This window comes from Phodopus roborovskii, unplaced genomic scaffold, assembly GCF_943737965.1.
Source record: "Phodopus roborovskii unplaced genomic scaffold, PHOROB, whole genome shotgun sequence".
Lineage (NCBI taxonomy): Eukaryota > Metazoa > Chordata > Mammalia > Rodentia > Cricetidae > Phodopus > Phodopus roborovskii.
In genome coordinates this window covers 7,001,686-7,118,484 of record NW_026126646.1, presented here as the reverse complement: position 1 = coordinate 7,118,484, position 116,799 = coordinate 7,001,686, and the positions used below count along the sequence as shown (strand labels likewise).

General features: G+C 46.9%; 5 protein-coding genes and 1 pseudogene across 12 annotated transcripts; 3 read left to right on the top strand and 3 right to left on the bottom strand.

Moving 5' to 3' along the window:
- Positions 1-15,130: 15,130 nt before the first annotated feature.
- Mib2 (MIB E3 ubiquitin protein ligase 2) lies at positions 15,131-29,402 on the top strand. 8 transcript variants are annotated; one of them, XM_051173810.1, is made up of 20 exons: positions 15,131-15,694; positions 16,825-16,971; positions 22,932-22,984; positions 23,109-23,201; positions 23,286-23,457; positions 24,401-24,507; positions 24,603-24,797; positions 24,925-25,067; positions 25,189-25,296; positions 26,147-26,251; positions 26,342-26,713; positions 26,788-26,936; positions 27,033-27,189; positions 27,300-27,460; positions 27,589-27,715; positions 27,808-28,041; positions 28,415-28,593; positions 28,675-28,862; positions 28,944-29,009; positions 29,091-29,402. In XM_051173810.1, the coding sequence occupies exons 5-20, from the start codon at positions 23,342-23,344 to the stop codon at positions 29,327-29,329; spliced, it is 2,646 nt and encodes an 881-aa protein (XP_051029767.1). In that variant the 5' UTR covers positions 15,131-15,694; positions 16,825-16,971; positions 22,932-22,984; positions 23,109-23,201; positions 23,286-23,341; the 3' UTR covers positions 29,330-29,402. The 8 variants fall into 8 exon arrangements, with proteins under 8 accessions (XP_051029767.1, XP_051029764.1, XP_051029763.1 ...); XM_051173807.1 differs by having other exon boundaries at positions 22,932-23,201; positions 25,201-25,296; positions 26,342-26,504; positions 26,580-26,713; XM_051173806.1 differs by having other exon boundaries at positions 22,932-23,201; positions 26,342-26,504; positions 26,580-26,713.
- A 1,001-nt stretch (positions 29,403-30,403) lies between these two features.
- Positions 30,404-33,287, top strand: LOC127213516 (matrix metalloproteinase-23-like; annotated as a pseudogene).
- An 849-nt stretch (positions 33,288-34,136) lies between these two features.
- LOC127213514 (cyclin-dependent kinase 11B-like) lies at positions 34,137-56,644 on the bottom strand. Its single transcript, XM_051173949.1, is given in 21 exon segments — positions 34,137-34,375; positions 34,460-34,649; positions 34,837-34,985; positions 35,155-35,271; positions 35,383-35,490; positions 35,577-35,698; positions 35,890-35,995; positions 36,222-36,343; positions 40,360-40,450; positions 41,197-41,369; positions 42,220-42,285; positions 42,686-42,853; positions 42,936-42,963; positions 42,965-43,032; positions 44,256-44,378; positions 47,006-47,142; positions 51,188-51,326; positions 52,800-52,927; positions 54,350-54,465; positions 55,848-55,971; positions 56,548-56,644. Coding segments are annotated over 20 exon segments (2,355 nt in total). The 5' UTR covers positions 55,959-55,971; positions 56,548-56,644; the 3' UTR covers positions 34,137-34,282.
- A 724-nt stretch (positions 56,645-57,368) lies between these two features.
- Positions 57,369-58,960, top strand: LOC127213475 (matrix metalloproteinase-23-like). Its single transcript, XM_051173886.1, has 4 exons — positions 57,369-57,440; positions 58,347-58,457; positions 58,573-58,699; positions 58,819-58,960. Exons 1-4 carry the CDS (start codon positions 57,407-57,409, stop codon positions 58,958-58,960), a joined length of 414 nt encoding a protein of 137 aa, XP_051029843.1. The 5' UTR covers positions 57,369-57,406.
- LOC127213513 (cyclin-dependent kinase 11B) lies at positions 58,941-84,144 on the bottom strand. The gene is made up of 20 exons (XM_051173948.1): positions 84,042-84,144; positions 83,342-83,465; positions 81,841-81,956; positions 80,291-80,418; positions 78,678-78,816; positions 74,495-74,631; positions 71,747-71,869; positions 70,428-70,523; positions 70,181-70,345; positions 69,715-69,780; positions 68,691-68,863; positions 67,854-67,944; positions 63,733-63,854; positions 63,401-63,506; positions 63,088-63,209; positions 62,894-63,001; positions 62,666-62,782; positions 59,641-59,789; positions 59,264-59,453; positions 58,941-59,179 (listed from the first exon to the last, which is right to left on the bottom strand). Exons 2-20 carry the CDS (start codon positions 83,450-83,452, stop codon positions 59,087-59,089), a joined length of 2,352 nt encoding a protein of 783 aa, XP_051029905.1. The 5' UTR covers positions 83,453-83,465; positions 84,042-84,144; the 3' UTR covers positions 58,941-59,086.
- A 5,287-nt stretch (positions 84,145-89,431) lies between these two features.
- Positions 89,432-114,037, bottom strand: Slc35e2b (solute carrier family 35 member E2B). Its single transcript, XM_051173825.1, has 9 exons — positions 113,954-114,037; positions 101,716-102,193; positions 101,399-101,534; positions 100,512-100,639; positions 97,843-97,963; positions 94,944-94,997; positions 94,403-94,475; positions 92,544-92,689; positions 89,432-89,710 (listed from the first exon to the last, which is right to left on the bottom strand). The coding sequence occupies exons 2-9, from the start codon at positions 102,032-102,034 to the stop codon at positions 89,473-89,475; spliced, it is 1,215 nt and encodes a 404-aa protein (XP_051029782.1). The 5' UTR covers positions 102,035-102,193; positions 113,954-114,037; the 3' UTR covers positions 89,432-89,472.
- Between the last annotated feature and the right edge of the window lie 2,762 nt (positions 114,038-116,799).

Genomic DNA, 116,799 nt, shown 5'->3' with positions numbered 1-116,799 from the left:
CATGTATTTGAAAATCACCCTAGATGCATGCAAAGCTCAGAAAAAAGAAAAACACATGAAATAGATCGATCACAATGACTGGCTTCTGGATATTATTATTATAATTATTATTCATAATCACATAGTTTCTGAAGAATGTTGTTATCCACAACAGTCTGGGAACTGTTATGGGTCATCCTGTCCACAAAGAAAATTAATAACTAAAAGATGGGACTCATAGCAAAAAAGGAAAGACAGAGAAAACAAGAGCCTCTGCCAATAGATATAGATAACTCCCTGACTGGAAAGTACATTCTCCCAGCCGCTCGAGGACAAGGCCACTGAGCCCACTGGTTCTTGAGAAAGAAAATCCCATGACCTTGCTTTTAGGCCTAATGAAAATAACAGGCTAACTTTGAAACTGGCTTTGTTAGCTTTGATATAAATCCTATAAAAGCTATCTCAGTTCTGCCCTTGAGGTCCTCAGTCCTCTACCCCTGTGTGGCGAATGACTGTGGACCCCAGTGCACTTGGAATAAAAGCTTCTCATGCCATTTGCATCAAGACCGCTTCTCGTGAGTGATTTGGGGTGTCGTCTTTCCTGTGTGAGGGCGTGAAGGTCCACGCTCTGTGGGTCTTTCATTCTCAACACTCAATGGCTTTTCTAGCCCAAGGTTACAAAGTCCTTTCACAATCCTCCCCAAAAGTCACAGAAATACCCCACTATTGTTGCTGGAGATTCTAGTCCTACCAGGTCCTGCCACCAATGTGACCCAAATAAACACACAGATGCTATATTAATTATGAAACTGTTGGAGGATGGCTTGGGCTTCTTATTGGTTAGCTCTCTCTAATTATTAACCCATATCTGTTAGTCTACGTATTGCCAGGAGACTGTGGCTTACCCGTAATCCGGCAGGTTACGCCTTCGGCAGCATGGCATCTCTACTGCACCTCTTTCCCAGCATTCTCCTTGTCCGCTGACCCTGTCTGTCTTTCTGTCTAGCCAATCAGTATTTTATTCACAATCTATAAGAGAAACATATATATATACAGAAGGACGTCCCCCATCACACTATCCTGGTACCATTTCTGTCTTAGAGTTACTGTTGCTGTAATAAAACAACACCATGACCAGAGCAAATTGGGGTGGGTGGAAAGGGTTTGTTTGGCTTACACTTCCACATTACAGTTCATCATCAAAGGAGGTCAGGGCAAGAAATCAAGCGATGCAGGAATGTAGAGGCAAGAGCTCATTCAGAAGCCATGAAGGAAGCCTGCCTGCTGATGGGAGATGTCATTCTGTAAATATGTTTCTCATACTGGTTAATGAATAAAGCACTGTTGGCCAATAGGAAAGCAAGATAGGCAGGACTAGGAGACAAGGAGGAAAGAGGAAGTAGTAAGGAGTCAAGATGGAGAGTCTGGAGAGAGCAGGATGCCAGCAGGCTCTCCGGTAAGATGAGACCATGTGGAAATACATAGATTAACAGAAATGGGCTAATACTTAAGACAGCGCTAGCTGATAAGAAACAAGTACCTGGCCAATAGCTTTATATCAAACAGAGTCTCAGTGTGTTAATTGGGGCTGGTGCGGCAGCAGGACAAGACCAGCAGCGGGCAGAAAAACCTACTCCTTACAGCCTGCTTTCTTTCTTACTTTTCTTTTTTTTTTTTTCCTTTTTTTCTTCTAGACATGGTTTCTCTGGGTCACACTGGCGGTCCTGGAACTCTAGTCCAGGCAGACTCAAACTCGGGGATATACCTGCCTTTGCCTCCCGAATCTGTGCACCCTCCACCCTTCAAACTCAGCTTCATTCTTCTTTCTTATAGAACTCAAGGCTACAATGGGCCAGGCTCTCCCACATCAATCCCTAACTAAGAAATGCTAACAGGCTTCCCTGCAGCCCAGTCTTATGGAGGCATTTTCTCAATTGATGCTTCCTCCTCTCTGATGACTATAGCTTATGTCAAGTTGACATAAAGCTAGCCAGCCCAATCCCATGTCTGCCCGGTGAGCTTACTGAGTTATCACCAAGTGAGTTGAGGCATTACTTCCCCAAAGAGCTCAGGCCCAGCATAAGGCTACACATGGCAGGAAGAGCCCTATCCCTCTGGCCATCAGGCAGAACACTGAGAACCCTGTCTAGACTAAGCCCAGGACTATGGTCCTGCTATGCCAGGCTGGCCTCACTTGTGACAATGACTAGCACCCCCAGAATTTGCTGTTGTCAGCGAGATTATGCCTGCTAGACTATATGCATGCTGCCATTTGTTTTTTTTTTTTTTTTTTTTTCCTTCAAGAAATCCAGTGAGAGTCTGGAAAGATGGCTTGGAGGTTAAGAGCTTGTACTGTTCTGGAAGAGGATCCGAGTTCAGTTCCCAGTACCTGTTGCCAGGCAGCTACTATCTGTAAGTCCAGCCCTTACACATACAAACACACACACACACACACACACACACACACACACACACACACACACACACACTTCAAAATAAAAATAAAACAGCCTGAGGGTGACTATTCTTCCAATGTTCCTATCAATAGGGTAATATGACTTGAGTATGAAATGTCCCCCACAGCCCTGTGTGTTTGAATACTTTGTCCTTAGTGGCTCACACCATTTGTAATGAAATCTGGTGCCCTCTTCTGGAATGAAGGCATACCTGCAGATGGAGCACTCATACATAAACTATTAAAAAAAAAAAAAAAGCCAATGTAAAACTTGCTTGTAGAACTCAGAAAATTCAGATGTTGGCCAGGCGGTAGTGGCACAAGCCTTTGATCCAGCACTTGGCAGGCAGAGCTCTGTGAATTCAAGACCAGCCTAGTTCCAGAGCTAGTTCCAGGACAGTTTCCAAAGCCACAGAGAAACCCTGTCTCAAAAAAAGAAAGGAAGAAAGAGAGAGAGAGAGAAATAAAGGAAAACTGAGATGTCCTATGACATTTGTCTCCTTGGGGAGCTTCAGATAAGGTATGTGGAAATTGACTTGCTAAGATGTAAATTATATAACAATAAAAGAGTCTTTTGCAAAGCCACAGTCAGTCAGTCCACCAGAGGCTGAGTCCCCTGTGGCCATGAAGGCTAAAATTCATCCCAGAGTAACCCTGATTCTTCCACAGGCCGAGTGAACTGATACAACACCTAAGCTAAGGCTAAACTTTCATACTTAATAAGTTTGCATGCATCTTCGAGGTACTGTGACTGGCAGGGTGGAAGCTCCTGCCTCACCCCCAAGACTTCTGGTTTCTTATCTGAAAAGCAGGGTGTCCATGCCTCAGCTACCTGGGTTCCTGCCCTCATTGGGTGTCAAATGCTTGCCCTGTATTAAAAGTTTGGTCTCCAAGGTGGTGATATCAGAAGACGGTAGAACCTTTAAGAGGAGGGGCCTTGTTGGAGGTTCTCGGGCAACTGGGGAACCCCACTTGACTCCCTAGTGCAGACTGGCAGTATAAAGAATGATAATGGAGCCCAAAGGGCCATCTCAGCCAGCCAGCTGATACCACTTGGTACAGAGAGTAGAGCCAGGTATCACCTGGGGTTTCTGTGGCCTCTTCATTTTCCCTTTTGCCCAAACTTATTAGGTTGCCTTGGGCAAGATGTCAGCTTTTTGCCTAAAAATGGACATATGTTGAGCAAGAGCATTGGACAAAGAAGAATCCTCATATGATGTCCCCAGTAATCAACAAGAAGGCATAGAGCTGGGCTGGGTAGTGATAGTGATGGTGCATGCCTTAAGTCCCAGCACTCGGGAAGCAGAGGCAGACAGATCTCTTGAGTTCAAGACCAGCCTGGTCTACACAGTGAGTTTCAGGAAAACCAGGCTGTTACACAGAAAAACTTGTCTTGAACTCCCCCTCACCCCAAACCCAGCCTGCTACCTCCTACCCCTTCCCCCAAAATAAAAAAGAAAGTTTAAAAAAAAGCCAGCCAGGTTGTTTGTTTTATCCCTGCTCTTAGGACCCTTTATGGAGCCTGTGAACACCAAAACCCATTAGGGAGGTAAGGAGCCAGTGTGTGCCATAATTGTCATCATGGTTTCTGGCTTACATGGGTTCAGCTAGTGGGCACTAGCTCAGCTGTCCAGCATAGTGAGTAGGCCTGGGCTCAAGGCATCTGAAACTCTACTGACCCCTGTCCATTTTATCTCTGTTCACTTTAATGATTTAGTCTGCTGAGATTTCCTAGGAATTTTTCCATTTTGTTTACATATTCAAATGTACTGCCAAAAACCATGCACAGTGTTCTCATTCCTGCTGTGTGTGTAATTATGTCAGCTTTTCCATTCCTGGTGTGGAAGACAAACACCACAGCACCATCCCTCATTCCTGTCTACTCCACCCTCTCTTGACTCTGGTAGCTTGGAGCTCTACAGGCTTGTCATCCTGAAGCTTAGCTAGGAAGCATCATTTCTGGTACGCAGTTGCCAACTGTCTGCTAGGGGACAGTGTTTGGTCCCTTTGTTGCCGGCAGCTTTCATGAGGCCAGGACTGGGACATACACAGGTCTCCTAGTCTCCAGCCAAGTAGAGAGTGAAAAGATTTCTGTGTTTTGTTTTGTTTTTGTGTGTGGTATGGGTGTTTTATGGCATGTGCCTCCAAATTGCAAAACATTCCCTCTAAATGGAAACATTTGCCAGCAAGAAGGGTGCCTCTTGGGTTAAGGGGACCAGCAGATGGAGTAGGGGTAAGTGGGCCATGTCCCTCCTTGGTGTTAGGCAGAGCAGGTTGATTCAGCCCCACCAAGTTTATCAGAGGTGGAGAAATACAGGGAGGCAGGCTCTAAGGAAAATCTCTAAGGCGTGGAGGTAGAATGGCTCAGAGAGAAAGAAAGACAGGATTACAGAGCTAATTAATTGTACCCAACATTGATCTGTAGTGGATGGAACCTCTCCTTGCTGTCTTGGACCTTGCTTATGTTCAACTTTAGTTGCGACTCTCTGGGACCAGACACTTGCTCAGAACAGATGATGATGGCCTTTCAGAGCGATTTAATAGCGTTATATTTGTAACCCCATTATTTGGTATGGGGTGGTGGTTCGAGATATTGCCTTGTCCTACCCCTCCTCAGGAAAAAGATTCTGTTGTGAAGATGAATGACTTAATGCCAACTTCTGAGTGTTTTTGCAAATTTAGAGAGACATGTGTGCACCTGAAATGGCAAGCATGAAACATTCATTCCCAAAGAGTAAACAAGACGGTCTCACTCACAAACGCAAAAATTAACCATAAAGGTTATTGACTGAAACCCTCAGTGCCAGAGGTGGGTCACTCTCAAGAGCTTGGTGGCCAAGGAAGCCCTAGAGAAGCCCCCAAATTAAAGGTTATTTGCCATAGTTATTGGTTGCATTATAGAACTGAATGGTGAGACCCTTTTTTGAAAACACTGTATTCTTTACTTGTAAGCCTTGGAGAAATAAAGCTACTACTGGGTAGAAGGGTCTCCTCCCTGTGAGCTAGCTCCTGTAGTTCCAGAAGTTGCTGTTAAGGATGATGTGAAGGAAGCACAAAAGTGTTCCTCGGGAGTGTGGATCATGCACACTTCACAATGCAAGTGCAGGGCCATACATGCCAGCTGGTGTGATAGTGTCAAGAGCGGTTACTTCTGATTGAGGTGTGTTGCCGGGGCCTGTGTGTGTTTCATCTCACCTGAAAAGTCTGCCACATAACAGTGGGAGGGTTTTTGTTTTGTTTTGAGACAGAGTTTCTTTGTGTAGCCTTGGCTGTCCGGGAACTAGCTCTATAGACCAGGCTGTACTGGAATTCATAGAGATGTGCCTGCCTCTGCCTCCTGAGTGCTGGGATTAAAAGCATGGGCCACCCCGTCCCCAGCCAGTATGAGATTTATTTGTTTATTATGCATACAGTGTGTATATCTCTACACGATAGAAGAGGGCACCAGATATCGTTACAGATGGTTGTGAGCCACCATGTGGTTGCTGGGAATTACACTCAGGACCTCTGGAAGAGCAGCCAGTGCTCTTAACCTCTGAGCCATCTCTCCAGCCCCACCAGTGGGAGATTTTTAAAAAGGATTTATTCTATCTTTGTATATGCCTACACACCAGAAGAGGTTATGATTATAAGTAGCCATGCGGTTGCTGGGAATTGAACTCAGGACGTCTAGAAGAACAGCCAGTGCTCTTAACATTTGAAGCATCTCTCCAGCCCTTGGTGGGGTTTTTTTTCTTTCTTTTTCTTTTGGTTTTTCTAGACAGGGTTTCTCTGTATTGCTTTTGGAGCCTGTCCTGGAACTAGATCTGTAGACCAGTCTGGCTTGAACTCACAGAGATCTGCCTGCCTCTGCCTCCCAGGTGCTGGGATTAAATGCATTGTCACCAGTAAGGGGGGGGATTATAAGACATTATTTTTGGATTTTTTTTTTGTACTGTTTAGTTTCTGTACATCTGACCTGAGAATGAAGGCTGTCTTAGTCAGGATTTCTATTGTAAAAAGACACCACGACCACAGCAACTTTTATAAAGGAAAACATTTAATTGAGGTGGTTGGTGGCTTACTATTCATCAGTTCAGTCCTTTGTCATCATGGCGACAGCAAAGTGGTGTGCAGGCAGACAGGGTGCTGGCTACATCTTGATTAGAATGTAACAAGTGCACTCAGAGAAGCTTAAGAGACCTCAAAACCGCCCTGACAGTGACACACTTCCTTCAACACAGCCACACCTACTTCAACAAGGCCACACCTTTCTATGAGCTAATGGGGTCAATTACATTCAAATTACCACAGAGCCCATCACCTATCTGATCACTGTGGTTGGTTCTGTGAATCTTGCCCAGGATTTTTTTCCTTCAGTCAAGGTTGTATACAGTAGTCTAAGCTGGCCTCAAAATCACAACAATCCTTCCTCACCCTCCTGAAAGCTGGGATTTCAGATTTCAGATGTGAGCCTGGATGCCCTGGTGCCCTAGAAATGCTTTCTGGTATGACTTTTTTTTTTTAATCTCCCAGAGAAAAGTACTTATACAGTTTCTTTATAGAGCAAAACCAAAACAAACCAAACAACAACAACAACAAAAAAAAAAACAAACAAACCAAAACAAAACAAAAATTCAAAATACAAAACTCTGGATATATATTTCCCCTTCTCCCTTTTGCTATAGGGCTACCTACAGAAATACCTCTTCTGGTAAAAGTCCTTGCCATGAACAAGCTGATAACCTGGATGTAACCCTCAGAACCCATGTAAAGATGGAAAGGGAGAGTAGACACCACAAGATTGTCCCCTACCACATACTCATATCAAGAGCACACACCATGAGCAATAATAAGAAACTTAACAAAATTTAAAATTCATGATAAGGCTGGATGATGGTGGCACACGCCTTGTTCGAGACCAGCTTGGTCTACAACGAGAGTTCCAGGACAGGCTCCAAGGTTACACAGGGAAACTCTGTCTTGAAAAATAAATAAATAAATAAATAAAACTCATGATAAATCTGTCAAGTTACTGACTCAGTCTTTCCATTCACATGAACAGTTCTGGAATTCTTCATCAACATCGCAAGCATTTTTGGGTTGCCACACATCAGTGGCTGTGTGTCAGACAACTGTCTGCTGAGTTCGCTTGCGTCCTCAGATGCCTCCCAAGCTCCAGTTTTGCCAGTTGTGATGCAGTAATGAAATGCAGAATTGTTGAGTGGATAAATATGCATATTTCACTCACTCGTTATTCCAAAAACTGTTGGGGCCTTGCCAGAAAGAAAAATGAGGAAGAATACAGAATTCTTTCTGACGATTGGCCATCCTCATCCTACCAGCCCTGTGTTTGTCCTTGCTGCCTCTAATGTCTTCCTAGCAGTGCCCAGTGTCTCAACCTGTGTCTCACAGTCACGGCATTCTGCATTTGGAGGTTGCTCTTCCTCTCGTCAGTTCAACCATTAATATAGATAGATGTCTTTTGAATTTTATTTAGCTTAACATAAAAGATTTCTTTAAGATCTTCCAACTTAGCTGGGCATTGGTGGCTCTCACCTTGAGTCCCAGCACTTGGGAGACAGAGGCACGTGGATCTCTGTGAGTTCCAGGCCAGCCTGGTCTACAGAGCGAGTTCCAGAACAGGCTCCAAAGCAACACAGAGAAACCCTGTCTCGAAAAACCAAAAAAAAAAAAACCAACCAAACAAACAAAAAAATCCTTAATTTATCTATTTACCGTGTTACTGAAAATGGGAGGCTTCATCTAGTCATTCATTCCTTCAACATTTTATTATTTTTTTAAATGTTCACACATAAAGCGTCGTAAAAGTGTGTCCCAGGACAGTCTATCCTCATTAGTGTCAATTTCTGTCACTGACAGATGTTTCCTCACATGGATAATCATGCCCATCAGGAGGCAAAGGTTTGCTTGTTATTTATTTGCCCCAAGTTTATTATAGTCATGTAAGCCCTCTGTTCCCTGGCCTTTTCTCTAATGATATACTACAGAGATATGCATGTGTGGATGTTTGGGTACTCTAAAACACAGCAATGCTCTCTTGATGGCAGATTTGTTTTCAATCATTTGTTGCAAAAATTGCCCTCAGACATATGGTTTTTGCATATGGATATGCACTCCATCCCTAGAGCCTTGCACTCAGAAATGCGGGCTGTTAGCCTGAATGAAGTTAGTACTTCTGAAGTCTTTTAGGCTGTTCCCCGTAGGGCTGAGACACCACCTGCTGGATGTAGAGTGTATTACCAAGCTGGGCTCAGGATGAAGGTTGCTGTTCTTTGTCGGGGTCTGGGAGAGGAGGAGGTTGATATTGGGCACAGCTAATCCTAGTTCCAAAACATAAAATTTGCCTTTTTTTTTTTTCTTATTACATAGCTCTGGCTGGGATGGAACTCTATAATAGACCAGACTGGTTTGGAACTCATAGAGATGCACATGATGCTGGGATTAATGGTCATAGTTGTGGTGTGTTAATAAGCATGGTACATATATTATTATTATTAGTGTTTTTCTAGACAGGATTCCTCTGTGGCTTTGGAAGCTGTCCTGGAACTGGCTCTTGTAGACCAGGGTGGCCTTGAACTCACAGAGATCCACCTGCCTCTGCCTCCCGAGTGCCAGGATCAAAAGCATGCACCATCACTGCCAGACCAGTATTGTATTTTGAGCTGAATCTTACTATATAGCCCAGGCTGCCTTAAACTCATGATTGTCCTGCCTCTGCCTCCCAACTTCTGGAACTACAGGCATGAGTGATTGATGGGAGATGCCATTATGTATATATGTTTCTCATACTGGTTAATGAATAAAGCACTGTTGGCCAATGGGAAATGAAGATAGGAGGGACTAGGAGACAAGGAGGAAAGAGGAAGTAGTAAGGAGGAGTCAGGATGGAAAGCCTGGAGAGAACAGAACCGCCATTCCTCCGCTCTCGATAAGACCACGTGGAAATACATAGAAATGGGTTAATAATTAAGACAGAGTTAGCTGATAAGAAACTAGCACCTGGCCAATAGCATTGTATCAAATACAGAGTCTCTGTGTGTTATTTGAGGCTGGCGCGGCGGCGGGACAAGACCTGCGGTGGCGGGTGAAAAAACCGTACATCTTACAAGTGATCACTCCCAGCAGAATGTTTTTGCTTCACAACCCCAAGTTCCATTTAGCCACTATGGTTCTTCTTATTTCCCTGGTTCCCTAATCCAGGAGATCCCTTAACACGGAGTTGTCTGCTATTTCTCCTGTGTGCAGAGGTCATGCTCCTTGATGTTGGAGCTGTGCCCCCCACAATGGGAAGGTGTTGCCATTTGCTTGTCTTCTCAGTGGTGTTAGTACTGATTTCTATGAGCCGCAAGGTTTCTCCACTGTGTTTTTTGTTTGTAATCAACAGATATCTTAGCTGGGCAATGGTGGTACACTCCTGTAATTACCAGTGCTCAGGAGGCAGAGGCAGGTGGATCTCTGTGAGTTGGAGGCCAGCCTGGTCTACAGAGCAAGTTCCAAGACAGGCTCCAAAGCTACAAAGGGAAACTAACAAATTGTTTATGCTTCTGCCCCCCAAGTCTTGGGATCAAAGGCTTGCACCACCATACCTAGTTGGTATCTCTCTTCATAGATGCTTCTGTGTGTCCTCACAGGGCACAAGGGAAAAGGGACTAACAAGCTCCCTAGATCTCTTTATGAGGAAATTAATTCCACTATAAGAATTTAGACCTTGGGACTAACCACATCCTCAAAGTACTACCTTCTCACCCTACATACCATCAGCTTGGTGAAACACATGTAGAGTTTGATTTTTTTTTTTAATTTTTTTTTTTTTTATGTTTTGGTTTTTAGGGACAGGGTTTCTCTGTGTAGCCCTGGCTGTCCTGGCACTCACTCTGTAAACCAGGCTTGCCTCAAACTCACAGAGATCCTCCTGCCTCTGCCTCCCAAGTTCTGCGATTAAAGGCACGTGCCACCGCCGCCTGACTGCATATAAATTTTGAACAGACTTTAACCCTCAGACAGTAGCAGGAGTCATGTAATAGGAGACTTTCTGTCAATGTGTTTCACATAGGAGCCATACTGTAAAGCATGCCATCCCACAGCATTCCATGCCATACTCTTCTGTAATATGAATATACCATACCTGTTTACTCATTCATTGTTGATGGACATATCTTTATTTACTATTAATGGTGCTGCTACGAGTATTCATGTACAACTATTTAGTCCATTTCAACTATTTTTCTTAGTTTCATAGCAGCTTTATTCTTGGGTCAAAGTTCAAAACATAAAATTCAGCAAATGAAAAATGGGTTAATTATGATTATTTTATACAATATAAGATTGTGATGGGAAATAAAAATGACACTAGTTCTATAAGTGGGATGTGCTTGTAAGTCACACATGCCAACGATTTTTTAGATTTTTTTTTTTTAAATTTGTGTATGAATGCTTTGCCAAGGCTCAGTGGAAGTGGAGACCAACTAGAAAGTAGGCCTGATTTTACCTTCGGGCAACACCTGACTCCAGGAGAGACCATGAAGTGGGACCACCTGGGTACCACCCAGGATCAGACCATCTGAGGGGGAAGTACCTAACATTCCAAAGGAAATTCCTAATGTTCCAACCGTTGTAGATAGGATCACCTGATGTCTCTTAGCCTAAGCACACGCCCATCCCCTTCCACCAAGACACCGATAGACAAATGCCAGCCAATTATTGTCTTGAACCCTGAAAATCGCAGAGTTGGACAGATGGAGGGTCCAAGCTGGAGCCTGAATAAAGACTCTTTGCTTTTACATATGGGATTCGGTCTCCTGGTTGGTTCTGGGGGAGACTCTGAGATCTGGGCATAACATTGGGATTCCAAACAAAGAAGCCTTAACTTCCAAACTACCTATTAGGGGCATCGAGTGACCCAGTGCTGCAGCTGATCCTCAGGCCCACAGACAACAGAGTTCTACCTAGATATGTTGACAGAGCTCAGAGCCCAATACCAATGGGACATCGAATGAGGGTTTAAGGGATTTGGCTCAAGCCAAGGGTTGGCTCCTATTTGTTTAACAATGAGTTCTATCTTCCCACTGACTGCCAACAATTTAAGTAGATCACAGTTCAGGCCTGGATTGAATTATCAAGCCTGCAAGAGAAGAAAAGTAGCAGTGTGGAGCTGAGTAGCAGCGTGGAGCTGCCAGCCCACACAAAAAGGGGAGCCTGGGTAACCCCAGTAGAATAAACGAACATTCACAAATGCATTGTTCCCAGGCCATTAGTAGAAGACTTCCTTCAGACAAATAAGAGTAAACCAAGAGTAAAAGTGGCATGGATTCCAGGAGCCAGGGTACAAAATCATGAGTTAGGAGGAAAGGACAGTAGAGAAAAGCTTCCTACCTAATAGCTGTATGGTCTAAGTTGGAGGACAGGGATAAAGGGGTTATTTGGTTTTCAGTACAATGGTGGAGACAGTAGAACCCTGGAAACCAGCCACCTTTGGTCAGTAAAAAACTAGGCATAAAAAAGTACTAGAGAGCAGACTAGGGGTCATTTGGTAGAGTACTCTGGGTCTCATCTTTAATTGCCAGAGATCTGCTTCAGTGGGATGAGGGTGGTGTCAGGTCCCAAAGAGAATGTGTGGGGTGGGGGAGAAGACCTTTGCCTAGATTAAAGGGGAGGAACAGGGCCTGTGAGCTGGGGTGTGGCTTGAGAAATCTTTGTTGTTGTTATTTTTGGTTTTGTTTTTCAAGACAGGGTTTTCCCTGCATTGCTTTGGAGTCTGTTCTGGAACTAGCTCTGTAGACCAGGCTGGCCTCAAACTCACAGAGATCCGCCTGCCTCTGCCTCCTGAGTGCTGGGACTAAAGGTGTGCGCCACCAACACCTGGCTGGGGTTGAGGAATCTAACATTGATCTTGAAGATAGGCACCAGTCTTATGCTAATGAAGGGCCTCCAGTTCCTCTAGCTAGAGATAAGAATGACTGCTTTATCAAGCTTTCCTCAAGCCCCCTAGGGAATGGAGACCTTATCCACATGCCTGACTTTGGGAAAGGACTTCTGGGGAGCAGACTGTACGATTTCTTCTTCTTACTGTTCCCCTCATAAAGCTCCCCAAAGCGAATTTCCTGATGTCTTACTGTTTTCCCATTATACCATTCTGATTTCTCTATACTATTAACTGAACTCTTGACTGAATTAACCTCAGGCTATGCATCTGAATTGTAGACATTTCATCCTTGGGATCAGGTGTATCTAGTATATCTAACTTTTCTGTTCTTAGTGTAATAGGAGGGCACAATGGAATTCCTGGATCTGGGGTGGTAGGGATTTTTTTTCCGAAAGAGAGGCTACCATTGTACATATTGTTTTTTTCCGTTTTTGAAACCAGAACATTTATTTTGTGACTGACTGAAATTCTCAAGATGGACTGGATGTTGCAACGGCTTCCCACTTGGGGTTAGGTGTTGTCCCTTCACGGAATCCATGTCTGAATCTTTGATAGACAATTTTTAGGTGCCTCATCTGCCAGTCCTGGTAGAGTTTCGCCTCTTAGTCTTGGCATTCCAATTATAATTTCTCTTGTGCTTGGCAGGGTAGCCACATTTGCCACAGGTGCACTTCTGAAGGTGGTAGGCCTTAGAGCTACAGCGCCAGCACAACGTGTGCGTCTTATTGCAACGCTTTCCGAAGGATGACGTTCCTATTGTAATCGAGGTCAAAGAGCCATTGTACATATTTTTACCCTTTGCCAAAGCCCACACAAAATCTCCCAAATGGAAAGATATTAATATTGAGAATCATTAAAAATGAAAGTTAAGCAGGACAGGGCAGTGGTGGCACACACCTTTGATCCCAGCACTCGGGAGGCAGAGGCAGGTGGATCTCTGAGTTCAAGACCAGCCTGGTCTACAAGAGCTAGCTCCAGGACAGGCTCCAAAACCACAGAGAAACCCCGTCTCGAAAAACAAAACAAAACAAGTTCTGGAGAAGTAGTGTGCTGAAATGTTGGAATTTCTTCAAGTAGCAATGATCCCTTCGTGGTCCACGCCACCTTAGGTTAGCCATGGCCACACCATTTTGAAAAGTTCTGCCATTTTGGCTAACTTTGGAGACAAGTTCCCCAGAGTTGCAGTAATTAGCATTCCAGAAATAAAATAACCTCTTGCCACTGCCTCCCTGCAGATCCCTAATAATGGCTGCCGGAAAGAGATGTTTGCTGACCACCTGGCATTGTTTAACTCACTATTCATCAATCGTTCTTTGGTCAGTCCTAGCAATAGCCAATCTAGGGCCAAATAGCAAATTTCTCAGCCTCCTTCCCTGCCCTTTCCTTTTTCTTTCCTATAGTTACTCCAGCTTGTACACAAGAGATGGAGGGCTCTAACTCTTCCATAGACCTCCCTCAGCAGGTTTTCCCATTGAAATTTCAGGCTAGTTAGTGAGACCCAGCCTCGAAAACCAACTAGCTTACCAGCCAACCACCCACACAAACAAAAGCTGCTGACACATGAGATAAACCAAGACTGGAACCAGAAAGAGTGACCCATGCCCAGAAACGACAGTACTTTAAAGGCTGAGACAATAGGCTTAGAGATGAGTGTTCGGGGTCAACCTGGGCAAGAGTAAGACACTGTCTTAAAATCAAAAAGGCCGGTGAAGTGGCTTAGCAAGTAAAGACACTTGCTTGAGCATCTGACCCCACAAAATGAAAAAGAGTCAAAAAGCGAGACTGGAGGAATGGACTGTGTCCGTGCGTGGTAGCGCAGAGCAGGGGACAGAACAAGCTTGAAGGTAACTTGCCCATGGGTGCAAGGCGTGCAAAGAGAGCTGTTGGAGAGCCAAATTATGGTCTGAAGACTCCACAGAACTGTCTAAGATGCGTAAACTAAGGCCGTGTACTGTTTATAAACACAAAGGCCAGGATGATTGTTTTTTATCTGTAGGGACTAAAATCAGTAGAAGGGTGGGGGATGGAGTGCTCAGTTGATCCGAGTTGACCTCCTCGCCCCAGCTCTGCAGGAAAAAAAAAAGTTAAATCAAGTCGTGCCGAATGTGGTGGTGCATGGTTTTAATTTCAGCATGCTGGAGGCAGAGGCAGGTGGGACCCTTGAGTATGAATGAAGTCAGCCCGGTCAACACAGAGTGGCAGCCCAAGCTACATAGTGAGACCTTGTCTCAAAACAAAACACCAAAAAAAAAAAAAAAACAAAACCCAAACCACCCAAAGGATTAAGCAAAAGTTAGTATAGATGCGTCTTCGCCATGTCTCTGCAAGTCCCGCCCGTTTGAGAAAAGACGTCACTCTAAACCTCTGTCTCCAAGGCAACGGAAAGCGTCCTGGGAACCCGTTTTGCAAGAGACCCGTGCCACTAGGACTCCGCCCAGACGCACTTCCGGGCGCGACTGTGCACGTCCAGCCTCCTCAGTTGCACCCTCTTCCCGACCCTGTTCTCTCCCCGAAGGCATCCCTATTCAGTTTCTTCTTTAGACGAGCAGAGATCACGCCAGCCACGGACACCGCGGCTGCCAGTTCGCTTGCTGCCCAAGCAGAGGCTTACGCAACACGAACGTTCTCCTGGGAGCTCACGCCCGCCTCCTAGCCCGAAGCCATTTGCGTCACGCGCAGGGCCTCCTGGGAGCTGTCTGCCCCGCCCCCCAGGCCAGGCGCCGCAAACTACAGCTCCCGACAGTCTGTGCGGCGGCCGGGGACAGTAGTCGGTGGGGCAGCCCGGTGGGCTGGGGCTAGAGAGGCGGCCTTGCCGGGCGCCGTTGAGGGGCGGAGGACGTCGGGCTGCAACTGACGTCTCTGTGGCGACCCGAGGATCCGCTGTCAGCCTCCGTGCTGCTCAGGGCCCGGTATTCCAGGGCCGAACTCCGGGCAAGTGGGGGGCCGGGTCGGGCGTCCTCCCAGCGCCGGGGACGGTGGCACGGGCCGTGATCAGCAGGACCGGGCTGTGGCTTGCTTGCGCGGGCGTCCCCGGCCCCTGCGTGCAGCAGGCTTAAGGTTTTTCTCGCGTGGACACAGCGCGTGCCCGGTGCGCGTTCTCGGTGCGTGGGGGTGATGCTGCGGGTCCCAGCCGCCGAACCCCTGGGAGTCTTCTAAAGCGAGCAGCGATCTCCGTCCCTTCTCAGGTGTTAACTGCACAGCCCTGGCCGCAGGGTTGGATCTCCGGGGGGGCTCTCACGGAAGGTCAGCCCGGCGGAGGCCAATCCCAAATCTCCAAGCATCAGGGTTCCTGCCCGATTCTCAAGGCGGGTGGGGGACACTGGACCTCCAGACAGGTGAGCTCTTGACGGCTGTGGCCTGACAGTTTTGAGTTTGGTTCGTTCTCCTTGTGAATGCCATCTGATATGTTAGGGCTTGTGTTTGTCTCTAAATGTGCCTGAGTGGACTGGGCAGGGAGAAATCGTCCTTCCTGCCTCCTCTGGGTTCAGAACCAATGAGAAAAGCAGAGGTGTCAGGAAGGCTCCTGATGAGGCAGCAGGCTTGGGGACACAGCAAGGTTGCCTGCTTATAGAAGGTCTCCTGTCTTCACGTTCCTCTCTGGCCTGTTGCTTCTGATGCAACAAGTATCTGAATGTCATTCCCCCACCCAAGGTCAGCTCCAAGCAGCGTGGTGAACCCCAAGCTGTAGTGTACCTGGAGCTCTCCAGCTAGGTGACCAAGATTAAGCAGTCTCGGTACCCCTGAACCTTAATGGGTGTCCCGCAGCAGATGTCTGGATGCAGGGCGGTACTGATTTCCTGGTCTCTGTCTCTTAGGTTGACATTGTTTGATTCTACTGGCACCTAGGCTGTCCACCTGCCTAGTAGGAGCCTCTGATGCACCAAGTTTTTTCCCCCTCCATACAGGGTTTGTCTGTGAAACAGTCCTGGCTGTCCTGGAACTCACACTGTAGACCAGGCTGGCCTTGAACTCCGATTCCCAAGTCCTGGGATTAAAGGCATGCTCCACCATGGTCCGGCTTGATGTGCCAGTTTTTGCAACACATTTTCAATTCAGCTGTGCCTCGGGGACCACCAGAGTTGTAGGGAGATAAGCTGGAGTCCCGAGTGGTCTGTATCATCTGAATAAAAACAGTTTGCTAACTTTCATGTTTTAATTTTTATGGCTGTGTGGAACTTCCCAATCAAATAGTCACATAATAAGGGACAGCATCCCCCTACACCGCCCTGATACTTCTGACTTACTGAGGGGTGTTCGATTCTGTCTGGGCGTAGTGTCCCACACTTGAAAGTAATTGCAGATCAGCCTGGACTACATAGTGAGTTCCAGGCCAGCCATTAAAAAAAAAAAAAAAAAGTTTGTTTCTTAAAGGAACACAAGTATCGACAACAGCCCCAATTATCACTGTCTGGCCATGGTACTAAATACTGTGTGTAAAACTGCCTCTAAAATGGTCTTTTCCCAGCCTGGTTCCCTGCCTACCTGCTGTGTCCTATATTGGCAATGGCTGCTGGTTTTCCACAGGAAGTTTTGGTGGCTGAGAAAATTTATGGCCCAGGAAGTAGCAACTAAATGTCTGGGATGCTGACTAGAGGCTTCTCTGCGTTCTAAGGTGAGTTCTACTTCCGTTGAAGCATATTTGCCAATCAAGTCCTCATACTTTGACATCCCCCACTCTAACTTTAAATATCTATAGCAACAGCTCCAGGGGTGTTTGGATATTTGCCAGGGACATAGCTCTGTCTGATGGTAGAACCCAGTATTTCTGACTAAGGCAAAAGTCAGTTAACTCTGTAGGTAAATTTCCTACTCTGATGGTGGTACCCATAACACATTGTGGTTTTCAGCATCCTAAAGAAAGATGTATATCAGAGTTTGGTGATTTTTTTTTTCATAGGTGTGCCCAGCTGCTTGGGTTTTGGTTAATTCCAGGTGTAGTCAAATTGACATGAAGATTAGCTATCACTACAGGGAAGAAGGTCCAGAAAGAGGCAGTGGTAGTTATGTTCCCTTGAGGATCCCAGAGGAGGTGGGCTGTCCATCTTCAAGACAGGCCTCTGGTCCTGCATTGCATCAAGGACTTCTCTCTCCAGGCACCCTGGGCAAATACTCACCTCAGGTTTGCAGGATGGCTGACCTAAGCACAAGGTGCTTCAGGCATGCAGGCCACTTCTTAGACTTGTGCAGAGGCTTGGCACAGTAGATTTGTCATTCTCTGGCCTGGTGCTGCACCCAGCATGCTAGAGGCCAGCTTCCCTCTTGACTGCCCTGGGCCATGTAGTGAGTGGCCCAGTAAGCTCAAGGGATGGGACCTTTGTGGGAACGTTCAATTCTGAAGTGGCCTCATGCCCCCTAGCTCTCTGTTGATCATGAAGCAGACAAGCCCCTTCACTGGTCAAAGAGGAAGCCCTCCTCCCCAGATGGATGAAAACAAGAGCTGAATCCAAAATGGAGACGTTCCCCCAGTCTGCTTAGATCTCATCTCTGTCATCTCCTGTTCTGTGTTACCCACTCACCCCTCTGCAGCTCCTGGTGAACTGTTTCTGTTCTCTGATAGTGGTATCACAGGTCAAGGAATGGGATACTAATGGTAGGGTGGTGATCACGCAGAGACCAGGCAAGGATGCCTGGAGGGAGAGGGGAGGGGAAGCCACTGGGTCTTCTAATAGTGTCATAGAATGCTATGTCAAGCTGTTTCTGAGGCCCAGGAACCCTGTCTCCTGTCTGGTTGTATAATAACTATGCTCTAGGGAGGCATTTCCAGACGCCCAGCCTGGAAAGATGGAGAGAGTGCAGCCTGCAAAGCACAGACCTTCCTTAAGACCTCCAGGGTACAGTAGTGGAATGGGAGCGAACATAGGTTTACAGTCCACACATGCCACCTATGTACTAAGTACTTCTTAGCATTCACACCCTCCAGTGCTATAGGGAAGACTATGAGAGTAGTTGTGATTGAATCTCTTGCCTATGTTCCCACAGTTTTGCTCCTGCAGGGCAGCCTTAGGCACTAGGGCGCTGGTTCTGGGTAGAAAGTCCTCTCTGAGTCCTAGGGCTGCTGACTGGGGACAGCTCTTGAGACTGTAAGTTCACTGGCCAGGGCTGAGTAGAGCTTTGTTTTGTTTTTTGTTTTTTTGTTTTTTTTGAAACAGGGTTTCTTAGTGTTAATAGCTCTGGCTGTCCTGGAACTCACTTTGTAGACCAAGCTGGCCTCGAACTCACAGAGTGAGTCTCCCAAGTGTTAGGATTAAAGATTATGCCACCTCCTCCTGGTGAGAGGGGAGCTTTGCTTAATCAAGCATGGTGGTCATATAGATGTAGGTCAGTCCAGGCCACTGACAGGCTGGAGTGTGTGGTAGCATTCCAGTACTCCATGTGGAGTCATTGGTTAAGGCCTGGCCCCGATTCCCTTAGACCTGGTTGAATACCCTGCATCTGAGCTCTGTGCTCTCTGCCCATTCTCCTGAAGGCTGGGCTACACATGGGGTATGCTTGTTGTCATGTGTCTTGTGAAAGGCCCAGCATTAACTGTTTAGTGGGGCTTTCAGCCTGTAGATAAGCTGTGGCTGAGAGGCTGGTCACAGAAACAGGCATGCCACACAGCTCTAGAGTGGCCACAGGATCTGTTTCTTCCTCCTCCTCCTCTCTTCCTTTCCTCTGCTCCTCCCTCTCTCCTTTGAGATAAGGTCTTGCTATGTCACCTGAGCAGGGTTGAATTTGAGATTCTATTATCTCAGCTGCCCAAATGCAAGAATTACAAGTGTGCACCACCATGCCTGACTTTTCTACCCTTTCATTTCAGTGCTGAGCAGCCAGGTCCAGGGAGTGGCTGTCAGGGTGTTCCTTGCTAGAAAAGCTACCAGTTGAGTTTGTCTGCCCACTCTTGTTAAGAGTTTGAGGTTCTCTCTTTTTTCAAGACAGGGTTTTTCTGTAGCTGTGGAGCCTGTCCTGGAATTAGCCCTGTAGTCTAGGCTGACCTTGTACTCACAGAGATCCGCCTGCCTCTGCCTCCTGAGTGCATGCACCATCAACGCCCAGCCTGAGGTTCTCTTATAACAAGCCTCACTCTGGCTAAATAGGTGTGTTGGTGCTGGAATGGGAATGCAGTGTTCTCAATGTCTTCCCAGCTGTGATGAACTCTGGTGACAGGAAGGAAGGGTTATGTGGTTCCGAGGGGGATCAGCAGCCTGGCAGAAGCAGAGCCTTTGTCTCTGAAGAGCGAGTGCCACCACTGTGCCCAGGACCACTATCAGTCTCTCCCACCTCAATCGTGTACAGAGGTTTCTGTATAGAGGGTGCTGGGAGTGATGGACATGGCTATTGCACTTTTAGGAGATCTACATACGTGGAGAGAATCTGAATCACAGCAAGGGCCTAGAAGATGGCAAAGTGGGAGCTTTGGATATCATACGGTGAGGAGCTGTTTGGCTAGAGAAGGGGATTTCCCTCCAGAATAGCCCCCAGGAGTACAGTCGTGGCTGTTACGAGGGAGAGGCGGTGGAACTGTGTCCTTTGTTGTCTTTTTTTTACCTGTGCTATTCAAAGTGAGGCACCAGTGTCTGACTCACACTGAGCATGCAGTGTTTGGGTGTGTGGGACCTGGGCCACTTGGGCCATCAAAACCACAGCACAAGCTCTCACTACTTTTTTTTGTCTCACCCATCCTAGTTATTCAGTTATTGTTGGTTCTAGCAAGGCTGGGTCTAACTAGGCATGGGCTATAGCAGTGAAAGGACTTGGGGGCTGCCCTCAAAGACTTTGTGGACTAAGGTGCCTGATCAAAGGGAGTTGTACACAACGGAAGGGGACCCTGGGTCCCCTGAGTGTAGCAAAGGACTGTTCTGGCCACAGACTCCTGTGACAGATGATGCAGAGGGGGTGAGGCTATACAGGCTGTAGAGCAGCAGTCAGTTGCCATGACTAGCTGACTACAAGACCCTCCCTTGGTCTGGGGCTCACTAGCACCAAAGAGTTCTGGACATTCCCAGCATGAATTCTCTTTGTGGGTTGTTCCTCCTCTGTGGAAAGAAGAAGGTAGGATTTTCCCTGGCGTCAGGCCCTGGTGCCACAGTTTAGCTGGCACTCTGGAGAAGAGTGAGCTAAAGAGAGGACAGACAAGGTCTCTGGACAGATGAAGGGGATCCTCTGAAAACGCAGAGGCCAGCTGTTTAGAAAGACTCTTCATAGTCTCTGAGCCAGGTGAATGTGCCCATCTGCTTTTGCTGTGGTCCTGCAGAAGGGACTTGAGAGTTGGTGTCTCCCAGTCACTGTAACTCCAGCCCCAAGGGTTCTCGTGCCCTGTTTTGGCCTCTTGTGACACTGGCCAGGGGGCTTGTGCTCCTGGGAATATGGTGAGCTGTAGACCTAGAGTCAGTGTGTGGTGTTTTCCTGTGTACAACATACACTTCTGAGTGGTGCTGCATCTGTTTTACTGTTCCTGGCTCTGGGACAACTTGTGGTGCTCAGGCCACTACTATTAGCTGCAGATGCCCAGCCTTCAGCTAGTGTATGTGGTTAGGCAGGAATACCTGTCTTCCTTACTGCCCGCCTGTGGCTTCATGGTGGGTAGTGGGGAATGTTTCCTGAACTGGGCAGGCCAGGAGGCTGTCATTGTGGGGCAAGGACGGAGATCCTGGAAGAGGGCCCAGGCAGAACGCTGGCGTGTGCTTTGCTCACTTAGCCTTGATCTGGCCATTGGACCTGGCTGAAGTTGACAGGGCCCTGTAATGCTCACAGCTGCCCCCAAATCATCTTCAGCTGTGTCCACACCAGGTGTGGGGTGACCTTTCAGCCTCTCGTTAAGCCAGCGTGTGTTCTGGAACAGGACAGCTGTGTTCGTTCTAAGCAGTCCCCCACCCCCTTCTACCAGCTGCAGGGTTTGACACTTAAGTGGAATGAAGTAGAAGTAATTTGTCATACATAGCTCAGGAACCCAGGTCAGATTCTGTCTTTCAAATCATTTGTGTGCCTGGTGAAGGCTGCAGCAGGAGTCTGGGAAGGACCTTGTACATGTTAAGATTTTATTTCATGTTAGTACAATATAGAGTATTCAGGCCACAAGAAACATGACCTAAAGTTTGGGGTGGCAGGCACCATGACCCCTGAATTTGCCTGTCCATTTTGTTTTGTTGTTTGTTTTTTTGGGACAGGGTTTCTCTTTGTAGCTTTGGAGAACTTCCTGGAACTCCCTCTGTAGATCAGGCTGGCCTTGAACTCACAGAGATCAGCCTGCCTCTGCCTTCCAAGTGCTGGGATTAAGGGCATGCACCATGCCTGTCCACTTATTAAACTTCTGTGAACAGAGTCACCGTAGCGGGCACTTTTACCTTGGTTACTTTGGCCTTGCCCGTCCATATCCATCAGCTTTGTTCTGGTTCCTCAAATGCCAAGGTGGGTTTATGTTCTCTTGGGCCCTGGATACTGCAGGGCCCAGTTCAACATGGAAAATGCAGGGCAGGTGCTTCTGTGGTCACGCTGCTCCAAAAAAGGTCCCTAAAGTGTTGTGTGACTTTATTGCACTGTGCTCTGAAATGTGGACCAGAGGATCTTGTCCTGCCCGTGGTCAGTGTTCTGCTAACAAACATTCCATGTGTGGTGGGTGTTCTGTAGTGTGTGTTTCAGTGTCTTGCCCATTTTTAACTCGTCTGTCACTTTCATGTACACTTGTGGTAGTTCCCTGTGGATTGTATTCTGTGAGCATCTTCCGCCATTGACTTTCACAAACCTCTATTTAATTGGAAGGCCACAATGAGATGGTTGCCTGTCCAGTTGCTTTGTGGTGTCTTGTTGGCCATCAGCTTTTTACTTGAGTCTCACATATCACTGAACTGCACAAAAACATAGTTTTTGCCCCTTAAGGTGGATGGCCTTAAAGTCTTTCACATGGATGTCTATAATATACACCTGCTAGCTTTAGTCTTAATTAAAAAGTATTTTTTGAGATGGGTTTCTCTGTGTAGACCAGGCTGGCCTTGAACTCATAAGAGATTCACCTGCCTCTGCCTCCCAAGTGCTGGGACTAAAGGCATGAGCCACCACGCCTGGTAATTAATTTTTGTAGACAGGTTCTCTCTACATACTTTAACTCACTGTGTAGACGAGGTTGGTCCTGAACTCAGATCCTTTTACCTCTACCCCCTGAGTGCACCATCATGTCCAACTCTAGTTTTAAAGTATACTTATACTGGTGGAGCGTCACGTGCAGACTTTGGGAAGCAGATCCACTACCCTGTGGCCACCATGCTAAGTTCTGTCTCTGGTCACTCTGGCCTGTTCACTTACGATGTTCCCAATCTCAGCTAGAGTCACTGCAGTGGGCACTCTTGCATTTGGCTACTGCCCCCTTCCACCTCTGCAGCCACCATTTTCTCTTCTGCCCCTGTCTGGTCCTGACCGGTAGGCCTATGCTCTGGCTTTCCCAGGCCCCTGTTGTCTTTCCTTTGTTCTTTTGGCTTTGTTTCCTCTGCTCGGGATCCATCCTTCTTTCCCTGATGGCCATCTCAGCATGTATCCTATGATTAGCCTGACCCGACCACACGGCATATTCACACAGACTGAGGGTGCTTTCTGTCGTAGGTTCTTGAACAGCCCCACTCACCATGGACCTGGACCCCCATGCAGGCGTGCAGGTGGGCATGCGTGTGGTACGCGGAATGGACTGGAAGTGGGGCCAGCAGGATGGAGGTGAGGGCGGTGTGGGCACTGTGGTGGAGCTTGGACGCCATGGCAGCCCCTCGACCCCCGACCGCACAGTTGTCGTTCAGTGGGACCAGGGCACACGTACCAACTATCGAGCTGGCTACCAAGGTGCCCATGACCTGCTGCTCTACGACAACGCCCAAATCGGTGTGTGGTGATGCCCAGCTGTGGGTGGGGCTGGCCAGGTAACAGGACACCAGCAGGTCCTCACTTCTCCCACCCCACACCTAGGTATCCGTCACCCCAACATCATCTGTGACTGCTGCAAGAAACATGGACTTCGTGGCATGCGTTGGAAGTGCCGTGTCTGCTTCGACTATGACCTCTGCACGCAGTGTTACATGCACAACAAACATGACCTTACCCATGCCTTTGAGCGCTATGAGACCTCCCACTCTCGCCCGTGAGTTCCCCAGGCCACGGCCTGCCTCCCCAGGGCAGGGCCTCCTGTCTGGTGCCTTTGACATCCAGCCAGGCCTGGACTCTGGCTGAGTCATTTGAGTCACTTCCAAATGAAACGTGCTTGGCGAGTCCACCCTGCACCATGTCCTTGCAGAATAGCCAGGGTCAGGTTGTTTAGAGCGCTGAGAATGGCACTCCCCCATTTCTCACTGAAGTGAGGTGGGTGCTGTGATGGGGTTTCCTCTGCTACCTCACCCTTAGAGCCAGGCAGGCGCAACTCTGTAATACAGCTGCAGCATGGGCACTGAAGGAAGGTGGCCTGTGTATTAGCTACCTGGATTGTAATGACTGTTGAAAATACAACATCCCCTGGTGGTGCCAGGCCTGGTAGGGAGGCTTGACATTGGTCAGCTCATCCTGGTTGCCAGCCCACAGGTATAGCTGGAAGTGGCCCTGGCCTGATGCAGAGAGATAAGGATGGGAGACAGGCCTCTGGTGCCATCCTTTATTCTCTGCATCTCCTTGATCTTTTGTCTATGTGGGGAGAAGTACAGTATAGGTTACCTCTTCTGGCCACCGTAAGGTCTGTGCTGGTGGTCAGATAAGTTTTAGCTCCTCTGGGCCAGACCCTGCTGCTGCTGCCTTAAAATAAAAGCGGCAGACATGGACTAATCATGTAGACTGCTTCGAGAGTCACCTCAGGTCCATTCCTAGCCTGGTATTGGTGAAGGTTTCCGAGCCCAGAGACATTGAGCAGTTCGTTCCCTTTTCCAAGATGTGGAGGCCTACTGGGAAGGCCATTTAAGGACAGTAGTTTGGCCTGCAATCCAGAATACTTATTCTATGGATCTAGATAGGCACCTTTAGGGTAGAGGAGCAAGATGGCTAGTGCAAGACATGACCATCGCATCACTCTGCATGGCTCAGGGTTCATTCTCTTACAGGGTCACATTGAGTCCCCGGCAGGGCCTCCCTCGAGTCCCACTAAGGGGCATCTTTCAGGGAGCAAAGGTGGTCCGAGGCCCTGACTGGGAATGGGGCTCACAAGATGGTGAGTGGTGTCTGGAGAGAGAGGGAGGTGGAGCGGGTTATCGCTCGGCCTCGGGGCACACTCTTAGCCTGCTGGTGTGTATGTTGTTTTCCCAGGAGGGGAAGGGAAGACAGGCCGTGTGGTGGACATCCGTGGCTGGGATGTGGAGACAGGCCGAAGTGTGGCCAGTGTGACGTGGGCAGATGGAACCACCAACGTGTACCGTGTGGGCCACAAGGGCAAGGTGGACCTCAAGTGTGTTGGTGAGGCAGCTGGCGGCTTTTACTACAAGGAGCACCTCCCGAAGCTTGGTATGGGGCCGGCTCTGATGCCAGCTGCTCTCCTGCCCTGGCTATAACCATAGCACCACAGCACCCTGGCATGTCCTGTTGGGGGTGCAGGGGGCTTCTTGAGGCCTAGCCTGCCACCCTCCCCCAGGCAAGCCAGCAGAGCTGCAGCGCAGGGTGAGTGCTGATGGCCAGCCCTTCCAGCGTGGAGACAAGGTCAAGTGTCTTCTGGACACAGATGTTCTAAGAGACATGCAAGAAGGCCATGGTGGCTGGAACCCTAGGATGGCAGAGGTGAGCCACCTCTTCTGCTGAGTCCCCATGTGTCCCCCTTCCCAAGTCCTTTGGACCCTATCCCTCTTACTGCCCTGAGAGTCCAGCCTGACCCAGCCATAGCCTCCGTGACCCGCCACAGTTTATCGGACAGATGGGCACCGTGCACCGCATCACAGACCGTGGGGACGTGCGTGTGCAGTTCAACCATGAGACCCGCTGGACCTTCCACCCTGGGGCTCTCACCAAGGTGCCTAGGGGGCTGGGCTGAGCCCTACTTATTGCTTCTCTAATTCCTTCCATGTACCTGTTCAGTCTTGGGAATGCTTAGGCAGGATTAGGGCACCAGCCTCCCCAAAAGTTTGCAGACCTGAAGGAAGGGGAGAGCCTGGTGGGTGGAGGTGGAACCCGGACGGGGATCCAGGTATGAAGGACACAGGAGAATGAGTACAGACAACATCAGACAAGGACCTATGGGCCAGGGCCTCTGTCGTGAAGACAAAACAAAGGTACCACCGTAGGCTAGAAGTGGACTGTTTGCCTTGCTCTTGTGAGATGCTGTGTGCATCATGGGGCCAGATATGAGTGGTCTGTAAGGAGACCGAGGTAGAGGTTTGCCAAGGAGACTAGGCTGGATAGATTCTATGAAAGCTGTGCAGAAAACTGGGCTGTGGGGATGAGACGAATGTCCAGGGAAGGGCACTGAGTGTCAGGTAGGACATTCCTACCTGACCCCGGGTGAGGATACGTCAGGACGGGCAACAGTCAGGCTTTTACTCTGCACACGAGTGCATAGGTTGTGTGCATAGATTCCCTGCAGGATCCCCCTTCCCCTACTGGCACTGCCCTCCTTCCTGGCCCCCTGCTGACATCCTTGGGTCCCACTCAACTCCATCTTCAACTTTTTCCCTGGGGGGGGGTCACTGCTCCTCTGGTTGTCATCCCCTATGGCTCAGGCTGGCCACCCAGGGCTGATTTGATCATTTGAGGCCATTTGGTTGTACTTGAGGCAGGAACTGGGGTCAAGGTTAGGTCTGCTTGCCTTCTGGAGCAGGAGTTGCTGGAGAGGAACTCCCCTTACCTGCTTCTCTGTCGTCTAGCACAACAGCTTCTGGGTGGGTGACGTGGTCCGGGTCATCGATGACCTTGACACTGTGAAGCGACTGCAGGCTGGACACGGTGAATGGACCGATGACATGGCCCCTGTAAGTCTTACTGTCTGTTGTCACCACATTCATCCCCACCCCCTACTGCTGTCTGCCCAACTTCTAACTTGTGATCCCACTTCTTCTCAGGCCCTGGGCCGAGTTGGGAAAGTGGTGAAGGTGTTTGGAGATGGAAACTTGCATGTCGCAGTTGGAGGTCAACGGTGGACCTTTAGTCCTTCCTGCTTAGTGGCCTACCGGCCTGAGGAAGACGCCAACTTGGATGTGGCTGAGCGTTCCAGAGAGAACAAAAGTGCGGCATCAGCCTCAGTGGCCGGTGGGAGGCAGGGTAGCCCCTGGCCAGCACTTACCTCAACCCTGCCCCCAGGCTCACTGAGTGTGGCCCTGGACAAGCTTCGGGCCCAGAAGAGTGACCCAGAGCACCCTGGGAGGCTGGTAGTAGAGGCTGCACTGGGAAATGTAGCCCGGGCTCTGGATCTACTGCGAAGGCACCCAGAGCAGGCAAGCTATCACCCTGCCCTTGTGATAGCCAGCAAGGAGAGAGCCCAGACTTCATGTGTTGCCTTTCTTCACAGGTGGACACCAAGAACCAGGGCAGGACTGCCCTGCAGGTGGCTGCTTACTTGGGCCAGGTGGAGCTGGTGCGGCTGCTGCTGCAGGCAAGAGCGAGCGTGGACCTGCTGGACGATGAGGGCAACAGTGCGCTACACTACGCAGCTCTGGGGTGAGGCCTGGGCAGGCTGTGGGTCCTGTTGGGAATGAACTTTAGAGCCAGTGTGTGCAACAGGCTGGCCCACACCCCTCCTACTTCTTCCATTAGGAACCAGCCCGAGGCCACAAGGGTGCTCCTGAGTGCAGGATGTGGGGTGGATGCTCGAAACGGCACTCGAAGCACAGCCCTACACGTGGCTGTACAGAGGGGCTTTGTAGAGGTGGTAAAGATCCTGTGTGAGCGTGGCTGTAACGTCAATTTGCCCGTGAGTCACAGTCCCTGAATTCATGGCCACTAAACAGTCCTAGGTCAAGGAAGCAACTTGACCATAAAAAAAGGCATTGACTGTTGTGTGACCAGCCCCCTCTGTTTCAGGATGCCCATGCGGACACCCCCCTGCATTCCGCCATCTCTGCAGGCGCCGGTGCCAGCAGCATTGTTGAAGTCCTCACTGAGGTGCCCAGCATCGATGTCACTGCTACCAACAGCCAGGGCTTCACACTGCTGCACCACGCATCCCTCAAGGGCCACGTGCTGTGAGTGTGGGGTTGGTCACAATGCCGGCTGTCACCCAGTCTCTTGGCCTCCTGCCGGCTACCCTGACCCAGGACACTCATGTGAAGTACCTAGGGAAGACCTTGGACAGAACTTCTTGTTCCTACAGAGCAGTCAGAAAGATTCTGGCACGGGCACGGCAGCTGGTGGATGCCAAGAAGGAAGATGGCTTTACTGCACTACATCTGGCAGCTCTCAATAACCACCGTGAGGTGGCCCAGGTCTTAATCCGAGAGGTGGGTGCAGGGGACCCAAGGCCACCCACAGGCCAGGAACCAGAACCAGTGGGGTCTCAAAGCTGAGCTGTGCCCACCCTCCCTTCCCCCAGGGGCGTTGTGATGTGAATGTGCGCAACCGGAAGCTTCAGTCGGCGCTGCACCTGGCTGTGCAGCAGGCCCACCTGGGGCTAGTGCCGCTGCTCGTGGATGCTGGCTGCAGTGTCAACACTGAGGATGAGGAGGGAGACACAGCCCTGCACGTCGCCCTGCAGCGTCATCAGCTGTCGCCCTTGGTGGCTGACAGGGCTGGGGGGGACCCAGGGCCCTTGCAGCTGCTGTCGAGGGTGAGGAAGTAGAGTGTGGGTGCTGGAAAGGAGGGCCTGGGTGATTTCTCACTCCTCATTGGGCTCCAAGGAGCCAGGGTTTCTGGAGAGTGGGGCATTTTGGAGGACTTCAGTTTCAGGATCTGTAATCCAGACCAATCTTGGGAAGGGATTGGGGTGTGGTTGGCGTGAGAAGATAACGGGACTGAGAGTTTCTGTACCTACCTAGCAAAGGGCACCTTTGGGGCCTGCCTTCCACGTTTTCCCTTGAACCAGAAGCCTTAGCCCAGAAAGGGGTACCATTGTTCAGATTTCTGGGACAGCCCGGTGCCAGCAGAGGCTGTCCTCAAGCCCGTGTGGGTTTCCACCCTTATCTGTGTGTCCTGCCACTCAGCTTCAGGCCTCAGGTCTCCCAGGCAGCACAGAGTTGACCGTAGGCGCAGCAGTGGCCTGCTTCCTGGCACTGGAGGGTGCTGATGTGAGCTATGCAAACCATCGTGGCAGGAGCCCACTGGACCTGGCCACCGAAGGCCGAGTGCTCAAGGCCTTGCAGGGTTGTGCCCAGCGCTTCCGGTGAGCCCAAAATGGGTATGTGGAGGGGGGGGGCACTGTTAAGGCCACCGGGTCCTTTCAAGCCCCCTCCTCCAACTGCAGGGAGCGACAGGCAGGTGGCGGTGGGGGTTTGCCCCCGGGCCCCCGACATGTGCTGAGCACTCCCAACACCGTCACGAACCTGCATGTGTCTGGCACAGCAGGGCCAGAAGCTGCCGAGTGCTTGGTGTGCTCGGAGCTGGCACTGCTGGTTCTGTTCTCACCGTGTCAGCATCGCACCGTGTGTGAGGGTGAGTGCAGGGTGGGGTGGCCCAGGGTGGCCCAGCCGCCTAGTCCAGCCCTACTAACGCTAGGTGCACTGTCCCTGGCAGAGTGCGCTCGCAGGATGAAGAAGTGCATCAGGTGCCAAGTGGTTATCAGCAAGAAGCTGCGCCCAGGTGGGTGGCATACCCCTCCTTGTCCCGGGCGTACTCACCTGTCCGAGCCTAATCTTCACACCCGCCCATCTGGTCCCACAGACGGTTCAGAGGTGGTGAACACCATCCAGGTGCCCGGTCCGCCTCGGCAGCTGGTGGAGGAGCTACAGAGCCGCTACCGGCAGATGGAGGAGCGCATCACCTGCCCGATCTGCATCGACAGCCACATCCGCCTAGTGTTCCAGTGCGGCCATGGGGCATGCGCGCCCTGTGGCGCTGCGCTCAATGCCTGTCCCATCTGCCGCCAGCCCATCCGCGACCGCATTCAGATCTTCGTGTGAGCGTGTTCGGCACACCATGGCCGATCCCAGACCCTTCTACAAAACCCCTGTATTTTATAAAAAGATTCTCGGACTTTGCTGCCTGTTCCTTATAGGGGGGGGGGGCAGGCCCCAGCGATCCTCACGATTCCCAGCCTCACTCCCCCACCTCCCAGCATATACATGAGGCCCCAGGCTGCCTGTAGGTTAGGGACACTCTGGTGCTGCCTGTGGTATGACACAAGAGGGTCCCAGAACCCACTCGGTGCTTCAAAAAGGCTGAGGGTGATTCTATTTTCAGCCCTATAAGGGGCCCACCCCACTTCCTTTTGCCCTTGTACCCGCCCCTCCTTCCTCCCCCCCCGGGGGCGGGACTTAGGCTTTTTAGGTCAGAGGGTCCTGGCTTAGGGAGAGGGTGGGAGGCCGCCAAGCTCTTGGCAGTTGAGCAAGAACAGAGGGAAGAAGCAAGAAGGGGTCCATTTGTTGGAACAAATTCTGTGTAATGAAGGGAGAGCAGATGGCTGATGCTTTCCAAGAACTCCCAGCACAGCTATTCCCGGCCGGGCCGCAGGGGACACCAACTGCTTGAAGATGACTCTGCCGGCCAGTAGGCCAGTACGTTGTTGCCGGCCCAGGGTCCAAAGCTGACTTGGAAGACTGGAAGGGACAAGACGTCTGGCTAAGCGCCCTTCCTTCCTTCCTTAGCCGGGTTCTTAGCCCCTGCTCTCGCTGTCTCACGCACCCACAGTCTGCTCCGCCCTGGGGATCTCAGCTGGGTCTGGCATCACTTGGGTTGCTATGCCACGTTCATTCGGCACCCACCCAGTACAGCCACTGACAGCAGGGTCACTCTCCCCAGACCTCCTACTCTGGGCAAACCAGACCCTTCCTCAGATGTCCTAAGGACTCCCACAAGCCCCATCCCTACTGCAGTCTCTCCCCTCTGCCCACCGAACCACCCGATTTTCACTGACACGTCCCATCGCCTCCCCTCTGTATGCTGGTTACGCTCAGTCACTGCGGACTAAAACTGAGATTTCCCTACCGGATTTCATTGTAGGTTCAGGGGGCTGAGGGAAAACCCAAAAGGCAACTGATGCCAGTTCCCCAAATCTGAGCCCAGACACTATATTTGTTACTGTATCTCCCATTCTGCTAGACCTCCCATCCTTTAGGCGTCCTGGCCACCGCCACCCACCCTACAGCCTGGTTCCTGGAACCCTAGGATGAGGATCGTTCCGGAGAGGCCAGCTGGTTCACTTCACAAGCCAGCGCTGGGTCCTCGCCCCACCATAGGGCTGTAACTCGAGCCGCCCAGCCGCCAACCCCCCTCCCACTCCGCCCCAACTCTGCAGCCCAGGTCCCTGTGTCGCCTCCGTCGCGCTGCCCCTTGTGGCCCTGAATCCGACAGCATGTCTGCCATGGACTATCGGGCCTTCGTCCATCTCGGGGGTTCTGGTGCCCTCCAACAGGGCCGCTGGTTCGGGGCAGTCCTGAGCGGGTTGTGCCTTCTGTCTGCGCTGGTGTTGCTTGAGTGGCCATGGGCTCCAGCAGAGACCGCCTGGAGTGCAGCGGTGAGCAGTCAAGGGGGCCAGGAGCTGGGAGTTGGTTGCTTTTGAGGGTCTGTGTGGGCCCATATGTGAGTGTGTGTGGTGCTGACCGCATGTGAGTCCCTAGTTCCAGGCATCCTAAGTCAGTGTGCCCAGTGGTCGCTGGTGGGAGCCAGCATCGTCTCCAGCTCTGCCCACTCTCATTGGCTATTTTTATTTTTTGAGTTTTCGAGACAGGGTTTCTCTGTGTAGTTCAATCTGTCCTGGAAATCGCTGTGAAGGCCACCTCCAGAGAGTAAAGGCACAAGCCACAAAGCCTGCCTCATTCCTACTTGCTCTTAATTAACCATCGCAGGCCCTGGGTGTGGGTAAAAGCAATTCATTAAGTGTAGAAAAAAAAAAAAAAAAAGCCAAAGGGGAGGGTTCATCCACAACCTCCTCCACTCCACTGCCTAAGTCAGCTTTGAGCAACAATTCTGGGAACTAGACTGTTTCTCCCGACTCCTCACATCCATATTTTTAATGTGAAGCCCTCAGGGGTCTCGGGTGTCCAGGCCCCCAGCCCACTGACCATACTGGTATCCCGAAGACGCCGCTACACGCTGACACCAGCCAGGCTGCGCTGGGACCACTTCAACCTCACATACAGGTGCCACCTGAACCCGAGGACAGGTGGGTCAGGCCATAACTCAGACAGCGCCGTGGGAATTCAGTCTTACAATCCCCACCTGCAGGATTCTCTCCTTCCCCCGGAACCTTTTAACCCCTGAAGAGACAAGGCAGGGCCTGGCTGCCGCCTTTCGAATGTGGAGTGATGTGTCCCCATTCCGCTTCCGTGAAGTGGCCCCTGAGCTTCCCAGTGACCTCCAGATAGGTGGGTGACTGTAGCGCTCCTGGCCCTAGCCAGCCTGCGCATGCGTTACTGCAGCGTGTGTTTCCCTAGGTTTCTACCCAATCAACCACACGGACTGCTTGGTCTCTGCTCTGCACCACTGCTTTGACGGCCCCACAGGTGAACTGGCCCATGCTTTCTTCCCCCCCCATGGAGGCATTCACTTTGATGACAGCGAGTACTGGGTCTTGGGCCCCACCCGCTACAGCTGGAAGAAAGGTGATCCAACTCCTAGGCCTGGCCTCTTCCAGGGGGCCTAATTCTCTTCACCATGTGGGCTACCCTCTAGAGGCCTTTGGGGCAGGAAGAATTTCCTGGGCTGAATATTTTGAGAGGAATTATGGTTCTCACAGGCCTCAGTCGTTTCCCCCACCCCTCCCCACCCCATGCTGCTGGAGAGGGAGCTGGAGTTGCATTCCTGAGGGCCAAGCTCACAGCCTAGGCTGGGAACAAACTTATCTTCCTTGGCTGTGGGCTAAGGGTGGCTTGCGGCTGGGCTCCACAATCAGTGCTGGGCCTCCTGGAACAGGACTGTGAGTGGAAGGGCTGAGGGCTCCCAAGTACTGAGCACTGGGGCCCACAGGCGTATGGCTCACAGACCTGGTGCACGTGGCAGCCCATGAGATTGGCCATGCGCTGGGACTGATGCACTCACAGCAAAAACAGGCGCTCATGCATGTCAACGCCACATTGCGAGGCTGGAAGGCACTGTCCCAGGATGAGCTGTGGGGATTACACCGACTCTATGGTGGGTACGGTGGGGTAGGAGGGTGTGGGCAGACGGATAGCAGTGCTCTAGGCAAGCCCCAAGCCATGTTGCTCTCCTGTTAGGCTGCCTGGACCGGCTATCTGGGTGTACATCCTGGGCAAGAAAGGGATTTTGTGACACGCACCAGAGGCTCATGAAGAGGCTATGCCCCAGAAGCTGTGACTTCTGCTACGGTGACGAAGGCTCAGATGGGCTTGTGTGGGGGTTGTCTTGAGCTCAGGTCTCTCTCTATCTTGGGCCTGGTTTGATGGGAGATAAGTACTGACATGGCATTTCACCGTTCTCTGAGTAGAATTCCCATTCCCCACTGTGGCCACCACCACACCACCCACCAGAATGAAAACCAGGTTGGTGAAAGAGGGTAGGAACATGACCTTCCACTGCGGGCAGAAGATCCTACACAAGAAAGGCAAAGTATAGTGAGTAGTAACCAGCAGGGGGCAGGCATGTGGGGGGGGCGTGGGGCTGCCTGGGGTGTGCTGGTGGGTATATCCTGGGGCCCTTGGCATGACTGGGGATGCAGGAACCTCCCCCTGCAGCTGGTACAAGGACCAGGAGCCCCTGGAATTCTCCTACCCTGGCTATCTGGCCCTGGGAGAGGCACAGCTGAGCATCATTGCCAACGCAATCAACGAAGGCACCTACACATGCGTGGTGCGGCGGCACCAGCGTGTTCTCACTACCTACTCCTGGCGGGTCCGAGTGCGGAGCTGAGCGTGCTAACAGCTTCAGTGCTGGAAGTCAGCAGATAAAGTGCTTTCTCTCTGATGTCTCTGTGCTGCTTCATGGGAAGGAGGAAGGCCAGTCTCTGCCTACCTGGATGTGGGGACACTGGGGTCAGTACTCCCCAACTTTTCAAAACGCTTTGAGGTAGGTGAGCCAAGAAGGGCTCTGCCAAGATGGCCTATAGAGTAGGGGGTCAGCAGCGCACTAGCGTGTGCCGAGACAAGAGTGTACATGTGCCTAGGTGAGGCTTCAGTGTGGATAGGGAAGAGGCTGAGGACTGGCTGAGGCAGAGATAAAGGTCATGAGCAGGCATACGCACCTTTATTTTCTTCAGGCCCACACCTTGCTCAGCCACCCTGAAGGGGGTGCAGGATGAGCGAAGGGAAGAGAAACCTAGGAGGTCAGGAAGGGCTTGGCATGTGTGAGTCAGAGTAAGAGTGTACCCAATCCTGTAATCTCAGTCTGCTCCCCAAAGTCTGCAGACAGCATCTCCCCATGCCACAGACATCCAGAGGTTCCAGCTGGGAACCAGCATGCTAAAAAACGGCATACAGAAGCTTCCTCCGAGAATAGTTTATGATTTCCTAAAACACCTAACAACCTCCTGTATAAAAATGCACTGTGGGTGAAGCTGTCACACACCTGGTTTTCAGGACCAGGTCTGTGTGGATGGGACTCCCTTAGGTACCCAGTGGGAAGCAGACTGCCTCACACCTCACACACTGTGATATCGTATGAGTTGTCAGATCATAAACAAAATATCACCACACATCAGCCCAAGACTGACAAGAAGACAACTCCAGTTCTGCTCCAGACTGGGTCCTACTGTGTGGAGTGTCCTAGTCTGGTTCCTATAGATGTCAGCAGGTATTCAGACACCCCGAAACCTCCTTTCCAGAAGAAAAATGACATTTAATTCTACAAATTTACAACCCAGCCCAAAACAAACAACACAGAAAACAAAACAAAACAAGGTTGTCCTGACTCAGCAGATCTGCCTGTCACCACCTAGCTGGCTAGGGTCAGTCAATCTGACCTCAGAACTTGAGACTGAAGCCAGGGCCGGCAGCTGAGGCTCCCTGGTTGGTGGTGGTGAGGTGGAAGCCTGTCTCCTTGAGGTCGTCATCACCCTGCAAACAAGTACAGTGGCCACCATGAGGACTGTATCCTCACCCAGTCCCCCCATGGGAACCCCTACTAGTCAGGGCCCTCACCAGCTGGCTGTAGCCCAGGCCGCCCTCTGGGGGCCGAGGACTCGTGCCTCGCTTCACCCTCTGCTGCTCGCTCTTGGCAGGCCATGTGGGAAACATGGACGGGTCGATGGGGAGGGGAGTCTCTCGGAAATACTCGTGCTTGAGGCCATCTTCTGCACTGATTCTCCTCCCCGGGTAGTAAGTCAGGAACCTGAAGAGAATGGCACAGGACATCAGGGCACACGTGGCCATCACAGACAGAGCCAAGCCTTTTGGTTGCGATGGAGGATGAGCCCCCCTGGGGCTCAGCATCTCAGAAAACCTGGTACGCTGGGGCTTCCTGTGAGAGACTCAGCCTAGAGCCCGGGGGCTGCGGACTGTGCCATACTTCCACTTACTTGTTCATGAGATCAAAGCCCTGATCTGACAACAGAGCCCCAAATCGCTTGCGGAGATTGTTATAGGGATATTCGCTGAAGGTCATCTTCTTCACTGCTGGGAGGTCATTGTAGCCAGGCCAGATCTTCTCGCTGGGGGTCCCCAGGTCCTGAAAAACAAGAGCATCTGAATTTGACGTGCCCTCCATGGTGCCCATGTTACTTTTATCAGGAAAACCACCAAAAGCCCACAGTGTGGCCTGGGTCCCAACCCGGATCCCACTTCTGCAAATGCATTGCAGGCCTTTTTCTACAAATATGGCCAGCTCTAATGGTCACCTTGAAAACCTTGTTGATCTGATCGATCTCTGACTTCCCAGGGAACAGAGGTTTCTGTGTCAGCAGCTCTCCAAAGATACAGCCCACTGACCACATGTCCACAGCTGTAGAGTACTCCTAAAAGAGGACATGGCTGAGATGCCTGAAGGCCCACATCGGTGTCAGTCACAGGTTTCAATGAGGGCACTATGGGGCAAGGAGGGTTCTTAGACCACTCTTCAAACTCACCTTAGCACCAAGCAACAGTTCTGGGGCACGGTACCATAGGGTTACAACAACTGGAGTGTAGGCCTTCAGGGGTGAGCCATACTCTCGAGCCAACCCAAAGTCACCCACCTATAAGAACAAGGTCAACAGGGTGGCCTACAGGACCAGGCTATGGAGGCGTTTCCAGGGTCCAGGTGGGAAAGAACAGGGCTCACCTTGAGAATACCAGCGTGGCTCAGCAGAAGGTTAGAGGTCTTAAGGTCACGGTGCAGGATCCAATTGTCATGGAGGTGCTTCACCCCACTCAGCAGCTGGATCATCAGGGTCTTCACCTCCCCTGTGAGAGTAATGAGATCACACACATGCTTCCTTTGCCTCATGAGTTCCCAACACCCCCGCAAAAGGGCCCAGAGACTCGGGGTTATTTATGTAACCCAGCAGCAACTGGACTTCTGGATCGCTAGAAAGGCACGGTTCCCTCATCATGGCTGGACAGCACTGGCTGTCCAGGGTGGCGTGCAGCCATACCTGGCAGGAAGGGCTGCTTCATGGTCTCCATCAGGCTCTTGAGGTCATGCTCAACATAGTTCATCACAATGTAGATCTTGTCCATGTTGCTTCCCACCACGATTTCCTAGGAATTAACAGGCCACCTATGGGTTCAGGGTATGGCTTCTACCTCCAATCCCACCCTGGCAAGCACAGGTTCTGGGAAACCTACTAAGACATCTTGGGAAGCTGTCCTCTTTGGACGTGCTAACACCTGACCCTGTGATGTCATGGAACTGTCTCCCTCGTCCCTTCAAGAGATAAGCCTCCCACACAGGCAGGGCATGCCAAGCGTGGAGACTGAGCCTCACTCTGACAGTGACGATATTGGGGTGCTGGGCCTTGAGGATGGTGTTGATCTCCCTCAGGGACGTGATGGGGAAGCCTTCTTTCTCCTTCTCCATCTTTAGCCGCTTCAGGGCCACAATTTCGTCTGTAAAGAAAACCGTGTGTGAGCTGCGCATGGCGCCTCATGCGTGTAACTCCAACATGGCAGAAGCAGAGGCAGGAGGACTGCCATGCATTCGAGGCTCGAGAGTGGGACAATGTCTGGAAAAACCCCAAACAGCCACCTGTGGTCACACATGCCTCTAATTTCAACATCTACGAGACAGAGACAGACAGATCTCTGTGATTTCAAGGTCAGTCTGGTCTACATGGTGAGTTCCAGGGCATCCAGGGCTACATAGAGAGGCCTGCCTCAAACAAAGCAACCATGGCAATGCAAACTGAATTCAGAAACACATCAAAAAGACAATCCACCCTGATCAAATTGGTTGTTTTCCAAATATGCAGGGATAGTTCAATATATGCAAACCCATAAATATTAAAATTATATACATGGACTCAGGAACAGAAATTACAGGATACCAAGAAAGGCTTTTTGGCAAAAACCAACACCTCAACATGGTAAGGGATAATAATATTATATTAAGTGTGTGTGGGGGGGAGCATTTCCAGTGGTTGATGATGGCTTAGTATCAAGACCACTTACCGCTCCTACCAAAATCCAGGTTCCAGTGGGTTTCCAGTGCCCACCTGGCCAATTACAACCATCTTTAACTCCATTTCTAGAGGACCTGAGCCCTCTTCTGGCCTTCTCATGCACTACACACATACATACATACACACACACACACACACACACACACACATAGTGCACAGACAATTATGCTAGTAAAACACTCACACACATTAAAAAAAAAAAAAAAAGCATTTCCACTAATACAAGGAAAAAGATAGGGAGCCCACTATCTCTATTCTTATGCAGTAAGGTACCAGAAGCCTTAATAAACAAAACAAATAGAAGCAGGAGTCTAAATATCGCTACTTACAGAGGTTATAATTATACATGTATGATAGCTGTCCTGGGTAGTGTCATATCAACTTGACAAGAGCTAGAGTCATCTGAAAGGCTGGGACTTCAACTGAGAAAATGCCTCCATAAAGCATTTTCTCTGTCAGTGATACAACCAGCTCTAGGCATTTCCTTAATTAGCGGTTGATGGTGGAGGGTCAGCCCATTCCGGGGAGTGCTATCCTTGGGTTGGTGGTGGTCCTGGGTTCTATAAGAACGCAGGCTCAGCAAAGCCTTAAGCAGCATCAGCACTTCTGTCCTACCCTAGGATTGTTATTTTCCTTCTCAGGTCTTTGATGAAGTTGAAGATTAAATTATTACAACTATTATTCTCTCTTCCTAGTTAGCTATATTAGGTACTAGACTTAAGCTTTCCAGCTTAGGACAACTCTACTGTAAACTCCGTTATGCCTTCACCCTAGGACTAGATATGTAGGTCTTAAGTTTGTATGTTCTCAATTTTCCTTTTCTTAGAGCACACTTGTTGTTCACTGTTTTGTATCTAGTTTTGTATCAAGCCTAAATCTTTTCTTTAGACTGAAATGGGAATGGTATTGAGATATTCACTTTGTCAGCATCTGTGGCACTGACCATGCCCACTGGGAGTGGTACCAGGGGCAGAAGTAACCTGAGGAACTAGGTCTGAGGAGGAGCCTGGGAACGCTCTCTTGCTGGCAGCACTTGGACATCTGTCTATGTTGTAAGTTATTTCTCCCTGAATAAACACCTATTCGGCCGATGTTTCTCCTGATCCTTATTAAACCACGATAAGGTTTCTCTGTATTGCTTTGAAGCCTGTCCTGGAACTCACTCTATAGACACTCACAGAGTCAAACTCAGAGATTTGCCTGCTTCTGCCTCCCAAGTTCTGGATTAAAGGAGTGTGCACCACTGTCCGGTAATACAATGTTAACATATCTATTTTATGCATACAGGTATTTCATCTGCATGTATGCTAAGTGTGCCACATATATACAGCATCCAGAGAGGCCAGGAGAGCACTGGATCCCTTGGAACTTGAGTTACAGATGGTTGTGAGCTACCATGTGGTTTGCTGGGGATCAAACCTGGGCCCTTTAGAAGACTAACCAATCTGAACCACTGACCCATCTCTAGATCCCTTAGTAGACAATACAAATTTTTGTTCATTTTTTTGAGACAGGGTCTGTCTGTAACAGACCAGGCTGTCCTCACTATGTAGAACAGGCTGGCCTCAAATTCACAGAGATCTCTGCCTGCTTCAGCCTCCCCAGTGCTGGAAGTAAAGGTGTGTGCCACCTGCCTAACTAGATGGATTAGTGCTGATTTTAACCTTGGGCAGAGAAGCTTCTTCTGGCAGTGGGCTCAGGCTTCAGTGGGACACTCAGTCCAAGGCTCAGGGAACATCAGGAGAGAGGAGGAAGAAAGAACGTAAACGCTGAAGGACCTGGAAGAACACTGTAAACGCCATCTTTTGAACACAACACAGTTGTGGCAGTCATGAACTCACAGCAGCTGGCTCCCCCCCCACACGAGGTCAAGCCAGTCAACATGGGCGGGGCTCATGAAACCCTCTCCTTACTGGGGAGCTACTGGCACTTGGTAAGAGAGAACCAAATTTGTTCACAGATGTGGTGTATGGTAGGCTGCTTATGTTCCAGTGGATGGACCCACACCCAGTCACCTGCTGGCAGCACTATCAGACCCAAGCTAGTTATAAAATTAGGGAAAAAAAAGGTAAGACAGAGATGTGTTTGAGTGGATATGATCAAGTTCCATTTTATACATTGTAGAATTATTAGGAAATAACTCTAAAAATCAAGTAAAGGGCTGGAGCAATGGCTCAGAACTTAAGGGCATTTGCTGCGTTTCCAGATGTCCTGAGTCTTGTTTCTCAGCACCTCTGTTCGATAGCACACAATTGCCTGTAATTATAGCTCTAGGGACTCCAACATATGCTTCTGGCCTCTGAGGGAACCTGTACTCAGGAGCATGAAACCCCTCCTCCCCATGTATACATATAAATGTTAACAAAACCAAAGCAGATGAGAACACAAATATGGACTAAAAGCTGTAGTATGGCTAGATGTGGTGGCATATACCCTTGATCCTACAACTCAGAAGGCTGTAAGTTCAAAGTCAGCTTAGTAAATACAGCAAGTTCTAGGCCAACCACAAGTCCTCAGAAACCCGGTCTAAAAACAGGAAGAAAGGCAAGACATGGTGGTGTACACCTCTGGTCCCACCACATGGGAGGCGGCAGATCTGAGTTCAGGTCAACCTGGTCTATGAAGCAAGTTCCAGGACAGCCAGGGATACATAATGAGAACCTGAATCAAGAAAACAAAAACCTGGGAAGGAGGTATAATATAGACCTAGAATCCCAGCACTGCAAATATTAAAACTAAAAGGAAAAAGCGCCAACTTTTGATCTACAAAGGCACATTCAGTCTACGGCCACTTCCCTGATGCTATCTCTCACCTCTGCAACTCTCTACCTGCTGTCTCGGTGAGCAGCAGGACCACAGTTAGGCTGACCTCTGGCTTCTGAAGATGCCAAGAGGCTCAAGTGTGCATCATCGGAGTTAAGACCTGGAGTTAGGCCAGGGGGTGGTGCTGGCCTTTAATCCCAGCACTTGGGAGGCAGAGACAGGCAGATCTCTGTGAGTTTTAGACCAGCGCTGGTCTACAGAGTGAGATCCAGGACAGGCTCCAAAGTCACAGAGAAACCAACCCTGTCTCAAAAATCTAAAAGGACCTGGTGTTAGGTAGGGAGGTACAGAGTGGACCTGGCAGCAAGAAAGGGAAGGGTTACTTCCAAAGACCCAATGGGCCCTGCAAACTGAGTCCACATTTAACAAGCATGTGCTAACACAGAGCATAGGCACACTACAGGCTGGCTGTAGGACACTCAACGTTCTTTCAGTCTGCACAAAGATCAAGAGGGGCTCTCCATGGAAACCAATGCCCGTCAGAACTGCCAAGGCTGACCCTGTACAGATGCAAGGACAACCAACTCATCATTACTCAGGAATGACTCCTTGTCCCAGGGCAGGGCAGAGCTTTCTGATGACTAGTCCCTGACCCCAGCATTCCCTTAATAGACAGCCTACCTGTTTTCTTGTCCTTCGCTCTATAAACTACCCCATAGGTTCCTTCTTCAATTCTGTTCAGGCACTGGAACTCTTCTACGCTCCGGCATCCCTGTGGAGGAAGTAGGGGCATGAGGGCTCAACAGCCATATCTGACAGTCTAACATCCTTTTATCTGCACCTCGTGCAAGACAGGTGGACTGGAAAACTAGCCCAAGGGACTCCCGATGAATCATGTATGCATTCCTGATAGGAACAGAAACAACTTGTTCTTTTCTCTGCTTTGTCCAAGACTCCCTACCACTTTTGTATTAAGTGAACTGGATGAATAAAAGCATCTCTTCTACACCTGCATCCTCTGCCTGTTGAACCATGGCCCCTAGAGAGGACATGGCCTGCCTGCCCTCACTGACAGCCTTCTACACATAACAAGGACTGTGTGGTCCATAGCTAGATTCAACTGTTTGGAAATACTAACTAACTACAGGGCAGGCGACAAGGGCTGAGAATAGTGATAAAGTACCCAGGAGGACTACACCCCCTCAATCCTAAAGACAGAGTCATATTCACTGGCATTTTCCTAAACAAAAGTGTGCAGCCCTATGCGCTTATACAGAATCTCTTGTCACATCCAGGAATCAAGCAAAAGCAGAAACAACACAAGGCTCTTGGCACTTGGTGAGCCCGACAGTGATGCTAGGCATAAAGACGGACCATGACTAGGATCATGAGAGACTGGAGCCATGACAGCTTCTCAGGAGAGACATCAGCACCAGAAGCATGGTCCTGTAGCACCTACTTAATTTGTAGATTGTCAAAGCAGAGAGCCAGCCTTGAGAAGAGCGGGTAGGGTCTGACCTGCAGGGCCGGCAGGTACTTGGGCAGCTCCTGTTTTAGCTCAATGGGCGACAGGGCTGGAGAGTCAGGTACATAGTCTCCTTCCGTTGGGGCACTGCTCTGTGGGGTCCCCTCACCCACTTCTTCCCCTTCTTCACTGTCCCCAGAATCTCGGTCAAATCGCGACTCTGGAACTTTAAGAGTTAAATCTAATTATAGACCAGGAGAAAGTAAGTGCAACCATCCCTCCTCTGCTCTGGGCCTCCTAGTGCTGTACAGAAGTGTCATGTCCTGTGTTCTCCAGAGAAGGAGCTTTACAAGGCCCCTCCGAGGGGAAAAGGTACTGGAGCGAGGCCTGTAGCCCTGGAGATCTGGGACAAGGAAGAATCTGAGCCAGAACCAGATACTGGGCTCATAGGATGAGGGCAGGTGCCACATGAAGTGGGTAGGCCCAGAACTCAAGTCCCCCAAGCCACAACCCTGCTAGCTGCTTGAGGACAGGCCAGGTCTCACTTCCCATAAGAGTGAGTGCCTGGGGCACCAGACGCGGAAACTGCCCCCCAACACAACCTGATTCCCTTTGAGCACAAAACTCTGGGCTCCCTCAGCATCTAAGTCACAGCGGGCACACAGCAGGATGCCATCCCAATACAGCTGTTTCCTACCAAGTGATGCCAGCTGGGCAGGCACAGGCTGCAAAGTGACCAAAGACGTGTTATCACACCATCTTTCAGGAGGCCACCTCCGTTCTCAGGCAGTAGTACTGCTCCATAGTTTCCAGGGAAAATCTTGACTTGATGGGGTAGTTTGTGCTATGGACAGTTTTTTTGTTTTTTTTTTTGTTTTTTTTTTTTTTGGTAGGGGAAGAAGGTTTGGAAACAGGATTTCTTCATGTAGCCTAGGCTGTCCTAGATCTCATTCTGGGTCAGGCTGGTCTCGAATTCACCACCTCCCAACTCTGGACAGTTTATATTGACAGGCCTAGGCAGTCTCACTCAGAGAGTCACTATGTCAGGACAGGCACTACCACAAAGAGGTCCTTACCAACCAAGATGTGGTTTTCATTTTCTCTCTCTTCATCTTCACTCATTTCTTCATCACTCACTTCTTCTGCAAAAGAAAACAGATGTGTGCCCAGATCCGCATGGAGCTGAGAGCTGGACTTGGGGCCTGCCAGCTTTCCTTGCATCAGGCTGACCTAATGGGTAGTTAGCAAGAGGTACAGATAGCAAGTGTTCTTCCTACCGAGTTGTGGGTATAGTTTTCCTGGTGGTATCAGGGATTGAACACACGTCCTCACATACTCTAGGCATGCATTTTACCACTGAACCACATTTCCAGCCCCAATTCTGGAGTCAATGTGAATCTCACAAAGTAAGGCCACTAACTTTACTTGAGTATGTGCTTACATTAGATTTAAGTTATTTTTCTGCAGTATCTAAACTCTGCAGTCAATATAAACTACTTTTACATCAATCAATGCAACCCAGGCCACCTGCCAGCTCCTCACCTGCAGACTGTTCTGAGGCTTCCTCGGAGTTGCTCCCAGTCTCCTCTTCCTCCTCTTCCTCTTCCTCCTCCTCCTCTTCCTCTGATTCTTCACTGGTGCTCCCTTCTTCCTCTTCCTCCTCTTCCTCCTCCTCCTCCTCCTCCTCCTCAGAAGCTGAGCCTGATTCTGCTACAGAACAAACAGTCACAGGGTAAATCTTTGCTTGCCTCTGGCAGCAGCATCCAAGCCTCGGCCCGGTGGCCGCTGATACCTGAGGAAGACTCTGCGGAGCTGGTTTTTCCTCTCACTGTCACTGATGTCCTGCAGGTCTGACAGAAGGTCTCTTCCTTCCATTTTCTCTTCTTTTACTTTGAAATAAACCATACACAGCTGAATTTGGGGAGATGTTTGAAAAATTATTGTTTCTTTCTAAAATTACTTCACCTACTGGTTTTTAACTGTGACTATTTGCCCGCATGTATGTGCATCACGTGTGTCTCTGGTGCCTGCTGAGGCCAGCAGAGGGTGTTGGATTCCCTGGAACAGGAATCACAAGTAGTTGTGAGCTGCCATGCGAGTGCTGGGAATAGAATTTAGGTCCTCTACAAGAGCACCAAGTGTCCATGATTACTGATCCAGCTCTCCAGTTATTATTTTTGTGACAGGGTTTCATACAACCCAGGCTGGCTTAAAGTATACTATGTGGCAGAGAATGACATTAAACTTATGATCCTTCAGTTTCTACATGACAGACAGACAGACAGACAGACACACACACACACACACACACACACACACACACACACACACACACACACGAATATATTTATGCCCTGCTTGGGATCAAACACTGGGCAGGCAATCTATTCCCAACCATGGGAAAATGTTCTTAAATAGACAAAGACAAAACCACCCAAAAGTTAACATGTAGCTTACACAATGATCAACTTCACTGTGTATGGCAAATAGTTCATCCACCCATATTTTGTTTTCTTTTTTCAAGACAGAGTTTCTTTGTGGACAGTACTGGCTGTCCTGGAACTCACTTTGTAGACCAGGCTGGTCTTCAACTCACAGAGTTTGCCTACGTCTGCCTCCCAAGTGTTGGGGTTAAAGGCATGCACCACCACTGCCTGGCCATCCACACATATTTCAATATTTCAACTGGAAGAACTTCCCAAAAAAAAAAAAAAAAAAAAAAAAACCAGCAACAAGTATCCCAGTTCAAAGAAGCACACGCCGTTTTGGGAGCTTGTGGAAAAGTCGGAGGACAACTCGTGATAGTGACTTTCTCCTTCTATCATGTGGATCTCAGGCATCAAACTAAGGTCATCACATTTGGCAAGAGCTTTTACCCACTAAGTCATCTTCTGGATCGCCAGCCAGATTTTATTATGCAAAAGGATTTGCTGGGGAAGGTTTTCCTTAATTTCATAAACTGTTTCCCTCACACATTTTTAAAAATCAACTTTTTAGGTTAGCGTATAATACAAAGTAAGAGGTTACATTATGCCACTTGTATGCATGTATGTATGTTTGTATGCATAGTAATTGTCACAAAAGCAAAATCTCCAACCCTGCCTGGCCTCACCTGGCTTACGGTTGTCTCCCAGCTCAAAGCGCTCTCGTGGTGGCCGTAGAGGGCTGCGGCTCCAGTGGCCAACCTTTCCCTTATCACTGTAGTCCTCCCTCATGGTACGGTGATGTGCAGAGACTGTACACACGAAACAGAGCAGAGAGGTTGCTGGGAGTAGCCTTCCCACCATGGCCCCCCCCGGTGCGTACAACTGCCAGGTCGCTACAAACCCACATGGCATTAAAAGTTTCAACATCACAGGACTAAACCTCATTGGCAAAAAGCTCCAAGCTGGAGGTTATCAGCTTGGCAGAGGACCTTCTAGACTGATGTTCCCTGGTCAGAGGCCAAGGTGGGAAAGAATCCTAGGAAGATGGTGGGATGAGAATTGCTGGGCAGCACTTCAACATCATCTTGGCCTGTGGTATGCAATCAATGTGGCACTCGGGAGTCAGCTGAGGGTCTCTGAGTTCCAGGGGAGGGTTGGATAACAAAGTGGTTCGTTCATTCTGGTCAATTTAGCAGTTGGCACAGCATAAGCTGCCCACCCTTGTCTCTAGGACAATCAGTTATTATGGGTTCCAGGGCAGTCTGCAGGTGAAGAAGACTTATCCCTCAGTCATCAAAGACCTGTGCCCTCCATGCTGTTTGCAGCCCCAGTGGGATAAAGGAGCCAAGCCACTGAGACTGCACATCTCTCTGGTTAGGGTGCCTTTTAGAGAATGTAAGGGCCAGGGCACTAATGCCCACTGCTGTTTCTTCTTTTCCTCTCTTAGAAGCTAGGTATTTAAGGATGCAGGCATTAACGCAGTTCAATACACAGGGGAAGCTAGAAAGTAAGTGCACCTTCCCAGAGACACACTGACTTAACATTTGGCACAGCAGGATGTGCCAGGCTAATTGTCAGCACAGACAACACCAACACTCAGGACAGACTCACAACAAGTCTGATCCTGAGGAAGATTGTGATCTCAGAATCATGATAAACATAAACATGCCTTTAATCCTAGCACACAGAGGCAGAGGCAGAGGCAGAAACTGATGTATCTTGTCAGGTGGAGGCCAGCTTGGTCGACATAGTAAGTTCCTGGACAGCCAGGGTTACATAGAGAGACCCTGTCTAAGAAAAAACAACCATCCAACAGTGCTGGATAGTTTTATGTCAACTTGGCACAAGCTAAAATCATCTGAGAGGAGGGAATCTCAAATGAGGAAACGATTCCATATGATGGCAGCTGTAAGCAAGCCTGTAGGGTATTTTCTTAATTAGCGACTGATAGGGGAGGATCCAGCCCATTGTGGGTGCTCAATATCCAAACAAAGGGCCTGAGAAAGCTAAGAAAAGTTCTGGACAAGGAGGCGGATACAGCTTCCTATTCCCGCAGTCTCTCAGGTGGGCTAGTGCTCAGTGTCAATCACAGGTGTGGTTACAGGCAGGGCCTTTGGGCAGGAGCCAACCACCAGTGCCATGAGCTAAGCTGAGTCTAGCAGAGGCTGACATGACAGTTTAAGATTTGTGTTATGTGATCAGAGAATGCGGCAGATGCTTAGTAAAGCCAGGTCCAGACAATAAAACCTCTAGAAAGGTACAATATGCTATAAAAATGTGAATTAGCTTAAAAAAAGAAAACATGTATAAGCAGTCATAAAAAGTAGTTTCTAAATTAGGAAGATAAAGTCTTTAAAGAGAGAATAAAATCATGCCATAAGTGGGATCTCCTGAAACTAAGAAGCTTTGTAAAGCAAAGGACACAGTCAACAACACAAACAATCTGCCTACAGAATGGGAAGAGATCGTTATCAATCCCACATCTGACAGAGGTCTACAAAATATACAAAGAATGCAAGACACTAGACATCAAACACCAAATACTCCAATTAAAAAATGGGGTCAGATCTAAACAGAGAATTCTCAACAGAACAATCTCACATGGTACAAAGACACTTAAATGCTCAACATCCTTAGTTTATCAGGGAAATGCAAATCAAAATAATTCTGAACTACCATCTTACCCAGAACAGAATGGCTAAGATCAAAAACCCTGATGACAGTTTATGTTGGAGAGAATGTGTAGTAAGGGAAACACTGTTGGTAGGTGTGCAAACTTGTACTGCTCACGTGGAAATCAGTATGGCAATTTCTCAGAAAATTAGGAACTAACCTACCTGAAGACCCTGCAATACTGTTGGACATATACCCAAGGAAGGGACACTCACACCAGAAGGACATTTGCTCAACTATGTCCAAAGCAGCATTAGTCATAACAGCTAGAACTTGGACAAAAAGACAAAAGCAAGCCTACCCTACCCTCTCAGCTAGCCTTCAAAAGGAAAGTCTGACACAAATTGGAGTCCTACCACCCTCAGCAATGGCTTACAACATTCTGTAACTCCAGACCCAGGGGATGTGATGCCCTCTTCAGACCTCTAAAGACACCAGACATGGACATGTTGCACAGACATACAAGCAAAACACTCAGAAACACAGAAGGAAAATAAATGCATCCTTCTGTAAAAGGGTAAAATGGATAACATACATGTGGTGCCATGAAAATTAAAATGGGAAGAAAAAGGAAGGGTTTAGTAAAGCAAGCATAGGAGCCAGGAATTGCCTCTCTGCCTCCCTTCAGGGTGTCTGTCCCAAGGCCCAGTCAAGGTTGTCACATGACAAGCACGCTCTGGCAGGGCAAAGCCATGTGTGTGAACTCTATGACAGACACCACAGGTCAGTCCCCCAGAGGAGGAGGGCAGTCCCTCCCTCCTACCTTCCCTGCGAGCTTCTCTCTCTTTGCGTCGCTCTTCTGCCCTCCGTTCCCGCTCCTTTTGTTCCCGCTGCTCCTTCTGTTGCTCCCTCATCTTGCGCTCCCGCTCCCTCTTCCTTTCTAACTGCTCCAGGCGGTCCCTGGAAAAAGCACAGCAGGTCATCATGCACCTACCCCACAGGAGGCTTCTTTCTTAGGCCAGGTTGCTTCATTTCTGCTCAGTTCACGTAGTCTATCTGCACACTGTAAACCCATAAAGGCTACTTAGGTGTCGAGACCGAATCTGCACATCACCAACAAGTTCCTGGTGAGCCACAGCAGGAAAAGAGCCACATCTGTCAGGTTCCAAACACATTGTTTCTATTGCCTCGGGTGGCAGCTCTAGGAAAATACAGCATGCAGATCTCTCCATATACCAGGGAACTCAGGTTAGACCCAGAAGCTCAGGAGCCCACAAAGAAGTAGAGAGGCCTCCACAAGGACTTAGTGTTGACACAGTCCTTCACTGGAGTTGGACAGATCGACTTGGGTCACTTCCTGTCCCAGCTTGAGACTGTGTGGGCTTGAACATGATGGGGACAGCAGAAGAGCTAGCTGTTTCAAAACAAAGCAGGTACCACCTGGAGTGCAGGAAACTTAATAGGCACTGAATCATGTCCAAGCGGATAAATACATCATTTTTCATGTTCCTATGGCTAGACCAAAGGTTCTGTGTTTCTAGAGTTTCATGTCTTAATTTCTTCTTTAACTTTAAATATGCACACCTGATACATTATTTAAATTCATAGTTTGTCTGTTAGGGTTTCACTAAGTCTCCTTCTGCCGAAGTCCCCAAGAGCAGGGGATACAAGGAACACTTCAAGGCCTGGCTGGTTTTACTTTTTATTGGGGAAGTAGGAGGTTGAGAGAAGGTCTTGCAATGTAGCTGAGGCTGGCCCAGAACTCAGTATGTAAACCAAGCTGGTCTCAAACTTATAAAGATCTATAAGCCTGTTTCCTGAGAGATGTTTGCATAGACTGTGCTGTTGACCTGTTCATTCACCATTTCCAGTTTAAAGCTCATCCTGAAGGTCTTCCTTACTATTTCCACAGGGTTGTTAGCTATTAAGTCCACAAGGCCTGTTTGCCACGCAATGTCTTTATTTTCCTTTCACTTTTGTAGGAAAGTTGTGCCTGACACAGAATTCCCAGTTGGGATTTTTCCTAAATGTTGTAGGGCTAACATCCTGTCAGGAAGTGGAGATAGATCCCTCTTGCAACTGTGTTCACCGTGCTCAAGGCTTCCTGTGTTGTCTGGGTGTGGATATCAGGTTTGAGAGCAAATCTGGGAAGTGCTCAGCCGCTACTCAGGACCCAATCCTTCTGCCCTCCTCTGTTCCTAGGACTCCTTTTACAGAAGGGTTCTGACCCCTCCCCTCAGCAGGCCACTGAGACTTCCCTCCCTCTTCCTGTTCTTCAAAGAAGGTAGCTCCTACTATTTTATTAAGTACCGTCTGCAAGTTTTAGCAAAGACCCAGAACACTTCAAGGCAAGTTGCCTAGACCTGTCATCCCTGTACTCCTCTGTGTAGTCTTCTATTAAATGAATTAATTTTTCTAATTTTTTCGTTTGTTTGTTTTTCGAGACAGGGTTTCTCTGTAGCTTTGGAGCCTGTCCTGGAACTTGTTCTGTAGACCAGGCTAACCTCGAACTCACAGAGATCTGCCTGCCTCTGCCTCTGGAGTGCTGGGATTAAAGGTATGTACCACCAAAGCTAGGCCTAAATAAATTAATTCTTTGTGCATGAGTATTTTGTACAAATGTATGTGTGCCATGGGCATGCTGGGTGCCTGTGGAGTTCAGAGAGGGTATGATTCCCTTGAACTGTAGTTATAGGTACTTGTGAGCTATCATGTGTGTGTTGGGAAATGAACCTTGGTCCCAACAAGATTAACAAAGTGCTCTTAACTACTGAACCATCTTTCCAGCCCCACTACCTCCTCCACCGTTTGAAACAGGGTCTTGGGGGCTGGAGAGATGGCTCAGCAGTTCAGAGCACTGGCTGCTCTTGCAAAGGTCCTGGGTTCAACTCCTGGCAACTACAGGGTGGCTCACACCCATCTACAGTGGGATCTGATGCCCTCTTCAGGCATAAAGAGATCGTACATGCAGATAGAGCCCCCCCCAAATATAATAAATAAATCTTCAAACTCACTATGACTGTGAACTTATTATCTTCCTATAGGTCAATTTCTCTTACTTACTCCATCAGTTCTCAGATTATCCTTTAATGGGTTTCTAAAGCACAATTACAGTGGATTTTCTCAATTATAGTCAGCTTTAAAGCTGGTTTAAAGGAGAAGACAGGTAGACTTTGCTTAGTCTTATCCAGAAATGTGTCCACATGATTTCTCCTCCTGTTTTACCTTACAAAAAGTAGATAGATGCTCAATTTCATCTACCAAGCTCTACTTCTGTCCCAAGCCCGCCTTACTGGACAAGGCACCCAGTCTCTAGAAAAGTACACCCTTGGTGTACACTAGACTGACTGCTGAGTACACCAAGTGTTTTCTTCAGAACCAACAACTTTTCCATTTTTACCTTATGCCATGTGTTTAGTGCTAGCTGCTGGGACGGTCTATATCACTATCCTCCTTTCCCATTCAACAGGCCAACTCCCAAACTCTCCCTGAACTAATCTAACCTAGTCCAGGGGACATAATATGGAGTTAAACAGATGCTGTTCCTGGGGTGGAGGAATGATGCAGAAGAACGTCCTCAGTCTGGTATCCTGGGCCCTAGACTGTCAGGTCCTCGGTAGCTCCTTTCTTATTACTTAGCCCCTTTCTGTTGGGGAAGATCCAGAGTCTATTCCCAATATGATGCAGAAAGCCACAAGCCGCCTGTTTTCCTAGTTACTGTAGGCTAGATCATCTGCTCTAAGCAATGTCCTTAGCTGTCCTAGGCTAGACCAGTCAGAGCTGAGTCAGACATAAAACACATCCTCAGAAAGCTCCTGTTTAGTGAACAAACCACGAACCATGTAATGCCTAGTTTTGAATGTTGACTTTTCACAATGAAGAATTATCTGATAAAGCAGTCTCGGCGAGGGATTGTCTAGATTAGGTTGGCCTGTGAGTATGTCTTTGGATGATTATATTGAATTTTTTGTTTTTCAAGACAGGGCTTCTCTGTGTAGCCTTGGCTGTCATGGAACTTACTCTGTAGACTAGGCTGGCCTCAAATTCAAAGAAGCCTCCCTGCCTCTGCCTCCTCAGTAGTGAGATTTAAGTTGTACATTGCCATGCCCAGCCTCCACCTTACTTTACCTAAGCCTAATAATAAGACACTACTGCTGGGTAGTGGTGACACATAACATTAATCCTACCACGCAGGAGGCAGAGACAGGCAGATCTGGTTGGGTCTGAGGCCAGAATAGTCTACACAGCAAGTTCTAGGACAGCCAGGGTAGTAACACAAGAAAATGAAAAGGTGTCAGACTCCAGAGTCTTTTTTATGTCTTTTGATACAGGGCTTCTCTGTGTAGCCTTGGCTGTCTTGGAACTCACTCTGTAGACCATGATGGCTTTAAACTCAGGGATCTGCTTACCTCAGCTCTGACTCCATGTTCTTACAAGATACGATATACCTCACTCCCCAGTTGCTATAAGGTTAGAGTACTCAAAAAAGCATAAACATTCCTGCCCTACCACTCTTTCTAACTCCAAACTTCACACTTGGCTGAATGCTTTTTACTTATGCGCCAATTCCTATCTGGTAATTCTTGCCAGTTAATATTGTCACCTTGCCAGGGTCTAAAATTGCCCAGGAGAAAAATCTCTGGTACAACTGTAAGGGAGTTTCTAGACTGTTCATGTGGGTATCACCATTCAATTGACAGGGGTTGCAGAATGAATAAAAAGTAGAAAGAAATGACTTTCATTATTTTGTTGCCTGGCTACAGATGTAACATAACTAGCGGTCTCATATTCCTACCATCCTGCCACGATGGACTGTACTCTCAAACTGTGAACCAATGTAAGTTCTTCCTTAGGTGGCTTTTAAGGTATTTTGTCACAGCAAACAGACAGGTCAGCAATAGAAATCTCAGCATTCCCGTGAAATATCCTTCCCCCAACTGTCACTATAAAGCGAGTCTGGCAGTCACCACAGTCACACTATCAAAGGTCTTTAATGAGGTCTCACCGCTCTCTCCTGGAATGTTCTCTTGCCATTTCCCTCCTCTTCTGTCTTTCCCACTCGCGGCGAGCTTTATCTTGTTCTTCTCGATGGCGCTTCCGACGTTCATGTTCTCTTTCTTTTTCTTTCACTCTAGCATGCTTCCCTAGTGAGACATGAGCATCATGCAAAGAAGCTCAATTGATTCCCGGGGATAGCTGCACACGCCTTTAATCCCAGCACTCAGGAGGCAGAGGCAGGCCCATCTCGGAGTTTGAGGACAGCCTGGTCTACAAAATGAGTTCCGGGACAGCCAAGGCGACACAGAAAAACCCTGTCTCAAAACAAAACAAAACAAACGAACAAAAAGAAAGGAACCAGAGATGAATCAGCCGCTGAGCATGCTCCCTGTTCTTCCAGAGGACCTGTGTTTGGGTCCACATCAGGAAGCTCACATGACCTGTAGCTTCAGCTCCAAGGGATCCAATGTCCTCTTCTGAGCCACATATGTATGGCACACATGGATGTTTGCATGAGGTTATGTACATCACCTGCATGCAGGTGACCTTGGAAGCCCCGGCACACTGTATTCCTTGGAACTGGAGTTATAGGTGGTTGTAGGATGCCCAACATGGGTGCTGGGAACCAAATCCAAATCCTCTACAAGAGAAGTAAGTCCTCTTAACTGTCTCTTAGCTATCTCTCCAGCCTTGATTTTCATCTTTCTTAGTGCCATATCATGACATGGTATTTTCATAACTTAAAAAAAAAATCATTATTCATACAGATAACAGAACAAACTTCCTTGTAATAGTAAAATAATAAGTAAAATATATGAACACACACACACACACACACACATATATGTATATATAACCCCATTAGCAAGGGCTGGAGAGAGGGCTCTTCCAGAGGAGGCAGCTTCAATTCCCAGCACTGACATGGTGCTCATTACTGTCTATAAATCCATTCAGGGGATCCAGCACTTTCACACAGGCATATATGCAGGCAAAACACAAATGCACATGAAATAAACTTTAAAGGACACAAGAACAAGACAACAACAACTAAAAACACATCGGCAACCTCAGGTATAATAATAAGATTTAAATAGGTCTCAGGGACTGTTTCCCTCATACTCCTGAGAACCCCTTGAAAGCTGGCTTTGCACAAAATGTCTGTAATCCCAGAATTTAGGAGGCTGACTGAGGAGCATCTATCTCCAGTGCTGACGGACAGGCTGAGCTACCCAGCAAGATCTTCCTTTAAAAATAAAAAAAGAACCCCTTGGTATTGTCCCAAGACCAAATCTCTCAAGTCAGAGCTGTTAGTTGGACTCGACCCCAACACCCCTTATTATCATCAATTTTGTTCTTTTGGTGTTTTTACTTATATTTATTAAATGACAACAAGTATATATACAAACAAAGGACTTCAAAACAATGTGAAAGGAAAGAGAAGAAAACATACACATACCAGAAGAAAAAGGATTATCCCAAAGTCTACAACGAGTTTCTGCTTGTGGCTAACATTCCATTCACCTTCACTGTTAGATACATGCTGAAGAAGGCAGACCAGACAGAAGAGACACATAGCTGTGACTACCACATGGAAGAAAAGAAAGCAAAGACTCTCATACCTCCCTCTGCTGAATGGCTACGATGCCTACGTTTCTCTTTTCTCTTCTCATCTTTTCTGTGGTGGGCTTTTTCTTTCCGAGACATCTGCTGGGGTGGTTTAATGGCCAGAGAATCATCTTCCTCTCCTCTGAAATACACGAGGGACACACCATGATGACAAGGGTGGAGAACCAGGGTAGACACAAAGAAAAGCAATATTCCCAACACAATAAAGTTCAACTCCAACTCTCATTTAAGAAAACCTGAGATCGAAGCTATTTTAAGATTCAGATGAAAAATGTGACAAATCAACAACGTCGCTCTTTAGGGAGGGACATGTTCATTAGTTCATTTTCTTGACTGTGGTAATGGTTTCATGGCCAAGTAAAAAAGTGTGAAATCACACATTATGTGTAATTCATTTAGTCATTTATACTTCAGTAAGACTGCTAAAGTCCTGTAATTTAATCAACTTTACAACTTTAAGAAAACCAAAAGTTCATTTAACAGTACATTCAACTAATTCTTTAACACCAAGATCCTGGAAAATTTACACTCTGAGATTCTTAAAAATAAATAAATAAATAAATAAATAAATAAAATAAAATAAATAACTAAAAAATGGTATTTTAACTTGTGAGTTCATTTTCCTTAGTTATCTTATAAGACACAAGAAGGAAGCAAATGGTAAGACATCACATGCTGGCATGATCCTGCTGACAGTGGTCCCTCTGAATTCCACTGTAGATTACTCTAAAACTGTAGGCTTCCAATACACAAGAAATATTTAAATGTGTTATCTAAATGGTGCTGGCTTGACTGAAGAATTAACATAAAACATGGAATAGAGTTCATTTTGTCAACACATAAAATAACAATCACATATAAGGTAAACTTTATATAGCCAGGCGTGGTGGTGCGCACCTTTCCAACCCAGCACTTGGGAAGCAGTGGTAGGTGGATTTCTGAGTTCAAGGGTCTACATAGTGAGTTCCAGGATTGCCAGGACTATAGGGAGACTCTGTCTCAAACATTAAAATCCAAACATACAAAAATTCTAATTCTTATGGATTCATTTATGAATATGAATGTTTTCCTGCATATATGTATGTTCACTACATGTGCCCAGGATGTCAGAAGGGGGCATCAGATCTTCTGAAACTGGACTCACAGATGGTTGTTAGCCACCATAACCATATGGTGCTAAGAACAGAACCTGGGTCCACGTAAGAGCAACAAGTGCTCTTAACAACGAGTCTTCCCTCCAGCCTGTAAACTTTTTCAAAGTAATACTCAAAGAGGCAGGCTAGAGGGCTAAGCAGACATTAAAAGCTTTTGTTGTTTTTGAAGAAGACCAAAGTTCAGGGCCAAGGACCCATTTCGAGCTTCTCACAACTTGTTACTCCAGCTTTAGGGGAATCCATGCCCTCCAATCAAAGTGCAAAAGCAAAACTCATGTTTTCAGCATTTAAAACTTCTGCATGGAATGTATTCACAGCACATCTGGGGCACACATGGCCCAGGGGCTGCAGGTTAAACATGCCTACTACCACAGCTTACATTTGCTCACCTGTCTTCCATAGAATCCTCTCTTCTATATGGCGAATTCCTGATGGTGATTTCCATTCGGTGATCTCTCAGCTCCCCCTCCTCAAGGGAATCCCTTTTGGAATCCCGGTCATCAGACTAAGAGGCAAAGACAAAGGGAATCATTAAGTCATTTTCCTTACAGATAGTCTTTCTAATCTTTGAAAAGTATCCTGTTACGTAGCTCAGTTTGGCTTTGAACTTGAAGCCTTCTGCCTCAGCTCACAAATGCTGAGGTTACCTTACCCTAATAAACATATTTATTTCTTTGAGGCAGGGTCTCATATGTAGCCCTGGACCCCTGAGTTCTTGACTGCTAAGATTAAAGCTGAAGTTTGCTGAGCAACTTTAAATATACACTTTGAGTGGAGACATTACAAAATACTAGATAACTTTTGTTCAAATTATATATAATTAATACCACATTTTCTTTTCCTGACCCAAAACCCAAGATAGTTTAAAACACTAAGTATGATAAGGGACATGAGACTGTGCTAAGAACCTTAGGGGTTTTTTTTTGTTTTGTTTTGTTTTGTTTTTTTTTTGTTTGTTTTTACTTTTTTGGGTTTCTTTTCTTTTCTTCTTTTTTTTTAAGAGGCAAGGTTTCTCTGTGTAGCTTTGGAGTTGGGAGCCTGTCCTGGAACTCTTACTTGCTTCAGACCAGGGTGGCCTCCAACTCAGAGAGATCCACCTCCTCTGCCTCCCCAGTGCTGGGATTAAAGGCTTTAGACACCACCCAGCAATTGCCAGTTTTTTTATGAGCTAAAATTAAGACCTCAGTTGGATTTTACACATCAGTTACACCATATAAGATTTACATATACATTTCAAATTGGTATCTTTTTAATCTTATCAAAAGAAGTACTTATGTCCAACCACCAAAAAACCTGACAATGTTATCATCCAAACTCATTTTTACAAAGCACTCATTTTAACTACAAGGCAAGTTCCCACTATATTAAAAATACTTGCAAATGGTGTTATGAACATTTTAATAATCAACTGAGAAAAATTAGTCTCATTGCAGTGATTCTAGCTTCAGAACATTTTATTTTTCAAGGAGATACTCTCATTTAGATACAGCTTCAGGGGGCTGGATATGACTCAGTGAATAAGAGAACTGGCCGCTCTTCCAGAGGACTTGGGTTCAATTCCCAGCACCCACATGGCAGCTCACAACTGTCTGTAACTCCTATTCCAGGGCATTTGACACCCTCACACAGACAGACACACCTGCAGGCAAAAACACTACCGCACATTGAAAACAAAACTAGATAAAGCTCCAATGGGTTATCAATCTTCCTTCAATGTCAACTGAGTACATGAATGCTTTTGTTAATTTTAAAATAGATTTTGGGCTCACCTGTGACATTTGGAAGTACAAAAGAACTTCACCGAAGAAGCGTGTTCTAATGGAAAAACGAGGGCAAAGAAATTAAATCTCCTTTAAGAAAACCACTTACTTAAAAAACATAGCTTACATTTTTTAAGCGTTTTATCTCTGCTTTCTCCTCTTGTTCTTTCCTCCGTTTCTTTTCCTGGAGAATTTCATCTAACGTTTTCACTTTCCAAGAGTCCTTTTCATCACCCATTTGAGTAAAAACACTGCAAAAAGAAGAATAATTCAAGCAGCCTCGGGACACAGAAAGCTACGGTCTGTTGTTCTGTCTTTTCTGAACGCTTACGTCTAATCATTAGGGTTTCAGAATAAGTCCCGAAGTCCAGGGAGGCAGGAAGGATTCTGCCTTAATATAATCTTCCCTGTCAGTCCAGTCCTGTAAGGTTTGGGGCAACTCAGTTTACCTCGGTTCACTTTTCCGTAAAACGCAATCACCACCTTCCACGCAACGGTACTGTCCTAGGATGAAAGACCATCCAGGTCAAAGCTCTTATTCCAGTCCTCGCACCCAACAAACTGCCTGAGGTGTCAAAAGGTGGTACGAGAAAGCTCCAGGATGCGGGAGGCCTGGGTGGCGGGTAAGACCAAGGTGTCCTGTCAATGCCGTCAAACGCGGGCCCCCTCCCGTCACGCAGACCCGAGGCAGGCAGGGCCGCCGCCTCCGCTGCCCTGAGTTCCGTGAGGACCAGGGCTGGACGCCGCGGACACGGGCGGCCAGCCCCGATTCTTCAGGGGCACCAGTCCTCACCGCACGCCTGATCTGCCCTCCCGCCGCCACTCACCCCTGCGCCGCCGCCGCCGCCGCCGCCGCCGCCGCCGTCGGTCCTGGGGTCGGAGAAGAAACAGAGCCCGGCGCGCGCCAGGATCGTCCTCACTTACTTCTCGGACGCGTGATGATGACGTCGAGAGGGGCGTGGCGGACCCACTTGTTTGCTCTTTCCCTTGCAATACGGTGCTCACACCGGAAGTGTCCCCACTCTCTCCTTTCCCGAAGTGACGGATTTAGTTCCCGCTTATCGCAAACTGTTGTCTAGCAACTCCCTCGGGTGTCTCTTGCAGATGACGTAACCGAGACGTCCCGCCCTTGCGTCGTTTTTGATTTTAGGTTGGATTTGCCAGTGCCGGGAAACTCTGGACCCTGGCTGTCGTTTGCACGCCACGATGGCCAGCGGGACTAATTACCTTCAGGCACTCGGTAGCATCGGTAGAGGCTGAACAGCCTTCCCGCTCGCGACATGCTACAACCAGACATTTGTTTCTACCCGTCCAACTTGTAAGAGGCCTTTGGTTTGGGCTAAGCTGAGCGAGGTTGCGCAAAGCTGAGTTAGGATAGAGAGGGTCTCAGGGAATCCAGTTCCGGGGAAAGGCTAGTTAAGTCTGTCATGACGAGGAAGTCCCCTGTCAATGAAAATAACGCTGACTCTAATCCAGTTGCCTCAGCCTTTTTTATTTTAAACTAACCTCTTCTGCGGGGCCCAAAGAAGCGATTTGGCCATTTTTTGTTGTTTTACACTGAGACAGAGTTTAGTATATAGACCTATCCTCAAAATCAGAGAGATCCTCTTGTGTGAATCAATGTTGGTTCGGGGCAGTCCTGAGCGGGTTGTGCCTTCTGTCTGCGCTGGTGTTGCTTGAGTGGCCATGGGCTCCAGCAGAGACCGCCTGGAGTGCAGCGGTGAGCAGTCAAGGGGGCCAGGAGCTGGGAGTTGGTTGCTTTTGAGGGTCTGTGTGGGCCCATATGTGAGTGTGTGTGGTGCTGACCGCATGTGAGTCCCTAGTTCCAGGCATCCTAAGTCAGTGTGCCCAGTGGTCGCTGGTGGGAGCCAGCATCGTCTCCAGCTCTGCCCACTCTCATTGGCTATTTTTATTTTTTGAGTTTTCGAGACAGGGTTTCTCTGTGTAGTTCAATCTGTCCTGGAAATCGCTGTGAAGGCCACCTCCAGAGAGTAAAGGCACAAGCCACAAAGCCTGCCTCATTCCTACTTGCTCTTAATTAACCATCGCAGGCCCTGGGTGTGGGTAAAAGCAATTCATTAAGTGTAGAAAAAAAAAAAGAAAAGAAAAAGCCAAAGGGGAGGGTTCATCCACAACCTCCTCCACTCCACTGCCTAAGTCAGCTTTGAGCAACAATTCTGGGAACTAGACTGTTTCTCCCGACTCCTCACATCCATATTTTTAATGTGAAGCCCTCAGGGGTCTCGGGTGTCCAGGCCCCCAGCCCACTGACCATACTGGTATCCCGAAGACGCCGCTACACGCTGACACCAGCCAGGCTGCGCTGGGACCACTTCAACCTCACATACACAAGCTCACAAAGCCTGCCTCAGTCTGACTGGCTCTTAACAACTCCGCTCCCAGGGCTCCAGGGGTAATTGCAATTCATTAAGTGTAGGAGGAGAAAAAAAAAAAAAAAAAAAGCAAAGAGAAGGTTCATCCACAACCTCCTCCACTTCACTGTCTAACAGCTTTCAGCAACAATTCTGGGAACTACATGTTAGTCAGCTTTCTGCAGTAACTGTAGAAACTACAGATGGATGGTAGACCTGTAGGCAAGCCCCAAGCCATGTTGCTCTCCTGTTAGGCTGCCTGGACCGGCTATCTGGGTGTACATCCTGGGCAAGAAAGGGATTTTGTGACACGCACCAGAGGCTCATGAAGAGGCTATGCCCCAGAAGCTGTGACTTCTGCTACGGTGACGAAGGCTCAGATGGGCTTGTGTGGGGGTTGTCTTGAGCTCAGGTCTCTATCTTGGGCCTGGTTTGATGGGAGATAAGTACTGACATGGCATTTCACCGTTCTCTGAGTAGAATTCCCATTCCCCACTGTGGCCACCACCACACCACCCACCAGAATGAAAACCAGGTTGGTGAAAGAGGGTAGGAACATGACCTTCCACTGCGGGCAGAAGATCCTACACAAGAAAGGCAAAGTATAGTGAGTAGTAACCAGCAGGGGGCAGGCATGTGGGGGGGCGTGGGGCTGCCTGGGGTGTGCTGGTGGGTATATCCTGGGGCCCTTGGCATGACTGGGGATGCAGGAACCTCCCCCTGCAGCTGGTACAAGGACCAGGAGCCCCTGGAATTCTCCTACCCTGGCTATCTGGCCCTGGGTGAGGCACAGCTGAGCATCATTGCCAACACAATCAACGAAGGCAATCAGACACCCCAAAACCTCCTTTCCAGAAGAAAAATGTGATTTAATTCTACAAATTTACAACCCAGCCCAAAACAAACAACACAGATAACAAAACAAAACAAGGTTGTCCTGACTCAGCAGATCTGCCTGTCACCACCTAGCTGGCTAGGGTCAGTCAATCTGACCTCAGAACTTGAGACTGAAGCCAGGGCCGGCAGCTGAGGCTCCCTGGTTGGTGGTGGTGAGGTGGAAGCCTGTCTCCTTGAGGTCGTCATCACCCTGCAAACAAGTACAGTGGCCACCATGAGGACTGTATCCTCACCCAGTCCCCCCATGGGAACCCCTAGTAGTCAGGGCCCTCACCAGCTGGCTGTAGCCCAGGCCGCCCTCTGGGGGCCGAGGACTCGTGCCTCGCTTCACCCTCTGCTGCTCGCTCTTGGCAGGCCACGTGGGAAACATGGATGGGTCGATGGGGAGGGGAGTCTCTCGGAAATACTCGTGCTTGAGGCCATCTTCTGCACTGATTCTCCTCCCCGGGCAGTAAGTCAGGAACCTGAAGAGAATGGCACAGGACATCAGGGCACACGTGGCCATCACAGACAGAGCCAAGCCTTTTGGTTGCGATGGAGGATGAGCCCCCCTGGGGCTCAGCATCTCAGAAAACCTGGTACGCTGGGGCTTCCTGTGAGAGACTCAGCCTAGAGCCCGGGGGCTGCGGACTGTGCCACACTTCCACTTACTTGTTCATGAGATCAAAGCCCTGATCTGACAACAGAGCCCCAAATCGCTTGCGGAGATTGTTATAGGGATACTCGCTGAAGGTCATCTTCTTCACTGCTGGGAGGTCATTGTAGCCAGGCCAGATCTTCTCGCTGGGGGTCCCCAGGTCCTGAAAAGCAAGGTTGTCTTTCCAGTAAGTTGAGATCATGTGGCTACACTTCAGTTGATAGACATGGGTTAATACTTAAGACAGCTAGCCAATAAGAAATGCTAGTAGCCTGCCAACAGCTTTATATCTAATGCACCTCTGTGTGTTATTTTGGGCTCAGGAGGCTCTGGGTCCAGGCTGGAGGGAAAATAGCTCTTAACAAAATAGTGTTGAGAAAAGCTTAAAAAGGGATTTTAGAAACAAAAGAACAGCATTTTTCTCGGGTGGGCTGTTTTGCTAGAGACAAGCAGAGACTTTCAAGGTTCCCTTAAGGGAGTCTTCCTGACTCAGCATAAGCAGAAAAAACTGCAAGGTTCTTAAGAAGCACTGGTAACAACTGAATGCTGTGCACAAGAGCTGGCAGTAGCAGTGACTACATCTCCAATCCGACAGCATGGTTGATGGCAGCATAGACCAAGGGTGAGCACAGCTCTCAGTGCTAGTAGTAAATGTACCCCTGCCATCTTCAAAAGCACTGTTGTTTAGCAGATAAAAGACTTGTGGCCAGAAAAAGATAAAGATTTACAGTAAAGAAAGATTCATATTCAGAAAAACCTTTAAAGGTTTATTGTGGGTTTTAAAATACACTTAGGCTTGGGAGAGAAAAAGAAACAGGATAAAGTGGTTAAAAAAAAAAAAAAAACAGTAGCTGGGTGTGGTGGCACATACCTGTAATTCCAGAACTTGGAAGGCAGAGGCAGGCAGATCTCTGTGAGTTCAAATTGAACCTGGAATACAGAGTTAATTCCAGGACAGGCAAAAGTCACACAGAGAAACCCTATCTCAAAAAATGAAAAAAATAGAAGTAGAAGAAATAGAGTAATAAAAGCCACATGAAGATGGAAAGCGCACAGAGTCTGGATATTGTATGCTATTATGTTGTCTGTGTATTGTTTGACTGATAAGGAAATAGCAACAACTGTTCAAAGAAATGCTGGAATAATCCAATTTCTATATTTTAAAAATGCTTTGACATCAAAATTTAAGTCTAAGGACAGGTTACTGGGGAAAAGAATTTGGGAAAAGAATTTCTATTTTTGTTCCCACAGAAAATGAAAAGCCATGGATTCCTTTCAGACTAACATGATTTGATCAAGCAAGACCCCCTGAAACAGTGTCCCAGGTGATCCAACATTCAAAACAGCTGGGACAAGGCAGCCTTGCAGACCACTACAGCCAGGATTTGTGCATCTTCTTAGGATTCCCCAAGACAGCACCCCCTACCTGCAGGAAGCAGTTTGGAAAGTATGACTCCCAAATTCCCAAATATTGCTTATAAATGTTTGTTTTCACTTAAATGGGGTTGGTTATAAATTGTTAATGACCACAACCAATCTCTTTTTTAAGGTGAAAAGGGGATTAAGGCATAGAAATGAATATTTTGTTTCACAATAAACTTTTATTATTGATAAAATTTAAGGTCAATTTTGTGATATGTATATTTCTCTTTTTTAGGTATAGTGTTTATATAACTCATTCAAAAATGTATAATTTAGTACAGGTTATATATAGTTGCCTATAATAGTCAAAACTTGTAGTTAAGTTAGTTAGGATTTCTAGATATATAGAGATATATTTGAGATACAAATCTCTCAAAGACCTACAGAATATGGAGTTTAAAATGGTTCAGGGTTTTTCTTAACAGTGAGGCACAACTGCTCCTGACAACACCATCTGCATCTGAAAGGAAGATGGACTCGAAGAAACTCATTATGGAGTTTGCTTTCAATATGACAAGACTAGCCATTTGGGAAAGATATGGCTCTTGTCTGGACTGTTTGACTTTATGCTGTATAAACTGGGCAAGACCCACAGAAAAGTGACTGCTGAAACAAGATGGACATTGCTGTAGGGTTCCTGCTTCATGGAAGAGTCTGCCAGACATTCTGCAGGGCACAGAGAAAAGTGACGGACAAACTGCCAACACAGGCAGACAGTTTAAAGTTTCCTGCTTTACTGAAGAGTCTGCTAGACACACTAGGGCTTATAGACTGAAGATGGAACATTACAAAAGAACTTTGGGGTGACTGACCAGGCAGCGAGTTGTCTCTGTCATTTCTAGAGTTTATATTTTATCCTTTAGAGGTCTTTGATGGAGTTGAAGACAGATAGTTACGGTTATAGTTTTCCTCAGTTAGGATTAAAAGTAAGTTACATATAGGACTTTAGACACAAAGATAGGATAGATGATGAAATATTTTCTTTAAATCTAGCTAAAAGTTAATGGACTGAACATTGTTAACTGTGGTTCTTATTTGATAACTGTTTTGTTATATATTTTACTATGCTAAAGTTAAAACACTTCTTTTTATTTAGCAGAAAAGAGGAGAAGATGGGAGATGTCATTCTGTAAATATGTTTCCTTATTGGTTAATGAAAAAAGCACTGTTAGCAAAGAGGAAGGCAAGACAGGCGGGACTAGGAGACAAGGAAGATTTCTGGGAGATGTAGGGGGAGCCAAGATGTACTGACTTGAGGGAAAAGGTATGTACCCTGTCTTCAGTAAGATAAGACCATGTGCAAACACTTGGATCGATAGAAATGGGTTAATATTTAAGACAATAGCCAGTAAGAAACACTAGTAATAGGACAACAGCTTTATATCTAATACAGCATCTCTGTGTGTTATTTGGGGCTGATGCGGCTCTGTGACTAGGCTGGGGAGAAAACTCATAACAAGGACATCTGAATTTGACATGCCCTCCATGGTGCCCATGTCACTTTTGTCAGGAAAACCACCAAAAGCCCACAGTGTGGCCTGGGTCCCAACCCGGATCCCACTTCTGCAAATGCATTGCAGGCCTTTTTCTACAAATATGGCCAGCTCTAATGGTCACCTTGAAAATTTTGTTGATCTGATCGATGTCTGACTTCCCAGGGAACAGAGGTTTCTGTGTCAGCAGCTCTCCAAAGATACAGCCCACTGACCACATGTCCACAGCTGTAGAGTACTCCTAAAAGAGGACATGGCTGAGATGCCTGAAGGCCCACATCGGTGTCAGCCACAGGTTTCAATGAGGGCACTATGGGGCAAGGAGGGTTCTTAGACCACTCTTCAAACTCACCTTAGCACCAAGCAACAGTTCTGGGGCACGGTACCATTGGGTTACGACAACTGGAGTGTAGGCCTTCAGGGGTGAGCCATACTCTCGAGCCAGCCCAAAGTCAGCCACCTATAAGAACAAGGTCAACAGGGTGGCCTACAGGACCAGGCTATGGAGGCGTTTCCAGGGTCCAGGTGGGAAAGAACAGGGCTCACCTTGAGAATACCAGCGTGGCTCAGCAGAAGGTTAGAGGTCTTAAGGTCACGGTGCAGGATCCAATTGTCATGGAGGTGCTTCACCCCACTCAGCAGCTGGATCATCAGGGTCTTCACCTCCCCTGTGAGAGTAATGAGATCACACACATGCTTCCTTTGCCTCATGAGTTCCCAACACCCCCGCAAAAGGGCCCAGAGACTCGGGGTTATTTATGTAACCCAGCAGCAACTGGACTTCTGGATCGCTAGAAAGGCACGGTTCCCTCATCATGGCTGGACAGCACTGGCTGTCCAGGGTGGCGTGCAGCCATACCTGGCAGGAAGGGCTGCTTCATGGTCTCCATCAGGCTCTTGAGGTCATGCTCAACATAGTTCATCACAATGTAGATCTTGTCCATGTTGCTTCCCACCACGATTTCCTAGGAATTAACAGGCCACCTATGGGTTCAGGGTATGGCTTCTACCTCCAATCCCACCCTGGCAAGCACAGGTTCTGGGAAACCTACTAAGACATCTTGGGAAGCTGTCCTCTTTGGACGTGCTAACACCTGACCCTGTGATGTCATGGAACTGTCTCCCTCGTCCCTTCAAGAGATAAGCCTCCCACACAGGCAGGGCATGCCAAGCGTGGAGACTGAGCCTCACTCTGACAGTGACGATATTGGGGTGCTGGGCCTTGAGGATGGTGTTGATCTCCCTCAGGGACGTGATGGGGAAGCCTTCCTTCTCCTTCTCCATCTTTAGCCGCTTCAGGGCCACAATTTCGTCTGTAAAGAAAACCGTGTGTGAGCTGCGCATGGCGCCTCATGCGTGTAACTCCAACATGGCAGAAGCAGAGGCAGGAGGACTGCCATGCATTCGAGGCTCGAGAGTGGGACAATGTCTGGAAAAACCCCAAACAGCCACCTGTGGTCACACATGCCTCTAATCTCAACATCTACGAGACAGAGACAGACAGATCTCTGTGATTTCAAGGTCAGTCTGGTCTACATGGTGAGTTCCAGGGCATCCAGGGCTACATAGAGAGGCCTGCCTCAAACAAAGCAACCATGGCAATGCAAACTGAATTCAGAAACACATCAAAAAGACAATCCACCCTGATCAAATTGGTTGTTTTCCAAATATGCAGGGATAGTTCAATATATGCAAACCCATAAATATTAAAATTATATACATGGACTCAGGAAATTACAGGATACCAAGAAAGGCTTTTTGGCAAAAACCAACACCTCAACATGGTAAGGGATAATAATATTATATTAAGTGTGTGTGGGGGGGAGCATTTCCAGTGGTTGATGATGGCTTAGTATCAAGACCACTTACCGCTCCTACCAAAATCCAGGTTCCAGTGGGTTTCCAGTGCCCACCTGGCCAATTACAACCATCTTTAACTCCATTTCTAGAGGACCTGAGCCCTCTTCTGGCCTTCTCATGCACCACACACACACACACACACACACACACACACACACAGTGCACAGACAATTATGCTAGTAAAACACTCACATACATTAAAAAAAAAAAAAAAAAAGCATTTCCACTAATACAAGGAAAAAGATAGGGAGCCCACTATCTCTATTCTTATGCAGTAAGGTACCAGAAGCCTTAATAAACAAAACAAATAGAAGCAGGAGTCTAAATATCGCTACTTACAGAGGTTATAATTATACATGTATGATAGCTGTCCTGGGTAGTGTCATATCAACTTGACAAGAGCTAGAGTCATCTGAAAGGCTGGGACTTCAACTGAGAAAATGCCTCCATAAAGCATTTTCTCTGTCAGTGATACAACCAGCTCTAGGCATTTCCTTAATTAGCGGTTGATGGTGGAGGGTCAGCCCATTCCGGGGAGTGCTATCCTTGGGTTGGTGGTGGTCCTGGGTTCTATAAGAACGCAGGCTCAGCAAAGCCTTAAGCAGCATCAGCACTTCTGTCCTACCCTAGGATTGTTATTTTCCTTCTCAGGTCTTTGATGAAGTTGAAGATTAAATTATTACAACTATTATTCTCTCTTCCTAGTTAGCTATATTAGGTACTAGACTTAAGCTTTCCAGCTTAGGACAACTATACTGTAAACTCCGTTATGCCTTCACCCTAGGACTAGATATGTAGGTCTTAAGTTTGTATGTTCTCAATTTTCCTTTTCTTAGAGCACACTTGTTGTTCACTGTTTTGTATCTAGTTTTGTATCAAGCCTAAATCTTTTCTTTAGACTGAAATGGGAATGGTATTGAGATATTCACTTTGTCAGCATCTGTGGCACTGACCATGCCCACTGGGGGTGGTACCAGGGGCAGAAGTAACCTGAGGAACTAGGTCTGAGGAGGAGCCTGGGAACGCTCTCTTGCTGGCAGCACTCGGACATCTGTCTATGTTGTAAGTTATTTCTCCCTGAATAAACACCTATTCGGCCGATGTTTCTCCTGATCCTTATTAAACCACGATAAGGTTTCTCTGTATTGCTTTGAAGCCTGTCCTGGAACTCACTCTATAGACACTCACAGAGTCAAACTCAGAGATTTGCCTGCTTCTGCCTCCCAAGTTCTGGATTAAAGGAGTGTGCACCACTGTCCGGTAATACAATGTTAACATATCTATTTTATGCATACAGGTATTTCATCTGCATGTATGCTAAGTGTGCCACATATATACAGCATCCAGAGAGGCCAGGAGAGCACTGGATCCCTTGGAACTTGAGTTACAGATGGTTGTGAGCTACCATGTGGTTTGCTGGGGATCAAACCTGGGCCCTTTAGAAGACTAACCAATCTGAACCACTGACCCATCTCTAGATCCCTTAGTAGACAATACAAATTTTTGTTCATTTTTTGAGACAGGGTCTGTCTGTAACAGACCAGGCTGTCCTCACTATGTAGAACAGGCTGGCCTCAAATTCACAGAGATCTCTGCCTGCTTCAGCCTCCCCAGTGCTGGAAGTAAAGGTGTGTGCCACCTGCCTAACTAGATGGATTAGTGCTGATTTTAACCTTGGGCAGAGAAGCTTCTTCTGGCAGTGGGCTCAGGCTTCAGTGGGACACTCAGTCCAAGGCTCAGGGAACATCAGGAGAGAGGAGGAAGAAAGAACGTAAACGCTGAAGGACCTGGAAGAACACTGTAAACGCCATCTTTTGAACACAACACAGTTGTGGCAGTCATGAACTCACAGCAGCTGGCTCCCCCCCACACGAGGTCAAGCCAGTCAACATGGGCGGGGCTCATGAAACCCTCTCCTTACTGGGGAGCTACTGGCACTTGGTAAGAGAGAACCAAATTTGTTCACAGATGTGGTGTATGGTAGGCTGCTTATGTTCCAGTGGATGGACCCACACCCAGTCACCTGCTGGCAGCACTATCAGACCCAAGCTAGTTATAAAATTAGGGAAAAAAAAGGTAAGACAGAGATGTGTTTGAGTGGATATGATCAAGTTCCATTTTATACATTGTAGAATTATTAGGAAATAACTCTAAAAATCAAGTAAAGGGCTGGAGCAATGGCTCAGAACTTAAGGGCATTTGCTGCGTTTCCAGATGTCCTGAGTCTTGTTTCTCAGCACCTCTGTTCGATAGCACACAATTGCCTGTAATTATAGCTCTAGGGACTCCAACATATGCTTCTGGCCTCTGAGGGAACCTGTACTCAGGAGCATGAAACCCCTCCTCCCCATGTATACATATAAATGTTAACAAAACCAAAGCAGATGAGAACACAAATATGGACTAAAAGCTGTAGTATGGCTAGATGTGGTGGCATATACCCTTGATCCTACAACTCAGAAGGCTGTAAGTTCAAAGTCAGCTTAGTAAATACAGCAAGTTCTAGGCCAACCACAAGTCCTCAGAAACCCGGTCTAAAAACAGGAAGAAAGGCAAGACATGGTGGTGTACACCTCTGGTCCCACCACATGGGAGGCGGCAGATCTGAGTTCAGGTCAACCTGGTCTATGAAGCAAGTTCCAGGACAGCCAGGGATACATAATGAGAACCTGAATCAAGAAAACAAAAACCTGGGAAGGAGGTATAATATAGACCTAGAATCCCAGCACTGCAAATATTAAAACTAAAAGGAAAAAGCGCCAACTTTTGATCTACAAAGGCACATTCAGTCTACGGCCACTTCCCTGATGCTATCTCTCACCTCTGCAACTCTCTACCTGCTGTCTCGGTGAGCAGCAGGACCACAGTTAGGCTGACCTCTGGCTTCTGAAGATGCCAAGAGGCTCAAGTGTGCATCATCGGAGTTAAGACCTGGAGTTAGGCCAGGGGGTGGTGCTGGCCTTTAATCCCAGCACTTGGGAGGCAGAGACAGGCAGATCTCTGTGAGTTTTAGACCAGCGCTGGTCTACAGAGTGAGATCCAGGACAGGCTCCAAAGTCACAGAGAAACCAACCCTGTCTCAAAAATCTAAAAGGACCTGGTGTTAGGTAGGGAGGTACAGAGTGGACCTGGCAGCAAGAAAGGGAAGGGTTACTTCCAAAGACCCAATGGGCCCTGCAAACTGAGTCCACATTTAACAAGCATGTGCTAACACAGAGCATAGGCACACTACAGGCTGGCTGTAGGACACTCAACGTTCTTTCAGTCTGCACAAAGATCAAGAGGGGCTCTCCATGGAAACCAATGCCCGTCAGAACTGCCAAGGCTGACCCTGTACAGATGCAAGGACAACCAACTCATCATTACTCAGGAATGACTCCTTGTCCCAGGGCAGGGCAGAGCTTTCTGATGACTAGTCCCTGACCCCAGCATTCCCTTAATAGACAGCCTACCTGTTTTCTTGTCCTTCGCTCTATAAACTACCCCATAGGTTCCTTCTTCAATTCTGTTCAGGCACTGGAACTCTTCTACGCTCCGGCATCCCTGTGGAGGAAGTAGGGGCATGAGGGCTCAACAGCCATATCTGACAGTCTAACATCCTTTTATCTGCACCTCGTGCAAGACAGGTGGACTGGAAAACTAGCCCAAGGGACTCCCGATGAATCATGTATGCATTCCTGATAGGAACAGAAACAACTTGTTCTTTTCTCTGCTTTGTCCAAGACTCCCTACCACTTTTGTATTAAGTGAACTGGATGAATAAAAGCATCTCTTCTACACCTGCATCCTCTGCCTGTTGAACCATGGCCCCTAGAGAGGACATGGCCTGCCTGCCCTCACTGACAGCCTTCTACACATAACAAGGACTGTGTGGTCCATAGCTAGATTCAACTGTTTGGAAATACTAACTAACTACAGGGCAGGCGACAAGGGCTGAGAATAGTGATAAAGTACCCAGGAGGACTACACCCCCTCAATCCTAAAGACAGAGTCATATTCACTGGCATTTTCCTAAACAAAAGTGTGCAGCCCTATGCGCTTATACAGAATCTCTTGTCACATCCAGGAATCAAGCAAAAGCAGAAACAACACAAGGCTCTTGGCACTTGGTGAGCCCGACAGTGATGCTAGGCATAAAGACGGACCATGACTAGGATCATGAGAGACTGGAGCCATGACAGCTTCTCAGGAGAGACATCAGCACCAGAAGCATGGTCCTGTAGCACCTACTTAATTTGTAGATTGTCAAAGCAGAGAGCCAGCCTTGAGAAGAGCGGGTAGGGTCTGACCTGCAGGGCCGGCAGGTACTTGGGCAGCTCCTGTTTTAGCTCAATGGGCGACAGGGCTGGAGAGTCAGGTACATAGTCTCCTTCCGTTGGGGCACTGCTCTGTGGGGTCCCCTCACCCACTTCTTCCCCTTCTTCACTGTCCCCAGAATCTCGGTCAAATCGCGACTCTGGAACTTTAAGAGTTAAATCTAATTATAGACCAGGAGAAAGTAAGTGCAACCATCCCTCCTCTGCTCTGGGCCTCCTAGTGCTGTACAGAAGTGTCATGTCCTGTGTTCTCCAGAGAAGGAGCTTTACAAGGCCCCTCCGAGGGGAAAAGGTACTGGAGCGAGGCCTGTAGCCCTGGAGATCTGGGACAAGGAAGAATCTGAGCCAGAACCAGATACTGGGCTCATAGGATGAGGGCAGGTGCCACATGAAGTGGGTAGGCCCAGAACTCAAGTCCCCCAAGCCACAACCCTGCTAGCTGCTTGAGGACAGGCCAGGTCTCACTTCCCATAAGAGTGAGTGCCTGGGGCACCAGACGCGGAAACTGCCCCCCAACACAACCTGATTCCCTTTGAGCACAAAACTCTGGGCTCCCTCAGCATCTAAGTCACAGCGGGCACACAGCAGGATGCCATCCCAATACAGCTGTTTCCTACCAAGTGATGCCAGCTGGGCAGGCACAGGCTGCAAAGTGACCAAAGACGTGTTATCACACCATCTTTCAGGAGGCCACCTCCGTTCTCAGGCAGTAGTACTGCTCCATAGTTTCCAGGGAAAATCTTGACTTGATGGGGTAGTTTGTGCTATGGACAGTTTTTTTGTTTTTTTTTTTTTTTTTTTTTTTTTTTGGTAGGGGAAGAAGGTTTGGAAACAGGGTTTCTTCATGTAGCCTAGGCTGTCCTAGATCTCATTCTGGGTCAGGCTGGTCTCGAATTCACCACCTCCCAACTCTGGACAGTTTATATTGACAGGCCTAGGCAGTCTCACTCAGAGAGTCACTATGTCAGGACAGGCACTACCACAAAGAGGTCCTTACCAACCAAGATGTGGTTTTCATTTTCTCTCTCTTCATCTTCACTCATTTCTTCATCACTCACTTCTTCTGCAAAAGAAAACAGATGTGTGCCCAGATCCGCATGGAGCTGAGAGCTGGACTTGGGGCCTGCCAGCTTTCCTTGCATCAGGCTGACCTAATGGGTAGTTAGCAAGAGGTACAGATAGCAAGTGTTCTTCCTACCGAGTTGTGGGTATAGTTTTCCTGGTGGTATCAGGGATTGAACACACGTCCTCACATACTCTAGGCATGCATTTTACCACTGAACCACATTTCCAGCCCCAATTCTGGAGTCAATGTGAATCTCACAAAGTAAGGCCACTAACTTTACTTGAGTATGTGCTTACATTAGATTTAAGTTATTTTTCTGCAGTATCTAAACTCTGCAGTCAATATAAACTACTTTTACATCAATCAATGCAACCCAGGCCACCTGCCAGCTCCTCACCTGCAGACTGTTCTGAGGCTTCCTCGGAGTTGCTCCCAGTCTCCTCTTCCTCCTCTTCCTCTTCCTCCTCCTCCTCTTCCTCTGATTCTTCACTGGTGCTCCCTTCTTCCTCTTCCTCCTCTTCCTCTTCCTCCTCCTCCTCCTCAGAAGCTGAGCCTGATTCTGCTACAGAACAAACAGTCACAGGGTAAATCTTTGCTTGCCTCTGGCAGCAGCATCCAAGCCTCGGCCCGGTGGCCGCTGATACCTGAGGAAGACTCTGCGGAGCTGGTTTTCCTCTCACTGTCACTGATGTCCTGCAGGTCTGAAAGAAGGTCTCTTCCTTCCATTTTCTCTTCTTTTACTTTGAAATAAACCATACACAGCTGAATTTGGGGAGATGTTTGAAAAATTATTGTTTCTTTCTAAAATTACTTCACCTACTGGTTTTTAACTGTGACTATTTGCCCGCATGTATGTGCATCACGTGTGTCTCTGGTGCCTGCTGAGGCCAGCAGAGGGTGTTGGATTCCCTGGAACAGGAATCACAAGTAGTTGTGAGCTGCCATGCGAGTGCTGGGAATAGAATTTAGGTCCTCTACAAGAGCACCAAGTGTCCATGATTACTGATCCAGCTCTCCAGTTATTATTTTTGTGACAGGGTTTCATACAACCCAGGCTGGCTTAAAGTATACTATGTGGCAGAGAATGACATTAAACTTATGATCCTTCAGTTTCTACATGACAGACAGACAGACAGACAGACACACACACACACACACACACACACACACACACACACACACACACACACGAATATATTTATGCCCTGCTTGGGATCAAACACTGGGCAGGCAATCTATTCCCAACCATGGGAAAATGTTCTTAAATAGACAAAGACAAAACCACCCAAAAGTTAACATGTAGCTTACACAATGATCAACTTCACTGTGTATGGCAAATAGTTCATCCACCCATATTTTGTTTTCTTTTTTCAAGACAGAGTTTCTTTGTGGACAGTACTGGCTGTCCTGGAACTCACTTTGTAGACCAGGCTGGTCTTCAACTCACAGAGTTTGCCTACGTCTGCCTCCCAAGTGTTGGGGTTAAAGGCATGCACCACCACTGCCTGGCCATCCACACATATTTCAATATTTCAACTGGAAGAACTTCCCAAAAAAAAAAAAAAAAAAAAAAAAACCAGCAACAAGTATCCCAGTTCAAAGAAGCACACGCCGTTTTGGGAGCTTGTGGAAAAGTCGGAGGACAACTCGTGATAGTGACTTTCTCCTTCTATCATGTGGATCTCAGGCATCAAACTAAGGTCATCACATTTGGCAAGAGCTTTTACCCACTAAGTCATCTTCTGGATCGCCAGCCAGATTTTATTATGCAAAAGGATTTGCTGGGGAAGGTTTTCCTTAATTTCATAAACTGTTTCCCCCACACATTTTTAAAAATCAACTTTTTAGGTTAGCGTATAATACAAAGTAAGAGGTTACATTATGCCACTTGTATGCATGTATGTATGTTTGTATGCATAGTAATTGTCACAAAAGCAAAATCTCCAACCCTGCCTGGCCTCACCTGGCTTACGGTTGTCTCCCAGCTCAAAGCGCTCTCGTGGTGGCCGTAGAGGGCTGCGGCTCCAGTGGCCAACCTTTCCCTTATCACTGTAGTCCTCCCTCATGGTACGGTGATGTGCAGAGACTGTACACACGAAACAGAGCAGAGAGGTTGCTGGGAGTAGCCTTCCCACCATGGCCCCCCGGTGCGTACAACTGCCAGGTCGCTACAAACCCACATGGCATTAAAAGTTTCAACATCACAGGACTAAACCTCATTGGCAAAAAGCTCCAAGCTGGAGGTTATCAGCTTGGCAGAGGACCTTCTAGACTGATGTTCCCTGGTCAGAGGCCAAGGTGGGAAAGAATCCTAGGAAGATGGTGGGATGAGAATTGCTGGGCAGCACTTCAACATCATCTTGGCCTGTGGTATGCAATCAATGTGGCACTCGGGAGTCAGCTGAGGGTCTCTGAGTTCCAGGGGAGGGTTGGATAACAAAGTGGTTCGTTCATTCTGGTCAATTTAGCAGTTGGCACAGCATAAGCTGCCCACCCTTGTCTCTAGGACAATCAGTTATTATGGGTTCCAGGGCAGTCTGCAGGTGAAGAAGACTTATCCCTCAGTCATCAAAGACCTGTGCCCTCCATGCTGTTTGCAGCCCCAGTGGGATAAAGGAGCCAAGCCACTGAGACTGCACATCTCTCTGGTTAGGGTGCCTTTTAGAGAATGTAAGGGCCAGGGCACTAATGCCCACTGCTGTTTCTTCTTTTCCTCTCTTAGAAGCTAGGTATTTAAGGATGCAGGCATTAACGCAGTTCAATACACAGGGGAAGCTAGAAAGTAAGTGCACCTTCCCAGAGACACACTGACTTAACATTTGGCACAGCAGGATGTGCCAGGCTAATTGTCAGCACAGACAACACCAACACTCAGGACAGACTCACAACAAGTCTGATCCTGAGGAAGATTGTGATCTCAGAATCATGATAAACATAAACATGCCTTTAATCCTAGCACACAGAGGCAGAGGCAGAGGCAGAAACTGATGTATCTTGTCAGGTGGAGGCCAGCTTGGTCGACATAGTAAGTTCCTGGACAGCCAGGGTTACATAGAGAGACCCTGTCTAAGAAAAAACAACCATCCAACAGTGCTGGATAGTTTTATGTCAACTTGGCACAAGCTAAAATCATCTGAGAGGAGGGAATCTCAAATGAGGAAACGATTCCATATGATGGCAGCTGTAAGCAAGCCTGTAGGGTATTTTCTTAATTAGCGACTGATAGGGGAGGATCCAGCCCATTGTGGGTGCTCAATATCCAAACAAAGGGCCTGAGAAAGCTAAGAAAAGTTCTGGACAAGGAGGCGGATACAGCTTCCTATTCCCGCAGTCTCTCAGGTGGGCTAGTGCTCAGTGTCAATCACAGGTGTGGTTACAGGCAGGGCCTTTGGGCAGGAGCCAACCACCAGTGCCATGAGCTAAGCTGAGTCTAGCAGAGGCTGACATGACAGTTTAAGATTTGTGTTATGTGATCAGAGAATGCGGCAGATGCTTAGTAAAGCCAGGTCCAGACAATAAAACCTCTAGAAAGGTACAATATGCTATAAAAATGTGAATTAGCTTAAAAAAAGAAAACATGTATAAGCAGTCATAAAAAGTAGTTTCTAAATTAGGAAGATAAAGTCTTTAAAGAGAGAATAAAATCATGCCATAAGTGGGATCTCCTGAAACTAAGAAGCTTTGTAAAGCAAAGGACACAGTCAACAACACAAACAATCTGCCTACAGAATGGGAAGAGATCGTTATCAATCCCACATCTGACAGAGGTCTACAAAATATACAAAGAATGCAAGACACTAGACATCAAACACCAAATACTCCAATTAAAAAATGGGGTCAGATCTAAACAGAGAATTCTCAACAGAACAATCTCACATGGTACAAAGACACTTAAATGCTCAACATCCTTAGTTTATCAGGGAAATGCAAATCAAAATAATTCTGAACTACCATCTTACCCAGAACAGAATGGCTAAGATCAAAAACCCTGATGACAGTTTATGTTGGAGAGAATGTGTAGTAAGGGAAACACTGTTGGTAGGTGTGCAAACTTGTACTGCTCACGTGGAAATCAGTATGGCAATTTCTCAGAAAATTAGGAACTAACCTACCTGAAGACCCTGCAATACTGTTGGACATATACCCAAGGAAGGGACACTCACACCAGAAGGACATTTGCTCAACTATGTCCAAAGCAGCATTAGTCATAACAGCTAGAACTTGGACAAAAAGACAAAAGCAAGCCTACCCTACCCTCTCAGCTAGCCTTCAAAAGGAAAGTCTGACACAAATTGGAGTCCTACCACCCTCAGCAATGGCTTACAACATTCTGTAACTCCAGACCCAGGGGATGTGATGCCCTCTTCAGACCTCTAAAGACACCAGACATGGACATGTTGCACAGACATACAAGCAAAACACTCAGAAACACAGAAGGAAAATAAATGCATCCTTCTGTAAAAGGGTAAAATGGATAACATACATGTGGTGCCATGAAAATTAAAATGGGAAGAAAAAGGAAGGGTTTAGTAAAGCAAGCATAGGAGCCAGGAATTGCCTCTCTGCCTCCCTTCAGGGTGTCTGTCCCAAGGCCCAGTCAAGGTTGTCACATGACAAGCACGCTCTGGCAGGGCAAAGCCATGTGTGTGAACTCTATGACAGACACCACAGGTCAGTCCCCCAGAGGAGGAGGGCAGTCCCTCCCTCCTACCTTCCCTGCGAGCTTCTCTCTCTTTGCGTCGCTCTTCTGCCCTCCGTTCCCGCTCCTTTTGTTCCCGCTGCTCCTTCTGTTGCTCCCTCATCTTGCGCTCCCGCTCCCTCTTCCTTTCTAACTGCTCCAGGCGGTCCCTGGAAAAAGCACAGCAGGTCATCATGCACCTACCCCACAGGAGGCTTCTTTCTTAGGCCAGGTTGCTTCATTTCTGCTCAGTTCACGTAGTCTATCTGCACACTGTAAACCCATAAAGGCTACTTAGGTGTCGAGACCGAATCTGCACATCACCAACAAGTTCCTGGTGAGCCACAGCAGGAAAAGAGCCACATCTGTCAGGTTCCAAACACATTGTTTCTATTGCCTCGGGTGGCAGCTCTAGGAAAATACAGCATGCAGATCTCTCCATATACCAGGGAACTCAGGTTAGACCCAGAAGCTCAGGAGCCCACAAAGAAGTAGAGAGGCCTCCACAAGGACTTAGTGTTGACACAGTCCTTCACTGGAGTTGGACAGATCGACTTGGGTCACTTCCTGTCCCAGCTTGAGACTGTGTGGGCTTGAACATGATGGGGACAGCAGAAGAGCTAGCTGTTTCAAAACAAAGCAGGTACCACCTGGAGTGCAGGAAACTTAATAGGCACTGAATCATGTCCAAGCGGATAAATACATCATTTTTCATGTTCCTATGGCTAGACCAAAGGTTCTGTGTTTCTAGAGTTTCATGTCTTAATTTCTTCTTTAACTTTAAATATGCACACCTGATACATTATTTAAATTCATAGTTTGTCTGTTAGGGTTTCACTAAGTCTCCTTCTGCCGAAGTCCCCAAGAGCAGGGGATACAAGGAACACTTCAAGGCCTGGCTGGTTTTACTTTTTATTGGGGAAGTAGGAGGTTGAGAGAAGGTCTTGCAATGTAGCTGAGGCTGGCCCAGAACTCAGTATGTAAACCAAGCTGGTCTCAAACTTATAAAGATCTATAAGCCTGTTTCCTGAGAGATGTTTGCATAGACTGTGCTGTTGACCTGTTCATTCACCATTTCCAGTTTAAAGCTCATCCTGAAGGTCTTCCTTACTATTTCCACAGGGTTGTTAGCTATTAAGTCCACAAGGCCTGTTTGCCACGCAATGTCTTTATTTTCCTTTCACTTTTGTAGGAAAGTTGTGCCTGACACAGAATTCCCAGTTGGGATTTTTCCTAAATGTTGTAGGGCTAACATCCTGTCAGGAAGTGGAGATAGATCCCTCTTGCAACTGTGTTCACCGTGCTCAAGGCTTCCTGTGTTGTCTGGGTGTGGATATCAGGTTTGAGAGCAAATCTGGGAAGTGCTCAGCCGCTACTCAGGACCCAATCCTTCTGCCCTCCTCTGTTCCTAGGACTCCTTTTACAGAAGGGTTCTGACCCCTCCCCTCAGCAGGCCACTGAGACTTCCCTCCCTCTTCCTGTTCTTCAAAGAAGGTAGCTCCTACTATTTTATTAAGTACCGTCTGCAAGTTTTAGCAAAGACCCAGAACACTTCAAGGCAAGTTGCCTAGACCTGTCATCCCTGTACTCCTCTGTGTAGTCTTCTATTAAATGAATTAATTTTTCTAATTTTTTCGTTTGTTTGTTTTTCGAGACAGGGTTTCTCTGTAGCTTTGGAGCCTGTCCTGGAACTTGTTCTGTAGACCAGGCTAACCTCGAACTCACAGAGATCTGCCTGCCTCTGCCTCTGGAGTGCTGGGATTAAAGGTATGTACCACCAAAGCTAGGCCTAAATAAATTAATTCTTTGTGCATGAGTATTTTGTACAAATGTATGTGTGCCATGGGCATGCTGGGTGCCTGTGGAGTTCAGAGAGGGTATGATTCCCTTGAACTGTAGTTATAGGTACTTGTGAGCTATCATGTGTGTGTTGGGAAATGAACCTTGGTCCCAACAAGATTAACAAAGTGCTCTTAACTACTGAACCATCTTTCCAGCCCCACTACCTCCTCCACCGTTTGAAACAGGGTCTTGGGGGCTGGAGAGATGGCTCAGCAGTTCAGAGCACTGGCTGCTCTTGCAAAGGTCCTGGGTTCAACTCCTGGCAACTACAGGGTGGCTCACACCCATCTACAGTGGGATCTGATGCCCTCTTCAGGCATAAAGAGATCGTACATGCAGATAGAGCCCCCCCCCAAATATAATAAATAAATCTTCAAACTCACTATGACTGTGAACTTATTATCTTCCTATAGGTCAATTTCTCTTACTTACTCCATCAGTTCTCAGATTATCCTTTAATGGGTTTCTAAAGCACAATTACAGTGGATTTTCTCAATTATAGTCAGCTTTAAAGCTGGTTTAAAGGAGAAGACAGGTAGACTTTGCTTAGTCTTATCCAGAAATGTGTCCACATGATTTCTCCTCCTGTTTTACCTTACAAAAAGTAGATAGATGCTCAATTTCATCTACCAAGCTCTACTTCTGTCCCAAGCCCGCCTTACTGGACAAGGCACCCAGTCTCTAGAAAAGTACACCCTTGGTGTACACTAGACTGACTGCTGAGTACACCAAGTGTTTTCTTCAGAACCAACAACTTTTCCATTTTTACCTTATGCCATGTGTTTAGTGCTAGCTGCTGGGACGGTCTATATCACTATCCTCCTTTCCCATTCAACAGGCCAACTCCCAAACTCTCCCTGAACTAATCTAACCTAGTCCAGGGGACATAATATGGAGTTAAACAGATGCTGTTCCTGGGGTGGAGGAATGATGCAGAAGAACGTCCTCAGTCTGGTATCCTGGGCCCTAGACTGTCAGGTCCTCGGTAGCTCCTTTCTTATTACTTAGCCCCTTTCTGTTGGGGAAGATCCAGAGTCTATTCCCAATATGATGCAGAAAGCCACAAGCCGCCTGTTTTCCTAGTTACTGTAGGCTAGATCATCTGCTCTAAGCAATGTCCTTAGCTGTCCTAGGCTAGACCAGTCAGAGCTGAGTCAGACATAAAACACATCCTCAGAAAGCTCCTGTTTAGTGAACAAACCACGAACCATGTAATGCCTAGTTTTGAATGTTGACTTTTCACAATGAAGAATTATCTGATAAAGCAGTCTCGGCGAGGGATTGTCTAGATTAGGTTGGCCTGTGAGTATGTCTTTGGATGATTATATTGAATTTTTTGTTTTTCAAGACAGGGCTTCTCTGTGTAGCCTTGGCTGTCATGGAACTTACTCTGTAGACTAGGCTGGCCTCAAATTCAAAGAAGCCTCCCTGCCTCTGCCTCCTCAGTAGTGAGATTTAAGTTGTACATTGCCATGCCCAGCCTCCACCTTACTTTACCTAAGCCTAATAATAAGACACTACTGCTGGGTAGTGGTGACACATAACATTAATCCTACCACGCAGGAGGCAGAGACAGGCAGATCTGGTTGGGTCTGAGGCCAGAATAGTCTACACAGCAAGTTCTAGGACAGCCAGGGTAGTAACACAAGAAAATGAAAAGGTGTCAGACTCCAGAGTCTTTTTTATGTCTTTTGATACAGGGCTTCTCTGTGTAGCCTTGGCTGTCTTGGAACTCACTCTGTAGACCATGATGGCTTTAAACTCAGGGATCTGCTTACCTCAGCTCTGACTCCATGTTCTTACAAGATACGATATACCTCACTCCCCAGTTGCTATAAGGTTAGAGTACTCAAAAAAGCATAAACATTCCTGCCCTACCACTCTTTCTAACTCCAAACTTCACACTTGGCTGAATGCTTTTTACTTATGCGCCAATTCCTATCTGGTAATTCTTGCCAGTTAATATTGTCACCTTGCCAGGGTCTAAAATTGCCCAGGAGAAAAATCTCTGGTACAACTGTAAGGGAGTTTCTAGACTGTTCATGTGGGTATCACCATTCAATTGACAGGGGTTGCAGAATGAATAAAAAGTAGAAAGAAATGACTTTCATTATTTTGTTGCCTGGCTACAGATGTAACATAACTAGCGGTCTCATATTCCTACCATCCTGCCACGATGGACTGTACTCTCAAACTGTGAACCAATGTAAGTTCTTCCTTAGGTGGCTTTTAAGGTATTTTGTCACAGCAAACAGACAGGTCAGCAATAGAAATCTCAGCATTCCCGTGAAATATCCTTCCCCCAACTGTCACTATAAAGCGAGTCTGGCAGTCACCACAGTCACACTATCAAAGGTCTTTAATGAGGTCTCACCGCTCTCTCCTGGAATGTTCTCTTGCCATTTCCCTCCTCTTCTGTCTTTCCCACTCGCGGCGAGCTTTATCTTGTTCTTCTCGATGGCGCTTCCGACGTTCATGTTCTCTTTCTTTTTCTTTCACTCTAGCATGCTTCCCTAGTGAGACATGAGCATCATGCAAAGAAGCTCAATTGATTCCCGGGGATAGCTGCACACGCCTTTAATCCCAGCACTCAGGAGGCAGAGGCAGGCCCATCTCGGAGTTTGAGGACAGCCTGGTCTACAAAATGAGTTCCGGGACAGCCAAGGCGACACAGAAAAACCCTGTCTCAAAACAAAACAAAACAAACGAACAAAAAGAAAGGAACCAGAGATGAATCAGCCGCTGAGCATGCTCCCTGTTCTTCCAGAGGACCTGTGTTTGGGTCCACATCAGGAAGCTCACATGACCTGTAGCTTCAGCTCCAAGGGATCCAATGTCCTCTTCTGAGCCACATATGTATGGCACACATGGATGTTTGCATGAGGTTATGTACATCACCTGCATGCAGGTGACCTTGGAAGCCCCGGCACACTGTATTCCTTGGAACTGGAGTTATAGGTGGTTGTAGGATGCCCAACATGGGTGCTGGGAACCAAATCCAAATCCTCTACAAGAGAAGTAAGTCCTCTTAACTGTCTCTTAGCTATCTCTCCAGCCTTGATTTTCATCTTTCTTAGTGCCATATCATGACATGGTATTTTCATAACTTAAAAAAAAAAATCATTATTCATACAGATAACAGAACAAACTTCCTTGTAATAGTAAAATAATAAGTAAAATATATGAACACACACACACACACACACACATATATGTATATATAACCCCATTAGCAAGGGCTGGAGAGAGGGCTCTTCCAGAGGAGGCAGCTTCAATTCCCAGCACTGACATGGTGCTCATTACTGTCTATAAATCCATTCAGGGGATCCAGCACTTTCACACAGGCATATATGCAGGCAAAACACAAATGCACATGAAATAAACTTTAAAGGACACAAGAACAAGACAACAACAACTAAAAACACATCGGCAACCTCAGGTATAATAATAAGATTTAAATAGGTCTCAGGGACTGTTTCCCTCATACTCCTGAGAACCCCTTGAAAGCTGGCTTTGCACAAAATGTCTGTAATCCCAGAATTTAGGAGGCTGACTGAGGAGCATCTATCTCCAGTGCTGACGGACAGGCTGAGCTACCCAGCAAGATCTTCCTTTAAAAATAAAAAAAGAACCCCTTGGTATTGTCCCAAGACCAAATCTCTCAAGTCAGAGCTGTTAGTTGGACTCGACCCCAACACCCCTTATTATCATCAATTTTGTTCTTTTGGTGTTTTTACTTATATTTATTAAATGACAACAAGTATATATACAAACAAAGGACTTCAAAACAATGTGAAAGGAAAGAGAAGAAAACATACACATACCAGAAGAAAAAGGATTATCCCAAAGTCTACAACGAGTTTCTGCTTGTGGCTAACATTCCATTCACCTTCACTGTTAGATACATGCTGAAGAAGGCAGACCAGACAGAAGAGACACATAGCTGTGACTACCACATGGAAGAAAAGAAAGCAAAGACTCTCATACCTCCCTCTGCTGAATGGCTACGATGCCTACGTTTCTCTTTTCTCTTCTCATCTTTTCTGTGGTGGGCTTTTTCTTTCCGAGACATCTGCTGGGGTGGTTTAATGGCCAGAGAATCATCTTCCTCTCCTCTGAAATACACGAGGGACACACCATGATGACAAGGGTGGAGAACCAGGGTAGACACAAAGAAAAGCAATATTCCCAACACAATAAAGTTCAACTCCAACTCTCATTTAAGAAAACCTGAGATCGAAGCTATTTTAAGATTCAGATGAAAAATGTGACAAATCAACAACGTCGCTCTTTAGGGAGGGACATGTTCATTAGTTCATTTTCTTGACTGTGGTAATGGTTTCATGGCCAAGTAAAAAAGTGTGAAATCACACATTATGTGTAATTCATTTAGTCATTTATACTTCAGTAAGACTGCTAAAGTCCTGTAATTTAATCAACTTTACAACTTTAAGAAAACCAAAAGTTCATTTAACAGTACATTCAACTAATTCTTTAACACCAAGATCCTGGAAAATTTACACTCTGAGATTCTTAAAAATAAATAAATAAATAAATAAATAAATAAAATAAAATAAATAACTAAAAAATGGTATTTTAACTTGTGAGTTCATTTTCCTTAGTTATCTTATAAGACACAAGAAGGAAGCAAATGGTAAGACATCACATGCTGGCATGATCCTGCTGACAGTGGTCCCTCTGAATTCCACTGTAGATTACTCTAAAACTGTAGGCTTCCAATACACAAGAAATATTTAAATGTGTTATCTAAATGGTGCTGGCTTGACTGAAGAATTAACATAAAACATGGAATAGAGTTCATTTTGTCAACACATAAAATAACAATCACATATAAGGTAAACTTTATATAGCCAGGCGTGGTGGTGCGCACCTTTCCAACCCAGCACTTGGGAAGCAGTGGTAGGTGGATTTCTGAGTTCAAGGGTCTACATAGTGAGTTCCAGGATTGCCAGGACTATAGGGAGACTCTGTCTCAAACATTAAAATCCAAACATACAAAAATTCTAATTCTTATGGATTCATTTATGAATATGAATGTTTTCCTGCATATATGTATGTTCACTACATGTGCCCAGGATGTCAGAAGGGGGCATCAGATCTTCTGAAACTGGACTCACAGATGGTTGTTAGCCACCATAACCATATGGTGCTAAGAACAGAACCTGGGTCCACGTAAGAGCAACAAGTGCTCTTAACAACGAGTCTTCCCTCCAGCCTGTAAACTTTTTCAAAGTAATACTCAAAGAGGCAGGCTAGAGGGCTAAGCAGACATTAAAAGCTTTTGTTGTTTTTGAAGAAGACCAAAGTTCAGGGCCAAGGACCCATTTCGAGCTTCTCACAACTTGTTACTCCAGCTTTAGGGGAATCCATGCCCTCCAATCAAAGTGCAAAAGCAAAACTCATGTTTTCAGCATTTAAAACTTCTGCATGGAATGTATTCACAGCACATCTGGGGCACACATGGCCCAGGGGCTGCAGGTTAAACATGCCTACTACCACAGCTTACATTTGCTCACCTGTCTTCCATAGAATCCTCTCTTCTATATGGCGAATTCCTGATGGTGATTTCCATTCGGTGATCTCTCAGCTCCCCCTCCTCAAGGGAATCCCTTTTGGAATCCCGGTCATCAGACTAAGAGGCAAAGACAAAGGGAATCATTAAGTCATTTTCCTTACAGATAGTCTTTCTAATCTTTGAAAAGTATCCTGTTACGTAGCTCAGTTTGGCTTTGAACTTGAAGCCTTCTGCCTCAGCTCACAAATGCTGAGGTTACCTTACCCTAATAAACATATTTATTTCTTTGAGGCAGGGTCTCATATGTAGCCCTGGACCCCTGAGTTCTTGACTGCTAAGATTAAAGCTGAAGTTTGCTGAGCAACTTTAAATATACACTTTGAGTGGAGACATTACAAAATACTAGATAACTTTTGTTCAAATTATATATAATTAATACCACATTTTCTTTTCCTGACCCAAAACCCAAGATAGTTTAAAACACTAAGTATGATAAGGGACATGAGACTGTGCTAAGAACCTTAGGGTTTTTTTTTTTTTGTTTTGTTTTGTTTTTTTTTGTTTGTTTGTTTTTACTTTTTTGGGTTTCTTTTCTTTTCTTCTTTTTTTTTTAAGAGGCAAGGTTTCTCTGTGTAGCTTTGGAGTTGGGAGCCTGTCCTGGAACTCTTACTTGCTTCAGACCAGGGTGGCCTCCAACTCAGAGAGACCCACCTCCTCTGCCTCCCCAGTGCTGGGATTAAAGGCTTTAGACACCACCCAGCAATTGCCAGTTTTTTTATGAGCTAAAATTAAGACCTCAGTTGGATTTTACACATCAGTTACACCATATAAGATTTACATATACATTTCAAATTGGTATCTTTTTAATCTTATCAAAAGAAGTACTTATGTCCAACCACCAAAAAACCTGACAATGTTATCATCCAAACTCATTTTTACAAAGCACTCATTTTAACTACAAGGCAAGTTCCCACTATATTAAAAATACTTGCAAATGGTGTTATGAACATTTTAATAATCAACTGAGAAAAATTAGTCTCATTGCAGTGATTCTAGCTTCAGAACATTTTATTTTTCAAGGAGATACTCTCATTTAGATACAGCTTCAGGGGGCTGGATATGACTCAGTGAATAAGAGAACTGGCCGCTCTTCCAGAGGACTTGGGTTCAATTCCCAGCACCCACATGGCAGCTCACAACTGTCTGTAACTCCTATTCCAGGGCATTTGACACCCTCACACAGACAGACACACCTGCAGGCAAAAACACTACCGCACATTGAAAACAAAACTAGATAAAGCTCCAATGGGTTATCAATCTTCCTTCAATGTCAACTGAGTACATGAATGCTTTTGTTAATTTTAAAATAGATTTTGGGCTCACCTGTGACATTTGGAAGTACAAAAGAACTTCACCGAAGAAGCGTGTTCTAATGGAAAAACGAGGGCAAAGAAATTAAATCTCCTTTAAGAAAACCACTTACTTAAAAAAACATAGCTTACATTTTTTAAGCGTTTTATCTCTGCTTTCTCCTCTTGTTCTTTCCTCCGTTTCTTTTCCTGGAGAATTTCATCTAACGTTTTCACTTTCCAAGAGTCCTTTTCATCACCCATTTGAGTAAAAACACTGCAAAAAGAAGAATAATTCAAGCAGCCTCGGGACACAGAAAGCTACGGTCTGTTGTTCTGTCTTTTCTGAACGCTTACGTCTAATCATTAGGGTTTCAGAATAAGTCCCGAAGTCCAGGGAGGCAGGAAGGATTCTGCCTTAATATAATCTTCCCTGTCAGTCCAGTCCTGTAAGGTTTGGGGCAACTCAGTTTACCTCGGTTCACTTTTCCGTAAAACGCAATCACCACCTTCCACGCAACGGTACTGTCCTAGGATGAAAGACCATCCAGGTCAAAGCTCTTATTCCAGTCCTCGCACCCAACAAACTGCCTGAGGTGTCAAAAGGTGGTACGAGAAAGCTCCAGGATGCGGGAGGCCTGGGTGGCGGGTAAGACCAAGGTGTCCTGTCAATGCCGTCAAACGCGGGCCCCCTCCCGTCACGCAGACCCGAGGCAGGCAGGGCCGCCGCCTCCGCTGCCCTGAGTTCCGTGAGGACCAGGGCTGGACGCCGCGGACACGGGCGGCCAGCCCCGATTCTTCAGGGGCACCAGTCCTCACCGCACGCCTGATCTGCCCTCCCGCCGCCACTCACCCCTGCGCCGCCGCCGCCGCCGCCGCCGCCGCCGCCGTCGGTCCTGGGGTCGGAGAAGAAACAGAGCCCGGCGCGCGCCAGGATCGTCCTCACTTACTTCTCGGACGCGTGATGATGACGTCGAGAGGGGCGTGGCGGACCCACTTGTTTGCTCTTTCCCTTGCAATACGGTGCTCACACCGGAAGTGTCCCCACTCTCTCCTTCCCGAAGTGACGGATTTAGTTCCCGCTTATCGCAAACTGTTGTCTAGCAATTCCCTCGGGTGTCTCTTGCAGATGACGTAACCGAGACGTCCCGCCCTTGCGTCGTTTTTGATTTTAGGTTGGATTTGCCAGTGCCGGGAAACTCTGGACCCTGGCTGTCGTTTGCACGCCACGATGGCCAGCGGGACTAATTACCTTCAGGCACTCGGTAGCATCGGTAGAGGCTGAACAGCCTTCCCGCTCGCGACATGCTACATCCAGACATTTGTTTCTACCCGTCCAACTTGTAAGAGGCCTTTGGTTTGGGCTAAGCTGAGCGAGGTTGCGCAAAGCTGAGTTAGGATAGAGAGGGTCTCAGGGAATCCAGTTCCGGGGAAAGGCTAGTTAAGTCTGTCATGACGAGGAAGTCCCCTGTCAATGAAAATAACGCTGACTCTAATCCAGTTGCCTCAGCCTTTTTTATTTTAAACTAACCTCTTCTGCGGGGCCCAAAGAAGCGATTTGCCCGATTTTTGTTATTATTTTGCACCGAGACATCTGACCTCGCACCCAGAGTGATCTTCTTGTGTGTATCACCATATTCTGTGTTCTTTTTGTTTTTTGTTCATTCTAATTGCTGAATCACAAAGCTAACTAAGATCTCCAAATTGTTGCTGGGGAGTGCACACCTTTGATCCCAGTGGATCTCTGTGAATTCAAGGCCAGCCTGGTCTACAGAGTGCATTCCAGGACAGACTCAGACTCTGAAGCTACACAGAGAAACCCCGTCTCAAAAAAATAAAATAAATCTCCAAATTGTTTTTTGTTTAATACAGACAAGATTTCTCTTTGTATCTTTGAAGCCTATCCTCCCACTCACTCTGTAGACCAGGATGTCTTGGAACTCCCAGAGATCTGTCTACCTCTGCCTCAGGGCTGCCTCCTGAGAGCTTAGATTAAAGGCGTGTGCCACCTCAGTTGGCTCATGGCAGGTATAGCTTTATAGTGAGGTTTTAAAGCTGACACTATGGCAGTACTTCTCAAAAGTGTTTGTTTAAACCAAGTGTAGATGTTGAGGAGTCCTATGATTCTACTAAAACCCTATCAGGGTTTAATGGAAGAGAGCAGAATTGAAAATTCTTTCTACCTGTTGTCAAGTTATCCCTGTGGGTTTTTGGGGGAAAATCACTTTTGGTTCTAGCACTCTGGGGGCTGTCAGGCCAATCTCTGTGAACCGGAGTCTACAGAGTGAGCTACAGGACAGTCATACAGAGGAAAAAAACCAACCCTGTCTCAACTACCCCCCAACTCAAACTGCAAAGAAAACAATTATACAGTTTACATTTTTCTTTCAGAAGAATTATTAGCCGCTGGATAAAAGAAATGAGGCTTTCACATGATTAAATACATAATACCAATTTATTACATGGCTCACTGAATTATTTAACAAAATACTTTTCTAGGGGCATTAATCTAATTACAGAAATACTGAAATAGGTGAAATACAAAACATTATACATTTCACGATACATTTTAGTTCCCTAGTATTGTTTGGTGCAAAAAAAAATTATGACTTGGCTTTGATGTAGACAATTACCAATACAGTATCATGTTTTTTGTTTTTTAATATGGGTCTTACCACCTTACACTGTGGCCTTTTCCAAAGTGCCAACCCTGCTTGAACAAATACAGATCCATAACTGTATCCAAATCTAGACATTACAAATTAATTTAATACAGTCTGAGCTCCAGAAATGGAAGTGAAAGACAAAACAAGCAAACAGAAAAACACAATTTGCCAATTGGATTGGTTTCAAACTAAAGTTGGACATGTGAGGCAAGGATCTAACAGCCACCTAACTCAGAAACAGACCCCAAGAAAACTTAGGAGACACTGAATTTAAATTAAATCCACTACACTCTGAGCTGTGATTGGTACTGTTGTCCACAATTAGCATGCATGACCTTAAGGTTCTATTCTAGTTCATGAGGAGACCCAAAACATAAAACTAAGAAAACAGGCTGGAGGTATAGGCCATAGAAAGAGCAACAGCCTAACATTTCTGAAGCCCTAAATTCTAACCATAGCACAAAAAAAAAAAAAAAAAAAAAAAAAAAAAAAAAAAAAGAGACGAGACTTCATAGGTAGGCCATATATTTATGTTTTGAGTGGGGAAAAATGGCATTTATTGCTCAAGGACACAACTGAAAAAACTATAGAGTGGTGACATATGCTTGTAATCTCAGTACCAAAAAGGCTGAAGTAGAAGAATGTACATAGAGTTCAAGGATTCCAAGGACAGTATGACTAAACAGGAAACTCATCTCAGAAAGAACTGGTATGGTTTCCCATTCCTAGTAACATCTTTTCCAACATTAGGAAAGGAAATGCTTCAGGTTCTAGAAGACATCTCGAGAACAAACATGGAAGTTTGTGCTGAGCATTTACTATCCCCACTCAGCAAAGTAACCACCGAGAGAGCAGGGCCACAGCCACTTGTTTTGTGATGCTTTAAAGGGAGGAAGTGAAGTTTACAGGACTAATTCCCTTATTTATTCTCTTTAATCTCCCCTGATTTATCATTTCTATTTTTCTGAGATTAAAACACATTTTGGATTGTACAAGAATACTCTCAACTTCCTAGGCAAACAGATTATAGTCCTGATATGCAAGAAATTACAATGATCAGAAGATTTTAATTTTTTAATCGTGCAAGTTTTGGGGGCGTTGTTGTCTTCCCTCCATCCCTCTACTTCACGTGTGCTTCTGGGGACCAACCCAAGGGCCTCACAATGAATAACAGTGATGTTCCAGTAAGGTATACCCCAAAGCCATGGAAGTTTTTCTAAATGTACTTTGAAATGTGTGCACGTGTATGTGTGTGCATACGAGCACGGATATCCACAGAAGCCAGAGGAGTCAGAATAGCTGAAGTTGAAGTTACAGGCAGTTGTGAAGTACCCTACATGAGTTCTGGGAACTGAACATGGGTCCTTAGCAAGAGCACGACTAGTTTCTAACCACTGAGCCATTTCTCCAGCCCAAGAAGTGTTTTGAAATTAGAAATCTTGAGTATCTCTTAACTATGGGTGTAATGAGTTAGCAGATGGCTGGCTCAGAAGGTCCGTCCAGTGTTCTGTTTACAATAGACCAGACAATGACACAGACTCAGGAAGAATGAATCCAAGATAAGTAATGTACATCAGCAACAATTCTTGAAGAACATAGTATTCTATGAAAGTACTGACAAAGTTGATTAAAAAAAAAATATTGTGATGGTATAGTCATAACAAATGGCCAAGCAGGACCATTCTAGGACTCTCAGCCCATGCCTGTCCTGCAAACACTGGAAGTAGTGGTTGTGTATGGCAATGACATAGATGGAATGTAAAGCTGGACAGAGTCCTGGTGCTGGCTTTCGGACAGATTCCATGACCTTTCTGTCTACAAATGAGGACAAATCTCAAAAGCAGCTTGAAGAAAATCTTTGTTTTTGTTTCTAGTCCACAAACTTAGAAAGTTGAACAGGCTGAGAGGCTGGCAAAGTGTGGGAGGAGCCAGAGCAAGCCACAGTGGGCCATTTCCTAATCCCGCATGGGACACAGACAGAAATTCCAAATACTACTCAGAACCCAATCATTCGGAGCTCTGAACATAATTAGACAAAGTCTGTAGGAAGCCAGAGGGATCTCCAACCAATGTCCACAAGCTTGTGCCCTGCTGTGTGTCAGCAGCTTCTGTGTGACAGCCAGATTCTTGAGTAGACAGGCCTGATGTACAGCTTAATCCACCATCCATCATCTGCCCTCCATTTGGGTCTTTATTTTGGGGAAAGCAAAGAGGAAGGACTAGGAATCTAGCCAAAGTCAAATGAGAAAACCCTTCACAGTGAAGGTGACTTTACCAAGCACAGGGGAGGAGACACACCTAGCCTGTGTCCAGAACACACATCAGCTTCTTTTAAAATGTGGCTCATAGATTAAAAGGCCTCATTTTGATTCATCATCATAGCAACTTTTTCAAGTAAATAAAACTTAGACATAATTATTGCTGGGTTTTTTTTCCTACCTCAATCTATTCCTTTGAGGGGCTTTTTCATATTTTCCAGACAAGAAGCCAACTTGGAAGCCAGTGAACTACCATGGGCCTGGAAGATGTACTACAGCAGGGAGAGATGAGACTTAGAACTACACGTGCCAGTGACCACCGCTCGTAAGTCCTAGAGTCTTAAAATTGGCTGGTCATGGGTTACACTGCACATCAGAGCCCACAAAAGGGTGAAGAAGGTAGAATCTTGGCATTGTGTCCCCAAGCCCCACTGTGGCCCTCCACTGCTCAGGCACCTTGAGCTCTGAAAGCAGTGACCCTGGAGGACGGAAAAGCTCTGGGTACCTGGTGGCCCAGTAAGTGCCTGCCATACATGACCCCTGGGAAGAGCCAGCCGTTTGTGCAGACCTCGATTCACCTTACATGCAGACACTCCAGAAGCTTCCACAGGCACTTGCTTTGTAAAAAAGCAGTGTCTCTTTAGATGCAGCATAATCTGCAGACACTCAAATGCTCTGCTAAACATCCCTGTCACCCACCCCAGGGGGTCACCGATGCCATGTGCAACAGCCTGCTTCACATGCACCATACCCAAGATGAAGACGAATTCCAGGATACCTGTTGTAATTAGAGATTTGTCCCTAACTTCTCAGAGTTGGCAAAATCACCACATGAGTAGCAGGAACTTGGGTAGTTCAGTGTAGCACAGACCAAAAAGGAAAGACTTTTCCTTCACCCAAGCACTGTCCCTCTGTAGAGGGAGACACGTGTTTGTTCTGTCTGCTACTCTGGTTTCCCAGGGTTTTGTGGCTCTATGCTAGAGCCATTGGCATCTAGGTTTCATAGACTGTCAGGAACCAGGAAGCTTCAGTGCCTGTGGTGGTGGTGGGCACAGGAAAGTTGAGATCTCCTGGATGGCATCAGGCAGACAGCAACTCATGTTGCTCCTAGAACCTGTGCTTATTCCACAGCTGGCCCCGCCCAGTCATTGGCCCAATTGCAGCCTGCGCAGTGTGCCAGGGTAGCTGCAGGCCATTTGCTTCCTCCTGCAGGGTTTTGTCAGGCAGAAGCCAATCCGAAAATTCCCCATGTGATATCCAGTGAGGAGCAAGAGCCCGCACAGTCTGCTTCTCCATTCTACCACACAGTACAGGAGGACAGTCTGGCCTGGTTCCCAGGGGACACAGTATCGCAAGGAGCTCAGTGGTGCTGTCTAGATTCCTGGGGGACCAGTGGCTCTGTGTCATCCTCTAGGCCCCGGGTAGTGGCTGTGGCCAGACTCTGCATGGTCTCTTGCTGATACTGCCTGGCCTTGTTGTAGAGTAAGACACCCACTGTGACAAGGACGGTGCCGATGGCAGACAGGCTGGTGATTTTGTTGCCAAAGACGATGATGCTGAGCCAGACAGACAAGGCATGCTTCACAGTGCTGGCGACACTACAGCAACAGAGCAGAGCATACAGTCAGCCCTGGGTCACACCCACAGAGTACAGCCCTGGATCACACCCACAGAGAGTTCACACCAACACAGAGTACAGCTCTGGGTCACACCCACAGAGTGCAGCCCTGGGTCACACCCACACAGTACAGCTCTGGGTCACACCTACACAGAGTACAGCTGGGGTTCACACCCACACAGTACAGCTTTGGTTCACACCCAGAGTACAGCTCTGGTTCACACCCACACAGAGCGCAGCTCTGGTTCACACCCACACAGAGTGCAGCCTGCTTTTGGCAGTGACTAACCAGTGTCCTGCTGCTGTGCTGTCCCTCCAGGGTCTGGGCCCCATGGGCACATGGATGAGGTGTCTAGCACAGAGGGGTTAGGAGGCTTAGGGGGTTTGCCTGCAACTTGGTTATTTTATTTCTCAGGTTTATTCTTTTTAGTGAAAAAAAAAAAATCTCAAAGCGGGGGCTAAAGAAATGATTCAATAGTAAGAGCAGTGGCTTCTCTTCCAGAGATCCTGGGTTTGGTTTCCAGCACCCAGCTGGTGGCTCACAACTGTCTCTAACTCCAATCCTAGGGAATCCAATGCCCCTCTTCTGGCTCTAAGCATGCAAATGATGTACACACAGACATGCAGACCAAACGCCCATACATATTACACAAATAAACTTTAAAGAAAAACCTCAAGCAGAAAAGTAGAGAAACACTGTGAATATCCTACCACCTGGACTTGATGAGTGGCATTTTGTCACATTTTGAGTAAGTTTTCTTCCCTCCCTCCCTCCTTTCCTTCCTTCTTTACTTGCTTCCTAGCCAAGGCCAACATCTAACTCTCTGAATAGATGAGGCTGGTTTTGAACTACCAATCCAACCACTGCCTCCTAAGTACTGAGATTATAAGTGTGCGCTATCATACCCAGTTTGGCCTTAGTTGTTTTTCCCTTTTTAAAAACATTATTATTCACTTTCTGTGTGAGTGTTTTGCCTGCATGTCTGTATATGTACCACATGCATGCTTGATGCACACAGAAGACAGAAGAGGGCATTAGCTCCCCTGGAAATGGAGTTATGGATGACTGTGAATCACCATGTGGGTGCTGGGAATCAAATCCAGGTCTTCTTCAAGAGAAACAGTGCCCAGTGTTCTTACCCTCTAAGCCATCTCTCCAGCCCCTTGTCGTAGTGTTCTGAGATACCCTAGGCTGGCCTTGAGCCTGCAGTGTTCCTCCTGCATTAGCCTCCTGAATGCTGGAATTATGTAAGTGTGCTACGATGCCTCTCTCATTATTTATTTGAACTAAAATGTTTATTTTACTCAGTGTGTATGTATCTGAGTATACGTATATGTATCATGTATGTGCAGTGCCCACATAGGTCAGAAGAGGTGTTGGATCCCCTGGAACTAGAGTTACACAAGGTTGTGAACTGCCATGTAGGTGCTCTGAACTGAACCCTGGTCCTCTTTAAGAGCCAGTAAGCACTCTTAACTACTGAGCCAATTTCCAGCTTGTGGACTGAAATATTTTAAAGTCAAGTGGAGATGCTGTGGTGTGTGTGTTTTGGAGGTGTGGGGAGGGACAGTTCTCACCATGGCTCCTGCTCTTGCCGCAGGCTTCTGAGCACTATATCACCATTGCCAGCAACACTGTGACATTTGCCCCTAAATACTTCAGCTTGCTCTCTATTAATAGAATAAGGCAAACATCATGTGTATTGCCACGAATCTTTACAGAACTGATGGAAAAAACAACTCTAAGATGCTATAGTTTGTTAAGTGAAATCGACCCCCACACACATTAGGACCCAGGAGAATGCCTGTTGGGTGAGGATTATGAATAACTTAATTTTTACACTTTCAAACTTTCTATGATGAGAACAATTGGCTCTATGGGTCAGGCACACCTGGAGTAAATCAACCATAGACAGAAATATTTGGGAAGAAGTTGAGCCTATATTGAATGTGTACGACTTCTCTCCTCTGTTATTACTCCCTAAAAGTATGGTACGATACTTATTTATATAACACACGTCGTTTTGTTAGTCCTAAGTGGTTCAAAGATGACTTAGAAAATGAATGTAGTTTCTATGCAAATGCCTTGCCATTTTACATAAGGAATTTAAGACCCGTGGATTTTGAATCAGGTATGGTAGTACATGGGTATGATCCCAGCATTTGGAAGGTAGAGGCAGGAGGATAAGGAGGTCAAGGTTTCCTTGGCTATATAGTGAATTCCAGGCCAGCCTGGGCTCTATATAAGACCATCTCAAAAAGAAAAAATAATCTATGAATTTTGGTATTAGTGAGTGGTTGTAGAACCAGTTTCCCTCCGATACTAAGGGTCATGTACTTATTTGTTACTTTCACAACAAAAATAAAACAAATCTCAGGCCTTTAATGCCAGCACTTGGGAGGCAGAGGCAGGAGGAAGGAGGATCTCTGAGTTCAAGGCCAGCCTGGTCTACACTGATAATCAGGTGTGGGGGGGGGGGGAGTAAACCGATTACAATTAACCAGAGAAAGAACTCCTTTGCCACAGCACTCCCACATTTAGGGCTCAGCAACAACACGTGGGCACCAGCCCCTGTCTGGGACACCACAAACAGAACATCCCGTTATCTAGACAACTCTGTTCTTTATAGAAAAATTACCAAATGATCTCAGAAAAATTTCTGCAACAAAGATTTCTAGGAAAAAGTTCCCTGAAAAATCTGTCATAGAGTGACAGTACCAAATACCAAAGGAACCATAATGTGACACCAACTATCACTATGGAAGAGAACCTTAAACCTGTTCCGTATCTCCTGGAAAAATGCTCCACTCACCTGAAAGTCACAGGAGAGATCTTTCCCATGAGGGCATATGCAGTGACACTCTGAAGGTGAAACAAGGCGCCATCTGTCAGCAGCAGCAGCACAATGTCCTGGCTGTAGCTGAAGCTCTTCCCACTCCTGCCAATCACAGGGACATCCTATGGCCAAAGGAAAAGGACATTCTTCTGGCTTCTGTCTCCCTGCTGTGTCTGGCCTGTCATCGCTGCTGAGAAGATATGAATCACTGGGGCCCAGTAACTGAGAAGCAGTAACATTTAGAGCTCTGAACGCCTCTTTGCTAGACAATGCTGTACCACATTTATCAAGCCAGCACAGGCTAGGCAGTGCTATATGCCTATAATCCCAGCATTTAGGAGGTAGAAACAGGAGGAGCTGGACATGAGATAAACAGCAAACCCAGGCCAACCTGGGTTACTTGAGACCTTATCTCAAAGTGGTTGGGGGTAGGGTGGGATTGGGGAAATGCCTCAGTAAGTAAAGCACTTGGAACACAACATAAAAACTCAAGTTCAGATCCCCAGAACATACATGTACAGCTAAACATGGTAGTACATGTCTGTAACCCCAGTGTTCCTATTATAAGATGGGAGGCAGAGACAAGCGAATTCTCAGGAACTTGCAAGACAGCTAACTTGGCTTGCAGATAAGGTGGAAAGCAAGGGGAGGTGGAGGTGGCTTCAGGTCTGCAATTCTAACACTTGGAAAACTGAGGCAAGAGGACTGTGGCCGCCAGCAGTTCAAAGTCAGGGTGGGCTGCATTGTGAGTTCTAGGCCAGCCTGAGCTACAAAGTCAGAGATCCTTAAAGAAAGAAAGGAAGGAAGGAAGGAAGGAAGGAAGGAAGGAAGGAAGGAAAGAAGGAAGGAAGGAAGGAAGAGACAAAAGCCCTCATTGGAAAGGATCATAAGAAACCGGAACTCTCCTGAAGGCATCATCTCCCTGTGGAGCGTGTGTGTGTGTGTGTGTGTGTGGGGGGGGGTAATGGGATAGGAGGGGGGACATGGGAGGAACTGGGAAAGAAACTGGAACTCCTATGTATGTACTGTTAGTGGAAACATAAACTGTCTCAGCAGACCATTCCAGTTCCAAGACTATATTACAAAGACATATCTCTATTTGCAAAGAGTGTTGATTTCATTACCATGTGTGGAACTGTGGGGCACGGTAAAGCTATGACCCACAGCATGATCACTATAGACTTCCCAGTGTGACATGTTTTAAGGGAAAAGGTTTGCACAGATACACACTTCCTTAAGCTGAGGGATTCCAGGAAATGTGTTAGGAGTATATCTGTACCCACAAGCTCACTACTTGGCAACTTAGAGAAAGGGGCTAAAGGTGGGAGAGCCTCTCAGTTTGGTTTGAAATATAAAACTGTTGACTTAGTTGGGTGTGGGGACGCATTTCTTTAATACTAGCACTCAAGAAGCTGAGGCAGTAGCTGGGCATTGGTGACGTACACCTCTAATCCCAGCACTTGGGAGGCAGAAGCAGGTGGATCTCTGTGAGTTCCAGGCCAGCCTGGTCTACAGAGCAAGTTCCAAGACAGGCTCCAAAGCAATTCTTGGAAAAAAGAAGCTGAGGCAGGCATATCTATGTAAGTGTGAGGCTAACCTGGGCTACATAGCAAGTTTCAGGCCAGTCAGGGCTATTTAATGAGACCCTGTCTCATAACAACAGCTAAAAACTGTATTGAACATTCTATAGCGGGCAAATGCCATCTCCATAATAAAAGATAAATTAAGCAAGCATAAAAGCCCTAACACAAAACTAAAATGTAGCCACCCACCCTTCCTCTCCTGACAGTCAAAGGGAAGAGAAGCCCCAGTGTGGGTCCCAGCTGCAAACCCACCATGAAGAAGGTCCATGCTGGGATCAGCAAGGCTACGGCAGCAGCACTGGTATAGAATTGTAGCTCCGGGGCCCTGAAGTGACAGGAAATATGTCATCTCCCCAAGTCCAGCCTTCCACCCACACATTTTCAGCAAAGAAAACTCTAAAGAATCAGCAACTTAGAAATGTGTCTCCCACAATGACAAGGATGAACGGGTCCCCATGACCTCAGCTGGCTGTTTCGTAGTCTGAGAAGTAAGCTGGGAAACGAAGCCACTCAAACCAAGTGAGTTCAGCTCTCAGGGCTCATTCGGAGCTGTAAAATGACCAAAGTTCTGCTGGGCCTCATGAAATGATAGTCAATGCTGGATGGTAGTTGTATACCTTTGACCCCAGCCCTTGTGAGACAGGAAGGAGGATCTTTGCCTGGTCTACACAGAGAGTGCTAGGACAGCCAGGATCACGGAGATGTTGTCTTACCCCTACCTACTCACCCCACCCCCCCCCCACCATTACTGCCAAAAGTAGAAACCATAAACCCTCTTCCTTGAGATACTCACGAGAACCTGTACTTGTCCCCACTGAGAAGCTTTTTCGAAAAAACATTCTGCAAACTAGAACAAAGAGAAGACGTTAAACATTTAAGTCAGTTAGTGAGTGAATGAGGTAATGATGATGGTGGCTGCAAAGGTGAACGGCCTCAGGCACTGACACGCCTGAGGCCAGCCCTGTGCCAGCTGTGTCCAGTCTTCATCTCACGGAGAAGAACAACTGTGCCTACTGTCCCTACAGACAGGTAAACAGAGGCTCAATGGCCTGCCATCTCAAACACCACAGGGCCACGATGGTTTGGCTCTGCATGCTTTGAACAACCCAACACAGAAGTAGAGGCCGGAAGATTAGGAGTCAAAAGTCATCTTCAGATACATGAGTTCAAAGACAGCCTGGGCTATATGGAAGCCTGTCTCAAAACCCCCCAAAAAAGGCTGGAGAGATGGCTCAGTGATTAGGAACACTTGTTCTTACAAAGAGGATACAGGTTTGGTTCATAGAACTGACATGGTGGCTCACAAACTTCCATAACTCAAGGGCCAGGGAATGCACCATACTCTTCTGACCTCCATGGCCTCTGAAGGTCTCAGGTACACATGCCACACATATGCACATGCAGGCAAAATACTCATACATATATAATAAAGATGCATCTAAAGTGGTGGTGCCTCTGAAGGTCTCAGGCACATGTGATACACATACACACATATAAAGGTAACATACATGTATAATGAAGGGTTTCAGGTATACATGACACATATACACACATGCAGGCAACACTTAAACATCTATAATAAAGATAAATATAGAGGGTGCTGGTGCCTCTGAAGGTCTCAGGTATACATGACACAAATACATACATGCAGGCAAAAACACTCATACATATATAATAAAGATAAATCTAGCTGGGTGGTGGTGGCACATTCCTTTAATTCCAGTACTTGGGAGGAAGAGGCAGGCAGATCTGAGTTCAAGGCCAGTCTGAGTTCCTGGGCAATTGGGTCTAAATAGAGAAACCTGTCTCAAAAAAACAAATGCAAAAAGCAAACAGAAAATTAAATCTAAACCAGGAGTTGTGGCATATACCTTCGATCCCAGCACCCAGGAAGTAGAGACAGGCGGGCCTCTGTCAGTTCAAGGATAACCAGAACTAAGTAGAGACCCTGTCTCAAAAAAAAAAAAAAAAAAAAAAAAAAAAAAAAAAAAAAATCTAAACTAACCCAAATAAGCAAACAAACAAAACCAAAATAAATAACTCAATGGGGATAAAGTTCCCACAAATTCAGTAGCCTTAGGGTCCAGGCAAATGAAGGCTCCCATGACATGTGTATGGATGAATAAAACTATTCATGCATGCAAAAACCCTAGTGTGGAAAAAAATCAGATTTTAAAGCCAGAACTTATGAAGAGAGACAACCTAGGGAGAACATACAAATAGCCAGTGGGAAAATAAAACAATTCTGGCTTCAAAAATGACCTCAGAGACCAAAACCTGACCCAATAGAACTGTTAATGTTCAGGCATCTGTACTGGCCTGCCCTTAGGGTCCTGATGGGATTCGTCCTCAGCTGCAGCCACTAAGAGCACCCCCGTGCACATTCCCTACAGTTCCTTTTAAAAGGTGAGCCTCAACAGGTAGTAGTGGTGCATTCACTTACATGCAACATTCCTAATTGTAAGGCCAGCTGTTTTCTTCAGCAGTAACAGTAATAACAAACTTATAGATACTTATAGTAGCTGTTTACTCTCTCTCTAAAAAAGCTAGACATGGTAGCACATGCCTTCAATTCCAGCACTTAAGGAGATAGAAGCAGGTGAATCTCTGTGAGTTCAAGGCCAGCCCAGCCTACATAATGAGTTTCAGGACAGTCAGGGCTACATAAAGAGGCCCTGTCTCAAAAACGAAAATAGTTAATACTTTAATGTGATTAGTAGTTCTGAAAGAATAGTTTTTTTGGGGTGTTCTTCAGTGACAGCATAGATGGAAATTACCTATTAGATGCAGTGACTAGCCACATACAGTGGCTAAAAACTGTCATCTCAACACTCAGGAGGTTGAGGCAGGAGGATTACAAGTTCAAGGATACCCTAGATTATATAGTGAGGGAAAAAACAACAATAAAAAGAAAAAGGACTGGAATACAACATCTGTCCCTCAGCAGACAGTGTGACTAACAATGTCCAATCCAACATTTTTCCCCAAGGTCTTTGCCAAATGACCAGCATTTGCCTGAGAGACACCAGGATACAGATAGTTCCTCAGCCTGGAAGAGATAAAAAACGACCCAGTAGCCTGGCTGATAGATCGCTTTATCGATGGTCTTTGGCTCCTTCCTTGGTTTTATTTAGCTTGACCATGTGACATGATTAAGCTTGTATTTTTCATCAGACAACAACATTCTTCTTAGAATTAGCATATTAATTACCAGGTTATCCTACAGTTTAACACACATACACACACACACACAGAAGAAGTGGGGGAGCAGGGCACACACGTATGTGAGTGTTCGCATGAATGCCATGGTACATATGTGAAGGTAAAAAGACCTCACTGTGGTTTGATGTTGTTATTTAAGACATCACTCTATATCCCTGAGTGGCCTGTAGCTCACAGCAATTCCCCTGCTTCTGCTGAGGTTACAGGCTGTGTGCTGCCATACTGATTATCACAATTACCCTGACTCTGTAACCACATCCCTCTAGGCAGTATGTTAAGAATCAGGACTACACATCATCAAATTCCTGCTTGTATTTTTTGAGAAAAGGCAGGACAGGGGAGGCTGGCTTGGAGTCATAGAAGTGAGGCTGATAGCTTGGGAGTTGAAAACCCGTGGACTCTGATGAAGCAAAACAAGCACTTCTTAAGCAAGCCCTCCTTCATCATTTCCCCTTGTGATCTTAACTCACCAATCCATAATGTTAGTGGATAATGCAGCTGAAACCCCCAGGATGTTGAAGCTTATCTCAGTGGCAGTGCACAATGCTAGTCCTCCCATGACTGGGATAAGGGACAGGTTGACCAACAGCCCTGGCAAAACAAAACAGGAGTGTGCGTAAGTGTGGGTGCACACAGGCCGGCACACATGTGCAGGTCAGAGGATAACCTGAAGGAGTCAGTTCCCTCCTTCTACCATTAGGTCCTAGGCATTGAACTCAGTTTGTCACCGTCAGCAACAGGCTCCTTTATCCACTGCTGGCTCCTCCAGTTTATTTCTTTTGGAAAACAACCACCACCAAAAACCAACCAACCAACCACACAAACAAACAAGCCAGGTGTGGTGGCACACACCTTTGATCTCAGCATTTGAGAGGCAGAGGCAGGCAGATATGAGTTTGAGGCGAGTCTGATCTATAGATCGAATTCCAGGACAGCCAGGTCTACACAAAGAAACTCTATCACAAAACAAAACAAAACACCACTATACAATAGATTAAAACACCCATTCCGGGGCTGGAGCCATGGCTCAGCATTGGAGAATACTTGCTGATCGATCTTCTGGAGGACCCCAGTTTAGTTCTTAGAACTTATTTTGAGCTGATCACTGCCTGTGACTAAGTAACAGGGAATCTGATAATTTCCTTTGGCCTCTGCAGACACACACACACACACACACACACACACACACACACACACACACACACACACAAAAAAAAAAAAAAAAAAAAAAAAAAAAAACTTAAAACAATCTGTTGCTGTAATGTAAATCACATTTCCCACCTATTATTAATTTTTGGAAATGATAGCAGGTACTATCCAGAACCTTTTAAATTTTATACAGAGGACTTAGTTCATTAGTCAAAGAAAACAAAGACATGTGCCCTTTATGTTCATCAAAAGTAACAGTCATGGTCCTATGATCAGTTCAGCTGAATTTCTCATGCCATGACAGACTGGTAAGGCTCAGTGCAAGGACTTGAACTCTAGGAAATAATCAAGAAACTGAATGATCCCTGAGCCCAGAAGACCAAGCTCAGGAAAGGATACTTAGGTCCATCTTGAGAAAATCTTACCAGACAAGCTCTTTCTTGGCTTGCTATGGTTGGTCTTATCCTCTGTCTCTTGGGTAATTTTCATTTAAATGGTGCACAACATGTATAAAATTCCAGAGAGAACTAGATATCTGCCACTTTACCTGACTTTGCTTCTGGGCAACTATGGCATAGCTAACACCTCTGTCCAACACAGGTTTCACAAGAGTCAGGATCCCAGCTCTAAGTCCGGCATATTTTTCAGACTATTCCTGGGTCTGACTTTCATCCCAGGCCACTAAGATTCTCAGCAACCACACAATGATCAAATGCCTCTTGGGGAGATAGTGATACATAACCAGGCTACTGATTGTGTTATGTATGTATGTATGTATGTATGTATGTATGTATGTATGTACATATATATATATATTTTTACTGATAGATATGCGTATGTATCTTCTATGTGCATGTATGCCACTTGTGTGCAGGTGTGCAACAGTCAGAAGAGAGAGTTGGATTCCTGGAGTTGGAGTTGCAGGCAGTTGTGAGCCTCGATATGGATCCTGAGAACAAAACTCAGGTCCTCTAGAAGAGCAGCAAGTGCTCTTAACCAATGAGCCATCTTTCTAGCCCAAACATGCTGATTTTTAAAAGGCTGGTAGGAGAGAGGCACTGGAGAGAGAACTTGGGGGTCAGAGCATTGGTTGCTCTTGCAGAGGACCTGAGTTTGATTCCTTGCACCCACATGGTAGCTCACAACCATATGTACGTCCAACTTCAGAAAGCTCTTGGGTACCAGGCACCAGACATGCAAGTAGTGCACGCACATACATGTAAAGAAAATGCTCATAAAATTTAAAAAGAAAAGTTCATAGGGTATGGGTCTCACCTGCTAAGGAGATAAGCAGAAACGGTTATGCATTATTAAAAGTAAATCTGACTTCCTAAGGAGGATGGAGAAACAGTTGCCACAAAGCAAGCCGGGCAGTGGTGGCGCACACCTTTGATTCATTCCAGCACTTGGGAGGCAGAGGAAGGTGAATCTCTGAGTTTGAGGCCAGCCTGGTCTACAGAGGGAATTCGAGGACAGCCAGGGCTGTTACACAGAGAAACCCTGTCTCAAAAAACTCAAGAAAGAGTCACAAAGCAGCCTGAGGAAGTCACTTGACTGTCCCTAAAGAGGGAGCCCTTACCACTGAATATGGGCTTTGCTTCATTATCTCTGAATCAAGGATCAGCCCTTGGAGTTGCATGCCTGATGTTCATTTTCCAGGGTCCACTCAACTCCCCACCCACCTGGTACGTACCAAGAGGTGCGTACCATCCTCCTCTGACCCCCTCATTCTCCCACAAGAACAAGCCCCAGCGTATCACAAGCTCGATGAAGCATGTGATCAAAGGACTGCAGGAGACTACATGTGACTGCCAAGAAAACTTTCAAGAAGCAAAAGCAAGTGGCCCAGCACTGGCTGGTTGCAGGTCTGACACTGCTCACTGCCCATCAAGACCCAGCACATAATGGGCAGCAGGTGACGCTACAGGTGGAAAAGGAGGATGCTGAGGCCCGGCCCAGGCAAACGGGCAGAACCCGGAGAGTCCCCTACCTGTGTACTCGCCCAGAATCATCCGAGACATGATCACAGTGAAAATGGGAGCCGAGCTCTTCACAGTCTCAGCAAAGGAAACGGCCACATTTTTCAGGCTGACCAGCCCCAAAACCACCGTTGCAAACCTCAAAACAAGAAAAGAGCAATGTGAGAAGGGACCTGACCTGTCTGCTCATGAAACACAGACTCCAAGTGCTTAGTCATGACCAGTGGGCACATCTGGTCCCTCTTCCCAACAGGTAACGCCATTGGACTCAAGGATGGCAAACACCTTCCAACCACTACTGAATTATGTTTTTTGAGTTTTTGTTTGTTTGTTTGTTTGTTTGTTTGTTTTTGCAGACAGGATCTCACTATGTAGCTCTGGCTGTCATAGAACTCACTATGCAGACCAGACCAGACTGGCTTCAAATTCACAGAGATCCACCTGCCTCTGTCTCCCAGGTGCTAGGATCAAAGGTGTGTGCTACACCCAGCTGAATTACTTTTTATGGCTGCCTTATAAAAGAATCTGAGAGATTAAAGGCCACAGAACTGGAGCCTAACTGCTGGATGTCCCACAACTGGATGGCCCCTCTATGCCTGCATCCTGTGCCCTAACACACTGAAGCATTAATTGCCCACGTCCCCAATAGGGTTTCCACACTTAAAGACTAAAGAGGCTTTTTTGGTTTGGGTTTTTGTTTTTCAAGACAGGGTTTCTCTGTATCTCTGGCTGTCCTGGAGCTCTCTTTGTAGACCAAGCTAGTCTCAAACTCACACAGACCTATCTGCTTCTGCCTCCTGAGTGCTGGGACTGAAGGCATTCACCACCACACCTGGATTAAAAGGGTATTTTATATCTAAAATAATAATAATAATTAAGACAATAATCACATTTTTACCTCATGAGGCCCACAAAGAGCATAGTCATGATGAAATTGGGTGGGTAAGAGAGCCGGGTTTTGTGTTGATATAAACAGCAAGGAACAAATATTTTAACACATCCAATTAATGTTGTTGACAGCATCTGCACAGCACCTGGGAAGGGAGGCATGAGGCTGCTCTAAGAACATTCCTTTCCCACACGTGAGCATCAAACACCACCCTTCATTCCAGACACATCTGGGTAAGTCCCTTTAGCCATTTCCCTCCCTCCTGGTGGTCGCTGACCACTGAGAACTGGGGCTATAGGAGTGCACACTGTATAAGGTGACATTACCTAACATGCTGGGCTCTCCCTCTAACAGGGACAGGATGTACTTGTTGAGGAACAGTGTACAGAAGCTGAAGAAGAACCACAGCGTGAGGTAGATGAGAGCCCTTGAGCTCCACACACCCAAGTCCGACTCAATGACAGTAGTCTCAGTGATGGTGACGGTGAGCAGGCTCTCCTCTGGGCTGCCGTCACCTTTGGTAAAGACGATCTTCTCACTGCGGTGACCAAAAAGGGGGCCCCAGGTGAAAAGTGCTTTCCCTTTCAGTTCTTCCTGGCAGGCAGGCACCGTCTCCTCCGGTGCTTGGGCTTTTGCTGATGACATGCTGAGGACACTTTTGAGGGGTAAATCTCGGGGACGGACCACATGGATCAAAGTGACGGCCCAGGCAAGGGGACACCGGTGGTAGAGGAGGCAGGAGTCCCGGTCTGCATGAATGTGGGTCCCAACATGCCTGTCTCCAACAAAGTGAGGGAGCAAAGGCTAAAATTAAGAAAAGAAGCCACATTACTAATTCTGAACATCTCATATTCTTTTGTAATCTTCTGTGTACGATGCAGGTGTACACCTGAGTGTGTTAAGTGAAGACACGTATGTGGAGGTCAGAGGACAAGCTTGGTCCTGACTTCCACCTGGTTTGCTATCCACTATGTGAGCTAGCTGTTCACAAGCTCCCACGGGTCCCCCTGCCTCTATTTCCTACCATGCCTTCCAAAGATTCTCCTTTCTACCTTGACACAGAAGGGATTATAGTTGCCAGGCCCTGGGGACCCCACTGAACTCAGAAGGAAGGTACCAAGCTCAGGCAGCCCTCTTCCTCTTCCCACTCTGGTTCTTCATGACTGGCTCAGCTCAGCCCAGGCCTGGAGCTGCCTCTGCTCCCGGGCCTTTAATGACATTGTTTGCACCTTCAGAGGCCAGGAGACACCTGAGAATGGAAGGTGCTCACTGTTCCTCCTCAACTTTTCATGCCTGGCTGCTTCTTCTCCACACCTCCCACAGTACCCTGGTACTTTATCCAGACCTTCCATCTGTTCCTAACTGGAGGGCTGATTCACCACACCGAGTTCTTAATTCATCAGAGACCTATTTGTTTCTATTTCAAATTGGCCTGTTCTCATCCGTCCTTTCAATTCCTCTCTCACATCCTTTACAGTCTCTGGTGGTTCATCAGCCATAGATCGTGGCTACCCAGGCCCATTTTCTTCTTGGTGGATGGATGGGCATGTCATACCCCACCTCCACCTGATATCCTGGCTTACGGTTTGCCATGGGCCCGGGACCAATTTCTTCTACTTTCCAGGCAAACACTGCTGTGATGGCATCAGTTTAAAGCTTGGCCTGAGGATGACCAGACCTGTGCTACAATGTCTACAATGAGATGTCTGTCTACTGCTCTTAAAGCCTCAGGCAGAGCCAAACCATCCTGTTTGACCTTCTCAATTTCATGAGGACCAAGATCACTTCCTTTACATCCAGACAGGGTATGTAGGTCTTTGGCAGAGTGTTTGCGTACCAGGCCCAAGGCCTAAGGTTTGAACCTCAGCACTCAAACAAACAATAAAAATGAAGAACAACAACCAAAACACCACCACCAAATAAGTTTGAAAAGGCTGTCGCTTGGACTTCCTGGCTTCTGCTTCTATGGTTTGGAGCACTGGCTCCTCTCCCACAGAACCTAGTCTAATTCCTAGTGCCCACACGGCAGCTGACAACCACTTTTTAGAAAGGCATCTCTTCCCTACCCTTCCTCTTCTTTTTATGTGTAAGAGTGCTTTATAAGCCAGGCACTGGCGGGGCACGCCTTTAGTCCCAGCACTCGGGAGGCAAAGGCAGGAAGGTCTCTGTGAGTTCAAGGCCAGCCTGGTCTACAGGACTAGTTCCAGGACAGGCTCCAAAGCTACACAGAGAAATCCTGTCCCGAAAAACCAACAAAACAAAAAAGTGCTTTGTTTGCCTGCACGTTTGTGCACCATGTGTGGACCTGATGCCTGCAGAGGTCAGGAGAGTGTGTGATCACCTAGAACTGAAGTTACAGAGGGCTGTGAGCCACCATGTGGGTGATGGGAACCAAACTCAGGACCTTTGCAAGAGTGTTCTTAACCACCAATCCTGGTATTCCCACAGTGGAACAGAGAACTGACTCCTGAAAACAGGCAAGTCATAGGAATAGAGACTAACCTTCCCCATGTAAGCATTTCTTGACTGTACCAAGCAGTAGAAACTCCTACCACCAACTAGATTCAAATGAAGACGCAGGATCTGTAAGCAGCAGATGGAAAGAAGGGGCCCAATATCCTCAGCAAAGAGAACCTCAAAGAAAGTCCAAGCTTCAGATCATGTTTCATTCCCTTTGATGACTCAAGGGCAGTCAAGCAAGGAGCCACCGAGAGGAGCCGCCTCCACAGAGACATGGATGGACTTTGCTCACTCCATTGATCAGAGAACTATCTGACAGTGCAAATGCAAAACATAGCTGTTTAGACATGACCTTTCAAGAGTCAGTGTAAGTAGGAATGGTGGTGCAAGTCTGTAATCCCAGCACTGGAGAGGCTAGCAGGAGCCAACAAAAACCCATGAGCTTCACCAGACAGCTACTTTCTAATTTTTAAAATTATAATTGTTTACATAGTTTTGTGTGTAAGGTTCAGATATGTATAGCATGTCTGTGGAAGTCAAGGGAGTTGGTTTTCATCTTCTACTACGTAGACCTAAGGGATCAAACTGAGTTTGAGGGTGAGTGTCCTAGTTTGAACAGAACCCACACAGACTGAGACCTGGGCAGCTGGGCATGCAGAAGATGAAGAGGGTGCCACTAAAATACAGGTCTGACCTGTGCCTTATGCTTAGCTTTTGAAAGCCTATTTATCACCGTGGACCTGAATGAGACAGTTGTTTATTTAATTTCCTTGCACAACTGCAAATTCCTCAGAGAATGAGAGAATCATGATGCCCACCTTTAAATACCCTTCTTCCAACTCTCTTCTGGGGCCACATACCTCTAATTTAACTTGTCATACTGCTAGCAGAATAAATTCAGTTAATTTGAATTTGAATTCGGACTGAGTCTTTAGTCTTTCCCAATAGATATAAACTCCATAACACAGGTGAGTAAGTAAGTGGTTGGGGGACTGGAGGTGGCTTAGTGGTTAAGAGCACTGACTGCTCTTCCAGAGCACCCGAGTTCAATTCCCAGCACCCACATGGCAGCTCACAACTGTCTGTAACTCAAGTTATGTGGCAAAACACCAATGTACATAAAAAAAAAAAAAAAAAAAACAAATACTTAAATAGTAAGTAAGTGGCTGTCTGAGAGCTTCATCTGGGACAGCTGGTGCCAGTCAAAGGCAGCCATGAGAGAGGTCTTGGCTATAAAGTGGGGCCTGAGGCCCTGCCACAGGCTTAGTAAGAAGTAAGGGGCAACAAGGCTGATCTGGGGTTCTGCTAGGGACCTACATGATGTAACTACGGGAGTCCAGGACATAGAGGGGCAGGACAGGCAGGAAGACCCCCTTGGACTAGAGGGTCTGGAGACAGATTGCTCATTTCCCTCAGCTCCACCATGGTTTGCATCCTGTCAAATTGTTTGCTCACATAGTTTTCTCATTCCAAAAGCAAACATGAAATTCCTGGATCATAGCAAGACCAAATGTCAAAGTTAAGCAGCCAGATATTGATTGAGACAAAGTGTCATCCCAAAGGACAGAAGCTGAACTCAGCTTAATTAGTTGTGTTGGTTTGAATAAGAATGGCTCCCACAGGCTCATAAATCTGAATGCTTAGTCATCAGGGAATGGGAATATTTGAAAAGCATTAGGAGGTGTGTCCTTGCTGGGGAAAATGTGTCACCGGAGGCGAGCTTTGACATTCCAAAGCCCAATCCAGGCACAGTATCCCTCTTCCTGCTGCCTGTGGATCTGGATGTAGAACTCTAAGCTACTTCTCTGCTCTGTGTCTGCCTGCACGCTGCCAGCTCCCAACCATGAAGGTAAAGGAATAAACTTGTGTAACTGTAAGCAAGCCCCAGTTAAATGTTTTCTAAGAGTTGCTATGGTCATGGTGTCTATTAACAGTAGCAGAACACTGATACATTAGTCAACAGTTGTTTCCCTATGTGAACAGGTGTAACACACACTATACTGATAAACTGACATGTGTTGTTTCAGTTCAATGATAAGCTGGTTCTGGTAGCAGTGGTGTTCCCCACATTTCAGACCCAAGCAGGATGATCTCAACATGTCCTTCTGCCATCTCATCGCAACAGGCAGGGGAGAAAACAGTAAAACAGACTAAAAGCAAAAACACTGTGTCCTTATAAAAGAGTTAAAAGGTAAACCACTTCTAACAGATGTCATTACTGTTTCTCCTATGATGAGAATAGCAGAAGTCGTAAGGCCAGCACCAGCACCGTTACTTGGCTAAGACCCAGCAAAGCGGACCCAGATGATGGCTGCCATGCCACGCCACCTGTGGCATACTTGGGAGAGCTTAATATTTGTGCAATGTGGGGATGTTGGGTAGATGGAAAACTTCCTATGAATCATTTCTGCCTTCCCCAGGAATGCTATCTCTAAGCTTCCCCAGGACAGTCCTGAGCACACTGTTCCCCTGATTTAGGGAGACATCCTTATCTACTTGAAGGTCTTCCTTAAGCCTTGCTGACTGTGACACACATAAAGAAGCAGGGGTCTCGGTGAGGCGATGAGACATTCTTGAAACATGTATGTCCCTGTACTTTGGAACAAGATAATGAAAACAAAATAAAGTTAAAAGGGTCAACAAGATTCAGCGGACTAGAGAAGTTGGCCACAGCTCAGATTGCAAGCCTCTTCCCATTATGCACTTAGGCAATTATGTGGCATATACAGCAACAAAGTTAGATTAACTGAAGTTATCTGTCCTACACAGAGACTTATACTGATGGGAAAAGTATGATGTAAAAAGATGATAAAAGTATTCTATAAAGACACAAAATATAAATATTGTATCATGCCAGAGTTTGAATAACTGCAGCAGCAGCTTTGGCCTGAGGATTTTTCCTAGGCACTCTGACCATTAAGAGTTAATAATACAATGCTTGGGACATGGCAGTATGCCCTGATGGTGTGAAGTGGGTATTTTTTGTTGCTGTTGTTAGTTTTTTGTTTTTTTTCTTTTTTGTCTAATGTCCTTGTAGCCACAAAAGCTATTAGCTTGAGAACAGGCTGTTATATGCCTCTAGATTCTTAAAAATTGGGTTACAGGGTTGATAAGTAAAAATGGTTATGAAAGGTAACTGTTTATCAAAACTTGAGGGGAAATGATTGGAAATGTTAACTCTGTTCTGTCATAGTTTATTAATGATGACTAAAAGAGCAGTAGGAAGTGAAACACATACCCAAAACAAAAATGATTATGATCTATGTTTTGGAACAACATGAATGTATCCCTGCTTACTAAATTCTACATAAATAAAGAAGCATTCTGACTGCTACTCAGCCAGGCTGCAAGATTCTCCTGACCATCATGGCCTGGCTCACTTCCCTCCCCTACTCCTCCTACTCCATGCTGGGACCTGCATCTCTGCAGGGGATGTGCTTCCTCTCTGGACTCTCTGGGATCCACACATCCAGAGCTGGACTCCAGCAGAAAGAGAAGCCAGAAGTTCAGCCAGAGAAAGCTCATCCATGGAGAGAAACCTCAACTGGGAACTCTAGCTGACTGCCTCACCATCCCCAGCCAGTTTCTTCTGGATATTGTGAGTATCAAACAATTTAATAATGTTACATATATCTGTTGCTACTTTTTTTTTCTTCTTTTGGATTTTCAAGACAGGGGTTCTCTGTAGTTTTGGAGCCTGTCCTGAAACTTGCTCTGTAGACTGCGCTGCCCTCGAACTCACAGAGATTTGCCTGCCTCTGCCTCCCCACCCTCCCCCGTGCTGGGATTAAAGGCGTGTGCCACCAATGCCTGGTTCCATGCTAGTCTTAAACAGAGAGCTACCTGTCTCTGATTCTCAAATGCTGGGATTAAAGGCACTACAGGTAGCATGCCTAAAATGTTTTAAATTAAACAACAACAAAAACAAATGATGGGTTAAACAAAAACCAAACCCAAACAACAAAACAAATTAATAAAACCCAAGTAAAGTTATAGGAGCCAGGTATGTTGATACACACCTGTAATTTCAAATCTCACAGAAGCTGAGGCAGGAGGAGCCCAGGCCAGTTGAAGCTACAAGGCCAGGCCCTATCTCAAAAGATCAAGAGGGATGGTAAGGCAGCTTAGCATGTAAAGGGGCTTGCTCCCAAGCATAATAACCTGAGTTCAATCTCAGGAATCCACATGGCAGAGAGGATCAACTCTTGTAAATTGTCCGTGACCTCCATACATGCCATGATAGCATGCATACACACATAACAATTAATTTTTTTTTCAAAACAGGGTTTAATAAATAATATTTAAATAAAATTGAAAATTGAAAAACAAAAGAGCTAGAGGGGACATGGTGTCATAAACACGCAATAATAGTAGGCCGAAGCATGATCAAGAAATCAAGGCCAGGGCTGAAGACAGGGCTTCCTGGTTGAAGGGTGCTTGCTCTCAAAGAGGACCAGAGCTGAGCGCTCACACGGTGGCTCACAATTATCCCTACTTCAGTTCCAGGGATTCTTCTTTGAACTCCATGGGCTCCAGGCACACGTGTGAGTCACACACGTATGTATGCAGGCAAAGTTGGGATGGAGAAATGGCTCAGATGTTAAGGATGCTTGCTGCTTTTCAACAGGACTTTTAAAAAGATTTCAGTTCCCAGCACCCACACGGAACAGCTTCGATCACCTCTAACTCCAGGTCCAGGGCATCTGCAGTCTCTAGCCTCAGAGCGCAGCTGTGTTCACATGCGCACATACACACAAACACTGTTGTAGTCAACAAAGGAAGGAAGGAGGTGGCCTAAGAGCCATCTAAACCTTTTGACATCAGACACTGACCAACAGGATTCAGAGCCTCCATGCCAGTTTTTGTTTTGGTCCAGTATTTCCACTGACCCCCTTCCCTCCCTTTTGGAATGGTAATGTGTATTCTGTGCCATTCTATGTCAGAAGCATGTAATTTGATTTTTCACCTTACAGGGGATTACAGTTAAAGAGATGTTTTGTAGGTGTATTTTGTGAGTTTGAGGCCAACCTGGTCTACAAAGCAAGTTCCAGGACAGCCAGGGCTGTCAGAAAAATAACAACATCACAACAAAAGAGGGATGGGGGGGGGGGGAAGGAGGATTGCTTTGAGTCTCAAAGGAGATTCTGGAATATTTTACTTTTGATTTTTTGACACACGAATTTTATGTGCCCTGGATCTCAATGTATAGACTAGGCTGGCCTGAAACTCACAGAGACCAATCTACCTCTGCCTCCTAAGTGCTGAGATTAAAGACATATACCACCACCCAGCCAATATTTTGAACTTTTTAAATCTTAAGACTATGGGGACTTTTGGAATTGGTCTGAATGCACTTCGCATTGTGACATGGCCACAAACCTCTTGGGCCAGGGAGTAGAATGTGGCAGTCTGAATAAGAACAGTTTCTACAAACTCAAACACGTGAATGCTTGGCCCCCAGCTGGTGGGATTGTTTGGTAGGATCAGGAGGTGTGGCCTATAGGAGAAGTATGTCACTGGAGGTGGGTTTGAGGGTTCAAAGCCCACACCACTCCAGTGAGAGCATGCATCCCCTCCCTCTGCCTCATGGTTGTTATCTCAGCGGGTGGGCTCTTAGCAACCCAGCACCATGCCTGCCTGCCATGCTCCCCACTGTGGTCACAAACTCACCCTCCAAAACTGTAAGCAAGACAATAAAATGCTTTTATTTTTACTGGTTCCCTTGGCCATGTGTATCATTACAGCAATAGAAAAGTAATTAATAAGATACATACCTACACATAACTTAAAAAAAATAATAAAAATAGCCAGGCAGTGATGGCACAGGCCTTTAATCCCAGCACTCAGGAGGCAGAAGCAGGTGGATCTCTGCCGAGTTCGAGGCCAGCCTGGTCTACAAAGCTAGTTCCAGTATTGCCAGAGCTGTTACACACAGAAACCCTCTCTGAACACACGGCACCCCTCAATAATAATATTAATAATAATAATAATAATAATGAGGAGGAGGAGGAGAAAAAGTTTCTAGCCATAGTGGTTACACACTTGTAGAATATCCCCTAATACTATGTGAAGATATGTCACTGGTTTATTGGTTTAATAAAAAGCTAAACGGCCATTAGCTAGGCAGGATTTCTGGAGCACAGAGAACACTGGGAAGAAGGCAAAGTTTGCCAGCCAGATGAAGAGGAAGTAGGATGTGCAGGAGGACAGGTAACAAGCCATGAGTCACGTGGCAACACACAAACAGAAATATGTTGATTTAAATTATGAGAGCTAGTTAGAAATAAGCCTAAGCTATTGGCTGAGTTTAAATAATTAATAATAAGTCACCATGTGGTTATTTGGGAGGCAGCAGGTGGGACAGAGAAAAGCCAGACTACAACACACCTTTAATCCCATCACTTGGAAGGTAGATGGAGATAGAGTTCTGTAAATTCAAGGCCAGCCTGTTCTACATAATGAGTTCTAAGCTAGTAGGGAAAACCCTGTCTCAAAAAAGTAATTTATTAAAAAAAGAAGCACACCCATAAAAAGTTATTCTAGTTGGGGGGAAGCTATGTTAACCACCTAGAATGCAGTGCAGACACATCAGATTAAAGGACTAAGGAGACAGTACCAGAATATGAAGCAATAAGAATAAAAGTTCCAGAAGGGCCAGGCTTGGTCAAAGGCCTATAATCCCAGCTATCCTGGAGAATCACACATTCAAGGTCTGCCTGGGCTACAAAGAAAGTTTAAGCATTAGGCAACTTGTGTCTCAAAATAAAAGGTTAAAAAAAAAAAAAAAAAAAAGATTAAGGTATAGTTTAGTGATAGAGTACTTGTTTAGCATACAAATAGCATAGCATTCAAATCTCAATACCATTAAAAAAAGAAATAATCAGGGCCAAAGAGATTGCTCAGCAGGTAAGAATATGGCTGTTCTTCCAGAAGACCCAGGTTCAATTCCTAGCAACCACACAGCAGCTCATGGCCATCTGTAATTCCAGTTCTAGGGGATTCAATACCCTCTTCTGGCCCCTGTGGGTTCCAGGCACTCAGGCAGTTGTGCACAGACATACATACAGGCAATTCACCTATACACGTTTAAAAAAATAATAATGACCACATGATCATAATAAGAGAAGAAACTTCTGTGTAGTTACCTATGTGGCAGTTGAGGGCTGAAATGGCTCTGAACAACACTACTCAAAGTTCAGCCCTGTTTGTCTTGCAGAGTCAAGGGTCAGAAATCCCAGATTGAGCAGTAAGTAGCTACTATGGGTAATGGAAGCCAGTTATCAGGTACAGGCAGCATTCTAGTTAACTGCACAGCTCACCGCTCCCATGCAGTGCTCAATGATCAACTATTCGTCCCTTCACCCTGCAAAAGCACTAAAGGCAGTTACCAACCCAAAGAGAACAGAGACAGAACAAGTGGCAGGCATGTCACTAGGACAAAGTTGGCTATAGGCTCCCTGATGATAAAAAAGACCCAATCAGAGGATCATCTGCAGCTGGAGAGATGGCTCAGGGATTAAGAGCACTGGCTGATCTTCTAAATCCCTGATGATAAAAAAGACCCAATCAGAGGATCATCTGCAGCTGGAGAGATGGCTCGGGGGTTAAGAGCACTGGCTGATCTTCTAGATCCCTGATGATAAAAAAGACCCAATCAGAGGATCATCTGCAGCTGGAGAGATGGCTCAGGGGTTAAGAGCACTGGCTGATCTTCTAGAGGACCCAGGTTTGGTTCCCAGCACCCACATTGTGACATATAACCATTTGTAACTCGTTTCAGGGGGTCCAATGCCCTTTTCTTGTCTCAGAGGGCAACAGGTTCAGAGACAAAAACACAGGAAGCAAATATTCATACATATAAAATAAAATTTTAAGATTATTTGTTGGCTATTATAATACCACATGGACAAGCTCCTGAAGAAACAGAAAAGACAGTAGGCGGCTGAGTCTGGTTCTACATATGAATCAAGGGCTACACAGCTCTAGCCTTGGTAGAGTCAGTTCTGTTTGCCCAGCCCACAACCCACATCAATTAGAGATAAGAAAGTCTTGGTGTGGAGTGGGACGTTGATGGCACACGCCTTTAATCCCAGCACTCAGGAGGCAGAGGCAGGTGGATCTCTCTGAGTCTACAGAGCTAGTTCCAGGATAGGCTCCAAAGCAATACAGAGAAAGCCTGTCTCTGAAATAAAAAAAAAAAAAAAGTCTTGGTCTGCAAAAGCTCAAGGTCAGCAGAGATCTGGCAGCTGATCTGTCCTACACAGGGCCTGGAAGCCAGTTAGCACTGCTCTATTTATCTATTTATCTTGTGGTATGTAGAGCAAGAACCATCCTACCCTATCACGGAATCACCATGTCCCTCTCACACTATAAAGTACACACAGGAGAACAGATTAAAAAAAACCTAAGCTACAACTTCCCTTCCACTGGCTTATGAAGACTCTCTTGCTAGACAGAGAGTGGTGGCACACACCTTTCATACCAGCACTGAGGAGGCAGAGACAGGAGGATCTATGAGTTTGAAGCCAACCAGAGTGAGTTTCAGGACAGCCACGGCTACATAGAGAAACCCTGTCTCAAAAAATCAAAACATACAAACAAAGGAAAAGACTCCCTTGCTGGCAGGATCTGGCTTGTGAGCTTCTACTCCAGGTTGTCAAGAACGTGTATACAGAGCTAAAAGGAAAACAAGCCACACAGTCTCTAGACCAGCAGCAAAGACATGAAGCCAAATCTCCAAGAACCAACAGTCCCTTACCTGAGATTATATAGTGATATTACCTTTTCTTTTCTTTTTTTTTTTTTTTTTTTTTTTTTTTTTTTGAGACAGGATCTTGAGTGGTAGCACAGGCTGGCCTTGAATGTGTCAGTTCTCCTGTATCAGCCTCCAGAATGCTGGCATCACAGGCACACACCACCATGCCTGGCTCACATGTCATTTTCACTCCATTCAACGTGTGGTTTTTTCCAAATTCTAGTCCCATGGATCCCAGGTTAAGAATGTCTGTTCTTGGGCTGAAGTTATGGCTCAGGGGATTAAGGGACTTTCTGTCAATCCACCTTCACATATATGCCATGGCGTGTGTGTGTGTGTGTGTGTGTGTGTGTGTGTGTGTGTGTGTACTCACACACAAATTTAAAGTCTGTCCTGAGTGGAGGACTTAGCTCACTGGCAGAAGGCTAGCCCAGCACAATCTGGAGGGACAAAAAAAGGGGAGAATAGGACTGGATGGAACGGAACGGAATGTCTGTTCTGAAACAGAGGACTGAGGATGTTCTCAAATACCTGGCCAGGACATCTGGATTAGTTGGTGGTGGTTTAGAGAAAACATACCAAATCTATATCATGCTCAGAATAAAGGCATCCACATTACCCAACACAAGAGCTCCATGTGGCAGAAAGGTCCTTTATGCTGTTCTCTGTATTTCCATCTCCTAATTTATCTACACTGGGAAAGAATCACTTTAAAAGCCTCCCTTCCCCTAACTCTTCACTTAACGAGTCTTATTTGTTATTATTATTAACTATTATTATTATTATGTGCTACTTAAAATTCTTTCATTCTCCTTTCCAATGTGCTTTGTAGCAGTGATGATAGTAGTCCCGTAATTCCAGGAGTCTGAAGCAGGAGGGTCACAAGTTCAAGTCCAGCCTGGGCTACTCTATAAGACCTTGTCTCAAAAGAAAGCAGCAACAACAACGAAATATTTCCAAGTTTATTTTTGGTAGATTACGTTTATCCCATGGGGGGGGGGTGCGGTAGTCAACAACAACAACCAAACCCACTGAACAAGGAATCCACAGCTAAACCTTGCTTTGCTTTTTGTTTTTCAAGGGTTCAACTGTCTCGTTTTCATGCTGGGGAAAGTACCAGTTGAGAAAAAGCCGCCAGCTCGCTAAAATAGAGTTGTAGCTTGGGGCCAGGCCGGGTCGCCCATTCCACAGCACCAAATAACATGCTTCGAGTCAGTGGACGCCGGGCGATGACAGGGTGCCCGCCCGCCCGCCCGCACTTGCCACGGGGGCGGCGCCTCCTTCCCCACGCCTGGCGCCGTCACATGCCCGCCCGCTGTCCCGCCGGTGCCCACCCGCCTCCACCCTACCTGTGCGTCCAGCCCTGCGAGGTCCGCCCGCCACCTGGGCGCCCGGTGCCCACGGTCCCTAACTTGAGCCGGGCTGACTCCAGGGCGGGGGTGGGGGATCGCGGTCCCCGGTTCTCAGGGAAGCACCGGGAGTACTCAGTTTATTCCGTGCCTTCCGCCCACTCCCGCGGACGATGCAGCCGGCTCCACACTGCGGCGAGCCGGCCCGGAGCCACCCGCGAGGGCCACACACCCCCTGGCGGCCCGCCCGCAGGGCACACAGCTTTAGCTGAGGGACGCACAGCGGGTGGGAGGGAGCCGGATGTGACGCGGCGGAAGCGGGTGCCGCCGTAATTCCGGCGCGTGCGTGAGGACGCGCCGCGCCGCTGAGCAGCGCCCCCTGCAGGCACACACTGGCACCTTCCAGACCGCCGCACCGCGGCCAGCGCCAGCGCCAGCCCCAGCCGGCGCCCCGGGCACCTTCCGTGCTACCCCGGCCGCAAACCGCGGGGCGGAGGCGCGTTGCTGCTAAACTGCAGCACCACCTTGTGGCCTCCCGTGGGCACCGAACGTTCCGCCACTCCAGACCGGTGATGCGGAACGAATGAACGGATCTCCCCCTCCCCCAGCTTTTGGTACATCCCGGAACGTTCCACCGAGACCGACACGGGAGGGGTCGACTCGCTAAGGCTGCGAAGGTACCGGCCTGTCAGTCAGACCTGGATTTTGGCATCTAAGGAGCCTAAAATCTGACTAGAGAGTCAAATTTAGCGGAGACAAAAGCGTTTACTGAACAACCCCCGCACCGCACTCTCCTGAGTCTCGGATGATGCCGAGTCACGAGCATTGCGGCGGGACCAGTACGAGAGCCCCGGAGGAGCCGCCTTCAGACCGCAGGATGCTTGCTGCCCGAGCTTTCCCGGTGGCGGAAGATCTGCCCGTAAAACTGTACCTTTATCAAACCTTCAGTTGCTTTTTCTTGGTTGTTTGAAAGCCAGTAAGGTTTGAAGGCCCTCCTTCAGATCTCATCCAGAGTGAGTTAAACCTTTTCCACTGGAAAACCCTTTACTGATGATCAACCTTAAATTTATCTTGGAAACCATTCTTTTTTTTGGGAGGCAGAGGCCAGGCTGACCTACTTAGTGAGTTCCAGGACAACCAGGGCTATGAAGTGAGACCCAGTAGTAGCAACAAACAAAAACCAGTTCTTACTAAAGATGAAAGCAAACTGGCTTACGGATGGATGAGAAGACATGCCTCTTCATTTTCACGGGAAGAATTAAATCTTGGCTGGATAATTGTTAGCTCGGAACACATTATCTCCAGCATTTTTCGGGGGAGGACACTGTTTCATTTCAGTTGTGTACCACAAGCTGGCATAAGTAAGCCCCTAATGAAATGCTTCCTCTGATAACTCTTTGATCATGGCCTTTCTTCCAGCAATAGTAAGACACAGAGTAACAGGAATAACCTGATCTCTACAAGACGGCTAAGGGCTCGGCATGGAGGTGTGCACCTTCAATCCCTGCATTTGTAACAGGGCCCCAGACTTAAATAGACCTGAGGTCCAGGCAGTCAGGAGCCAAGGAATACTAAGTGTTGCAGCTCTCATAGAAAAGTCTTTTAGCAATAGGGAGCCAATGAATACCACGGCGGCAGGGGTTGGGGGGTTTGAGGGAGTGCATCCCGGGCTAAGTTGCTAGTTTGGAGGGAAAAGTTTCCCCAGGCAAAATCTGCTCTCCCAAACCTTGTCCAAGAGATTTATTGGGAGAGAAGAATCCCGAAGAGTGGCTCCCTCTGCCAGGGTTGAAGAAGACAGCAGCAAGCTGAACGGAGTTTATATAATGCTTCTTAGCAGTGTCATTTTTTTTCCAGGGAGAAGATTTCCACGTGGAGATTGGTCAGATTTCAGTCCCTTGAGCTCAGATTGGTTAGCTCAGGGACTGGTTGGTTTTCTGCTCAGGGATTGGTTTGCTTTCCCTGCTCAGGGATTAATTGGTTTTCTGCTTCGTTGGTCAGGGTCAAACAGATTTGGCTCTGATTTCAGGACCAAAGTTTGTTTCTCTCACTGGCCTTTTTTAGTTTTTTGGCTCCAATTTCAGGGCCAGGACATGTTTCTTTCACTGACTCTGATTCCAGGGCCAAATGTGTTTCTTTGGCTCTACTTGCAGGGCCAGGGTGTGTTTCTTTGGATGGCCTTTTTTTTCCTTACAGAAGTACCATTCAGTACATAAATCTCAGCACATAGACAGCACCACCTACAAAAACAAAAACCTAACCCATCACAGTCCATAGTAACGGGAGAGTCCCTAAATGCACTAACTTTGCTTTGGGCTTTTGTAGTTACATTTCTGGCCGACGGTTCTTGTTAACAACACTGGGATCCAGAACACCCAATGAGGTTGCTGGCCGGCTAATAAAGACTTTCTCTTGGCTTAAACCCATATCCAAGCAGTCTTCTCTGGTTGCTACCTACCACACACTCACGGACAGAGTAAGTTCCAGGGCATCTGGGACTATATATAAATATTCTGTCTTTAAAAAAAAAAAAGGAAAAGGCCAAAATGTGTAGTGGCTGAGGTGGCACACACTTGTAATTCCAATCCTATCACTCAGGAGACTGAGATAGAAGGATCTCCAGTTCAACACCAGCCATGACTACATAGCAAAAACTTGTCTCTTTAAAAAAAAATGGTAGATGCCAGGGAGTGATGGGAGATGTCATTCTGTAAATATGTTTCTCTTGGTTAACGAATAAAGCACTGTTGGCCAATAGGAAAGCAAGATAGGGACTAGGAGACAAGGAGGATTCTGGAAGTAGTAGGGAGGAGATTAAAGATGTAAGATGAGGAGAGCAGAATTCCAGC

Bases quoted from the DNA above. Each gene is read 5' to 3' on its own strand.
- Mib2 (XM_051173804.1), top strand. From the start codon at position 22,955: ATGGACCTGGACCCCCATGCAGGCGTGCAGGTGGGCATGCGTGTGGTA. The intron at 28,594-28,674 runs GTGAGCCCAAAA...CTCCAACTGCAG, and splicing joins GGTTGTGCCCAGCGCTTCCG to GGAGCGACAGGCAGGTGGCG. The intron at 29,010-29,090 runs GTGGGTGGCATA...CTGGTCCCACAG, and splicing joins CAGCAAGAAGCTGCGCCCAG to ACGGTTCAGAGGTGGTGAAC.
- LOC127213475 (XM_051173886.1), top strand. From the start codon at position 57,407: ATGGGCTCCAGCAGAGACCGCCTGGAGTGCAGCG. The intron at 57,441-58,346 runs GTGAGCAGTCAA...CTCTCCTGTTAG, and splicing joins AGACCGCCTGGAGTGCAGCG to GCTGCCTGGACCGGCTATCT. The intron at 58,458-58,572 runs GTGACGAAGGCT...TTCTCTGAGTAG, and splicing joins AAGCTGTGACTTCTGCTACG to AATTCCCATTCCCCACTGTG.
- LOC127213513 (XM_051173948.1), bottom strand. From the start codon at position 83,452: ATGGGTGATGAAAAGGACTCTTGGAAAGTGAAAACGTTAGATGAAATT. The intron at 81,957-83,341 runs GTAAGCTATGTT...TTTGCCTCTTAG, and splicing joins AGATAAAACGCTTAAAAAAT to TCTGATGACCGGGATTCCAA. The intron at 70,524-71,746 runs GTGAGGCCAGGC...TTTATTTCAAAG, and splicing joins GGGAGACAACCGTAAGCCAG to TAAAAGAAGAGAAAATGGAA.
- Slc35e2b (XM_051173825.1), bottom strand. From the start codon at position 102,034: ATGTCATCAGCAAAAGCCCAAGCACCGGAGGAGACGGTGCCTGCCTGC. The intron at 94,476-94,943 runs GTGAGTATCTCA...CTGTCACTTCAG, and splicing joins GGGGACAAGTACAGGTTCTC to GGCCCCGGAGCTACAATTCT. The intron at 89,711-92,543 runs GTGAGTGGAGCA...CTGTTGCTGTAG, and splicing joins ATCTCTCCTGTGACTTTCAG to TGTCGCCAGCACTGTGAAGC.